Source organism: Nomascus leucogenys, chromosome 2, assembly GCF_006542625.1.
Source record: "Nomascus leucogenys isolate Asia chromosome 2, Asia_NLE_v1, whole genome shotgun sequence".
Taxonomy (NCBI): domain Eukaryota; kingdom Metazoa; phylum Chordata; class Mammalia; order Primates; family Hylobatidae; genus Nomascus; species Nomascus leucogenys.
The window spans coordinates 155,263,823-155,402,791 of NC_044382.1; the positions used below are offsets into that span (position 1 = coordinate 155,263,823).

At 55.3% G+C, this 138,969-nt stretch overlaps 5 protein-coding genes and 1 pseudogene across 10 annotated transcripts in view; 4 read left to right on the forward strand and 2 right to left on the reverse strand.

Moving 5' to 3' along the window:
- The first annotated feature begins 1,684 nt into the window (after positions 1 to 1,684).
- ACSF3 (acyl-CoA synthetase family member 3) lies at positions 1,685 to 69,659 on the forward strand. 5 transcript variants are annotated; one of them, XR_004031993.1, is made up of 10 exons: positions 1,685 to 1,822; positions 8,517 to 9,221; positions 10,533 to 10,688; positions 26,353 to 26,507; positions 28,669 to 28,817; positions 35,043 to 35,155; positions 47,730 to 47,856; positions 59,447 to 59,634; positions 60,171 to 60,282; positions 68,034 to 69,659. XR_004031993.1 is itself a non-coding variant. In XM_030820419.1 (10 exons), exons 2-10 carry the CDS (start codon positions 8,556 to 8,558, stop codon positions 68,149 to 68,151), a joined length of 1,731 nt encoding a protein of 576 aa, XP_030676279.1. In that variant the 5' UTR covers positions 1,685 to 1,822; positions 8,517 to 8,555; the 3' UTR covers positions 68,152 to 69,659. The 5 variants fall into 5 exon arrangements, 3 of the variants coding, with proteins under 3 accessions (XP_030676279.1, XP_030676288.1, XP_030676293.1); XM_030820419.1 differs by having other exon boundaries at positions 59,500 to 59,634; XM_030820428.1 differs by having other exon boundaries at positions 1,697 to 1,818; positions 59,500 to 59,634; positions 68,034 to 68,540.
- An 11,847-nt stretch (positions 69,660 to 81,506) lies between these two features.
- LOC105739403 lies at positions 81,507 to 82,262 on the forward strand (annotated as a pseudogene).
- Positions 82,263 to 84,955: 2,693 nt separating this feature from the next.
- Positions 84,956 to 105,355, forward strand: CDH15 (cadherin 15). The gene is made up of 14 exons (XM_030820454.1): positions 84,956 to 85,085; positions 92,815 to 92,973; positions 93,599 to 93,754; positions 96,835 to 96,979; positions 97,890 to 98,050; positions 98,919 to 99,047; positions 99,593 to 99,778; positions 100,662 to 100,915; positions 101,729 to 101,871; positions 102,059 to 102,298; positions 102,613 to 102,852; positions 103,366 to 103,502; positions 103,616 to 103,774; positions 104,722 to 105,355. Exons 1-14 carry the CDS (start codon positions 85,044 to 85,046, stop codon positions 104,920 to 104,922), a joined length of 2,352 nt encoding a protein of 783 aa, XP_030676314.1. The 5' UTR covers positions 84,956 to 85,043; the 3' UTR covers positions 104,923 to 105,355.
- A 260-nt stretch (positions 105,356 to 105,615) lies between these two features.
- On the reverse strand, positions 105,616 to 109,846 carry SLC22A31 (solute carrier family 22 member 31). The gene is made up of 9 exons (XM_030822257.1): positions 109,820 to 109,846; positions 109,447 to 109,550; positions 109,147 to 109,301; positions 108,757 to 108,925; positions 108,390 to 108,535; positions 108,180 to 108,288; positions 107,859 to 108,073; positions 107,037 to 107,148; positions 105,616 to 106,160 (listed from the first exon to the last, which is right to left on the reverse strand). Exons 1-9 carry the CDS (start codon positions 109,844 to 109,846, stop codon positions 105,854 to 105,856), a joined length of 1,344 nt encoding a protein of 447 aa, XP_030678117.1. The 3' UTR covers positions 105,616 to 105,853.
- On the reverse strand, positions 109,549 to 111,511 carry LOC115836966 (putative solute carrier family 22 member 31). Its single transcript, XM_030820468.1, has one exon. The coding sequence runs from the start codon at positions 111,399 to 111,401 to the stop codon at positions 110,901 to 110,903; it is 501 nt and encodes a 166-aa protein (XP_030676328.1). The 5' UTR covers positions 111,402 to 111,511; the 3' UTR covers positions 109,549 to 110,900.
- Positions 111,512 to 131,302: 19,791 nt separating this feature from the next.
- Positions 131,303 to 138,969, forward strand: part of ZNF778 (zinc finger protein 778) — a 9,132-nt gene continuing 1,465 nt past the window's right edge. Inside the window, exons 1-6 of one of the 2 annotated variants that reach the window (XM_030820479.1) lie at positions 131,303 to 131,708; positions 132,692 to 132,783; positions 133,680 to 133,806; positions 135,983 to 136,066; positions 136,729 to 136,805; positions 138,169 to 138,969. The exon at positions 138,169 to 138,969 is cut by the window's right edge and continues 1,465 nt beyond it. In XM_030820479.1, coding sequence (XP_030676339.1) covers positions 131,528 to 131,708; positions 132,692 to 132,783; positions 133,680 to 133,806; positions 135,983 to 136,066; positions 136,729 to 136,805; positions 138,169 to 138,969 — 1,362 coding nt within the window. In that variant the 5' untranslated portion in view covers positions 131,303 to 131,527. The remainder of the gene's footprint in view (positions 131,709 to 132,691; positions 132,784 to 133,679; positions 133,807 to 135,982; positions 136,067 to 136,728; positions 136,806 to 138,168) is intronic. The other variant, XM_030820485.1, reaches the window with a different exon arrangement.

The window sequence follows — 138,969 nt, forward strand, 5'->3', positions numbered from 1 at the left end:
ATTGCACTCCACCTCAGGTGACAGAGTGGGACTCCATCTCAAAAATAATTATTTACTGAACAAATGTTCTGTAAATTCCAGGCACTGTCCAGGCACATTCCAGGCACTGTCCTAGGAATGTTACCTGGAATATCTTATATAATTTTTTTTTTTAGGTAGGGTCTTATTGTGTCACCCAAGCTGGAGTGCAGTGGCACAATCACAGCTCCCTGCAGCCTCAAGCTCCCAGGTTCAGGTGATCCTCCCACCTCCGCCTCCTGAGTAGCTGGGACTACAGGCACGCACATGTCTGGCTACCTTTTTTTGTATTTTTTGTAGAGATGGGGTCTCATTATGTTGCCCAAGCTGGTCTCAAACTCCTGGGCTCAAGTGATCTGCCCACCTCAGCCTCTCAAAGTGCTGGGATCACAGGCATGAGCCATCATGCCCAGCCCTTATTTAATTTTTGTAACATCCATTAGCAGCGGGTGCTCTTATCTTCAGGTGAGGAACTGAGGCTCAGGGCGATGAGTTTCCCAGTATCACACAGCTACTAACTGGCTGAGGCGGTGTATCCGTTCTCTATTGCTGTCTTCAAATTACCCCGAAACCTAGTGGCTTAAAACAATTAACATTTATTATGTCACAGTTTCTGTAAATGTGGAATCCAGAAGCAGCCTGGCTGGCTGGCTCTGGCTCAGGGTCTCCCCTGAGGTTGCAACCAGAGTGTTGTGGGGCTGCAGCCTCATCTGAAACTTGACTGGAGCTGAAAGAGCTGCTTCCAAGGCAGCCTCTGCTCTTCACCATTTAGGCCTCTCCACACGGCTGCTTGAGTGACCTCATGATACAGCAGCCACCTCCCTGAGTGTGTGGTACAAGAGGCAGCAAGGAGGAGGCTGAACCACCCCCCCACCACCAGAAGTCACACACAGCCATCCCTTCAGCCTCCTGTTGCTGACAGAGGGCAGCCCCATTCAGTATGGGACAGACACCAGGAGGCAGGGTCCCCCAGGGCCATCCTGGAGGTCAGCAGCCACGGGCAGGGTCAACCCAGCCTTGCCTGACCCCATCGCGGGGCCCTGGGCCTCCACCTTGAGTGGCTGCTGACGGGCACATCATGTATGGGTGCTTCCAGGGTGATCCCTTCCTCCCACCACCACCACTCCTGGGTCAGCTTTACGCAGAGTCTGCAGTGGGAGGGCAATGTGTTCACGGTTCACAGAAGCTCGAGAGGCTGAGGCAGGAGAATCACTTGAATCCGGGAGGCGGAGGTTGCGGTGAGCCGAGATCACACCACTGCACACTAGCCTGGGCGACAGAGCGAGACTCCATCTCAAAATAATAATAATAATAATAATAAGTAACAACAATAATAATAATAATAATAATAATAATAATAATAAAATCACCCAGGAGTTCAGCGTGCAGACCCCCAGCCGCAAAGCCCAGGGAGCCCCTTTTGAGAGGAAGGTGCGAGGCTCAGCAATCCGCGTTCGGAGCGGTCCCGCGCGCCGTTCTGATCCGGGCAGCCCCGGGCTAGCGGAGACCACGGCGCCTGCCTCGGCCACGGCTCACGAGACGCCCGCGGCCCCGACCCCGCCACGAAGGGACAGGCGGGACAGGGGAACACTCGCGCCCGGAACCCGCCGCCACGGCGCCGCGCCAGGGGGACGCGCTTGGGCGACGGACGCGCCGCGCCGGGGAAGCTGTTGGGCGCCGGAAGCAGTTGCGGTCCGACTGACAACCCTGCGGGACCCGGCCCGACCCCGGCGCGCGCGCGGCGGAGGACGAGGAAGAGTTGTGGCGAGGCAGATCCTGCCCCGCGGCCGCGGCCGTCTCGTAGGTGCGGGCGGCGGGGCCCACCGGACCGCGGCGGGGTCGGCCGGGCGCAGAGCTCTCGGGGGCGCGGGCTCCGGCGCCCGCCCCTGGGCCGCAGCTGGGCTTCAGCCGTGGCCCGTGGCGCGGTCGCTTCCCCGCGAGCCGCCTGGGGCCGGGCGTCGGCCTTCCCGGGCCGCCGAGCCTCTCGTGTCCGGTGGGGAGCGGGGGGAGAAGCTGTGCTGACACGAGGCCCGGTGAGACCGTCGAGCCGGCGGGGTCCGTGTTCAGGCATCCTCAGAGTGAATCGTGTTTGGTTGTGTTTGGAATAAATTCACTTCCATTTTTCATTGGGCGTCAGAAGTCACCCTTGAAGTACTCCCCGTTTAAGTTGTTGGCTGCGTGCACCTTGCTGGGCGCGTGGGGCCCAGATTCACAGCCGGCCTAGCTCCTGAGGGCAGGTAGATCTGTGAGCAAACAATGATGACGGGCGGCCGTGAAGTATTTGGAAGGCACTGCAGGCAGCCCATTCCCTGGAGAGAGGGAAGGTTTAAAGGGGTGAGGCCCGGTGCAGTCAGGAGTTGATGTTGCCGTCCTGAGTCTAAATTCCACCAGGCAGGCCAGGTGCAGTGGCTCACGCCTGTAATCCCAGCACTTTGGGCAGCAGAGGCAGGAGGATCACTTGTGGCCAGGAGTTCAAGACCAGCCTGGGCAACATGGTGAGACCCCGTCTCTACAAAAAATGTAAAAATTGGCTGGGTGTGGTGGTGCACACCTGCAGTTCCAGTTACTCGGGAGGCTGAGGCACGAGGCTCTCTTGAGCCCAGGAATCGGAGGCTGCAGTGAGCCATGACAGCACCATTGCACTCCAGCCTGGGCGGCAGAGCAAGACACTGTCTCAATAAATAATAAAACTGAAAAAGAAGACGTGATATTTGAACTGGGCTTGGAAGAATGATTAGGAATTTGCCAGAAAGGGAACACGTTTAGAGATAGGAACACGAATTGTGTCTGGGGCATGGTTGTTGCTTTCCCAGCCTGGGAGGACAGACATTCGTGTTAGGGCCCAAGGCTGGGACCTTGCTGAGGAGGGGGTTCACATGGTGGACCCAGGAGCACAGGTGTTACTACCGGTGGACCCTGGGGACCCTGGGAGCTTCGTAGCGTGAAGCCCGGCCCAGGCTGGTGTTCTCTCTGCAGGTGTTGGGGGACATAAGATGAGGCTTCCCTTGCTCTTGCTCCTTTGGCTCTGAACCATCTCCTCAAGGCAGACAGAAATGGTGGATTAAACTGTGGGCTTGGGATAGTTGTAAGTGTCACCTTTCCAGATGGCATTTTTAAAATAGTATTTTTCTTCCTAAAATGGATATGGATTTCAAGTGTATTTTTTTCCCTTTTGGTTTTTTTTATTTGAACATACTGCTCATGAATGCAATGTGAATGTCTGTTACTTAAAAATGTAATTTTGAAAACAACCCCCCAAACCACAGGCGTGATGCTGAAACGCATCCTGCCCCGCAGACCAAGCACAACCCTCCTGCCCCACACCCTCATCAGGGCAGCCGACAGGAGGAAGTGCAGGAGGAAGTGCCGGCATCCACTTCAAACACAAGGTCTGGCGGGGGGGGGTGGGGGGGGGGTCACGTGTCGTGGTGAACAGGTCAGGTGTCATTTTATTCATGTTGAAACCAGCCCCTTCGTTTGAATGCCAGTGTCATTCTGACCTAGTAATTTTTGTGACGAGGCTCCATGGGGAGCACCCTGCTGAGCACGGCACGGCCATTTGTCTTCTGCCTGGCCTGTGCCAGGCCATTCCTACACTCTCATGTGAAGCCTGTGAGGCAGGTCTTGTTACTGTGCCATCTTAGCGGTGGGAAGTGAAGGGCTAGGCCAGTGAGGAAATGAGGACAAAGGCAGCGGCCATTCAAGTGGAAGCCTGTGGCGACTCTAAACTCTGCCGTTAACCAGTGCTCTGGTTAAGACGGAAAAGATGCATCCCACTGGCGCTGCATGTGTGTTCCCGAGAAGCCCCAGTGCCTTAGTGGTCTGATCTCAGAACCTGATGGCTAGAACACCGAGAGGTCTGGCCTCCCTCCCCGAGGGCTGGAGAGCCGCTGTGTTCATTGGTTCAGTGTTTCCAGCATGCCTTCACCAAGGAGGCTGTCCTGGCTCAGGCACCTTTCTCAGCTTCTGACTAGAGTCCTTTCCCAGCCACGTGGCGACGCCGCTGACGTCGGGTTATCAGGGTGCTGCATAGCAGGGGTATGAGGCTGGCTGATGAGGGTGGAAGCCCCGACTGCATTTGTCTGGTGGGCAGTGTCCCTCCACACTGTGCTCCTGGTGGTGATGGGGAGCCCCACCGTAGAAGGGGTCCCAGTGGTTGAAAGGTGGGGTTCTCTCTGAGGGAGCTGGGGTGCCTCTGGACCGGGAGGTGTGCAGGAAGACCTCGCACAGCCATCTGCCTGAGTAGACTCTGTCTGCTTGTTCGAGGCAGGGCTCTGATCCGATGACTGTGAGGATTCGACCTCTGTGCTGAAAAGAACTGATGACTGGGTGCTTCATGGTCTCAAGCCTGAGGGACTTAAAAGCTGGTTTGACGGGGCTGGTTCGGTTTTCCACATGCTTGGTGGGAGAATAAATCAGCACCTCTTTGGAGGGGACTTTGTCTGTATTTCTCAAAATTAAAGATGACCCAGCAATGTCACTTCCCGGCATCTGTGCCCTAGACACCCCGAGTGAACACAGCCGCAGGTGCCAGGACTCCTCCTTTCCCCCGGCCGACGCTGGCTGGGTCAGGCCCTTCTCACCCTCCATAGGAAGCCTCCCCACCAGGCCCCGCTCCGTCCCTCCTGCCCGTGGCCTCTGCTCATAGCACGTGGGCTCTCTGGGAGCTGGGACCATCTCACACGGGGCCATTCACGTCTGTCACCTCCCAGGGGTTGGTGGCAGGAGTGCCCACCCACAGGCAGCGCTCTGGGTTCCGCCCAGGAGAGCAGCGGTTTCTTCTCAGCCTGCACCTTGAGTTTGCGCAGCCCAGCTGTGCGTGTCAGCATCACCAGCTCTGCTGAGCTCTGCGTTTTGTGGAGAATCCACTCTTACTCTGCCGTGGCTTCGCCCTGCGGGGTGACCCAGGAATTTGTAGAAATGCCAAAAGGGGCACTGTGCTCTGGTAGTGTGTGCTGTGTGTGCTCAGCGTGTGGTTAGCGTGTGGTTAGCGTGTTCACAGCACGAGCTTGAACTCGCTTTGTCAGAACTCGGTTCTTTGTGGTCTGCAGAAACCTTTTCTGAGCAGCAGCTTTAGTTAGAGGAAAGCCGTCATCCCCCTTTCATGTGCTTCTGTCATAGTGAGAAACAGCTACACACAATGACAGGCACCTTCTATATTGAGTGAGTGTTGCCAGCCGCCCTAGTGCTCCGCTCCTTACCACCCCAGAAAGCACCGTCCCCTGCTCCACACATCCCAGACACTGCCTGTGGCTCTCAGCAGCGGAAGTCTGGCCTCGGGGCCATAACCCAGAGCACCCAGTGCCCAGTTGGTTTTCTGTGTGTGGATTCTCCTTGTTTCTGTGCCCTCACACCTGTAAAGCAGTGCAGGATTGGTTGGAAGTGAGGAAGGAAGCGTGGTGGGGCCGCCCTGGTTTGCTGCTTTCTGAAGCTGGCACAGCCCACGTGCTGATCTGATGTCTTGTGTCTGGTCAAGCCCAGTTGTTTTCTTGCCGTTCTCTGGGTTTCTCTATGGTAGCAGGGTCCTGGTGTGTAGGCGGACCAGCCATGGCCCTGCCTCCGAACAGCTGTGGAGGGCAGAACATGGGTGCCTCATGTCAGGAGATGATGTGGCCTGCAGGGCTGACCGTTCGGTAGAATTCAGAGAAGACTCACACAGGACGTCCAAGCGGCCCGCGGAGCTGTGCTGAGGTTCAGGGCCCTGCATGGCTCGTTTTCCTCCTGCCTGGGCCAGAGGCAGGAGATCCCCCTGCTGGCTGGGATGGGGGACTTCATGAAGAGCCCCAGGCTACCTGGGAGGCGGAGCTTGCAGTGAGCGGAGATGGCGCCACTGCCCTCCAGCCTGGGTGACAGAGCGAGACTCCGGTCTCAAAAAAAAAAACAAAAGAGCCCCAGGCTAGCAGGGGAACCAGACACCCAAATCAAACAAGCAAAAACCAAGGCCAGTAGCTTTCCCCTCGCAAGTTAATGAAAGAGATGTGCTGGAGAGAGAGAACCTGCTGAACGTGGGCACAGATCCCACTGAGGGGGCGTGGTGTGCAGGAGGAGACTCGACAGGGTCATGGGGTCACTGCTGCCCGTTGTCGGGAGACAAGGCTCACAGCTTTATTTTATAATGTTGTCTTTAGCTTGTAAATGAACATGCTTCCCTTCCCCCATTGAGTGTTGAGTGTTGTGCCTGTGGGAAGCGTTAGACACACAGCCTGCGACCTCAGCACAGATGCCCGTTGACAGGTGTCCTCACCGGCCTTCTGGGTTCCAGCGCCAGGCCTGGTGCCTGTCCCAGGAGGATGAGCATTTGCAGTGCCTTCACCTTCTCGTGCCCCTCCACCTGCTGAAGCAGCTGTGCCTGCTGCTCTTGTGAACTGTGAACTTCCCCTTACCTCCTGTCTCTGGCTCGGGAGCTGGGCGAGTTTGAACTTGGCCTTCTTCACTTTTCTGTGTGTGAACAAGTGGTTGCCTTGTTTGTTTACTGAACAGAGTGTGGTTGAGGCAAAATGCTGAGATGAAACCTGACCTAATATGTGTGTATTAGATGGTAGCATCATTGTCAAAATAATACTCATTCAAAGTCCCTGAAAACCAAACGGAGAACTTGACTACTCTTTGGCCACAGGCCTGGGACGCTGTCAGAACGAGGGCCGCTGAGTGCCCAGTGGCAGCAGAGCCCAGAGGGTGCTTCCCCCAGGAAGGGAGGCAGACAAGCCTATTCTTACTTCAGACGAGCACAGTGCCTGAAGGAGCTGTAAAGTTGGGGGCTTGAAACCAGAGCAAGCGACTGTTGTTTACTCCAGCAGGCCACTTCAGCGCTGGGAAGGAAACATGGTCACTTCTGCTGGTCGTAAAGAGCCTGAGAAAGCAGATTGTCCCGTGCCCTCATGAGTCGAGCAAAGCTTCGATTATAAAGGGCCAGGGATGCAGGAGCCTGGTGGAAAGTGCCGCCCATTCTTCTCGCTCTGTAATGCGGGGGCTTTGCGCCGGCCTGTGTCCGCATCCTGGGGCAGTGTCCCGTGGCCAGTGTCCTCTGGCCGCAGAATGCATGTTGCGGAATTGGACCAGCCCTCATGCGTCACGAGCTTTGGGCCCACAGGCGGAGGCACCCTGGGTTGTTCTCGGGCTCCTTTCTCTGAATGAAGAATTCCAGTGGACGGCGGGCCCGCACGGCCCCTCCCAGGGAGCCCTCGCTTCCTGCTGATTTATTTGTTATTTAGTAGTTAAGTTTTTGGGGGGAAAGGAGTGAATTATAGTTCAGCGTAAAACATGTTCTCTAGCCCTGTGAATTGCCTGAGTTAAAGCTTGGCTTGGCGCAGTGGCTCACACCTGTAATTTCAACACTTTGGGAGGCTGAGGTGAGTGGATCACCGGAGGTCAGGAGTTGGAGACCAGTCTGGTCAACATAGTGAACCCCTCGTCTCTATTAACAATACAAAAATTAGCCAGGCGTGGTTGTGCACACCTATAATCCCAGCTATTCAGGAGGCTGGGAGGCAGGAGAATCACTTGAACCCAGGAGGCGGAGGTTGCAGTGAGCCCAGATCACGCTATTGTACTCCAGCCTGGGTGACAGACCAAGACCACATCTTAGATAGATAGATAGATAGATAGACAGACAGACAGAGTGGGTGAGACTCCATCTCAGATAGATAGTAAAGAGAGAGAAAGGAAAAAACGGTGAGAGAGAGGAGAGAGAGAAAGAAAAGAAAAGAAGGAAAAAAGCATAGCTTACACCTGCCATAACCCCAGGACGTTGGACCAGCCTGGGCAACACAGTGAGACCTTGTCTCTACCAAAAAAAAAAAAAAAAAAAAAAAAGCTGGGTATGGTATCACCTGCCTGTGGGCCCAGCTACTAGGGAGGCTGAGGCCGCAGGATGGCATGAGTCCAGGAAGTCGAGGCTTCAGTGAGCCATGATTGCATCACCACACTCCAGCCTGGGCGACACAGCAAGACCCTGTCTCAAGGAAAAAAAAAAAAACAACAACAAAAAAACGAACCTTGGCACCTCACCACATTTCCACTACACACCTGCGTGGGAAGGGTGTGAGAGAGGCAGCGCTGTGTCTGCCTCAGGGGCGGGGTCTCCAGGCCATGCCTGTTGTGAGCAGGGGCTGTGCTAAGCTCTTAGCCACACTTCCCCTCACGGGTGGTTTTCCAGGCTCAGGATTCTAAAACCCATTATTCAGAGTACCTTAAGTGTGTTGAATTTTATATGCTTCTCCTTGGTTTTACCTAGTTTATTTCATTGTTTAGAATTTTGCGTGATTTGGGAATCCTTAAACCCATGAAGTGAAATAGAAAGCTGAGATGCTGGGTGCGTACGGAACGTTCCAGCAGTGTGGGTGAGGAAGGCTGACGCGGCCTGTCTGGTGCGCTGCCTCATGACTGAAGGTGCAGCAGGCGTACCTGGCTGGGTACTGGGGAGGTGTTTTACATCCTGTCTTGGCCACGTTCGGATGGGACAGTTGGGCACTCACGTTCTGTGCCTTGCCTTTCTCCAGGTCGGCCCCAGGAGGCTCCCGGGAACGCCTGTCAGTGCGATGCTGCCCCATGTGATGCTCACCTTCCCGCGCCTGGGCTGTGCCTTGGCCTCCTGCCGGCTGGCTCCTGCGAGACACACAGGAAGTGGTCTTCTGCACACAGCCCCGGTGGCCCACTCAGACAGGAGCGCCCCGGTGTTCACCCGTGCCCTGGCCTTTGGGGACAGAATCGCCCTGGTTGACCAGCACAGCCGCCACACGTACAGGGAGCTTTATTCCCGCAGCCTTCGCCTGTCCCAGGAGATCTGCAGGCTCCGCGGGTGTGTCGGCGGGAACCTCCGGGAAGAGAGGGTCTCCTTCCTGTGCGCTAACGACGCCTCCTACGTCGTGGCCCAGTGGGCCTCGTGGATGAGCGGCGGTGTGGCAGTCCCCCTCTACAGGAAGCACCCCGCGGCCCAGCTGGAGTATGTCATCTGCGACTCCCAGAGCTCTGTGGTCCTCGCCAGCCAGGAGTACCTGGAGCTCCTGAGCCCAGTGGTCAGGAAGCTGGGGGTCCCGCTGCTGCCACTCACACCAGCCATCTACACTGGAGCAGTACAGGAACCAGCAGAGGTCCCAGTCCCAGAGCAGGGGTGGAAGGACAAGGGAGCCATGATCATCTACACCAGTGGGACCACAGGGAGGCCCAAGGGCGTGCTGAGCACGCACCAAAACATCAGGGCTGTGGTGAGTGCCGCCCCGCGCCGTGATGGCTTCGGTTACGGCACAGCACTCTGGGTGGGCTCTGGGCCAGAAGCACATGTTTTCATTCGCTTTTCTGTGGAGTCGTTCACAGTTGTCACCATCCTGCAGACCCGTGTGAGATACACGGATGCAGGCCCGCAGGGCGTGGCCGCTGGCCTCACTGGCCACACAGGACGGCTCCAGGAGTGGCCGAGCACAAAGGCTCAGGCAGGGGCAAAGCCTTCAGGTGTAGAGGGATTGAGGGGCTGCCGAGTGACCCTGCCAGGACCATGCTGCATGAGGCAGAAGGGACCACTCACTGCCTGTGATGCTGAGGGGCTTTTCAGAGGCCAGCCACGTGTTAGGATGTGTAGTCAGGACCCCACATACACCCACATCTTACTCTTTTTTGTGTGTGTCCTGTGACCTCAGTCACATCTTCACAGAACTCTCCAACCACATCACTTACCTGCCATTTGTATAGTGTCATAACGTCTCCTATGCAGTTGAAGCAATAAAGTAAAAATGAAAACCAAAAGCCACAAAGGGGAAGGCAGGAAGTGGACCCCACGGAGTCGTGGGCTGATGAGGCGCCATGGGCACGCAGCAGGCTGCGCCCTGGGTGGCCTGCGCCGTCACTCCTGGAAGCAGCGCGCCTGTCGGGAGGGACGGGCTCCAGACTCCTCTGTCCTTGTTGAGGGGAGTGACACTCACATGTGCTTCTCCCTGGAGCCTGTGCAGGCAGCAGGCAGTGTCCTCCGTGAGATTGGACAGAGGATTCAGTGGGCCGTGCCTCACGCTGCTTCTCAGTAAGAGCTGAGGATGTGCTCTGGAGCCTGGCCTGGGTTCTGTCCCGGCTGGGCAGGTGACGATAATTCACGAATCAGCAGAGCTCTGTGTGGGCAGTGCTGTTAGCTGAGCCAGTGGTTGGGCTGGGAGTCAATTCCAGCCTGAATGGCTCTGGATCCCTGAGTCCCAGGCTTGGGCAGGGGCGGAGCTGGGAATGGCGATGCTGGGACGGAGCTCTGTCGGCCTGGTATCTGCAGAGCCATTCCCCCACCTTCTAAATTCCCTAAAGCCCCCGGCTGTGTGTGTCGCTGTCCTCTGTCTTCAGGGTAAGTGAGTGACCCAGCAGATCTGCTGTGATTTTGTCGTCATCTTGAGAGGCTGCTAGAGGGGAGCAACAAAGAGCCGAACTTCTCCTTCCCCTTCCTCAGCTGGGAGGCCCAGAGCTCCCGTCCCTGAGCCCCAGGTCTGTGTGTGCTGTTGCCACAGTCCTGCTGCCGCTCTCAGCTGCACTCTCATCCCCTGCAGGTGACCGGGCTGGTCCACAAGTGGGCGTGGACCAAAGACGACGTGATCCTCCACGTGCTCCCGCTGCACCACGTCCATGGTGTGGTCAACGCGCTGCTCTGTCCTCTCTGGGTGGGAGCCACCTGTGTGATGATGCCTGAGTTCAGCGCTCAGCAGGTGAGTCGGGGTCAGGGCTCTCGGCTGCACCTCAGACCAGGCACCTTTCGCTGGTCAGGGTCAGGGCTCTCGGCCGCGCCCTCAGACTAGGCGCCTTTCGCTGGTCGGGGTCAGGGCTCTCGGCCGCGCCCTCAGACTAGGCGCCTTTCGCTGGTCGGGGTCAGGGCTCTCGGCCGCGCCCTCAGACTAGGCGCCTTTTGCTGGTCGGGGTCAGGGCTCTCGGCCGCGCCCTCAGACTAGGCGCCTTTCGCTGGTCGGGGTCAGGGCTCTTGGCCCCACCGTCAGACCAGGCACCTTTCCCTGGTGTGCAGGCGCCCCTATCCACAGGGGGCGCGCCGATGCCGAGACCCTGGGTAGCATGGAACCCTGTACCTATGATGCTTTTTGCTATATATACGTACCTATGATAAAGCTTAATTTATAAGTTACGCACAGTAAGAGGTTAACAATAACAGAACAGTTATAACCATGTACTGTAATCAAGTTGTGTGAAAGTGCTCTCTCTTCAAAATACCTTCCAGTACTGTGCTCATCTGTTGTGAGACTGCAGTGGGCCATGCGTCACTGAAACCGTGAATAGTGAGACTGGATGAGCGAAGGCGGCTGTACAGGCCCTGCTGCCTGCGAGCTCCTGCGGCTGCAGCGAATGCTCACGCACTTGGTTTAAAATAATGCGAGTTTGTTCTTACGTGCCTGGAGGCCAGGATCCTGAGACTAGTCTTGCAGAGCTGATGCTGGGTGTGGTGGGGCTGCTCCGTCGGGAGGCTCCAGGGCAAAATCCGTTCCTGCCTCTTGCAGCTCTAGAGGCCGCCTGTGTCCTTGGCTCCAGCTGCTTCACGTCCAGCTCTGCTTCTGCAGGCACATGGCCTTCTCTCCGTAGTCAGGGCTCCGTCGGCTTCCCTTTGTACAGCCTACGCGGATATTCCAAGATAATCTCCCATCTTGAGGTCCTTCGCTTCACCCACCTGCAGTTCCCACCACTGCGTGAGGTGACACATGCCGGGTACAGGGTCCAGGGCGCAGGGTGTGACCCCTTGAGCCACTGTGGCAGCCCTTGGTTACTCCAGAGTACTGGCCCAGATGGAGAGCTGCTTGCTGCGGGGGGTTACTTTGGAGTATTGGCCCAGCTGGAGGGCTGCTGTGGAGTCTCTGTCTCCCCTCTCTGCATGGCTTCCTCTGTAGCGTCTCCCTTGGAGCAGGCAGGGAGGGAAGGACGCGGTGCTGGCCACACAGAGCACTGGGGTGGGAGCAGTCATCGCCGAGCTGCTGCGCGCAGCCTTGCCTGTGCAGGGCTGTCTCCAGGGCAGATCAGGGATGCTGCTTTGGAGGGAAAGGACCTGGGCTCCAGTGGGGACCCTGTGCACAGCGTCGGGCCTCGCCTGTCAGTTGGGGATGGCAGTGGCTTTTAGGAGTTGCTGTGGCCCTGTGTGTATTCTAGCTGACTGCAAGCGAAAGCCCCTCACCAGGCTCCAGAGGGCATGAGGGGCAGGCCTTGAGCCCACAGGAAGGACGAGGTGTGCGTATGTCACAGGCGTGGTGAAGCGGAGCCCTCCGGTGAGGCCATGGACACGCATGTCACAGATGTGGTGAAGTGGGGCCCTCCGGTGAGGCCATGGACACGCATGTCACAGGTGTGGTGAAGCGGAGCCCTCTGGTGAGGCCATGGATGTTTACCAACCTCTGCCCATATAATGAATACGCCTTTTATTCACAGGAAAAAGGTTTAAGAAGTGGATGTACGGAAAAGCCCTTAGGATTTGGATCATATCATGATTGTTCTCAGCACAGAAGAGCCCATCTCCGAGGCCAGATGCCTGGGGCTGGGCTCCTAGTCTGTGCGGGATTGTTCTGCGGGGCAGACGTCCCAGCCAACAGAGGCACAGCCCTAAAGCCCAGAGCACAGCAGCCACCAGTGGCCGGCCCCACACTCACTGCTCTTGCCAGGACTCTTCCTGTCTGAAGTCTTTCTGGCCCCATCGAAGGCTGTGTGGAGCTCTGAGGCCTCTGACGGGGAGCTCAGGACCCAAATCCTAGTCAGGTGTGAATTTCTCCCAGAAGGGGTCCCTGCAAGCAGTCAGCCCCGCCCACCTCCCCTCTGCTTCTGCTGCAGCTGAGAGGCTCCGCCCACCTCCCCTCTGCTGCTGCTGCAGCTGAGAGGCTCCGCCCACCTCCCCTCTGCTTCTGCTGCAGCTGAGTGGCCCATCCTCTTCACCACGGGGCATCCGACCCCACACGGTGGCTGGAGGTGGAGAGAAGGCAGCTCATCTGGCCCTCCACCTCTCTGACCTTCAGTCTCATCCCCGGAAAATAAGGGTGGAGCCCGGCTCACAGTGGGCACAAACTTGGAAAAGAGAAGGGGCTCTTCTCTAGCCTCCGCTGGAGGGAAGGTCTCACAAGAGAAGCCAGTATGTAGAACAGCTTTCTAAGAGCAAGTGAGCCTGTTTCTTCACAGATGGTAACATTGGGCTTTAGAGAAAGACCTCTTTAAAATCTAGCAGTTACTACCGTGCCAAAGAGAGGTGGCTGCCAGCACACTTGGGTCATTAGCCGTCAGGTCCCTCCACTGCTCTTCAGGACGCCTATAGCCACAGAGCCTCCCTGAGGGCCCCGTCGCCAGAGTCACCTCCTGAAGAGCCTCCCTGAGGGCCCCATCTCCCTGACACATTCCACATTCTTGTTGGCTTCAGCCCTTATTTTTCACGGACATCTCAGCACTGACCCCAGCTACAACACAGCGGTCTGTTAACACGGCAGACACTGCAGCTGCCTCATCTGCGTGGTCCATCCCGGAGACATCTGCCTGGTGCTCTGCTCCAGGCCTTCCTGGCTCCCCTGGTAGGGATCTGGCTCAGTGACCCCACCCTCCTTGTGGCTCTCTCTGGGGTGCGCCCTGCATGCACACAGCTGTCCTTGGTGAACGTCTGCTGACTCAAAGTGGTTTGGCTGCAGTGAGTTCCCCGTGAGTGCACTCTGTGGGTGGTGCAGCGCCTGGTATGTAGGGACCTTCGATGCCTTTGCTGTGTCTCTGGGGGCTCCTCTGACGGGGCTGCTCCCTCCTCTCCGCCCTGAGCCCCTCCTTTCCTTTGGCTGTCAGCTCTGTCCAGGGTGTCAGTTTCTGTGCCTCTGACTGGGCCCCCTCAGCCTGCCTCACCTTGGCCCCTGTCCCTTGGCAGCCTGGCCCTGAACCTCTGTTGGGGGCTGCCCAGGTGCTGATGGTGGCTGGTCTGCCATGGTCACTTGGGCAGAGGCAGCAACGGCCACTGTCGTGGACCGTGCCAGGGTGAGATGCAGCTGGCAGGGGCAGAGGCAGAACATCTCCCAGGGAGCTGAGGGCAGGTTGGTTCCGTCCTCCCGAGTAAAGAGTGTGTTTCCCTCAGGGCGAGAGGCAGGTGGGTGCGGGTGCTGGCGCAGGCCAGCTGTCAAGGATCTGGGCTTTCTCATCTTGCTGATTCTCCAGCACTGCATAAATGACACCACCTGGCCCTTTCCAGTGCCCACAGGCACGTGGCTTGGGAGCTGCTGCTGCGGCGTCTCTGCCCAGGGGCATCTGCCATGGGGGTCTCTGCCTTCGGGTCTGTGTCCCAAGGGCGTCTGCCCAGGGATTTCTGCTCCGAGAGTGTCTGCCCTGTGGTCTCTGCCTGGGGGTCTGCTGTCATCTTCCAGACACTGCAGACTGGCTCATTAATGGACACCGGAAAGTCTCAGACCTTCCACAGACACAGGAAAACCTCAGACCTTTAACTGACATGGGAAAGCCTCAGACCTTCACCGTTTTTGACACTTACTTGGGATTTTTCTCTAAACTATGCTGTCAAAACTTAATTTTTTTTTTTTTTTTGAGATGGAGTCTCGCACTGTTAGCCTTGCTGCTGGAGTGCAATGGCACAGTCTCGGCTCACTGCAGCCTCCGCCTCCTGGGTTCAAGCGATTCTCCTGCCTCAGCCTCCTGAGTAGCTGGGACTACAGGCACCTGCCATCACAGCCAGCTAATTTTTTGTATTTTTAGTAGAGATGGGGTTTCACTATGTTGGCCAGGCTTGTCTAGAACTCCTGACCTCATGATCCACCTGCCTCAGCCTCCCAAAGTGCTGGGATTACAGACGTAAGCCACTATGCCCGGCTGAAAACTTAATATTTAAACAAATTTGATGCTGTGGCTACAAAAGATTGCAACTGTTTTCCATAAACTCCCAATTTCAGGGTTTTCCAACTTTAGGAATTTCTATGTGTAAAATCCAGCTGTCAGCGTTATTGAACATTGGGGTTTTGTCTAAGATTATGTTGAAGAATGTGTAGGATACAAGTGTGGGGTGACCAGACTCCTGCGGTGGTGCTGAACGATCTTAGACGCGGTGTCTTCAAGTCATCCTGCACAGAGGGCCGTGGGTGTCAGTGCCTTCAGGTGACAGATGGGGGTGGGGGACAGGATGAGGACACCGAAAGATGGATGTGCAGCCACAGCCTCTGGAGATCAAAGTCGCCGCTGACGAGACAGCCAGAGGCTCAGATCAGTCACTTGTCTCCAACAGCGCTGCCCTGGCCAACTTCCTCAGGATCGCAGCATGGACTCAGGAGGGCAGGGCAGCAAATCAGGGTGGCCGGGGGTGGCTCCTCGGAGCAGCCTGCGTGGGAACTGCCATCTGGCAGGGTCTGTGCTGTGGCAGCTCAGGTTAGAGCAACAGGCCTGCTCCTGCCGCCTCAGAAGCACTTACTAGTTAGTCAAATGTTATGGCGCCCTTCAGGGGGCCTCCAGGCCTTGCAGGTCTTGGAAGTGTGGCAACGCATTGGGATGTGCTGGAGAAAGGAGGTCGCGCTCGGCTCTCAGTGCCCTTCTTTAGGGCAGCAGCTGCCCTCTGAAGATTTGGATGAATTCCAAGAAAGACCATCCTTCGTGTCTTTCACCTCCGCGCCTGCTCCCTGCCCCTCAGCCTTGTCCCGTTTCGTGCATGCTATCCCCGCCTTAGCACCATCCTGCTACACGCGTGCTCTCCCTGCCTCAGCACCATCCTGCTACACGCGTGCTCTCCCCGCCTCAGCACCATCCTACTACATGCGTGCTCCGTTTTCTGTGCCTCAGTGTCACGTTTTTGTTTCTGGTTCACTGTACTGTTTGACAGTTGATCCGTGTGTTGCATCAAATGCAGTTTGTTCTTTTTACGTGGCTGTGTTGTATTTCCTAGTGTGCGGAAGCCACAGTGCACTTATCCATTCTGCTCTTGAAAGACTTGGGATTGTTTTCAGTTTGTGGCTATTAGAAGTCACGGTTGCTATGAACATTCTCACACTGATGTCCCTGTGGACATTTCTCTTGGATCCGCACCTCCTGGTGCTGGCTCACAGGCTAGACGTATGTTTCATTTGAGTAGAAACTGCGGAAGAGTTCTCAAACGTGGCTGCATGTTTCGTGCACCCCAGTCCCAAACGTGGCTGCATGTTTCATACGCCCCCAGCCCCATTCTGCTGGTACCAATTTACTGTATTAGTCCGTGTGCACACTGCTGATAAAGACATACCCAAGACTGGGAAGAAAAAGAGGTTTAATTGGACTCACAGTTCCACATGGCTGGGGAGGTCTCAGAATCATGGCGGGAGGCAAAAGACACTTCTTACATGGCCGGCGGCAAGAGAAAATGAGGAAGAAGCAAAAGCAGAAACCCTTGATAAACCCATCAGATCTTGTGAGACTTACTCACTATCATGAGAATAGCACAGGAAAGACCGGCCCCCATGATTCAATTACCTCCCCCTGGGTACCTCCCACAATACATGGGAATTCTGGGAGATACAATTCAAGTTGAGATTTGGGTGGGGACACTATCAAACCATATCAGGAGTCCTTAAATTTGTTAAATTACCCACACGTCTCCTCTTCTGGTACCTTCATTTGTCCCTACAGAGGTTCTCCAGGAAGCACCGTGCTTCCCTCTAACCCATTTCCCTTCAGCCTGGAGAACTTCTTTTCGATAGTCCTTGTAGTGCAGCTTTGCTGACAACAAATCCCTCAATTTGGTTTCACTGAAAATGTTTTTATTGCACCTTCCCTTTTCAAAAACAGCTCTATGGAGATACAGTTCACACACCACAAAATTCACTATTGTAAATTATGAATTATGTAGCCATTACCTCAAACCAGTGTCCATGTCCCCCATTCCCAGCCCCTGGCAACCACAAATCTGCTTTCTGCCTCTAGACTTTCCTTATTTGAGATGGCAGGGTGTGCAAATGGGGCATGTCACACTCAGTGTTTTATTCCAGCTTCTTTCACTTGCAGGATGGTTCTGAGTTTCATCCGTGTTCTACTGTGTGTATTAATAGCTTGTTCCTGAATAGGACTTCATCGTATGGATATACCACATTTTCCTCATCCATTCACCATCTGATGGGCATTTGGACTGTTTCAGTTTGGGGCTATTATGAATAATGCTGCTGTGAACATTTACGTATAAATCTCTGTAGACATGCTTTCATTGACCTTACATAGACACAGAGGGTTAGAATTGATAGGTTGTATGGTGACTTTCTGTTGAATGTTTTAAGAAACTGGCAAACTGGCCGGGCACGGTGGCTCACACCTGAAATCCTAGCACTTTGGGAGGCTGAGGCAGGTGGATCACTTGAGGTCAGGAGTTCGAGACCAGCCTGACCAACATGGTGAAACTCTGTCTGTACTAAAAATACGAAATCAGCCGGGCACCGTGGTTCACACCTGTAATCCCAGCTACTCGGGAGGCTGAGGTAGGAGAATTGCTTGAACCCAGGGGGCGGCAATTGCAGTGAGCCAAGATCATACTGCTGCGCTCCAGCCTGGGCAACAGAGCAAGACTCTGTCTCAAAAAAAAAAAAAAAAGAAAGAAAAGAAACTGGCAAACTGTTTTCCAAAATGGCTGTGTTGCTGTACATTCTCACCAGCAGCGTATGAGAGTTTTCATTTCTTTTTTTTTTTTTTTTTTTTTTATACTTTAGGGTTTTAGGGTACATGTGCACAATGTGCAGGTTTGTTACATATGTATCCATGTGCCATGTTGATTTCCTGCACCCATTAACTCGTCATTTAGCATTAGGTATATCTCCTAATGCTGTCCCTCCCCCCTCCCCCCACCCCACAACAGTCCCCGGAGTGTGATGTTCCCCTTCCTGTGTCCATGAGTTCTCATTGTTCAATTCCCACCTATGAGAGAGAACATGCGGTGTTTGGTTTTTTGTCCTTGCGATAGTTTACTGAGAATGATGTTTTCCAGTTTCATCCATGTCCCTACAAAGGACACGAACTCATCATTTTTTATGGCTGCATAGTATTCCATGGTGTATATGTGCCACATTTTCTTAATCCAGTCTATCGTTGTTGGACATTTGGGTTGGTTCCAACTCTTTGCTATTGTGAATAGTGCCGCAATAAACATACGTGTGCATGTGTCTTTATAGCAGCATGATTTATAGTCCTTTGGGTATATACCCAGTAGTGGGATGGCTGGGTCAAATGGTATTTCTAGTTCTAGATCCCTGAGGAATCGCCACACTGACTTCCACAATGGTTGAACTAGTTTACAGTCCCACCAACAGTGTAAAAGTGTTCCTATTTCTCCACATCCTCTCCAGCACCTGTTGTTTCCTGATTTTTTAATGATGGCCATTCTAACTGGTGTGAGATGGTATCTCACTGTGGTTTTGATTTGCATTGCTCTGATGGCCAGTGATGATGAGCATTTCTTCATGTGTTTTCTGGCTGCATAAATGTCTTCTTTTGAGAAGTGTCTGTTCATGTCCTCTGCCCACTTTTTGATGGGGTTGTTTGTTTTTTTCTTGTAAATTTGTTTGAGTTCATTATAGATTCTGGATATTAGCCCTTTGTCAGATGAGTAGGTTGCAAAAATTTTCTCCCATTCTGTAGGTTGCCTGTTCATTCTGATGATAGTTTCTTTTGCTGTGCAGAAGCTCTTTAGTTTAATGAGATCCCATTTGTCGATTTTGGCTTTTGTTGCCATTGCTTTTGGTGTTTTAGACATGAAGTCCTTTCCCACGCCTATGTCCTGAATGGTATTGCCTAGGTTTTCTTGTAGGATTTTAATGGTTTTAGGTCTAACATATAAGTCTTTAATCCATCTTGAATTAATTTTTGTATAAGGTGTAAGGAAGGGATCCAGTTGCAGCTTTCTACATATGGCTAGCCAGTTTTCCCAGCACCATTTATTAAATAGGGAATCCTTTCCCCATTTCTTGTTTTTGTCAGGTTTGTCAAAGATCAGATAGTTGTAGCTATGCGGCATCATTTCTGAGGGCTCTGTTCTGTTCCATTGATCTATGTCTCTGTTGTGGTACCAGTACCATGCTGTTTTGGTTACTGTAGCCTTGTAGTATAGTTTAAAGTCAGGTAGCGTGATGCCTCCAGCTTTGTTCTTTTGGCTTAGGATTGACTTGGCGATGCGGGCTCTTTTTTGGTTCCATATGAACTTTAAAGTAGTTTTTTCCAATTCTGTGAAGAAAGTCATTGGTAGCTTGATGGGGATGGCATTGAATCTATAAATTACCTTGGGCAGTATGGCCATTTTCATGATATTGATTCTTCCAACCCATGAGCATGGAATGTTCTTCCATTTGTTTGTATCCTCTTTTATTTCATTGAGCAGTGGTTTGTAGTTCTCCTTGAAGAGGTCCTTCACATCCCTTGTAAGTTGGATTCCTAGGTATTTTATTCTCTTTGAAGCAATTGTGAATGGGAGTTCACTCATGATTTGGCTCTCTGTTTGTCTGTTATTGGTGTACAAGAATGCTTGTGATTTTTGTACATTAATTTTGTATCCTGAGACTTCGCTGAAGTTGCTAATCAGCTTAAGGAGATTTTGGGCTGAGACAATGGGGTTTTCTAGATATACAATCATGTCATCTGCAAACAGGGACAATTTGACTTCCTCTTTTCCTAATTGAATACCTTTTATTTCCTTCTCCTGCCTGATTGCTCTGGCCAGAACTTCCAGCACTATGTTGAACAGGAGCGGTGAGAGAGGGCATCCCTGTCTTGTGCCAGTTTTCAGAGGGAATGCTTCCAGTTTTTGCCCATTCAGTATGATATTGGCTGTGGGTTTGTCGTAGATAGCTCTTATTATTTTGAGATACGTCCCATCAATACCTAATTTATTGAGAGTTTTTAGCATGAAGGGTTGTTGAATTTTGTCAAAGGCCTTTTCTGCATCTATTGAGATAATCATGTGGTTTTTGTCTTTGGTACTGTTTATATGTTGGATTACATTTATTGATTTGCGTATGTTGAACCAGCCTTGCATCCCAGGGATGAAGCCCACTTGATCATGGTGGATAAGCTTTTTGATGTGCTGCTGGATTCGGTTTGCCAGTATTTTATTGAGGATTTTTGCATCAATGTTCATCAAGGATATTGGTCTGAAATTCTCTTTTTTGGTTATGTCTCTGCCAGGTTTTGGTATCAGGACGATGCTGGCTTCATAAAATGTGTTAGGGAGGATTCCCTCTTTTTCTATCGATTGGAATAGTTTCAGAAGGAATGGTACCAGTTCCTCCTTGTACCTCTGGTAGAATTCGGCTGTGAATCCATCAGGTCCTGGACTCTTTTTGGTTGGTAAGCTATTGATTATTGCCACAATTTCAGAGCCTGTTATTGGTCTATTCAGAGATTCAACTTCTTCCTGGTTTAGTCTTGGGAGGGTGTATTTGTTGAGGAATTTATCCATTTCTTCTAGATTTTCTCGTTTATTTGCATAGAGGTGTTTGTAGTATTCTCTGATGGTAGATTGTATTTCTGTGGGATCGGTGGTGATATCCCCTTTTTCGTTTTTTATTGCATCTATTTGATTCTTCTCTCTTTTCTTCTTTATTAGTCTTGCTAGCGGTCCATCAATTTTGTTGATCTTTTCAAAAAACCAGCTCCTGGATTCATTAATTTTTTGAAGGGTTTTTTGTGTCTCTATTTCCTTCAGTTCTGCTCTGATTTTAGTTATTTCTAGCCTTCTGCTAGCTTTTGAATGTGTTTGCTCTTGCTTTTCTAGTTCTTTTAATTGTGATGTTAGGGAGTCAATTTTGGATCTTTCCTGCTTTCTCTTGTGGGCATTTAGTGCTATAAATTTCCCTCTACACACTGCTTTGAATGTGTCCCAGAGATTCTGGTATGTTGTGTCTTTGTTCTCGTTGGTTTCAAAGAACATCTTTATTTCTGCCTTCATTTCATTATGTACCCAATAGTCATTCAGGAGCAGGTTGTTCAGTTTCCATGTAGTAGAGCGGTTTTGAGTGAGTTTCTTAATCCTGAGTTCTAGTTTGATTGCACTGTGGTCTGAGAGACAGTTTGTTATAATTTCTGTTCTTTTACATTTGCTGAGGAGAGCTTTACTTCCAACTATGTGGTCAATTTTGGAATAGGTGTGGTGTGGTGCTGAAAAAAATGTATATTCTGTTGACTTGGGGTGGAGAGTTCTGTAGATGTCTATTAGGTCCACTTTATGTAGAGCTGAGTTCAATTCCTGGATATCCTTGTTAACTTTCTGTCTCGTTGATCTGTCTAATGCTGACAGTGGGGTGTTAAAATCTCCCATTATTATTGTGTGGGAGTTTAAGTCCCTTTGTAGGTCACTCAGGACTTGCTTTATGAATCTGGGTGCTCCTGTGTTGGGTGCATATATATTTAGGATAGTTAGCTCTTCTTGATGAATTGATCCCTTTACCATTATGTAATGGCCTTCTTTGTCTCTTTTGATCTTTGTTGGTTTAAAGTCTATTTTATCAGAGACTAGGATTGCAACCCCTGCCTTTTTTTGTTTTCCAGTTGCTTGATAGATCTTCCTCCATCCCTTTATTTTGAGTCTATGTGTGTCTCTGCACGTGAGATGGGTTTCCTGAATACAGCACACTGATGGGTCCTGACTCCTTATCCAGTTTGCCAGTCTGTGTCTTTTGATTGGAGCATTTAGCCCATTTACATTTAACGTTAATATTGTTATGTGTGAATCTGATCCTGTCATTATGATGTTAGTTGGTTATTTTGCTCGTTAGTTGCTATAGTTTCTTCCTAGTCTCGATGGTCTTTACAATTTGGCATGTTTTTGCAGTGGCTGGTACCGGTTGTTCCTTTCCATGTTTAGTGCTTCCTTCAGGAGCTCTTTTAGGGCAGGCCTGGTGGTGACAAAATCACTCAGCGTTTGCTTGTCTGTAAAGTGTTTTATTTCTCCTTCACTTATGAAGCTTAGTTTGGCGGGATAGGAGATTCTGGGTTGAAAATTCTTTAAGAATGTTGAATATCGGCCCCCACTCTCTTCTGGCTTGTAGAGTTTCTGCTGAGAGATCAGCTGTTAGTCTGATGGGCTTCCCTTTGTGGGTAACCCGACCTTTCTCTCTGGCTGCCCTTAACATTTTTTCTTTCATTTCAACTTTGGTGAATCTGACAATAATGTGTCTTGGAGTTGCCCTTCTCGAGGAGTATCTTTGTGGCGTTCTCTGTATTTCCTGAATCTGAATGCTGGCCTGCCTTGCTAGATTGGGGAAGTTCTCCTGGATAATATCTTGCAGAGTGTTTTCCAACTTGGTTCCATTCTCCCCATCATTTTCAGGTACACCAATCAGACGTAGGTTTGGTCTTTTCACATAGTCCCAAATTTCTTGGAGGCTTTGTTCATTTCTTTTTATCCTTTTTTCTCTAAACTTCCCTTCTCTCTTCATTTCATTCATTTCATCTTCCATCAGCGATACCCTTTCTTCCAGTTGATCGCATCTGCTACTGAGGCTTCTGCAATCTTCGCGTAGTTCTCGAAACTTGGCTTTCAGCTCCATCGGCTCCTTGAAGCCCTTCTCTCCATTGGTTATTCTAGTTATCCATTCTTCTAATTTTTTTTCAAAGTTTTTAACTTCTTTGCTGTTGTTTTGAATTTCCTGTCGTAGCTCAGAGTAGTTTGATCGTCTGAAGCCTTCTTCTCTCAACTCATCAAAGTCATCCTCTCTCCAGCTTTGTTCCGTTGCTGGTGAGGAACTGCGTTCCTTTGGAGGAGGAGAGGTGCTCTGTTTTTTAGAGTTTCCAGTTTTTTTGGTCTGTTTTTTCCCCATCTTTGTGGTTTTATCTACTTTTCGTCTTTGATGATGGTGATGTACAGATGGGTTTTTGGTGTGGATGTCCTTTCTGTTTGTTAGTTTTCCTTCTACCAGACAGGACCCTCAGCTGCAGGTCTGTTGGAGTTTACTAGAGGTGCACTCCAGACCCTGTTTGGCTGGGTGTCAGCAGCGGTGGCTGCAGAACAGCGGATTTTCGTGAGACCACAAATTCAGCTGTCTGATAGTTCCTCTGAAAGTTTTGTCTCAGAGAAGTACCGGGTTGAATGAGGTGTCAGTCTGTCCCTACTGGGGGGGTGCCTCCCAGTTAGGCTGCTCAGGGGTGAGGGACCCACTTTAGGAGGCAGTCTGACCGTTCTCAGATCTCCAGCTGCGTGCTGGGAGAACCACTACTCTCTTCAAAGCTGTCAGTCAGACAGGGACATTTAAGTCTGTGGAAGTTCTTGCAGAGTTTTTGTTTGTCTGTGCCCTGCCCCCAGAGGTGGAGCCTACAGAGGCAGGCAGGCCTCCTTGAGCTGTGGTGGGCTCCACCCAGTTCGAGCTTCCTGGCTGCTTTGTTTACCTAAGCAAGCCTGGGCAATGGCGGGCGCCCCTCCCCCAGCCTCGCTGCCGACTCGCAGCTTGATCTCAGACTGCTGTGCTAGCAATTAGCGAGACTCCGTGGGCATAGGACCTCCGAGCCAGGTGCGGGACACAATCTCCTAGTGTGCCGTTTTCCAGGCCCGTTGGAAAAGCGCAGTATTAGGATGGGACTGATCCGATATTCCAGGTGCCGTCTGCTTCCCCTTTCTTTGACTAGGAAAGGGAACTCCCTGACCCCTTGCACTTCCCGAGTGAGTCAATGCCTCGCCCTGCTTCGGCTCGCGCACAGTGCGCTTCACCGACTGTCCTGCACCCACTGTTAGGCACTCCCTAGTGAGATGAAACCAGTACCTCAAGCAGAAATGCAGAAATCACCCGTCTTCTGTGTCGCTGGGGCTGGGAGCTGGAGACCGGAGCTGTTCCTATTCGGCCATCTTGGCTCCACCGAGTTTTCATTTCTTTATGTGCTGCCAACACTTGTCACTGGCTTCACTTTGCGTTTCCCTAATGACTACTGATGTTAAGCTTTTTTCTTTTTTTTTTTTTTTTTTTTTTGAGATGGAGTCTCACTCTGTCGCTCAGGCTGGAGTGCAGTGGCTCAGTCTCGGCTCACTGCAATCTCTGCCTCCTGGGTTCAGGCACTTCTCCTGCCTCAGCCATCTCAGCAGCTGGGATTACAGGCGCACAGCTCCAGGCCCAGCTAATTTTTTGTATTTTTATAGAGGCAGGGTTTCACTGTGTTGGCCAGGCTGGTCTTGAACTCCTGACCTCAAGTAATCTGCCTGCCTCAGCCTCCCAAAGTGCTGTGATTATAGGCGTGAGCCACTGCACCCGGCCAGATGTTGAGCATTTTTTATGTTTATTTTTACTTTTTTCCTTTTAAATTATTTTTGTAGAGACAGAGCCTCCCTATGTTGCCCAGGCTGGCCTCACACTCCTGAGCTCAAGGGATCCTCCCACCTCAGCCTCCCAGAGTGCCGGGATTACAGGTGTGAGCACTGCACCCAGTGCTGTTTTTTATTTTCTTGTTTGCATCCGTATATAATCTTTGGTGAACTGTCTAATGAAATCTTTTGACCGTTTTTAAATTGGGCTATTTGTCTTCTTATTGGGTTGTAAGAGTTCTCTGTGTATTCTGGATACAAGTCTCTTTTCAGATGTATGGTTTGCAAATATTTCCTCCAACTGCAGCTTGTCTTTTTATTTTCTTAGTGTGTATTTTGAAGCACACATTAATTTTGATGAAATTCATTTTATAAAAAAATTTTAAAAATAAATTCATTTTATCAATTTTTAAACTTTATAGATTGTGCTTTTGGTATCTCATCTGAGAAGTCTTTGCCAAACCACAGGTCATGTCATGAAGATACTATACTCTCTTTTGTTTTTTCTTAGAAGTTTTCTAGTTTTAGCCCATACATGGAGGTTTCTGACCCACTTTAGGTTAATTCTGCATATGGTGTGAGGTAGGGTCTAGGAGTCACCTTCTGCACGGAGATATTCAGTGTATCAGTGCCGTTTGTGAGAAAGATTATCCTTTTGTCCTTTCCCCTATTGGGGACTTGGCTTCTTTGCCAAGAATCACTTGACCAGATATCTATGCATTGGTTTATTTCTGGACTCTCAACTGTGTTCTGTGGGTGTCTTGTCTAATCTTACACAGCATCTCACTGTGTTCATTACTTCTGGTTTACGTCAGTTTTGGAGTTGGGAACTGTGTGTTCTCACCTTTAATCTGCCTTTTGAAATATATTTTGGATATTCTGGGTCCTTTGCCTTTTTGTGTAAAACGTAGGATAAATGTATCAATTTCTGCAAAATAAAGCTTGCTGGAATTTTGGGAAGATTGCTTTGAAGGTGGAGCTCAGGGTGGGAAGAACTGCTATCTTCACAACGTGGAGTATTCCCGTCTGTGAGCCTGGCCTCACTCTACCTGCTTATCTGTTCCCCCTCCCTCCCTCGATGGCAGTGTTGTGGGTGTTCCTCCGCGGTGCTGCCGTCTCCCGCACTCTGGTCGCCTGTGTCTTTGCTTTCCCGTCTGCGCGTCAGCCTAGATCACTCCCGTTGACTGTGTCTGACTTTTTTCCTCTTTTCTGCTGTGTCTTGTTTGTTATTAGGTCTACTGAAAGAGTTCATTTCAGATCTTGTGTTTTTTAGTTTTATGAGTTTTTGCAGTTCCACTTCTTTTTGCAATTCTCCATTTTCCCCACGTTGTTCATCTTTTCTTCTAAATTCCTTAATCTGCTTATTGCAGTTATTTGAAGGGCCTTGTCTGGCGATTCTGACGTTTGGATTTCCTGAGACTTCTTCCCTTCAATTAGGCGTCACATCTTTGTGTCCTTACATGCTTTGTAACTTTGAAGGGTTCCCAGTCTTTGTCTTTGAAAGGATGATATTATTTCTTCCCTGGAGATTCCTGCCTTTCTCTGCCAGGCAGCTGCGGTGAGTCACTCATCACAGCACAGTCCAATGAGGAGATGAGATGGGCTGGGGCTGGACTGTCATCCACCGACCCCAGTTTCAACGCCGTGTGGGTAAGATCTGTCCTGTGTGTCCTGGGCCTCCCTTAGGTGCTGACCCCACAGCACGAAGAGTGCCCTCCGCCCTCCGCCACACCGCTGGGGGCTCCGTGTGGAACACCGCGGGTAGAGAGGGCCACGGAAGGAATGCGGCTCACCAGCTCTTCCTGAAGCTTTATGGGCGACGCGAGAAACCGCTAATGAGTGAGGAACTTAAAACACTTAAAGCCTAACCACTCACATCTCTCCAGGCCTCAGATACCGAAGCCCTTTTCCAGCTCGATTCACGATTGCTCTTCCCCTCACAGGCCAGAGGCAGCTGTCTCGCGCAACATGGCTTCTGTGGGAAGGGGTCAGAGTCTGAGGCACCCCTTTTAGACGGGAGGCGCTGCAGACTCTTGAATGTGAACCATGAGAACGCTGTGCCTGGAGCCAGGAGCCTCCGCCGCGGACCTCTGTGCCTGCTCATCTTCCCACCGAGCGCTTCCTTTCCTTCGTAGGTCTGGGAAAAGTTCTTAAGTTCTGAAACGCCGCGGATCAATGTCTTTATGGCAGTGCCTACAATATACACCAAGCTGATGGAGTACTATGACAGGCATTTTACCCAGCCACACGCCCGGGATTTCTTGCGTGCAGTTTGTAAAGAAAATATTAGGTAAGTGAAAAGAGCCCCCTTTCCCGTTCAGAAAGTCTTAAGATCAACAGATATGACTTATTTCTAATAAATCACTTCTACCAAGTTCTGGGAAGCAGTGCTTTCCATTTCCTTTCTACGTTCCCTCTCTCTCTACCCGTCACTCTCTCTACCTCTCTACCTGTCTCTCTCTCTACCCCTCTGTATGTATATCTATAATCTCTTCCACGTTGATAGCTGCCTGGATTCTGTATCGCTCTCTCTGTCACTCTCTGTCTCTCTATCTCTCTTTCTTTTTGTCTCTCTCTCTCCATCTGTCTCTATCTCTCCGTCTCTCCATCTATCTGTCTTCTCTGTCTCTCTTGTCAGACTCTCCATCTGTCTTTGTCTTCTCCCTCTCCATTGCTCTTCATCTATCTTTCCGTCTCTCTGTCTTCTCTTTCTCTATCTCTCCTGTCTCTCCATCTGTCTCTGTCTCTCCATCTCTCTGTCTCCGTCTGTCTGCTCTCTCTCCTGTCCATCTCTCTCTCTGTCATGGAGTCTGAAGGACAAGGGTGAGGACAGTGAGCTGACCCCCTTGCTCCTGCTTCGTCTGCCCACATGTCCCACGGCACCTGCCTCTACTATGCAGTTTCTCTGCCTTCGTGGGCAGCCCTGTGACACCTCCTACCTGGGGCACGTTCTGCTGCTTTTCCTCTGAGCCCCGCTCCTCCCTACCAGCTCCCTAGATAAACACGTCCCTCCCAGGATGAGCTGGTCTTTTGGGCCACTCATGGGCGTGTTTGCTCTGCACTCTCCCATGAACCTGCAGGCGTGGGAACGTTGCTTTCCCTCGTGGCTGTTGAAGTGTGGTTCACTAACTGGAAATGCACACATGTGGCTCAGTGAGTCTTCACACGTGTCACAAGCCCACACCCCCAGCAGAGTCGTGGGTGGGGTAATTTTTCTTTTTGCGGGAGGGAGGGGTGATGTGGTGGGCGCACTGCAGGAACTGAAGGCTCCACTGTCTTCCAGTTTCCAGTGGGATGTGTGTGTGTGTGGTGTGTGTGTGTGTGTGTGTGTGTGTGCCGCGCGCTCCTCCCAGTCCCCAGGAAGTGCACAGGGAAGCGGCACCTTCGTTCCTGGAGAGAATTCTGGGTTGTCCAAGGCACATGTCTGAACCCGCTTCGCTCTCTTTGCCGTTCCTTTGCCCCTTTTCTGTGAGGCCGCTGGAGCCCATGGTTTTTCTGCTGCTACTGCTGGGATACCCTGGGGCTGGGCAGGCCCCGAGCTGAGCAGGATAAGCAGAATGTTTTACTAAATCTAAGGAACCCAGGGCAAGAACGAGGTCAGTGAAGGAAAGGATCAGGTGATTTCCAGGGTGACAGAGGTAATGAGACCTCGGCCATCTGGATCTCCCAGCGGGGGTCCTGTCAGTGGTGCCTCCTCGTAAAGCAGGGGCAGCAGCAGGGACCAGTCCGCTCAAACCTCAAACAGAAGCGCCTTCCCTACTGCCCGTGAGGCTGCGGGAAATGCTGTGTGAGAGGGCGGGGACTCGGGGTTCTCAGGGCCCGTGTTCACCTGCCAAGCCTGAGCCGAGCCTGTGAGCCAAGATGGCTCCAGTTCTGTGGGCGGTTGTGAGCCCCTTGGGTGTGCCCGGCCCCACCCCTTGGGTGCCGCGGCCATTCATCCATGTCCGCGTTCTGCTGCGGAGCCTGCAAGCTGAGCCGGCTGTCGTCCCCGGATGTGCCTGGCCGCAGTCTGCAGCGCCGTGGCTGTTCACCCGTGATCAGCTCCGTGGTCGGCAGCTGCATGGTCACTGCTGTTCTTGGGCGTGGTTGTGAACAGCGCGGGAACTTTGCAGGGGACACCACGGACCCTAAGCACGTTGTTTACCCTCATTAGCTGTTGGACCTGCTTACTTCCAGAATACACCCAACAAATCATTTTCAAAAAACAAAGTCACCCCGTAGCGCAGACTGCGCGTTGGTCCCGGGTGTCGCACAGTGGTGCTCTACCCACGGCCTGGGGCTCCTGCACTCGTGAAGGAGCTGCCACTGTTGCAAGCGAGGGTCGCGTCCTGAGGGGCTGAACCTGACACCTTTGCACGCGAGGGTCACGTCCCGAAGGGCTGAACCTGACACCTTTGCACGCGAGGGTCACGTCCCGAAGGGCTAAACCTGCCTTTGGTTGTGCCGCTTAGGCTCATGGTCTCAGGCTCAGCCGCCTTGCCCCTCCCAGTGCTGGAGAAGTGGAAGAGCATCACGGGCCACACCCTGCTGGAGCGGTATGGCATGACCGAGATCGGCATGGCTCTGTCCGGGCCCCTGACCGCCGCCGCGCGCCTGCCAGGTACGAGCACTTCCCACACTGTGTTCCTCTTCCACTGTGCCCTCAGCCCCCCAAGGCGGGCAAGTCTGGAACCACCCACATTTGGACTGAAGGGCGGCATGGAGGATGCTCCCCTGTGGGACAGGCCACTAGGCCAGGAGAGCACTCAGGATGCACTGCGACCTGTCCCCTCTGGGCAGATCAGCCTTCTCCCAAGTCTCAGTCAGGGGTGGTTGGGGGAGGTGTCTGTGCTGGCCCCTGGCTGGATGACTGGGGACACAATGGGAAGAACAGCAATGCCTGGAATGCAGGCGTCAGTGCACGTCTCAGAGGAAGGCCGGGGGCCATGCTGTTGGCTCCAGATGACATCAGCAGTGGTGGGAGCCTCCATCTGTCTGGAGTCTGGGTGCCACACAGCGCCAGCAGCAGTGCCAGGAGAGGTGGATGTGGTGGGCAGGGTGGGATGAGTCAAGCACCTGTCTTCCTTCTCTAGATGTGGGCTCCTGATACTGGGCCCCTCTTGTCCAGCCTTCGCTAACACATCCCATTCTGACTTTCATCTGACCCAACCCTTCGAGCCCTGGGTCCTCTGCTGGGACTTCTGGGAACAGAGCCCACAGCTGGGGGGCCGCCCTCCTTTCTGCGCAGCCCTTTCAGTCTGTCCAGAGTAGAAGAGACATCTCAGTGCAGACTTAAAGTGAGACCATCCTGCACATCTGTCTGTGCAGCTGCTTACCTGCAGACACAGTAAAAATTCACCCCTCTGGCGTGCAGCTCTGTGTGTCTTAAGAAACATCATCACAGTCAAAATAGAGAAGGGTTCCTCATCTCAGAAACTCCCTTCCTAGTGCTCAGCACCTCCTCCACCCCCGAGGCCAGGCCCCTTGTTCCTGTTTCTCTTCTTGTGGTTTTGCTTCTTCTGGGAGGTCACATGGCTGAATCCTGCAGGATGTGGCCTCTGAGCCTGTCTGCTTCTGCCCAGCTTCCACCCGCAGTCAGCTGCCTGTGCTGTGCGCATCAGAGCTTGCGCCTTTCCCTGCTGAGTGGCATCCATGGTGCTTCCACCCGCAGTCGCCTGTGCTGTGCATATCAGAGCTCGCGCCTTTCCCTGCTGAGTGGCATCCGTGGTGTGGATGCGCCACCGCTTGTGACCCTATTTTAAGCAGTGACACGTAAGATGTTATAAACATTTGTGTGCAGATTTCTGTGTGAACGTGGGTTTTTATTTCACTTGGGCAGATACCTAGGAGAGAGATTGCTGTGTTGTCTGAAGCTGCCGAGCTGTTCTCCAGAGCGGCTGCACCATCCCCTTCCCCCACAGTGGGCGGGAGGTCACAAGCATCTGCTGCTCCAACAGGCGGTGGTGGTGTCTTGTTGAGTTCATGATTCTGTCATGACGGGTGGCGTTGAGCACCTCTTCCTGTTCTTGTCATTTCATTTTCAATTGGGGCATTTGTTTTCTTGGGTTTTGAGAGCTTTTTAAAATTCTGGACGCAAGCGTCAGCTGTGTGATTTTAAATATCATCTCCCAGCTTATGGTTTGTCTTCCCATTCACCTAACAGCGTCTTTAAAATTGGGAGTTTTAGATTTTTGCCCAGTTTATCGATTTGTTTTATGAATTCTCTGATGTCATATGTAATAAATCCTTGCGTAGGCCAAAGTCACAGAGAATAGTTTCAGCTCTTACATTGGGGACCATGATCCATTTTCAGTTAATTTTTGTGCATAGTGCAAGATACGGACCACAGTTCTTTCTTAGTGATGAATGTCTAGCTTTTTAGCACTGTTGGTTGAAAAGACTCCCTTCTGCATCGACCAGCCCTTTGGATCCTTGTTGAAAGTCCATTGGCTCCTGGGGGGTCGGCTCCTGGGCTCTGCTCTGTCCCGTTGCTTTCCATGTGCCCTTTGGCTCATTCCATGCCTGCTTGATTTCCTGGGACTCTAGGGTAAGCGTGGACATGGGGGTCCAGGCCCAGGCAGGCACCAGCTGGTGCCAGGCAGCGATACGATGCTGGGGCCTGAAAGGTGAGTGTAAGGGTGGGCTGGCTGCTGGGCTGGGAGGAGGAGAGACTGTAGGCTCAGGCCCCTTTGCTGGGCCTGGGGAGCCATGGGGGCTGCTAGGTGTATTTTGAGTGTAAAGGCTCTGTTTGGCTGGGGCATCCTGAGCAGAATGAAGGGGCCATGGCAGTGAGATCCTCAGCTGCCATGCAGAGCTGCCAGTGGGGCGGCCACACAGAGTACAGGGCCTGCTGCAACGGGGCCCAAGGCAGTGGGCAGGTGGGGGCATGTTGTGAAAAGAAGTCAGTGTGAGTGATGAGAAATACATCCGAGTCTCAGACCCCAGGAAACCACTGTCAGCGCCGGTGGCCCCTGCCCTGGGCCGGCTCGTGCGTTAGTCTCAGACCCCAGGAAACCGCCGTCAGTGCCGGTGGCCCCTGCCCTGGGCTGACTCGCGTGTCTCCATGGTGGCTGCGGCACCAGCTGTTTCTTCGGTGGCTAAAGCTCTCTGGTGGAAAGAAGATGGGGACCTGGAAATCAAATTGACCGGTCCCTTGAGTGTCTGTCCTTATCTTCGTCCTTCTTAGTAGGATGTGCTGGTTTTGTCCAGTGCCACTGGCCACAGTCACCATGTAATATGGACGGAATGAGCAAAGCCGGGCTCGCCGAGGGCTGCAGGCTGCAGGCAAGTGAGGACCGAAAGGGCCACGGGCTCTGGGTTTTGTCCTCTCTGTTCCGGACATGTGAGCAGGACCAGTTCTGTGTATTCAGAGTCTGTCTGCACAGAGTTTGTAGTTGACGATGACTGTTTATACTCGGCATTGCTTTGTGGGCGCCCTCTCTTTTGATCTTTTCAAAACAGCCCCTGGTATGGGGTCATTTTTTCCATTCACACACAAGAACCCATGGAGCCTGCCCACGGTCGTGTGGCTAGTGAGTGACGCAGACACGCACACGCACTTCCCAGGCAGCCACGCTGCCAGGAGCACGGTGGCCTCTTTGATGGCCCTGACTGGAGAAGAAAGAGAAGATGGACAGCAGCCCCCCAGCCTTTTTTACTGGAACAGATACAAGGCTGGGAAGCTGAAACCAGGAGGAACCTAGGGACCACTGTCTACACTGAGGGAGTCACGAGCAGCCCAGGGACCACTGTCTACACTGAGGGAGTCACAAGCAGCCCAGGGACCGCTGTCTACACTGAGAGCGTCAGGAGCAGCCCAGGGACCGCTGTCTACACTGAGAGCGTCAGGAGCAGCCCAGGGACCACCATCCACACTGAGGGCGCCAAGGAGCAGATAGTAGCCCAGAGGCCTGGGGGAGGCTCACCTTCCCCACGCTGGAATCAGAACTCCTAGGCAAACAGGAAGGAGCCCCAGACAGATGGCACAGGGAGAGGAGTCCCCGGCTGACGAGGGGGATCCAGAGACCCTGAAGCTTCAGGGCTATTGGGCAAGAAACCTGAGCGCACCAATCCCCGAATCTTCAGCTACCCTTGGGCGCCAGGAACGTTCCCTCTTCTCGAAGGCAGAGCCCACGGCAGGTTCCCTCGGGCGCCGGGGATGCTACCTCTCCTCTAAAGCAGAATCAAATATCTGTGATTTTATCCTTGCCTTTAAATTACCAGCAGTGTCAGTTCTTTGGTTTGGAATAAAGTAAGTAAAGTCGCCTCAGCATTAAATCCAACATGCCCCACAAAAACTCCAAATGCAGCCTCCTGAGCCATGTTTCTAGAGGGCACGGTGGAGAGCCTTCCTCACTCTCAGGCTGTAACCCCCACCCTGGTGGCCGTGGCCTTGGCCCTCAGGTCGGCTCCAGCCACAGGCTCTGGTCTCATGCTTGGCCCCACTGCACAGTGCCCTCTCCCTGCTCGGGAGAGACAGAGAGACAGCAGTCGGGTGGAGGGTGAGCTCTGTCCTGTGTTACGGTTGCGGGCCTGCTCCATGCGTTCCTGCAGAGGGAGATGAATAATTCATGGCCGACCACTGCTGGGCCTAATCACACTCTAATTGGAGGTTGAGCTCAGAGGCGCTCACGGCTCCTGGGCCGCTCTGTGGCATTGACAGGGAGCTCCAGGGCCTTACTGGCGGTTTCCCTTCCCTGGGTCCCAGGCAAGCAGAGCCCCAGTGCACCCCAGACACCAGGACAGGGGCCGCGGGCCAGTCAGAGTTATCAGGGAGGGGCTGGCTGACAGCGATTTTAGAGGTGGGCTGTGGCAGGAAGGCAGGCCCCCCACCTGCCTGCAGCTGCGCTCCCATCCACACTGGCCCTCGCTGGGCCAGCCTCTGTCCACTCCCTTGAGCTCTCATGTCCACACTGTCACATGCCCAGGGCACAGCGAGCGGCACCTGGAGTGTGGGGACCCTCCCTCGAGCTCTCACGTCCGGCACCTGGAGTGTGCGGACCCTCCCTCTAGGTCTCACGTCTGGCACCTGGAGTGTGGGGGACCCTCCCTCAAGTTCTCACGGGCGGTACCTGGAGTGTGGGGGCCCCTCCCTCAAGCTCTCACGGGCGGCACCTGGAGTGTGGGGGCCCCTCCCTCAAGCTCTCACAGGCGGCACCTGGAGTGTGGGGGCCACGCCTTGAGCTCTCATGGACAATACCACTGCTTGGCTTCCGTGGAATCCAGACACCATCCCAGAGCCTCTTCAGCCTCTGCAGATGGTGTGGGACGGCCACGCGGCCTCCCCAGCTGCGGCCCCCGCCCCGACCCCAGCCGTGCTGTGTCCTTGCGCTGTGTCCCCACCCCAGTAGAGGCATCACCAGGAAGAGGCAAGAGGCCGCCTGTGATGTTCCTCTTCCTATGAAATGCCCAGAACAGAAAAACCACAGACGCGGACAGCAGACCTGGTGCCAGGTCTGGGGAGGGAGGGTGTGGCGGTCGTGGGCTGTGCGGGAGTTCTGACTGGGGCGAGTGGGGGACTGTGCAGTGTGTGTGCGGAACACTGCCATGCTGCGCGCTGAAATGGCGAGTCATATGTTACACGGGTTTCACCCCCATTTAAAAATCTTCAGAAGCAAAACATAAAGGAGGAGAAAGGATGGAAGAAAGGCAGCTGAAGCCGGCCCCGCCACACCCCCCATAGTAGTGACACGGGTTTCTGACCAGAGTGGAAGTTCCGGGAGTCTGCATACCTGGAACCACAGAGAACTCCCGAGGTGACACTCCACGCACCACACTAGCCCGGCTTCGCCTGCAGGACCTCAGGCGTGGACAGGCCCAGCAGGATCAGCAAGAGCGAGCCAGGCACCGACAGCCCCTCACCAAGTGTCTGGAGGCCGGGACTTCCCATGGATTGCAGAGTTCACTGCACTGACCCTCCATGCTGACCTTTGAAGTGCCTGAAATCTCAGCATAGACTCTCAGACGTGATAAGCATTCAGGCACTCCCCTGACGCAGGCCAGGGCAAAGGCCTCACGCCCCGGCGTAGACAGGAAGTCCCACCTCTGCTCTGCCCCAAGGTCGTGCCCGTGCTGATGCCACATCGCCAGGGCCACACTCCATGAGCAGCCTCTGCCGTCCCACCAGCACCCTAAACCACGGCAGAGCGAGGCTGCGGCAGCCCCGTATGTGCCAGCAGGACACGTCTCGCCACCTGCGCTCTGCCCCCACCCTGGCCAGTGTAAGGTATGATTTTAGCCACGTTAGGACTGTGCAGGTGGGATGGATACACTGAGCAAATCATGGGTGTCTAATAAATGAGCCACTACAAAGTGTGGTCCACCTGCCATGCAGAGTTCAGGACAGCCCCTCCTGGGGACATAGGGCAGATCCTGCCTTAGCCCGCCGTGTCCCGGGCACACACAGGTCCCCTCGTCATGGACAACCCCGGGGCCATCAGGGCAAGGTGCCAGCCCTCCCTGGTCAGCAAGTGTGTAAAAGTGGAAATGACACCAGAATCTGTGGGCAGCTGTGAGGGTTTGGGAAGTAACTGGGCAAGTGATGTATGAGGGGCCCAGGGCAAGCCAGGCCCAGCGTGCCATCTGTGTGCCTGCTGTGCCACATGGCCATCGCTGTGGCATCGGCTGGGCCTGAGCACACCGTGCTTGCCAGCCACGTATTGTGTGGCTCTTCACCTGCTGGTTCCCACGCCGTCTTCTCTCAGGGTCACGGGGCACGTCACTCCCTCCACATAGACTCCCGCACGTGGCACACGGGAGCCCAGCGGAATCCGAGCTCAGTGCGTGCTTCTCTCCTCCAGGTTCCTCTCACTCCAGCCTCCCCTTCAGTGTTTCTCCTCTCCTGTAGGTTCCGTGGGGACCCCGCTGCCTGGAGTACAGGTGCGCATTGTCTCAGAAAACCCACAGAAGGAAGGCTGCTCCTACACCGTTCACGCAGAGGGAGACGAGAGGGGGACCAAGGTAAGCCACTCTGTTCTCGGCAGGTGGGCGGCCCTGTTTCTAGGCTAGGCACCCCCCAGGGTGGTTACACTGGTGCATCTTTCCCCTGGAGGCAGACTCCCCTCCACGCAGGGGACCGGCCCCCTGGACATTGCAGGTGCCGTCTGGTGTTACCAACGGCCGTGGGCCCTGCCTGCTGCCTGTCTGTGCGTTCACAGAGCAGTGGGCAGAGGGATCCTAGGGCAGAACGCCAAAGGGAGTCACACCCGGGCGCACAGCTCCTCCCAGGGGCCCCGTCCACGGGGACAGGCTGACATGGGCCATGGTGGCGTTGGCTAAGGGGAAGAGATAAAGAGCAGAGGCCGTTGTTGTTGATGGGAATCTGGTTGGAAATATGAACTGGCCTGACCCTGGCACCCGTCCTGAGGGGACGCTGACCACAGGCCCCCAGAGTAGGTGTGGGGAGATTCACGGGGCCCTGCACGCTGAGGTGGGCGCCTGTGCGGTCCTCTGTGGCGGCCTCCTCGTCTTGTGCGTTATTCTAAAACTGACAAGGGTGAACAAGAAGAAAGGACATTGTCTCATTTCTGTGAGGATTTTAACATGAGAATCTGCTCATCACAAGTGAACTCATCACAGAGAAAGGTTTAGGGATTATGGGGAAATGGAATCTTGATTTAAAAGGAAATTATTTTCTCTAAAGCCGATATGCACACCTGATACCACACATGATTGACTGTGTTGCCCTGAGGTTTTCAAAGATCGAGGGATCCTGAGTCTCATCTCAGTGCATTTCCTTCTCTGTGGCACCATCCCCTCATGGGCACGGCTGAGCTCCCCGCGCAGAGGCTGAGGGGCTGTGGGCCTTGCTGTCGTGAGTGAACAGCCACACGCCCTCCTTGTACCTTGGTTTCCACACGTGACCACATGAGGGTTGGAGCAATGGTCGTGGTTGGACATTTTAGCTCCAGCAAACAAGTAGGACGTGGGCGGCTTTCAGTGTCATTTAATGACACTGAAAGGTGCAGTGGCCGCACCTTGTGTGGAGGGCCGCATGGCATGTCCCGCCTGGCCTGGGCCACCCGCAGTGGGCTGTTATCCCCCGTGGCCCTGAAGTAGGCATTATGTTTCCCCACGGAAACCTCTCACCTGGGGCCACCTGCAGTGGCTGCACCTTGTGTGTAGGGCCGCACGGTGTGTCCCACCTGGCCGGGGCTAACTGCAGTGGGCTGTTATCCCCCATGGCCCCCACTGTGGCCCCCACAGAGCCATGGGGCACCTTCCTGAAGCCCACCTGGGTGGCTGCCCCTTGCTATACCTGCCTCCCCTGCCCTCTGTAGGGCCGCAGCCCGTGCTGTTGGCCTGACACCCCTCTCCTGGGATTCCTGCCTCTGCCCTGCTGGTACTAGGCGCTGGTCACACCCCGCATCTCGGGTTCGTGAATACACCGGGCCTTCCTGGCGCTTGAGTCTGTGCCCTGTGGTGCCCCTGCCCCCACCTCGAGGACCTCCCAGCTCAGCCAGTCCAGCCCTGTCTGCAGGGACGGGGCTCAGCCTGTGCCTCGGTTGGCGACACCATCTAGTCAGAAATGTCCCCAGCAGAGAGCAGAGCGTGAGTGGCATGTGGAGGAGTGAGACGCCCCGTGGTTGTGCAGCCCTCTCCAGGTGTCAGTCAGCTGACGCTCCTGCCTCTGCACACCTGCTCTGCCAGAAATGGCAGAAATGTCGCCAGAGAAAGGGGCAGAGCGGGGGTGGGGAGCATTTCTGTCTTAAATTAAAACGAAATTTAAATGCTTCACACCTGCGTTGGCTGCTGCACCACCTGATTGCTCCTGCCTGAGTTTCTTTAATTGTTTCTGTCTGCGGGTTTCTTCCCTGAAACAGGCTTGAAATAGAAGCAGCAGCCTCAGCTACCTGGGCACCCCGACAGTCAGAGACACTGCACAGGGGCCTCTGCGACAGGCATGCAGGGAGATCCTGCAAGGTGCAGCCGCACAGATGCTCCGGGGCTGCTTAAATCTTAGTATACGGGGGGTTTGCATCTGCTGACCGCAGGCCCTGGAACATTTCCAGTTCAGCCAAGGAGTGGGTGCAGCAGGTGGAGTACAGCTGCCCTGCGGGGCCTGGCTCCACCCGGGGCCGAGACCCTTCGTGGGGAGGAGCACAGCCTGAGGGCCTCAGGGTTTGTGCCCTCTGACACCTGAGATTCAGGGCTCCCAGAGGGGTGGGTGGGCACCCCGGGACGACCAGGTGACGGCATGGGCGCTGTGAACTCTGAAAAGCCCCAGCGTCAGGGACCCGCTGCTCTCTCATGTGAAGGGACTCCTCACCCCACGCTCACACTCGCAGACACACTTGGTATTTTCATCTGAGTCCCACGCAGTAGCCCTTCTCTCCACAGCATCCCAAAGCCCAAGGGGTGCCCCTCACTGCCACAGTCCCAGATCCACATGGCTCAAGTGAGGCTGTGGCGGATGGCTGGGCAGTCCGATCCACTCTTGTCTGGGTTGAGGTGTGGGTCCCGGCCGGCGTCCCTCCCCAGAAGGGCTCCCTCAGGACGAGTCATGAGAATGGCCATCCCTAGGCCTCTGGAGTGACTCATGACTGTTCCTGGGCAGATGATCAACCGGGCCTTCAGACCTGAATTAAGAGGCTTGGTGTCATATCTGTCAGGAAACGGAAGGTACCCGCAGGAAGGAATGTGCCCTGTGGGGATGGGAAGACACCTTCCCAGGATCATCTCCGGGGCCAGAGTATCTGGACCCTCCCCAGGTGGCAGCTGGCCTGCCAGGCCCAGGGCTCAGCCTCCTCCATCACCTCGCTGAGGGGCTGGCTCGTACCGCTCCCTCACATCCTGTGACATATCACAAGTATCACACACACACACATGCAGTGCGTGCACAGGTATCACATACACATGCATTGCATGCACAGGTATCACAGACAGTGTGCACACGGATATCACACATAGTGTGCACATGGGTATCACATGCAGTGTACTCACGGGTATCGCGTGCAGTGCACACATGGGTATCACACACGCAGTGCACACACGGGTATCCCACACACAGTGTGCACATGGGTATCACATGCAGTGCACTCACGGGTATCACACATACATATGCGCAGTGCATGCATGGGTATGACACACATACACACAGTGCACACACGGGTATCACACGCACGCAGTGTGCACATGGTTATCACACCATGCAGTGCGCACACGGGTATCACACACAGTGCGCGCATGGGTATCACAAATGTGGTGTGTGCACGGGTATCACACACGTGCCCAGTGTGCACACGGGTATCACACACACATACACGTGTGTGCACAGCTGTTACACACATATATACACACAGAAAAAAAGACCTGAAGGAAACCCCAAAAGTCAATTTGGCTAAGCTCCAGGCCGGACTCCCTGACGATGTCATAGGACGTGGAGGCGCATGTGCACACTGCGTGTAAGTGTGTGTGATACCCGTTTGCACACAGCATGTATGTGTATGATACCCATGTGTGCACTGTGCGTATGTGTGATATACCCATGCATGTGCCGTGTGTGTGTGTGATACCTGTGCACTGCGTGCATGTGTGTGTGTGATATCTGTATGTGCACTGCATGTGTGATACCCGTGTGCACAGTGTGCGATACTCGTGTGCGCACTGCATGTGTGATACCCATGCACACACTGTGCGTATGTGTGATACCCATGTGTGCACTGCGCATGTGTGTGTGATACCTGTGCGTGCACTGCATGTGTGATCCCTGTGCATGCACTGTGCCTGTGTGTTACCCATGTGTGCACTGTGCGTATGTGTGTGATACCCATGTGTGCACTGCGCATGTGTGTGTGATACCTGTGCGTGCACTGCATGTGTGATCCCTGTGCATGCACTGCGCATGTGTGTTACCCATGTGTGCACTGCGCATGTGTGTGTGATACCTCTGCGTGCACTGCACATGTGTGTTACCCATGTGTGCACTGCGCATGTGTGATACCCGTATGTGCACTGTGCGTATGTCTGTGATACTCGTGCATACACTGAGTGTGTGTGTTAGCCGTGCGCATGCTGTGTGTGTGTTACCTGTGTGCTTACTGTATGTATGTGTGTGAGATACCTGTGCACACACTGCATGTGTGTGATACTCATGCGCACACTGCATGTGTGTGATACTCATGCATGCACTGCTTGTGTTACCCGCGTGTGCACTGCATGTATGTGTGATACCTGTGCACATACTGCGTGTGTGATACCCGTGCACACACTGCGTGTGTCACACATGCATGCACTGCGTGTCACATGAATGCACTGCGTGTGTGTGTGATACTCATGCACACACTGCGTGCATGTGTTACCCATGTGCACACTGCATGTATGTGTGTGTTACCGTGTGCAACACTGCATGTGTATGTGATACCCGTGCATGCACTGTGTGTGCGTGTGTGATATTTGTTGAAAAGACTACCCTTTCTGCATTGCGTTGCCATTGCCACTTTGCCAAAAATTAATTGGACATATTTGAGAGGATCTGCATATAGGTTATCTGTTCTCTTCCCTTGATCTATGTTTCCATTCCCCTACTGACACCACATTGTCTTGACTGTTGTGGTTTTATAGTGGATCTTAACAATTGTAGTGTGATTTCACCAACTTTATTCTTTCTCAGAGTTGTTTTGGTACACATATTAATTTTAGAATTAGCTTGTCTAGCCAGGCCTGGTGGCTCACAGCTGTAATCCCAACACTTTGGGAGGCCAAGGTGGGCGGATCACCTGAGTTTAGGAGTTCGAGACCAGCCTGACCAATATGATGAAACCCGTCTCTACTATAAATACAAAAATTAGCCAGGCCTGGTGGTGGGTGCCTGTAATCCCAGCTACTCGGGAGGCTGAGGCAGAAGAATCACTTGAAACCAGAAGGCGGAGTTTGCAGTGAGCCAAGATCACGCCACTGCACTCCAGCCTGGGCAACAAGAGCAAAACTCCGTCTCAAAAAAAAAAAAAAAAAAAAGTTTTAGCTTGTCTATATCTACAAAAAGTCCTTTTGAGATCTTGATTGGAAAGCCAGGTGTGGTAGCTCATGCCTGTATTCCCAGCATTTTGGGAGGCCAAGGCAGGCGAATCAACTTGAGACCAGGAGCTCAAGACCAGCCTGGCCAACATGGTAAAACCCTGTCTCTACTAAAAATACAAAAAATTAGCCAGGTGTGGTGGCACATGCCTGTAATCCCAGCTACTCGGGAGGCTGGGGCACAAGAATTGTTTGAGCATGAGAGGTGGAGGTTGAAGTGAGCCAAGATTGTGCTACTGCACTCCAGCCTGGGCAACAGAATGAGACTGCCTCAAAAAAAAAAAAAAAAAAAAAAAAAAAAGAGAGCTGTTGATTGGAATTTAGCCATTCTGATAGGGGAGATCACTTGGGGGAGAATTAACAATTACTATGCTGAGTCTTCCAATCCATGAACATGGTATGTCTCTCCATTTACGTAGATCCGTGAATATGGTGTGTATCTCCATTTACTTAGATCCATGAACACGGTGTGTCTCTCCATTTACTTAGATCCGTGAACACAGTGTGTCTCTCCATTTACTTAGATCCGTGAACATGGTGTGTCTCTCCATTTACTTAGATCCGTGAATACAGTGTGTCTCTCCATTTACTTAGATCTGTGAACACGGTGTGTCTCTCCATTTACTTAGATCCGTGAACACAGTGTGTCTCTCCATTTACTTAGATCCGTGAACACGGTGTGTCTCTCCATTTACTTAGATCCGTGAACACGGTGTGTCTCTCCATTTACTTAGATCCGTGAACACGGTGTGTCTCTCCATTTACTTAGATCCGTGAACACGGTGTGTCTCTCCATTTACTTAGATCCGTGAACACGGTGTGTCTCTCCATTTACTTAGATCCGTGAACATGGTGTGTCTCTCCATTTACTTAGATCCGTGAACACGGTATGTCTCTCCATTTGTAATAGAGGCAGGGTTTCACCATGTTGGCCAGGCTGGTCTCAAACTCCTGGCCTCAAGTGATCTGCCCGCCTCGGCCTCCCAAGGTGCTGAGATTACAGGCGTGAGCCGCTGCACACAGTCACGTTTTTGTTGCTGTTGTTAGTTTTCAGTTGTTCATTGCTAGTAGGTAGACATAGAATTGATTTTTGTGTGTTGGCCTCAAATACTTTAGTTGTTACCTTGCTAAATTAACTTACTAGTTTTAGGAGATTTTTATAGACTTCTTGGGAGTTTCTACAAATACAATCATGTTTTCTGCAAATACGAACAGTTTTATTTCCTCCTTTCCAACCTGTATGACCAAAGCCCTGACTAGGACTTCCAGTACGATACTGAACAGAAGCAGTCAGAGTGGACCTTCTTGTTTCTGATCTTAGGGAAAGGATTCAGTCTTTCAGCAAGTGTGTTAGTTACTGGCTTTTTGCAGATTACATTCTGTCTATAATATGCTGAGAGTTTTTATCACTAAATGTATGTTGAATCTTTTCAAAAAGCTTTTCGGTATTGATTGACTTTTCTTTATTAGGCTGTTAATATGGTAGATTACAATGAACCAAGCTTTCATTCCCAGGACAAACCCCACTTGGTCCTGCTGGGTCATTTTTTCATATGTAGTACTGGATTTGATTTGCTAGCATATTGCTCAGTATTTTTGTATCTGTATTCATGAGAAATTTTGGTCTGTAGTTTCCCATTTTTGTACTTTCTTTGGGTTGTGTTTGAGGGTGATGCTGGCCTCATTAAATGAGTTGGGAAGTGTTCTCTCCTTCTCTATTTTTTACTGGAAGAGATTGTGTCGAATTGGTATTATTTCTTCTTTCAATGATTGGTGGAATTCACCAATGAAATCATCTGGGCCTAGAGGTTTTCTTTTCTATTATTATTATTTTGTGTGTGGGGGATAAGGTCTCCTTCTGTCACGCAGGCTGGAGTGCAGTAGTGCAGTCATAGCTCAGTGCAGCCTTGAACTCCTGGGCTCAATCATCCTCCTGCGTCAGCCTCCCAAGTAGCTGGGACCACAAGCATGTGCCACCATGCCCAGCTAATTTTTTATTTTTATTTTTGTAGAGTTGGGGTCTCACTATATTGCCCAGGCTGATCTTGAACTCCTGGCCTCAAGTGATTCTCCCTCCTCGCCTCCCAAAGTGCTGGGGTTACAGGTGTGAGCCACTGTGCCCTACCAACGTTCTTTTTTGAAAGAAAAAGAACAATGAATTCAATTTCTTTAGTGCTTATAGGACTGTTCAGGTCATCTGTTGCATCTTGGGTGATTTTTGGTACATATCATTTTTGAGGAATTGGTTCATTTAATCTGTTAAATTTCTTTGTGTAGAGTTTCCCTTCAGGCCACGAAATCATTAAAAGGTTGATTAGAAGGTTAATAAGGGAATTCCCATCTTAACCTTTTAATGGTTTCAGAGCCTGAAGTTATGTGGCTCCCATTCCTCATGCTGGTAATTTGTGTCTTCTGTTTCTTTTTTCTTTGTTATCCTTGCTAGAGGTTTATCTGTTTTATGGCTCTTTTTTTCAAAGAAGTCACTTTTAGATACATTCATTTTTCTTTATTGTTTTCCTGTTTTCAATTTCACCAATTTTGTTCTTGGTTTCTTCTACTTGCTTCTGGCTTTTCTCTTTTTCTGGTTGCTTAAGGTGAAGCTTTAGATTATTGATTTGAGACCTTTTCTCTTTATAATGTGTACATTTAATGACGTACGTTGCCCTTAAGCATTGCTTTAGCTGCATCCCCAAATTTATATATATGTATATTTGTGTGTATATATATATATATATATATATATTTTTTTTTTTTTTTTTGAGATGGAGTTTCGCTCTCGTTGCCCAGGCTGGAGGGCAATGGCATGATCTTGGCTCACTGCAGCCTCAGCCTCCCAGGTTCAAGCAATTCTCCTGCCTCAGCCTCCCGAGTAGCTGGGAGTACAGGCATGCGCCACCACGCCCAGCTAATTTTTTGTATTTAGTAGAGATGGGGTTTCACCATGTTGGTCAGGCTGGTCTCGAACTCCTGACCTCAAGTGATCCACCTGCCTCGGCTTCCCAAAGTGCTGGGATTACAGGCATGAGCCACCATGCCCGGCCTAAATTTTGATATATTTTTATTTTCATTTAGTTCAAAATACTTTTAATGTTCCTTAAGACTTCCTCTTTGACTTGTGGATTATTTAGAAGTATAGCACATGTTTTCCAAATAGTTGGATATTTTTCCATTGTCTTTCTGTTACTGATTTCTAGCTTAAGTCCATTACAGTCAAAAGACACACTTGGTATATTTCAATTCTTTTAAATTTGTTAAGTTGTGTTTTATGGCCCAGAATGTGGTTTCTTTTCAAGAATGTTCTGGTGTACTTGAAAAGAGTATATATTCTGCCCAGGCACAGTGGCTCACACCTGTAATCCCAACACTTTGGGAGGCCAAGGCAGGAGAATCACTGCCCAGGAGTTTGCGCCCAGCCTGAGCAACATAGTGAGACCCCATCTCTACAACAAGTTAAAAAAAAAATAGCTGTGCATGGTGTTACATGCCTTTTGTCCCAGCTACTGAGGAGGCCGAGGTGGGAGGATCACCTGAACCTGGCAGTTTGAGGCTGCAATGAGCTGTGATTGTGTCACTGCACTCCAGCCTGAGTGACAGAGCAAGAGTGTGTGTCCTGCTTGTTTCAGTAAATATGTTCTGTAAATTAGATGAAGGTGTTTGATCGTGTTGTTCAGTTCTTCTATATCCTTGTTGGTTTTCTCACCACTTGTTCTGTTACTAAGTGAGGGGTTGAATTTTCCAACTGTTGTAACTGCCTGTTTCTGCTTTCAGTTTTTGCTTCATATATTTTGAAAGTCTGTTGTTTGGTACATTCACATTTATAATGATTGTGTCTTATTGGTGAATTGACTCTTATTAACATTTAATGCTCTGGTAATGCTCTTTGCTCTTAAGTTTACTTTGATATTAATATAGCTATTTTAATTTCTTGATTGGAGTTTGCATGGTATACATTGTTCAATCCCTTTACTTCCAACCTACGGGTGTAATTGTATTTGAAGCAAGTTTCTTATACACAGCATACAGTTGGATTATGTGTGTTTTTTTAATCCAGCCTGACAAGCTTTGTAATTGGTATGTTTAGACCATTTACATTTAATGTAATTATTGATATGCTTGAATTTAAGCCTACCATTTTACTATTTGTTTACTATTGTTCCGTGAGGGTTTTATTGCTCAACATTACTGGCTTCTTTGAGGTTATTTTTTCGTATTCCATTTTAATTTGTCTCTTAAGTTTTTGACCATAAATGTCTTTGCATAGTTTTTTTACTAGTAGTTCCAGAGACTACAATATACATACTTCGTTTTTTACAGTCTACTTAAAGTCAACATTTTAACACTTCCGGAATGTAGAGCCACATCCCTGCCTCCACATCGGTTACTTACCCTCTGCCTTTAGAGTGTAGTTAGCGTAATATCTGTATTTGTTGTAAACTCCGTTAGACAAAATGGTAATTTTTGTTTCAACAGTCAAAAATATTTTAGAGAACTTGAGAAGAAAGGAACTCAACTTCATTCATCCAATTATTTGCCACTTCTGTTGCTTTTCCTGTATTCCCAGTCTACCAAGTCTCCTTCTGATACCAGTTTCTTTCTGTCTCAAGGACATTCTACAGGAATTCTTTTAGATCAGATCTACTTGCAACAAATTACCTTATTTTTACTCATCTAAGAATGTCTTTGTCTTCCTTCCTGAAGGATATTTTCGTTGGATTAGGAATTCTGGGTTGACAATTATTTTCTTTCAGCCCTTTAAAAATATGATTCTTGGCTGGATGTGGTAGCTCACGCCTATAATCCTAGCACTTTGGGAGGCCAAGGGGAGAGTGGATCACCTGAGGTCAAGAATTTGAGACCAGCCTGGCCAACATGGGGATACCCCATCTCTACTAAAAATACAAAAATTAGCCAGGCATGTTGGTGCACACCTGTAATCCCAGCTACTTGGGAGCCTGAGGTAGGAGGATTCTTTTAACCTGGGAGGTGGAGGTTGCAGTGAGCCGAGATCATGCCATTGCACTGCAGCCTGAGCGACAGAATGAGAGTCTGTCTCAGAAAAAAAAAAAAATAATAATACAACTCCACTTCTTTCTGGCCTCCATTGTTTCCGTGGAGAGATCAGTGGGTGCAGGAACCCTTGTTCCTCTCTGTGTGTCAGTGATTGGATTAGGATGTGTCTGGGCTTGGACATCTTTTGGTTTGTCCTGTTTGGGATTCTCTCAGCTTCTTTAATTTATAGGGTTATGTTTTCACCGAATTTTGGGGTTTTAGCCAAGTTTTATCAAACGACTTTCTGCACCTAAGTGTTATCTTTTCTTCTGTCACTCCAGTAACATGAGCGTTAGCCCTCTGTGTGTTGACTTTCCTGGTGATTTTTCTGTGCTGTTCAGATTTTGGGTCATTTCTGTTGCTCTGTCTTCAAGTTGTCACATTCGTTTCTTTATCGTCCTGCTCCTGAACCAATCCATGACATTTTTTATTGCCGTATTTTTCAGTTTTTAAATTTTTGTTTGCTTCTGCTTTATATCTGTTATTTCTTTGTTGAGACTTTCTGTTTTTCCATTTATTTCCAAGTGTTTGCCCTTTCTTTCTTTCTTTTTTTTTTTTTTTTTTTTTTTTTTTGAGACAGGGTCTCACTCCATCACCTAGGCTGGAGTGCAGTGCTGCAGTCTTGGTTCACTGCAGTCTCCACCTCAAGCGATCCTCCCACCTCAGCCTCCCAAGTAGCTGGGACTACAGGCACACACCACCACACCTGGCTAATTTTTGTCTTTTTTGTAGAGACAGGATTTTGCCATGCTGCCCAGACTGTTCTCAAACACCTGAGCTCAAGCAATCTGCCCGCCTCAGCCTCCCAAAGTGTGCCCTTACTTCTTGGAGCATTTTAATAATGGTGCTTTAAAGTGTTTTCAGGTAATTCCAATAACTATGTTGTCTCAGTGCTGTTGTATTCTTTTTCTATATGAGTTGCTATTTTTCTGTTTTTTTCCCGTGTTGAGTAACTTTGTATTGTACCCTGGACATTTTTAATGTTAGGGATAAGATTCTTGGTCTTGTTGACATTCTACGAAGAGATTGAGGTGTTTGTTTTACTGTGACTTGGTTGGCTTAACTCTGCAAAGTCTGACCTTCCTTCCCTGGGATTGGTCTCAATGTCATTTTATTTGTAGGGCCTTTGCCTTGCTGTCTCTACATGTCCCACAAGCGTACTGACCAGTGGCCAGTCTGACCACATCAGTGGAGCAGATAAAGGACAGAAGTGGAAAAATTCACGAAATTCAGATAAAGTCCGTGGTTTCTTTGAAAAAACAAACACAGGGCTCTGAGCAGGCAGCAGTTAGGCTGGGCACTGCACGGAAAGCCCCGTCACCACGTGGGGCAGGTGTCTCACCCCCGTGGGTGGCGTCAGCCCCTCCTGGAGGAGCCCAGGCTGGCAGGTTGGCAGCAGGACGACACACTCGGCATAGGCTACCGTGGGGCAGTGTTGGCCCCAGGGCGTTTGCGTGTCCTTTCTCCACATCAGATCAATGTGTTCTGCTATTTCGCAGCCTACTTCCCTGGCCCCTGGTTTTTTGAAGTCCATTCCGGATGGCAGGTGATGAGCCTCAGTGAGACTCTGTACGCATCCCATGACCTCCTGGGTCACAGCCAGACACTTTCACCGTAGAGAAGGGTGAGGGTCATGGAGCTGCTCACCTGAAGCTCCTGCTCCTCTGCCTTCCCCAGACCCTCCTGACCTATGAGCCGAGAGCTCGGCCGGAGTCTTCACAGATCCACCGTGTCCAGGGCCTCCCGCGTGCTCACGCCATCTGCTCCTGGTGCTGCAGGGACCCGCAGCCCAGGCTCATATAACCCAGCCTCCCTCCCGCCCTCTCCATGGTCACAACAGAAGAACAGTGAGGCTGTGTTTCCTGTGGCCATGGCAGTGCCTGCATGCTTAACAGGGGCCTCCAGGGACTCTCCACCCTTGGGCCCCACCTTCCCTTCCCACAGAGTCTTCCCTCTTGTAATTGGCCACTCAGCCCTGCGGAGGGCGCTGCCCGCTCCAAGCTGCCCCAGCCCCTGTGGGCAAGGTGTGGACAGATGCCCGCTGTTGTGTTCCCTGGTTTGAGAAAGGCCCCCGAAGATGGGATTTGGGCACCGGTTTTAGACGTGGACAGGCTGCCTGAATCCAGCCCAGGCTCTGAGTGCTGAGGCCTGGGCCGGTAACATGCTCGAGTCTAGAGGATGGGTTAGGAGCACGTGCTTCTGTGGCTGTTCTGGGAGGAATGAAAGGACACCCAGCTCCCGGCCAGGGCACCGGGGCCCGCAGAGGACGGCGGGGAACGCTTAGCTCAGCATGGTTGGCTTCCACCTGTCAAAGCTGCATTTTCCAACATTCCAACAAAGCACGCAGTTTGAGAAAGCACGCGGCCCTGGGTGGGCCCTGGGTGGGCCAGGAGCAGCCCGCAGTTTCAGAAAGCGCCAATCCCAACAGGGTGTGCCCGGCTCTGACCTCCACGTTCTTCATCCTCCACAGGTGACCCCAGGGCTTGAAGAAAAGGAGGGGGAGCTGCTGGTGAGGGGACCCTCCGTGTTTCGAGAATACTGGAATAAACCAGAAGAAACTAAAAGTGCATTCACCCTGGATGGCTGGTTTAAGACAGGTAGGACCCAGCCCCGTGGGAGTGGAGGAGAGCCCAAGGGAACAGGCAAGAACTCATCGCTGCCCAGGTTGAGTGACACCGAGGCTGGGAGTTCCCAGAATTTTCAGCCAAAGGCGGAAGATGCGGTGGAGTGGGGCTGGGGGCCGCGATTACGGCACTGCCTCCTGAGCACCCGGCCTCCCCACCGGTCTCTAGAGCGGGCTCCTTGGCCCTGTCCCTCGGTACCAGGGGCCCCGGTGCCCCATGACAAGGCTGCTACACTGTCCCTCAGCGCGACAGCCGCTCCAGCACGCACGTACCGTGACCACAGACGCCGGGCCCCACGCAGCCCTTCCCGGTGGCCCTGCTGCCCCTCGTGGGCTGGGGCACCCTCCACCTCCGAGGTGCACCCCTGCACCCAGAGACCTCACCACCCCCACGCTTAGCCACACTTGTGCCCTCCACATCCTTCTCCCCACCAGGGTCAGAAGTCAGCTGACACAGTGCGGTTGGTTTGCAGTGCAGCTGTTTGTTTACTGTTCCACAAATCAGCGCGTTCTCTCCGCCTGCCAGAGCAGGCCTGTGGGTGAGCGAGAGCCTGCCCACCTGATTGAGGTGGCCCAGGAAGCCTGTGGCAGTCAAGAGACACGGCGGCGCCCCTGGAGCCTGCTGGCAGCCCCCGCTGCCACCCTCCTGCTCAACCTGCGCGTGCGCCGGGCCGCTGCTGCCTGACCCCCTCCTTTGTGAGAAGCTGGCTTGGTCCCAGGGTCCCCCGTCCCGCCCCATGGGGCATATTTGGACAGTGGATATTTGGACGTTTGGATAGTGGACGTATGTGGATGTGTTACTAGGGGGTCCTTGCTCCCAGAGCTCCTAAGATGGTAGCGGGCAGCTTCCAAAATGGCGGCAGGCCGCTTCCAAGATGGTGGCAAGGCTGGTGTTCTCTGACCTGGGCTCTTGGCCTCACGGATGCCAAGGAATGGAATCTTGGGCCACACGGTGAGTGTTGTAGCTCTATTAGAAGCCATGGGCCACAGAAGAGAACCATGGAACCCAGTGACTAGCGTTCAGCTTGATTAGGATGAACCCGGGCACTTCGCTGCGCAGGAACAATGGCGAGCCTTTAGGCTGATCGGGAGCGGCAGTGGGCGCCTCGCTGGATCAGGAGCACAGCGGACACCCTGCCGGATCTAGAGGGATGGAAGCCAGCGGCGGGTCTGCAACGGCGGCAAACAGCAGTGGTGGACAGCGAGCGAAAGCTCAGCTTGAGCCGCAACAACCATGGACCAGAAGAGAGTGTAGCTGAAGGATTTAATAGAGTGAAAACCGAGCTCCCATACAAAGGGAGGGAACCCAGAAAGGGCAGCCATTGCCAGGTTTATATCCCGGTCATTGTTCCTCCCACTGTGCTCTCAGGAGATAGATGATTGGCTATTCTTTACCTCCTGTTTTAGCCTAATTAGCATTTTAGTGAGCTCTGTTTACTACCTGACTGGTCAGGTGTGAGCTAAGTTGCAAGCCCCGTTCTTAAAGATGGATGTGGTCACCTTCCCAGCTAGGCTTAGAGATTCTTAGTCGGCCTAGGAAATCCAGCTAGTCCTGTCTCTCAGATGGACATTTGGATAGTGGATGTATGTCGATGGATATTTGGATAGCGGACACGCGTGGGTGGACGTTCGGATAGCAGACGCACGTGGGTGGACATTTGGAGAGTGGACGCACGTGGGTGTGTGGCTGCAGGTACTCACTGTAGTGTATTTATCCCGAAGATGTGCACGTTGCTCCTGACCCCTGGGTGGTGAGATTGCCGTGGTTTTTCTTTTCCCTTTTTTTTTGGCGTGTCTATATTTTATGCTGAGCATCATTATTTTATAATAACCTTTAAGTAATATTTTCCAAAAAGAGAGGCCCATTTCCATGCATCAGAATCTGCTGGCCCGAAATCAGAAACGCATCTGCCCCATGCCCTTCCACAGGGAGCAGAGCTTGGGGGCTGCAGCATGCAGGTGGGATGGGCTCCTTGAGGGATGCTGGAAGGGGCCATGTTGGCCCGCAGCCTCGCCGCCTCATGGCCTGATCCTGTGGGTCCCAGAGGCCCTGGAGCACGTGCTGCTCTGAGGCAGGTGTGTTAGGTGTGTGGTCGTTCTGCACATTTGCAAAGCGAAGGTTCCATGAGCCCCTAGAGCAGAGGCCAGTGCCCCACGCAGCATCTCACAGGCTTCCCAAGGTACCCTGGGAGGCACTTTTGTGGGCCGGACATCAGCAGAAGACCTGGGGCTGGGGCCCTAGAAGCCTCTGTGTGACAGGACGTGGTCAGCACATCAAACACTCCCTCCCAGTTTATCTTTTTTATACACCCCCATTAGTGCACGCTGATCTGAGGGAACAAGCCTGTCCGTGACTTCCCTTCAAATGCAGAAGAATTACAGGAACCCGACTTGAGCAGGTCTTGCTCTGAGCGTCCCTCCAGCGCCCTCTGAATGCCCCGACCCCAACCTGACTCACGCTGCGGTTCTCTTATTTATTTAGTTAATTATTTTTGAGACGGAATCTTGCTCTGTCGCCCAGGCAGCAGTGCAGTGGGCATGATCTCAGCTCACTGCAACCTCTGCCTTTCAGGTTCAAGCAATTCTCCTGCCTCAGCCTCCCAAGAAGCTGGGATTACAGGCGCCCGCCACCACGCCCGGCTAATTTTTGTATTTTTAGTAGAGACAGGGTTTCGCCATGTTGGCCGGGCTGGTCTCGAGCTCCTGACCTCAGGTGATCCGCCCGCCTCAGCCTCCCAAAGTGCTGGGATTACAGGCGTGAGCCACCGTGCCTGGCCGGTTCTTTTATTTTTAAATTCAGATAAAAAGCTGAAGATGTTTTTTTCTTTGAAAGCACAGGAACCACAGCCCTGTGGATTCTGCGAACCGCGGGGCTCCCGGAGCTGCTGGGAGGGCAGCCGTGTGAGATGTGGGGCTGTGAGCGCGGAAACACTTGCAGTTGCCAGTGCCGATGCATGTTTCAGCCAGGGCGGAATCGCATGCATTAATTATTGTAAAGAGATGTCTTTAGGAGAAAATGATTTTGAAATTCAGTTTAATTTCATTGTAATGTGCTGCAAACAGGAAGGGAGTATGTGTGTTTAATTGGCTCTCGGGGGTAAGGCCTGGAAGCCGCATGCCTTTGTCACAGGCCATTAGCGATGCCGCTGCATAATGAGAGCTCGCAATCAGCTCACAGCTGCCGCTCCTGCCGGGAGAGCATGATATTAAATAGAAATCAGGAGAAATTAAACTTAACCCTTTCCCTGGCCAGCCCCTCCTGCCACACGGATTCTGGCATAAGCTGGCGGGCACAGGGGACGGCCGGGGATGGCTGGACACAGCCGAGGATGGCCAGGATGGCCGAGGCTGGCCTACAGCTCCTCAGCAGCCTCATCCAGGTCAGGATGAGAGGAGAGGTTGCCAGCTTTGATGCCGGCCGCTCCTGCCTCCCCCACCTGCCTCTGTGCCTACAGCCTGCTTCTGCCTCAAGATCACACAGCAGGCTTGTGAGGCCCGGGGTCTCCATTGCTGCCCAAGGAGATGTCAAAGGTCTGTCTCAGGTAACTCCTCTGACAGCCAAAATGATCTCTTCAGATGCTTTGACTCCACGTGCCCTCGCTCAGAGACACATGCGCACATTTGCCTTCTGGGGCGAGTGGAAGGTGACACGGAGGTGGGCACCTCTGCCAGGCAGGTGCCGGAGCAGCGGCAGCCCCTCCTGGGGGCATCCGGGGGTCAGGAGAGGGGCGGTGGGGCAGGGCAGCGTCCCTGCAGGGGTGAATGGCGCCTTAGGCTCCAGCCGGGAGAGGAAACCTGATGACCGAACTCCTTAGAGAAGAGTCAGGGATCTCGGGAGAACCACCAGGAGCTCACGGGGAAGGATTGAGAGGAAGAGCCCCAGGTCCTGGGAGGACCACCAGGAGCTTGTGGGGAAGGATTGTGGGGAAGAGCCAGGGATCCTGGGGAGGACCACCAGGAGCTTGTGGGGAAGGATTGTGGGGAAGAGCCCCAGGTCCCGGAAGACCACCAGGAGCTCACAGGGAAGGATGGGAAGAGGGGAGTGGGGGGCTAGAGAACCCCCAGACTGAGAAATTCTGCTCAGGGAGCAAGAAGGGAGCTGGGCCCAGGTGGCCCCATCCCCCAAGGTTGAACATCAGCCCAGCCACCCGGGCCCTCCACGTGCTCACGGGCACCACTGCCGGGCACTAGCTTACTTGTCACCCTGTCTGAGGCATGTTAGGGGCAGCAGCAAGAGTCCACTGCTTCCAGGGCCCAGCTGGGGCTCCATGCGTCCCTGGGCATCCCCAGAACCCTCTGGGTCTCAGCCGTTGGGTGCTTACGTCTGAGCCAGTGGCAAAGGGTTAAAGGGACCTTGTGATTCAGTTGGGACTCATTGGCCTCAAGAAGTGAAAATCAGAGGGACAGCAGCCCCAGCCGCCAGGGCTTCCCCTGTGGAGCCAGAGCTCCCTGGCAGGCACTGTGGAGGCCAAGTGGGGACCGGCAGTGTCACGGTCCCGGCCCACAGCCTCTCAGCCTCCCACAGCCTCTCCCTGTGGTAACGAGGTGGACGCTGAGCCCCAGGCCTGATGGCACATTTGAGGTCAGATGGGGGCACCTGGGCTGTTCCTGCAGCTGTCCCCTTGTCCAAGGGAGGGACCTTTTCAGAAGCCCTGGGGCCTTTGTCTCATTGACCAAAACTCTGTCCTGGCCATCCTGCCTTCACAGGACATTGGGCACCTCTGTGGGGCAAGGGTAGGAACACCGGCATCCTGGTGGGGCCCCGAGACCCAACCAAGGCTCATCTGGCTGGTGCCAACCTCTGCGCCAAGGGTGCCGACCGAGGTCAGAGCCGATCGCGGGGATGACAGGTGCTGAAATGGCCGTGCCTACCCCAGCCCCTTTCATCCTGCAGAGGGACCTCGCTGGGCCTCCCACGCTCAGCCAGGCTGTGCTGTGAAGCCCCTCTCTTCCCTTCTCAGAGCCATACGTCCACGCTGACAGCTCCTGAGAGGGACCGTGTTTTGCTGCCTGCAGGTGCCAAACTGACTGACGGGCCGTGCTGAGGAGGGGTGGCCCCAGCCCTCCTGCAAGATGCCGTTCTGTGCAGCCTGCAGGGCCACCAGGCCCACGAGACGGGCATGGCCTTCAGATGTATCTTAGCCTGGGTTCCCTAGAAAGCACATGAGGACTCTGGGCAGAGGGTGAGTGTTTTTACTTTTTTTTTTTTTAAGCCAAAGTTACACACCCATGGCTTAAAGACCCAAGTAGTTTTAGCAGTTTGAGAAGAACCACCACAGCTGTGCCCCTTCCCCAGACTCGCCGGCTGCTGCTTCTGTGCGGTCCCCGCATCCTGAGGGCCGCCAGCGCCGCCACCTCGACTCCTTTTTGCTGCGGTGGCTTGAGTCCCGCAGAGGAGGCCCCTCCTCAGGCGCGGCCCGGCTCAGTCCCGTACGGCATCTGCGCTGTTGAGACCATGGAGTTGCCGCTGAGAACTCAGCCCAGGGGACCCTGAGATTTTTCCTCTTTCTTTGTTTTCCAGAGTCGGGAAAGTCTTGGTTTTCTTGGTCTCCTGGTGCCAATTCGTCATGGGCTGGGCTGGTCTCCCCATGGCGCCTCCTTCCCCGTCACCACCACCCCTTCCCTCCTGCCGGGTCAGGACTTCTGCTCCCAGCCCATGGCATCCTCCTCTTCCCTCTTCCGCCCCCAGCTTTGGGGACTGCTCTCCCCTGGGGCTTCCCGAGGCGGGTGTGTCGGGTCCATACTTGGAGACTTGCGTGTCTCTCCAGGTCTTCATTCTGCCCTCAGCCTTGTTTGCTGGTTTGACTGGGCATAGGGTTCAGGGCTAGAAGTCGCTTCTCTATCATTTTCTGGTCTTCAGATTTGCTGGTGCCGCAGCCGTGCTGAATCCTGGCACTTGGTGACCCCCCCCCCTTTTTTTTTTTTCGAGACAGAGTCTTGCTCTGTCGCCAGGCTGGAGTGCAGTGGCACGATCTCGGCTCACTGCAACCTCCGCCTCCCAGGTTCAAGCAGTTCTCCTGCTTCAGCCTCCCGAGAGTAGCTGGGACTACAGGCGTGCGCCACCACGCCTGGCTAATTTTTGTATTTTTAGTAGAGATGGGTTTCACCGTGTTGGCCGGGATGGTCTTGATCTCCTGACCTCGTGATCTCCCCTGTTCGTCCTCCCAAAGTGCTGGAATTACAGGTGTGAGCCAATGTGCCCAGCCGTGACTTTTTAACGTACAAGGGTCTCCTCTGTCCCCAGACCCCTGAGCCCAGGTTGAGGAGCCACCAGGTGAGGACTGAGCCAAGGTCAGGGAGCCGCCGGGTGAGCGCTGAGCGCAGGTCGCGGAGCTGGGTCTCAGGCCATCACTGGGACTCCCTCTGCCTTCAAGAAGCCTCTTCCACCCTTGGCCCACAGAGGAGACCTGGATGGTACTGGAGTCCAGGTGCAGAAGCCTCCAGTGCCCACGGGCACCTGAGCTTCCAGCACCTTCCCTCCTGCTGGGCGGTGGCCTGTGCCTGTCTGCAGTGGAGGCCGCCTGCCCCGCTGCCCCTCTGAGCCTCAGTCTGTCCTCCCTGCAGCCACCTCCCCTGGCCAGGTGCCCAGGGGCAACTGGTGTAGCCTTTCATGTAACTTGATTTCCAGCTGCCTCTCTGTACACACACACGGGGGCACCTGTTCCAGGCTTGGAGGCTGGGGACTCGGGGGCAGAGGGCAGAGGTCTCAAGGGCAGAGATCTCAGGGTAGCGGCTTGGGCAGGGGCCTTGGGCAGGGCCTTGGGCTTCCCTTGGCACTTTCCTCAAGGACCAGGGCCAAGCTTCACATTCTGTTGCTAGCGTCAGTGCCATTTGGGAGCAAGTCCGACAGGCTGGGTCTGGGCCTCTCTTCACCTTGTTTCCTGGGATCGGGCTTTGGGTGCTAGTGTCACTCCAGATCCAGGCTCGGGAACCAGATCTGCACAGCATAACAGGTGCTGTTCTTATCTTGCATGTGGGTCAGGACACCCCCCGGCCAGGAGTGCTTCCTCCGAGGCCACAGACAAGGTCTCGCTGGGGGACTGGGGACCGCAGCGCCTCACTCTACCCACACTCCAGAGAATTTGAATCTGAGCATTGGAAGATTTATTTTCAATTACAGTGGAAGGCAGAGACATGAAATAGCACCAAATTCAAAAGCAGCTCATAAATCCAGGTAATAGGAGTTTATTGATTGCTGCGTTGTATCTGTCAGAACAAAACTCCTTTAATGCACACATCAGGGCAAGGAGATACACAGCCCATTGACAGCCGACTCCGATTCCATAATCGATGCATTTTGATAAATAGGTTGTTATAAAAAGTAAAGGTTATTTAACTTGTTTGACGTGCATTTCACAATGATCGCGAGTTGCCCTGGAGCGCTCTGAACCTTCTGAGTCGCCCTCGGTGCCGCAGGACCTCCTCCCGCGGTGTCTGACCCGCTCTTGCTTGGCTGAGACTTTGTTTAAACCCTGGCTCCAATGCCCCTGAGCCCTTGATAGCAGCGTCCCAGCCTGGAAGAGCAAAACCAGCCACTCTTCCCCTTGGCAAAGGCACAGCAAGGCGGGTGAGACGAACGCTGAGTAGTCCAGGAATGGGCAGGGAGATGTGAACCCTCGGAGCTGAGGCTGCTGTGTGCTGAGAAGCTAGAACAAAGCCTGACACGTTCCAAGGGGCAAGCTCAGGGCTGGGAGGGAAGCAGCGGGGCGGCCCCTTTGGGTGGAGGTGCCCAGGCCTTGCAGACAAGACTCTGGCCAGAGGAGGTGGACCATGGCAGAGGGGCCGTGTGTGTGCAGCAGGAGGGACCCTGAAGGGCCCCGGCCTAGAGGGGGCCTTTGCGAGGAAGATGCCAGGAACGTCCAGGCCAAGGCGTCCAGGCAAAGGCATCCTGGCAAAGGCATCCTGGGACTCGGGCTTTCCTCTGTGGGCAGTGGGAAGTCTCTCCCTACACCTGGAAGTAGCTTCAGGCAGCAGTGAGGATGGGGATTCTGACACTGGAGTGGGGAGCCGGCCCTGTGGTGCTGGCTGGGCCGAGAGCAGCACCACCCTTTGATGCCCGGGGTGGGAAGGACAGACGACTGCCACCATCCACTGAGGGCCCCTGCACACCACACACGTGCTCTGAGCACTGAGGGTCCCTGCACGCCACGCACGGGTTCTGGGCACAGAAGCACCTCTCAGAATCGTCCCCGAGACAGGCATCCGTCACAGAGACAGGTCTCAGTCCTGCACTGATTGGCTTCGTCCAGTGCTGCTGGGGGAGTCTCAGACACAGCCTTTTTCCGACAGGTGTAGCTGCCACTTTCTCCAGCACAGAAGCCTGGGGCCCTGAGGATGGCACCATGCTCCGCGCCGACCCCTACAGTTCTTCCCTCCACATGGCTCAGTGGAAACCATGCGAGCAGCACAGCAGGCAGGCTGGGACCTGTGACGACCCTGGGGTTGGAGGCCAGGCAGGGCTATCACTGAGAAGCCGGGATTTGGGGCCTGGGGCCCAGGGAATGGACGACTCCCCAAGCTGCCCGCAGCAGTCCTTCCTGAGCACTGGCGCCAGGAGAAGCATCTCTGGGCAGGGGCAGCCAGGCCCAGGAAGGGAGAGACCCCTGATCAAGGCCTACAGCAGGGTCTCCGGGAATGACCATGCCAGAAACAGCCCAGAGCCAGAGAGGATGGGCAGATACTCAGTGTCACCACTCCTGGGAGATCTCAGCACCAGGGCTTTGACCCCTGGGGATACACACCCACACGTGCTGAGACATAGCCACACCTGCTGAGATATAACACATCTGCAGAGACACAGCCACACCTGCAGAGAGACACCCACACCTGCACACACACCCACACCTGCACACACACCCACACCTGCAGACACAGCCACACCTGCACACACACCCACACCTGCAGAGAGACACCCACACCTGCACACACACCCACACCTGCACACACACCCACACCTGCACACACACCCACACCTGCACACACACCCACACCTGCAGAGAGACACCCACACCTGCAGAGACACACCCACACCTGCAGACACACCCACACCTGCAGACACACCCACACCTGCAGAGAGACACCCACACCTGCACACACACCCACACCTGCACACACACCCACACCTGCAGAGAGACACCCACACCTGCACACACACCCACACCTGCAGAGACACACCCACACCTGCAGACACAGCCACACCTGCACACACACCCACACCTGCAGAGAGACACCCACACCTGCACACACACCCACACCTGCACACACACCCACACCTGCACACACACCCACACCTGCACACACACCCACACCTGCAGAGAGACACCCACACCTGCAGAGACACACCCACACCTGCAGACACACCCACACCTGCAGACACACCCACACCTAAAGAGACGTGGGGGGTCTCGCAGTGGGTGGAGAGGTTGGGTCTTGCATCTAATCAGCCATTGATGGGCCTTTCCTCTGTTTGTAGCACTCATTCCTTGTATTCATAAACTAAGTTCATGTTAATTTGTTCTTTAACAAGTTATTGCATGATGATAATCCATTGCCAACGTTGGCGTGGCTCACCATGTGATGAGCCCACTCAGAGGCCTGGTGCTACTGGAGATTGGGAAGAAAATTGCTCCATAAACCAAAAAGCAAATTTTTAAAACTTATAAAAAACATTCACAAGAAGTTAGAAACAACACACAGGAGCTCCTTGTGCCACCCCCCAGGTTCTCCCAGCATCAGCCGGGTGCGTAATGGTGGTACATGCTCAGTGCCGGCGTAGCTTTGGTGCAGCCTCAGCCCCGTGAGCAGCTGTGGTGGATGTTTGGAGCCAGGACACAGGCAGCTCAAGAGGGTGCCAGGGACTCGTCAGCCTTGGGTGCGGGCAGTGATGGCCTCTCCGGCAGGACCAGAGCAGGGCAGCGGCTCCGTGCTGTGCTGGGTCTCTGGGTGGTGCAGGCTAGGGTGGAGCCAGACCAGAAGCTGTGTGGTGGGCCCTGAGCGCCTGGCAGCCTCCCTGGCGTCAGCAGCTGTGGCATCTGTGGGGCAGGTGCAGCCTGGACCGGGCGGCTCGGTGCGATTAAGAGATGCTGTTGGAAAACTGGTGGCTGTCTGGTCCAGAGGGGACACACAAGCCAGGCTGCACAGCAGGAGCAGGAGCCATGGCGGGTCCCACGGGACTTGGGACAGGCTGTGTCCACCCCCGCCCACAGCCCAACCTGCACACCCCCTTCCAGCCTCCCAGTCAGACTACTCCAGGGCTACTGTGAGACCACTGTCCTGGCGGGGAGCCTCTGGCTTTTCTGCTTCCCATCAGCACAGAGTTCCAGAGCTCCATAAATAAGCCTGGAGCCCACCTGCGCACACCCATCCGTCTTGTTTAATAGACTGAGGAGCACGCCATGGGTCTCAAGGAGTGGGGAGGTGATGGATGGGGCCTTTCTGTGTCCAACAGCGTGATGTATAATGAAGTATTTATGATTTATTCCAGCTAATAACCCATGTGGAGTGCGGGGTGTGTGGAAGCAGACAGCTGAGGCCTCCGCACTGCCCTCAGACGCCCTGCATGCTCCCACGGCCGCGGGCACACACGTGTGCATGCACATGCTCACAGTCACGCATACCATGCCCTCCCAGCTGCACACACGCTCGCAGGCACACGCACCATGGGCCCCTGCGTCATGAGACAGCTTCGGGCTGGGAGTACAGGCTCTGAGGCTGCAGCCCGCTCTTCCGGACTCCCCACCCTCAGTGGCTGGTGGTGTCTGTGTTGAGCTACTCGAGAAAGAAAACGGGGGAAGCTCAGTTCCCACAGGAGGCCTCCAGGAACTGCACGGGAGAGGAGCAAGGGCCATGTCGTGGCTTTGCCTTAGGAAGGAAAATGTGGGGCAGCCCCAGCCATTGTTCTTGGACCAGCATGGTCAGGTGTGGAGGACATAAGATGGGCACCAGCAGGAGGTTCTGGGCACCCAGGAAAGGCCCTGTCCTCCTCAGCCACCAGCCCCTCCCTGTGGCCTCTGCGTGGGCCTTGGCACCTCTCCCATCCAGAGGGGCTGGGCAGTCACTGCTGGACCCCATCGTGGTGGGATGTTGAGCCCCTCTATTCTGCCGTCCCGGGGTGCCGTCTGGGGATCCTTGCAGCAGTAGCAGCACAGCCAGGAGGCCCAGCACACCCTGGCACCCATCCTGAGAGAGGATAAAGCATCAGACCCTGTGCTTGTTGCTTAGAAAAGGCCACGCATCCCACCCATGACCAGTGGTTATCAATCACTGACAGAAACAGGGCCTGAGCTGGCTTACTAATGCAGGGTGTCTGCAGACCACGGGCCCAGCAGGGCTCCTGGCACCTCCTGGTCCTGGCAGGCTTTGGACCCACTGCTGACCTGCCCCTGGAGGAAGTGCATACAGCTGAGCATGGGGAAGGGACCCCACAGGAAGGGCAGACCCCACATCATGGGCACAGTCCCACCTTGGGACACACGTCGTGACCACCAGGAACATGGGCTTACCTGGCATAGCTGCTTCTGCGTTGGGGTTGCCACATGGTAGTAACCAGAGTCCCCTTTCCTCAGGGGACACCGTGGTGTTTAAGGACGGCCAGTTAACCAGAGCCCACTTTCCTCAGGGGACACCGTGGTGTTTAAGGACGGCCAGTACTGGATCCGAGGCCGGACCTCAGTGGACATCATCAAGACCGGAGGCTACAAGGTCAGCGCCCTGGAGGTGGAGTGGCATCTGCTGGCCCACCCCAGCATCACAGGTGCGTGGCCGGACTTGCACCAGGGAGGCCAGGTTAGACGGGTGCTGCCTTCCATGTTTGAGTTTTAGACGATCGCAGATGAGGTGACACCGTCCTAGCTGCCTTCAGGGGTCTCTGTGATGCTCACCTCTGCTCCCTGCCCTGGCCAGGGCACATGGGGCTAGTGGGGATGCAGCCTACTCGGTGTTGGAGCCACTGACCCCGTGCCCACCAGAGCTCCCAGGCCTGGCTGGGCGCAGCTCCCGTCTGCATGATGCCCCTGCAGGAGGGTGGCAGGGAGAGTGCAGAGAGCCAAGGGGCGGGCAGGCAGAGCCCCTGTGAGTGCCCAGCCCCCAGATCCACCGTGGGGAGCCCGTCCTCACTCCCCTCCCCACAGGCCCAGCCGGCACCAGGACGGGTGATTGGAGTGGGGCCTCTCCAAGGACGGGCTCCAGGGCTGCGGCTAGACTGCGCCCTTCCTGCGCGTCCGGGCACTCTTCGGCCTGTAAGGGTCACTGAGGCGTTCCCATGTCCTCAAACTGTTCTTCTGTCCACAGACGTGGCTGTGATTGGAGTTCCGGATATGACATGGGGCCAGCGGGTCACTGCTGTGGTGACCCTCCGAGAAGGACACTCACTGTCCCACAGGGAGCTCAAAGAGTGGGCCAGGTAGGGCTGGGTGGGGCGGGCAGGGGGCACTCATGGGGTCTTGGGGGTCCAGGGGTGAGGGCCACCCTAGGTATTGGCATCGTCCGTCTTAGAGGTGGAAGTGAGGGATCAAGAAAGACCAGCAGTGAGTGTCCTTAGAGACCTGAAGGCCGCACATAGCAGGCAGAGACGAGGGCAGGGGGCAGGAGCCGTGCTCAGATTTGACTTGGTGGCAACATCCCAAGGGGGCAGAAACTCACATTCCTGGGACAGGGCCCTGTGTGGCCTGTGGTGGGTTCCGTCCTGGTCCCAGGAGAGATCCCGAATGAGCCAGGCCAAGACCATGCAGGAGGTGCATGGAACTGAGATCCAGGGCTGACACCAGCTGGCCGCACGCTCTGGGCCCTTCCCGGCCAGGCCATGGGCAGCCTGTCCACCTGCCGCCCCAAAGCCAGCGCTGGGCCCCAGCCAAACAGCAAGGCCCATCCATTCTCCACCGGCACCTGCACGGCCTCTCCCTCTTCTGCCCTGGGGGTGGGTCCTCAAGGCACCTCACACACCTCCAGTCAGTTCCACGGAGACCCCAGCACCATCACCATCCCCTCACTCATTTCACTTTCCCCTCCATGCCCAGGGCAGGGCCCGTTCCTCAACAGCGGCCACCACCCAGTCCTTAAACTCACCTGCGTTTTTTGTTTTGCCTTTACCTTACCCAGAAACTTTCCCAGAGGACTTTGTCCCACCTGTCTCACCCCCAGTGGTTTCTGATGCATGAGATCCACAGACCCTCCCCCTTTGCCAGCAGTGCTTTTGGTCACACCCAGGGCTGAACCTGAGCTGTGGCCTCGTCAAAGGCCGTCAGGACATAAGGGTATCCCATAGGACTGTCAGGGCAGAGCCAGGCTGAGCTCAGAAAGGAAGCTGTTAGTTTCAGCTACCGTAAATTCTTTTTTTTTTTTTAATTTATGAAGAAACGAGGTATAATTGGCTCATGGTTCCACAGGCTGTACAGGAGGCGTGGCTGGGAAGGCCTCAGGAAACTTACAGTCATGGCAGAAGGCAAAGGGGAAGCAGGCACATCCTACATGGCTGGAGCAGGAGGGAGGAGGGAGGGTCCACAGAGTGAGTGGGAGAGGAGGGAGGGGTCACAGAGTGAGCAAGGGGGGGAGGGGCCACAGAGTGGGGCGGGGGGAGGGAGGAGCCACAGAACGAGCAATGGGGGAGGGAGGGGCCGCAGAGCGAGCGAGCGGGGAGGGAGGACACACAGAGTGGGGGGCAGGGAGGGGTCACAGAGCGATGGGAGAGGGAGGGGCCACACACTCTGAAACACCCAAGTCTTGTGAGAACTCACTATCACGAGAACAGCAAGGGGAAAATCCACCCCTGTGATCCAGTCACCTCCCACCAGGTCGCTCCTCCAACAGGGGGGATCACAATTCAACATGAGATTTGGATGGGGACACAGATCCAAACCATATCATTCCTCCCTGGCCGCTCCCAAATCTTACGTCTTTTTTACATTGCAAAATACAATCCTACCTTCCCAACAGTCCCCCAAGTCTTAACTCATTTCAGCATTAATTCAGAAGTCCACAGTCCAAAGTCTCGTCTGAGACAAGGCAAGTCCTTTTTGCCTATGAGCCTGTAAAATCAAAGACAAGTTACTTCCCAGATACAGTGGGGGTACAGGCATTGGGTAAATACACCAGTGCCAAAAGAGAGGCGCCAGCCAAAACAGAGGGGCTGCAAGCCCCAGGCAGTTCCAAAACCTAGCAAGGCAGTCACTGAATTGTTTTTTTTTTCTTTTTTGTTTTTTGTTTTTTTTTTTTTTGAGATGGGGTCTTGCTCCGATGCCCAGGCTGGAGTGCAGTGGCATGATCTAAGCTTACTATAGCCTCTGTCTGCAAGCACTTCTCCTACCCCAGCCTCCCCAAGTAGCTGGGACTATAGGCATGCACCACCACACCCAGCTAATTTTTGTATTTTTTAGTAGAGGTGATGGGGTTTTGCGATGTTGTCCAGGCTGGTCTTGAACTCCTGACCTCAAGTGATCCACCTGCCTCAGATTCCCAAAATGCTGGAATTACAGGCATGAGCAAGCCCACCCGGCCCAATAAATCTTAAAGCCCCAAAATAATCTCCTAAGACCCATGTCTCACATCCAGGCTACACTGATGCGTGGAGGTGGCTCCCAAGGCCATGGGTATCTCTGCCCCTGTGGCTCTGTAGGGTACAGCCCCCATGCTGCTTTCATAGGCTGCTGTTGTGTGCCTGCGACTTTTCTAGCTGCACCACACAGTGCAAGCTGTCGGTGGGTCATTCTGGGGTCTGGAGAACAGTGGCCCTCTTCTCACAGCTGCAGTAGCCAGGGCCCCAGTGGGGACTCTGTGTGGGGGCTCCAACCCCATCTTTCTCCTCTTCACTGCCCTGGAGCAGTGGCCTGAGCTCTATCTGGAGCCCTTTTAGCCCCGGAGCAACAGGGATGCAGGGGCCAGTGTCCCTCAGGGCAGTGGCCCACAAAACCATTCTTCCCTCCAGGGCCTCCAGGCCTGTGATGGGAGGCGCTTCCATGAAGGTCTGTGACACGCCTGGAGACATTTTCTTCTTTGTCTTGGTGATTAATATTCAGCTCCTCTTTACTTAACGCACATTCTGCAACCAGCTTGAATTCCTCCCCAGAAAATTGTTGTTTTGTTTTGTTTTCTACCATGTGGTCAGGCTGCAAATGTTCTAAACTTCTATGCTCTGCTTCCCTTTTAAATCTAAGTTCAGTTTCAGGTCATCTCTTTGCTCATGCTTAAAAAAAGCGACCTTTGCTCCAGTTCCCAATAAGTTCCTCGTCTCCCTCCGAGTCTACCTCAGCCTGGACTTCATTGTCCATATCACTATTAGCATTTTGGTCACAACAATTTAACAAATCTTTAGGAAGTTCCAAACTTTCCGTCATCTTCCTGTCTTCTTCTGAGCTCTCCAAATCGTTCCAGCCTCTGCTTGTTACTCAGTTCCAAAGCTGCTTCTACGTTTTCAGGTGTCTTAACAGCAATGTCCCACTTCCCTGTACCAATTTTCTGTGTTAGTCCAGTCTTGCATTGCTATAAATGATGCTGGATTTTTCTCAGCCACTTTGCCAACTGGGGACATCCGTGGCTGGTGACGCCCCCAACCCAGGCCTGCCACAGAAAGCACCCACCCACTTGACCCTCTGGGCCATGCTTGGCTTATGCACTGGCTCAGCCCACCTGTGTTATAGCTTATACCTGCATTCATCGGTTCCCAAGTTCTTGTCCCCTGTCCAAGAAGAATGAGGTTACACTGACAATTCAAAGGGTGAGGAGAGTGGAGAAGAATTTTATTGAGCGATGAAACAGCTCTCAGTGGAGAGGGGACGCGAGGGTTCTCAACCGCCCAGAGTTGGGTGTCGCTGGGCCCAGGGCTTTTTTGGGCACAGAATGGGGAGGGGCAGGCTGTAGGTAGCATTGGAAAAGGTAACCTTTGGTTGGTTAAAAAGCATTATTCAGAAAGAACCAGTGGGAAAGACTGGGAAAACAGGAATAGAAGTTCTCACTCTGGGCTGCAGGTTTCAGGCTGTTTTTGGCTTGAAGGTGGAATTTCACCAGGGACCCACCCCTGTCTTATCTGGGCATTTGACTGTTTCCTGTTGCTATCATAAGGAACTACCTGAGACGGTAATTTGTAAAGAAAAGAGGTTTAATTGGCTCACAGTTCCACAGGCTATAAGGAAGCATGGCTGGGGAGGCCTCGGGAAACTTACAGTCATGACAGAAGGGGAAGGGGAGGCAGGCATGTCTCACGTGGTGGAGCAGGAGGAAGAGCTCACCTACAGCAAATTACTTAAGACCAAGCTTGTGTCTCTGTTCTGTTCCCTCTCTGGACGCACCTTCCTGCCTCCACCCTTACTTGCCTTCTGAGCACTGAAGATATTTTTGGCTTGTCCCATGTGACTCCACAGACAGCAGAAACCCTTGCTTCATCAGGGCAGCATCCGGGCACCACACATGGCTGGGCTTGCACAACACAGCCGGAGCACTGCCACTCAGCAGCAGCTGCTGCTTTCATTAAACAGTTGCCTTGAGAAGAAAAGATAGGTGTCAAGTGCTGAGAGCTGTGCTAGAGTTTCAGGGTCCGAGTTGGCAGGAACTGAAGTCCCGATGCTCCTCAGACCTTGGCTGTCCTCAGGGCTGCCCTCTGCATGGGGACACCAGGCCACCCCTGCCCAGGGACACCAGGCCGCCTGCTCCTGCTCTGTGCATCTCTCACGTCAGGCTCCTCACCCAGCATCGTTTGGGCTGTGACAGTGGCTGTGAGAAGACCCTGAGACGGGAAGCTGTGTGCAGGGCACTTGAGGGCCCGCTGGGGAGAAGCCCCCTGTGAGGGGCAGGACCGGGCAGGGAAGGCCACCAGCCATGCGGTCACAGCCCAGGTCTCTGCCAGTCCTGCGGGAGCCCTGGAACCAGGCCCTTGCTGTCCAGGCCACTTGCTGTACCTGGCCCACAGCTACCTCCCCTGCACCCCTGAGTCCTGCTTGCTGTGCCCCACTTAGGCTGAGACTGCAGTGCTCGTCCATTCACCGTGAAAGAAAGAACAAGAAGGGAGGCAGGAGGAAGTAATTTAGAGGATTAATCCAAGCATTCCAACTGTCTAATGGGAGTTCCAAAAAGAAGATATCCAGGGAGGAAATTCACAGTCAAATTTCCCCAAACCAAAGGTCATGAGTTTTCAGATTGAAAGAACACCCAACAAAGAGGAGAGAAAACAGCATTCTAAATATCGGAAGGAAGCAAAACCTCGCCTCAGGCCTGCGGGCTGTGACCGGTAGGATGGCGGCACGCAGGGCTGCTGTATCCAGTGAAGTCAGCAGTTCAGACGAAACCGATAACTCCCTTAAAAGACACAAATTACCAAGACGGACACAAACACTGAAACAGACTGAACAGTTCTGAGTTCTCAATTTAAAACTGCAAAGCAAATAACAGGCCCAAAAGGCTTCACTGATAAATTCTCTCAAACATTGAAGGCAAAAAATAAAACCAGACCCAACAAAGTAAGTCTCTGACGAAACAGAGCGGGGAGGAGCCCTTCCTAACTCCCTGTATGGGAGCAGCACTACCCTGAAATCAAAGACAAGAAAACGAGAGGACAGTGTTCCCAATGGGCAGACACGCAAAATCCTTAACAAAACATTAGCAGATTAAATCCAATTAATGCACGAAAAGACAACACGTCATGATCAAGTAGCATTTAAGCCAGGAATAGAGGGTTACTTTCATACTCAAAAATCAGTCTGTGTAATTCACCATTTTTTTTTTTTTTTTAGATGGAGTGTTGCTCTGTCACCCGGGCTAGAGTGCAGTGGCCCGATCTCCGCTAACTGCAACCTCCACCTCCCGGGTTCAAGCGATTCTCCTGCCTCAGCCTCCTGAGTAGCTGGGATTACAGGTGCCCACCACCATGCACAGCTAATTTTTGTATTTTTATTAGAGACGGGGTTTCACCGTGTTGGCCAAGCTGGTCTCGAACTCCTGACCTTAAGTGATCCACCCGCCTGGGCCTCCCAAAGTCTTGGGATTACAAGCGTGAGCCACTGGTAATTCACCATATTTACAGAATGAAGAAGAAAAATCGTATCATTTCAATAGATACAGAAAAAGCATTTGCAAATGCCGAAAGCGTTTTATATCAAGCACTCTTAGCAAACTGGGAGAAGAAGGAAAATCCTTGAACCTAGTGAGGGAGTCTCTAAAAAGCCACCAGATGACGTCCGGCTCGATGGGGAGCTGCTGGGCGTTTTCCTCCTGTGACCAGGAGGGGGCGCCGGCCCTCACCACTGCTACCCAGTCTCATTCACACAGAGTTTGTCCACTGGTAGAAGCCGAGACGTTGGTTCCACGTGGGGGTTGGGAGTGGGTCAGGCAGGCAGACGGGCTTCTGGGAACCCGGCCATGTTCCCTTTCAGTCTGGGCGCTACTTAGAGTGGGGGGCAGTTGCTTCAGTAAAACTTCAGATTCCCACACAGGCCGGGTGCTGTTCCCACACCTTTAATCCCAGCACTTTGGGAGGCCGAGGCGGGCAGATCACCTGATGTCAGGAGTTGGAGCCCATCCTGGCCAACATGGTGAAACCCCGTCTCTATTAAAAATACAAAAATTAGCCAGGCATGGTGGTGGGCACCTGTAGTCCCAGCTACTCGGGAGGCTGAGGCAGGAGAATCACTTGAACCCGGGAGGCGGAGGTGCAGTGAGCTGAGATTGCACCACTGCACTCCAGCCTGGGTGACAGGGCAAGACTCTGCCTCAAAAGAAAAAAGTTCTACACATCCCTCACCACACTGTACACAGGACAGCGGGGTGTAAATTACACCCCATTTAAATGCCTGTAATCGTTTTATATAACTATACAATATATACGTGCCAAAATAAATTTGATAGGAACATTGCAGCAGGGTATGGTGATGCATGCCTGTAGCATGTCGGGGGGCATCCTTTGAGCCCAGGAAGTCGAGGCTTCAGTGAGCCATGACTGCACCACTGCGCTCCGGCCCAGGCATCAGTGAGATCCTGTCCCAGAAAGAAAAGAGAAACAAAGAAAAATGCAATTTGGAAATGTGGAGGTTGAGGTTGACAGCAACACCAAGGTCGAAGCCAGTTGCCCCTGGAGAGCGGGAGACTGGGCTGGGCCAACTCCCACCTCTGCCGCGAGAGGCCTACAGGCAGGGGCAGGTGGGCAGGGAGCCTGTGCTGGGTCTCTGGCTGTGTCTGGACGGCAGGCGACACTTCCTCCACAAAAAGCATCAAGAAATCACGCCACTTGATTTCTGGACTTTTCCACGGAACAGTAACCTGAACAATAGCCATCAAGTTCATTTCTGACCCTGCTCAGTGCAGCCTGGACGCCCTGAACCAGCCCCTCCTGCGCCTGGGCCACAGCCGCTGCCTTCAGGGCATCACTGGTGGGCGGCGGCCACACAACCATCTCCCCTTTGGGAGGTTAATCTCATTTCTTTCCTCCGTTCCTTTCCTTCTTTCTTTAACGGTGAATGGAGGAGCACCGAGCACCACCGCAGTCTCAGCTTCAGATCCCAGTGCCTCGTCCCTGCCCACTGCCCTCGGCTCCACCCACCTGCATCGGCTCCGCCCACTGCCCTGGCACCACCCACCGAGTTCTGGCCCATGAGGAAGGGGGACCCTGAGTGGAGGTGTCAAACCTTAGGGGCCGTCCCTGCTGTGCAGGGCTCTGTGTGGCTCTGTGAGGCCTCTTGCCACACAGGCTTGTGTCTGCAGGACTGTGTGGCATTTACTCCCATCTCAAATACCCCATGCAGGGCAGGCTGCCCCTGCCCCACCTGCCCACCCACTCCCCAGCCCCTTCCACATGCCTCCTCTGGAAGGGGAACGGGCCACAGAGTGACATGGGGCGTTCCAGCTCCAGTGCAGGGTCTTGGACGGCCTGGCCTGGTGTGAGGGCCCCTCTGCCCTGCAGGGTGCTCTGTGCAGGCCTATCCTCAGGTGTGCCATCACCCAAGGCCTGCACGCACCATGGCTTCTGTGGTACCAGTGATAACAGCATGACGGGCACCTCCTGCAGTCACCACCCTTGCGCTGCTAGGGCAGAGACAGCTGTGGTCGCCCAGTACACCTGCCTGGCCTCAGGATGGCCGAGGCGCCTGGCCAGGCTGCAGGGTCCCGGGGGCACCTGATCTCCTGCCGCTGGGCAGTGTCGGGGCAATGCGCCTCAGGCTGTGCTTGTCTCTGCAGAGATGTCCTGGCCCCGTACGCAGTGCCCTCGGAGCTGGTGCTGGTGGAGGAGATTCCGCGGAACCAGATGGGCAAGCTTGACAAGAAGGCGCTCATCAGGCACTTCCTCCCCGCGTGACCCAGCAGGCTGGGACCGCGGGTCTGGCGGGGAGCAGCAGACGTCCCCTTCACACTGAGCACCACAGGGCCCCGTCCAAGACCTGGCCTTGAACCTGAACCCCCAAATCAGGTCACGTAGAATCAAGAACTGTTTGGGTGAAATCACCATGTGAGGTCCCCAGCCTTGGGCCAGTTGTTGCAGGTCAAGGAGACCATCCCTGGTGTCACCTCTGCCTGGTCACCGCCGACCTCACCTGTGCAGCGCGATGCAGCCATGCTCTGGTGTTGCCAGCCCCTGGCCCCACGTGCTCAGGCACCTCCCGCCCCACAGTGCCCTGCAGCTGCCAGGCTCTCCAGGGCAGGTTCCGGAGGTGTCCCCCAAAAAAGAAAAGACTCCACTGAGGAAACGAGCCCCTGTCCCACGCCGTCTGCCCGTGCCTGTGCCTCACCCGGAGCCAGTGTCTCCCAGCCCACATAGGAGGTCTGGGCGGCCACCCAGGGGGCCCTCCTGGGAGGAGCTGAGGGTTCACAAGCCTGCCAGAACCAGCCCTGTCCCATAGGTTCCGGGCGTTTCCTGGTGCCACTCTCAGGGGAGAGCAGCTCCCACTGTGGGGACACCTGCCACCCTGCACACTACTGTGTGTCCGTCAGCATGTGTCACAAAGTGTGTGGACAGACAGCCCTAGAGCTGCTCTGCCATGACCCTGCCTCACCCCCCAGTGCAGGGACCTTCCAGGTCATCTCCACACCAGCCCCTCAGCCAGTGAACCCTCCCTCCCATCACCGTCTCTACCCAGACCCCCACGTACCCCATGGCCCCTCATCTCATGTCTGTGGCTCACCAGCTTTTCCCCAGACGCAGCTCCAGAGCCCGCAGGCGTGGCCGATGCAGAAACCTTAGGAACGTGTTGTGAATGTTCGGTGCACCCACGTTGTATTTACTTAGCGGGGTCAATTCAGATGCACAGGGGCCACATGCGGAATCCAGAAGTTTCTGGACAATTTTCAGAATAGGCTGCCTCCTCCCCACAGCCTCTGGGAAGTAACAGTCATAGCCCAGCAGTGTCTGGCCTAAACTTAACCAGAACATTCTGCCCCCTGAATGCACGTCTGAAAGAGTGGCCAGAAACGAGTGTGCTGGGCAGGAGACCAGCCCCATCTGAGGCTCACGTGCCTCATGGACAGTTGAACGTGGCCTGGGGCCCTGCTCACTTAAGCATGTCGCCCACCAAGCTTGTCTGAGGCCACAGAGCAGCGTCCCAGCCATTTTCCAGGATGGGTGGGTGCCCCAGTCCACGGCCCTGCCCCACCCGAACTCCTGCCTCACGGTGTGGCCTTGTGCATCCCCATGGCCTGACCCCAGGAACAGTCAGAGGAAGGGGCCCCGCCGTCCCGCCGGAGGCCTGGACCCAAGGGAATGGCACTCAGAGACTACAGTCCAGACGTTTGTGTGTGGGCCTTGCTAGCAGCTAAGGAAATGCGTTCTGCTGGGAAAAGATCAAATTTAACATAGAAAGATTTTTACTTCATTCCACTAATTTTACATCTGCATCTCTCTCCTTTAATCCTGAAGCTTTTGATTCCTAAGAAGTTTACATGATCATTTGCTTTATCTGATGGTATATATCAATATATCATGCTTTCAAAATAATGAGGGTAACTTTCCGCTGACAATACCACAAACGACAGAAAGCCTGGAGCTCGCTGACCAGAACGTGGTGCTTCACGGCCGTGCGGTTGAATGCCGTGTTCTAAAGTCAGGAGCGACTCTCCAGCCGGTCCCTGTGCCAGGCCGGTCGGCCTTCATGCACACAGCCCGCCAGTGCCCAGCCAGGCCCCTGGTTCCCCTCCGCTCCACCAGCGGAGAACAAGCCCGTCCTGCAGGGAACTCATCCTCTCCTCCGTCTCCGTTAAAGCCCAGTTTATTCCCCGTCTTGGCCTCTGGTGCTGACCTGGCGTCTGGAGACACAGGCCAGGGGGGTGCCGTTTGCGAAGTCACCGTGACTGAGTTCCATGAGGATACCACAGTCCCACATGGCTGGCAGCACCCACCCCGCACACCCTGCCCCTTGCTGGGCGGCCCCACGCCACACAGGTTAGACCCAGGAGCAGGCGCCCTGGGAGCAGGCTGCCACCAGCTGGGTCAGACGCCCCTCTCCATGCCTGGTGCGTTTGACCCCCTGGGGAGGCTGGCTTTAATCTGAAAAGTCACCAGCTCTGAACCCAGCCAGACATGGGGGTGCTGCCAGGAGCTGCTCCCAGGCGGGTGGCCCAGCTTCTCTCAGGCACCAGGGGATGGTGGGACTCCTGGTGACCAGCTGGTCCCCAAAGCTGTGTCACCGTGCCTGCTGCTGCCAGCAAAGTCCCACACACAGCCTGTGGTAGCCGCCGCCCCGTCCTTCCTGCCCCTCCCTCATCAGGGGCCAGGGTGAAACCCCTGCCGCCCTCTGCCTTCCCTCCACCTGCGGCTTCCCTGGCAGGGAGGCCATGGGCCCAGCTCCTGCCTCCTCCATTCGTTCAACAGATAGGGCCTGGGCCAGCAGCCCAGGCATTAGGCTGGCAGGTCCACTGAGGCCTAGACAGGCCAGGCCTGAGGCAACTCAGCAGTGCCAAGCTGGGCCCATGTTCCCACCCAACAGCGGCCCTTGGGGCTGCCTTCCTCCCAGGTGTCCAGGCCCAACACACAAGGCCTGAGCCTGCTGTGCCTCAGTTTCCCTACTCTGTGAACTGCGGCTGCTGCTCTCTCGGGGCCCTTCCAGCCCTGACCAAGGAGTGGTGGCTTTGTTCCCTCGGGAGTCCTGTCCACGGGGACTGGCCACACACCACACAATGCCGTCCCACCTGGACTCTGTCCCGGTGGCACCAGGGTCGGGAACAGGGGTCTCGGGACTCACGCAGCACCAGACACAGCATGGAGCGAGGCAGTGGGCGGTGTGGCAAGCGCTGTGGGCACCACTGACCTGGAGGAGCCATGGCTCCCGGACCTTCGTGTCAAAGCTTCTGGCCTCCTTTGCTGGGAAGCTGAGAGGAGGTCCTGGTGCAGAACAACAGCTTGTTGCCGGCCATGGTGAGAAGGTGGTGAGTGCGCCGGCCACTGAGTTAACCATCAGTAACAGGAGATGTGTGCAGACAGGTGTGGACCACAGGTATGTATGTCACACACACACCTGCATATGTCACATGTATGTATCACACACCCGCATACACCACAGGTATGTATGTCACACACCTGCATATGTCACGTGTATGTTTGTCTCACATGCCTGCGTATATCATGTATGTCTCACATGTCTGCATATATCACGTGTCTCACACATGCCTGCATACACCACATGTATGTCACACCTGCATATATCACTTGTATGTTTGTCTTACATGCCTGCATATATCACTTGTATGTCTCACACGTCTGCATATATCACATGTATGTGTCTCACACCTGCATATATCACATGTATGTGTCTCACACGCCTGCATATATCACATGTATGTGTTTCACACACGCCTGCATACACCACAGGTATGTGTGTCTCACACTGCCTGCATACACATATATGCCTCACACGCCTGCAGATATCACATGTATATCTCACACATATGCCTACATACACATGTATGTCACACGTTTGCATGTATCACATGTATACATCTCACACGCCTGCATATATCACATGTATGTGTGTCACACCTGCATACACCATAGGTATGTGTCTCACACATGCCTGCATATATCACATGTATGTATGTGTCACACACACAGCTGCATACATACATGCACATGGACACCTGTGTGCACACCAGTCCCTCCCTCCCCCATCATCATCAGGCTCAGCCAGGCCTGTGGTCACTTCTTCCCCGAAGCAGCTGCACTGGGGCCCCAGCTCCCCCCACACTGTGCGTCTGATCAGATTGGGACTCGCTCAGGTGGCTCTCATCACAAGGTCCTTGTGCACTGTTGTGGCCGCTCTTAGTGGCCCTTGTAGAGCCTTCCTGAGCCAGAGCAGACTCCCACTCCCCCCAGACCCCTCCTTCCTGGCCTCAGAGCAGGTCAGTGTAGCCGCTTTCCTGCCTGGAAGAGTAAAGTGGACCCTGTGTGAAAACACTGACGATGTGTCGAATGAGCAGCTCACCAAATTGATCAATACGAATGATCACGCCCCACGTGCATCTCCTCAGCAGCCACAAGAGAGACGAGGTCACTGGAGGATAAACATCCGTGACTGCGCCTCATGATCCATCACGCACGATGGCCACAGCTTCCCCAGCCAGCTGCCGGCACAGCCATGAGCACGGCTCAGGAGCGCACTCTTATCTCGGGATGGATGACCACGGTAGCAGTGTGGGGCCCATCTGCCTCTCTAAGCAGGAAGCCTGCAGGTCTCCACAGGTGGGTGCATGGAAGGGGTGGGTCCTGGGTCCAACAGGCACCCCCTGAGCACCAGCCCCTCTGAGGGTGGGCGGAGGGCGCTGCCGCAGGTCCCCACACACCCAGCGCACACTGACCCACACACTGGAGGCTCTGCCGGTTCTGACACCACTTGAGGTGCCTTCCCAGGGTTCTCAAAAGCCACTGAAGGCAGCGCACTCAGCCTGCTTTGCACATGAGCAGGTGAGGCAAGTGAGTTGAGGGCGAGGGTGTGAATCAGGGGCTGGGGGCCAAAGCCCAAGGTCGTCCCCTCTGGCTGACAAGCTCAGGCTGACACGGGGAGCCACCAGGCTGGACTGGGTGCAGCTTACGGGCATGGTGTGTGCTGTGGGCATCGGGCCGCGGCTCCTCCATGCAGCACTGACACTGCTGTCTGCAGATCGCACCTGATCAGGAGGGAATGGTCCAGGCAGGTGGGCAAGGCCACGGCTTGGCCAGGTAAGGTTGGGAGGGCCCAGGATGGACGTGCATTGAGCCAGGCAGGAGGTCTGGAGAGGCGAAGGGATGGGGAGGGAGCGCCATGCAGAGGCCGCTCGGTCCTCAGGAGCTGAGCCTCACCCTGCGAGTCTCAAGAAGGGTGTCCCCTGGCCTTAGCCGGCAGCCAGGGCCAGCACGTGGTCAATGGCAGCGGGTCTCAGAGGTGGCCTGGTTCGCAGTCTTGCTGGATGGAGATCCCCAGCTCCTAGGGCAAGGGCAGTGGGGGCAGGGCCGCCCCTGTCAGCTGTTAGGAACTGAGCTGAGAAGGCTGCGAGCCGCCGAGTCGCCCTAACAACAGGGTGGTCCTGCGGGCAGTACTGAGCCCACCCTGCTGGGCACCCCACAGCCCCTGTGGCTCTCCAGCTGCCACTGAAGCCCGATGCCCCATGAGGAGGCTCCCACCTGTGGGTGGCAGAATGACGGCCCGAAGACCCCCACTTCCTCACCCTAAAACCCCCCGCTTCCTCTCCCTAAGACCCCCCCGCTTCCTCTCCCTGGGACCTGTGAGTTCACACAGCAGCGGGGACCTGCAACTGTGGACGGCCCATCAACTCCCTCAACAGGGAGGCTCCCCTGGGTGACCCATGAGGGCACAGGGTACCACCGTCCTGCTGAGTGGAAGAGGGAGGCCGTGGCACAGGCAGGCGTGAGGGGGGCTGGCCCGCCACTGCTGGCTTCGTGAGTGCCCCCAGCCAAGGAAAGGCCTCCCGACGCCAGAAGAGGCAGAAAAGGGATTCTCCCAGGAGCCTCCAGAAGGAACCTTGGTTGGTGTTGGTGGAATCGGATGTGACAGGACACACGGGCGACCTGTCTTGGGTCACGCCGGTTCCCGGTCCCCGCACCAGCCCACCCTGGGTGGGAACCTAAGAGGAAGGGAGGCGCCATCGCGGGGCTCTCCCGGAAACCGGCCCCAGGTGCCTCGGTCCCTGCGTCAGTGCGGGGTCTCGGTGGCCGCCCTGTTGGCTCCGGGCACTCCCTCCGCCTTCCTGCCACGCGGCTGCTCCTTCCTGGGCTGGGCTGAGGCACCCTCCATGCCCACCCGTCATACCTGGCAAGAGCTGGGGGCGTGAAGCCAGGCCCAGGTGGGCTGCGGCGGCATCCAGGTGGAAGGACGTGGGGGACTCGGAGGCAGAGGGGTCTCCAGGGCACGGCAGGGCTGGTTCCCTGGGACCATCTGCTGTGTCCAGGAGCCCGGTGCTGCCACTGGCCTTGCCTCAAGGCTCAGCTCTGCCCTTCATCCCCTCAGCACCTCCCTGTACCTTCCTTCCATGGGTCCTAAGCTGTGGCAAGTCCTTAAGTTGGGACGGCAGGCGCCAGCCCTGCCAACAGGTCACTCAGCGGCTCAGCGCCCATGTCCTCGTCGGTGACATAGGAAAATGGTGCAGTCGTGCAAGGGCATGAGAGGGTCCCGTGGAAGGCACGTTCCAGAAGCTTCTGTCCCATAGAAGGCAAGTTCCAGAAGTTTCCGTCCCATGGAAGGCAGGTTCCAGAAGGTTCCTGGACCAGCTCCCGGTGCAGGCTGCAGGCTCAGCAGAGGGGTCCTCTTCTTGCCCGCAGTCCCTGACCAGGGTGGGCACAGGACCCCAGGCTCTGCCAGCCAGGCCCTGACTGTCCTGGGCCAGCCACTGCCCCCATTCTGCATCCGCCCCTGTGCCATGCGACCTCTCTGGTGGCGACCATCCCAGCTTCATTCCCCTGTGGGCCCTGCTCCAGTCTCCCTGGGACACGTGGGCACGTGTGTGAGTGCGCATCGGTGAGCGTGCGTGCAGCGTGTCACATACACATACAAACACGTGGGCGCCCTGCACACCCGTGCGTCACAGAGAAGTGAGACGGACTCACATGTGGTGGCCCTAGTCACACCCTCAGTCCTAAATCACAAGCCGGTGCCCACCCAGGCAGCCCGTCGTCCTCAGCTCGCAGGGCACGCCCCCCACTGACAGTCTGACAAGACACTCACAACCATTCAGTTACTCTAGCCATGGAGTCATCAGTCTCCTTCACTACCGCCTGCTGGCCCTCCCCTGCCACGTAGCGAAGCCCATTAAGACAGCAGCAATGCCAGCAGCACGTGGCACCTTTAATGCATCACCTGTGTGCCCATATCCACACCCCATGGGGAAGAGCCACGTCTTAGCTAGAAAAAAGACGACACCCCACACCAGCTGAATGGGCTGCACGCACACACACCCCCACATGCGCACATACACACATATGCTGACAGGTGTGCACATATGCACAAGTGCACACACAAATACGCACGCACAGCACACACACAGACACATAAGTGTCCATAAACAACACAGATCTGGCCTCAGAGCCACCCTCCAGGTGCGGCCGCCCCGGGCCCCAACGTGTGGTGACAGCCACAGCAGGATCAGGGCAGCCTCAAGGGCCCTTCGGGAGCAGGCAGAGCTGGCCCCAGGCTGAGCTTGGGGAGATGGGCCCAGGCCCAGGCCCCGGAGCCACGCTTTCTAATCGGTAGGCAGAGTCCACGCAGCCCCTCCCAGTCTGCACAGAAGCCCACGTGTCCACCTCCCCCTTCTGCTGTCCCCAGGATGGTGAAATCTGCTAATGTGGATTAAGAACATTTTTTAAAGGCCGGGCGCGGTGGCTCACGCCTGTAATCCCAGCACTCTGGGAGGCCGAGGCGGGCGGATCACGAGGTCAGGAGATCGAGACCATCCTGGCTAACACAGTGAAGCCCCGTCTCTACTAAAAATACAAAAAAATTAGCCGGGCGACGTGGCGAGCGCCTGTAGTCCCAGCTACTCCGGAGGCTGAGGCAGGAGAATGGCGGGAACCCCCGGGGGGCGGAGCCTGCAGTGAGCCGAGACCGCGCCACTGCACTCCAGCCTGGGCGGCAGAACGAGACTCTGTCTCAAAAAAAAAAAAAAAAAAAAAAGAGGTGGAGGAGTAGAGTCTTCTCTAAACTCCCCCAGGGAAAAGGTGACTCCCTTTCCCGGACTGCTAAGTAGCGGGTGTTGTTCCGTGAAACTGAGGCTACCGCTAGACCACGGTCCGCCTGGCAGCAGGTGTCTTCCCAGACGCTGGCGTCACCGCTAGACAAAGGAGCCCTTCTGGTGGCCCTATCCGGGTATAACAGAAGGCTCGCACTCTTGTCTTCTGGTCACACCTCACTATGTCCCCTCAGCTCCTATCTCTGTATGGCCTGGTTTTTCCTAGGTTATGATTATAGAGCGAGGATTATTATAATATTGGAATAAAGAGCAATTGCTACAAACTAACGATTAATGATATTCATATACAATCATATCTAAGATCTATATCTGGTGTAACTATTCTTGTTTTATATTTTATTATACTGGAACAGCTCGTGTCCTCGGTCTCTTGCCTCGGCGCCTGGGTGGCTTGCCGCCCACACCCAGCCAGTGGATGTTCCCCGTCCAAGAGCAAAGCTGCAGTCGGCTGCAGGTGCAGCCTCTTTTGCACAGTGGAAGAATTTCTCCAGAAGATATTCCTGCGAGTGGAATCACTGGATCGTAGGCCCAGATGTCTTCCACTTACTTGATTTTGCCTGACGCCTTCCAAGGAGGCTGTGCACTGTGGGTGTGAGACGCCCCATCTCACCAACTGGCCAACATCCCAATGGGAGATGTTGAGTTTTCACCACAGTGCTGAGTGTGACGTGGAATCTTTTTATTTTAACTTGCATTTCCCTGATTACGAGTTAGGTGGAACATCTAGAATATGTTTCTGGGCCATTTGATTTTCCTGCAAGTCACCTGTTCCAGTTATTTGCCCATTTCCTATTGGGCTGGTCAATATTTTTTGGGATTATGCGTTGGTTACGTGGCTGGTCTTTGGCTTGCCTTTGACTTCATTTGTTCTATTGAAGCATGTGCAGAATTGTTAAATTTTAATGTATTCAAATGCATTAATCTCTTCTTTCTTTTTTTTTTTTTTTGTTTTTTGTTTTTTTAGACGGAGTCTCGCTCTGTTGCCCAGGCTGGAGTACAGTGACACAATCTCGGCTCACTGCAACCTCTGCCTCCCCACTTCAAGCAATCCTCCTGCCTCAGCTTCCTGAGAAGCTGGGACCACAGGCATGTGCCACCATGCCCAGCTAATTTTCTTTAAAAAGTGTTGTGGTGATGGAGCCTGGGCTCAAGCCATCCTCCCACCTCAGCCTGCCAAGTAGCTGGGACCACAGACATGTGTCACCGCCACGCCCAGGTAGCCTTTAACATTTTTAAATGCTATAAGATCTGCAGGGGTTTTTTTTCCAAGCAAGTTTATAGCTTTTCACCCCACAGATCCCCCAAGGCCACGACAGGCAGTGACCTCCTCGGGGCACCCACAGAGTCCTCCCCGCCATCTTGGAGGGCTTGTCCGGTTTCAGTTTTGTTTGTTTACTAGGCTTTGTTTTACAGTCACTAGTTAAATTTACTAACATTTTTCAACTTCTTGTCTCAAGGGACTTCATTTTAATAAACAATATTTTTTTCTTTTCTTTCTTTCTTTCCTTTCTTTTTTTTGAGATGGAGTTTTGTTCTTGTTGCCCAAGCTGGAGTGCAGTGGCACGATCTCGGCTCACCACAACCTCTGCCCCCCAGGTTTAAGCGATTCTCTTGCCTCAGCCTCCCGAGTAACTGGGATTACAGGCGCCCGCCACCATGCCCAGCTAATTTTTTGTATTTTTTTAGTAGAGACAGGGTTTCACCATGTTGGTCAGGCTGGTCTCAAACTCCCGACCTCAGGTGATCTGCCTGCCTTGGCCTCCCAAAGTGCTGGGGTTACAGGCGTGAGCCACCGCGCCCGGCCAACAGTATCTTTTAGTTGTTGTCTTAGTCAGTGTCTGTGTGTGTATGATGAGCTCTCCCAGCGTTTGTGTTATGCAAAGTCTCTACTTGGCTGAGGCGGGTGGATTACCTGACATCAGGAGTTCGAGACCAGCCTGGCCAACATGGCAAAACCCCGTCTCTACTAAAAATTCGAAAAAAAATTAGCCGGGCATGGTAGTGGGCACCTGTAATCCCAGCTACTCAGGAGGCTATGGCAGGAGAATCCAGGAGGCAGAGGTTGTGGTGAGCTGAGATCATACCACTGCACTCCAGCCTGGGCAACAGAGCAAGACTTTGTCTCAAAAAAAGAAAAGGGACAGGAGCCGGCCCCAGGACAGGTGTGCATCTGGCCCAACATTCAGAGAGAGAACCAGGATGAGGCCAGAAGAGCGAGGGCCTCTGCAGGGAACGAGGAGGCCAGAAGCCGCTCTCAGGGAGCCTGGCTCTGTGTTCAGGCCCAGCCTCTCGGACAGCCCGGTGTGCTCAGCAGGGCCTCCTGCCTGACGCCAACATGCTGGACATTGCCCAGCTGCTCCTGGACTTGTGGCCGCTGCCCAGGCTCGAGTCCTGCCCGGGGTGTGGCTGCTCAGCCTGGAATCCTGGCCCTGGGGAAGGCTCCGGATCTGTCCGATGGTTTTTGAACCGTCCTGGGTGCAGGCCTCCTTCTGGGCCTCCCCTGGTCCAAGTCCACTCTGTCTGGAGAAAGAGGATAACAGGAATGGCTGGGCCCTGGAGCCCTGATCCCCATGTAGTTTCCCCAGGATGGCCCAGCCTTTCTTCCCAGCCCTGATGGCCGCAGAGCCCTGCCTGCGGACCAGGCCTGGAGGGGTCACTGGAGGGGTCGCTGAACAGCACCTCTCCCACCAGCAGCTGGAGACGGAGATGAAATGCGGGGAGACCGGCGGCCTCAGCTAAATTGATTCTATTACAGCTACTGGTTTAATCTGAATGGTCATTACTGTGATTTATACGGCTGCTTGGGATTCTTTGCTCCCGAATTTGTCTCCCGTCCACTTGATATTGATTGAAAGACGATGGAGGAGGTGGGGAGGGGCGGGGCTGCCTGGGCTGACTCAGGGACCCGTAACCCCTTCCTCTCTGCCCCGACTGCAGGGGTGCCAAGCACAGCTGTGCTGGGAAGAGCAGGAGGCAGCGGAGAGGACCTGGTGCCCTCTGTGTCCAGGACACGCCCCCTGGCCTCTGCCCTCCCTCCCACCCAGCTCTAGCCCAGAAATGCCTGCCACCAGGCGGCCCATCCTTCCAGAAGCTTCTAGCAGATGGGACCATCCTCTCCCAGCCCTGGCCTTGGCTGGTCCCCCGAAAGGGCAGGGTGTAGAATGACCCAGGGCAATGCTGGGCTCTTCCGATGACGAGGCCGGAAGCTCAAAGGGCCTCTCTGAGAACTGGGGGCCTTACCCCAAGTTTCTTCATGTCCAGGAATCAGAACTGAGAGCTGCCAGCTCCTGAGGCAGCCCTGCCCTCCACAGGTGCCAATCAACACCCAAGAGACGCGATGGTGTGAACAGTAAGATAGTGGTCAGGAGCCAGCCACCCCGGCCTCCTCCAGTCTGGACACCACCCAGCTCCAAGAGCCAGGTTGGGTGGCCAGGGGGCCGCTGCTGCCCCATGGCACAAGCCACCTTCGGGGACACGGGATGAGGCAGAGACCTGGAGTGCAGGCCAGAGTCCCTTTAACTCCCATTCCTACCCCGTGCCCTTCTCCCTGCCCAGTAGCTCCTGTCCTAGCAAAGGGCCACACCCCCACCCGCCCTCCCTGGGCAGCCGGCAGCTCTCACTGCCCTCTCCTGGGTGGTCAGTGCCTGTGGCTGATGGGGAGGACGGGTTTTGGGGGGCCTGCCCTGTGCTCCCCATGCCCACCCCACCACGGGCCCAGCAAGCTCAGGAGCCCCCCATCACAAGACCTTCCTTCCAGGGCCCCAGGGCACGCGGAGCCCCTCCTCCCCTCTGCAGCCCCTTCCTGCTCCCTCTTCCCCCCTCCTCCTCCCTCCCTGCTGTCAGTGTTGGGTTATGGGGATTAAGGACAGAGACAGAGGCCTGGGGCACTGAGGGAGGGACAGAGACACCCACGCAGCAGGGGAGAGGACAGATATCCGGAACTGGGTAGAGATGGGCCTGCCGTGGGTGGGATCTGCTGGTGAGGGGAGCATTCGCATGGTGTGCGGGGCTGGACAGCCACTCTCTCCGGGACCACAGCTTTCTGGGCTGGGGCAGTACAAGGCCACCCATGCCCCACTTGCCCTTCTGGGGTTCAGCCAAATGAGACTCCCACCCCCATGACTCACGAGGCAGCTGGGACCTCCGGCACTGCCCGTGGGGACGGCCAGGCTTCACCACACCTGGCTGCTGTGGATTCTAGGGGCCTTGGGGGGTGTGGGCAGCTCCAGCCCCATCGCCAGCCGCAGCCTGTCTTTGGAGGGTGCTGATGCAGCTTATGGATCCCTGTGAAAGCCTGAGCATCAGGAGAAGCCTGGTGACCTCCGCTCTCTGTTTCCCCTAACGGTGCTGTCCCACGTCCCCATCTCTGTGGCCAGCTCCACCCACTCAGCCTCAGCCTTGCTGGGGCCTGGCCCGACCTCAGGAGTGCCTGCTGGCCTGGCCACCCTTGCACCTTCGCCTCAGCCATCGGGGAGGCTGGGGTGGTCTCCGGGCCAACGCCAGGTGAGACCTCAGATGAGCTGCCTCCCCCTTCCCAGTGCTCGGGGCCAGGGGAAGGGAGGCGGGCGTGGACCACACTCGCAGCCCTCCCCTGGGTCATGCCCGGCCGCTGGCTTCCCTGATCCCTGCCCGGGTTGGGGCTCCAAGGGCAGGAAGTCAAGGCGTCCATGCTTGGTGACAGTGCTGGGCCAGCCTGGAGAGGGCAGGCATGTCCAGCGTGGAGATGGAAGCAGGGAAGTGCCCATCGTCCCCTCCCAGCTCTGCCCTGAAGACCCTCCAGCAATTGGAGGAGCCAGCTGCCTCTCCCCGACCCGCCTCCCCTGGCGTCCCTGGAGCCACACTGCCCCCTGCTGGGGCTGGCGGGTGTGATGGGCCACCAAGCCAGCAGCCCTGACCCCGCCAGCCCTAAGCCCGCCATTCCTGAGCCCGCCAGCCCTGAGCCAACCCGAGCTCTCACGGCTGCACCTTGAGCCACTGCCTGGTTGGCTCCTCTGTCACTGTGGGGGGATGGGACGCAAGACCAGTGTCAGGGTGGCCGGGCAGGACAGGATCCCACTTCCCCACCTCAGGGACAGGCCTGAGGGAGGCCCGGACAGGCCCGCCACCCCCTGACCCCTCTGTGCCCAACTCCCTGTAGAGCCAGGACTGACCGTCAGGCTCCAGGGACCTGCTGTCCCCAGGTCCTCAGGAGGGGCAGCACCCCCCCCCACCAGCAGCCCCTCCTGTCCTACATGTCCATCTGTCTGTCTGTCCGTCCGTGTGTTTTGAATGCCCAAGATTTTTTAAACAGACTTGTGGAATATTCTTTTCATGTGTGTTGCCGGGGGGGGGTCAGGGAATTCTGAACAAAAACAGCACCCCCATACCTGATGGGACTCCTCTGAGCCCACCTGGACTGACCCCCTGTGGCCGCCAGGGGCAGCTGGTGGCCTGAATGTGGGGGCAGCGTCACCCCTGAGCCCAGAGAGCCGGAGCACAGTGGGGTCCAGGATGGCCCCAGCTACAGACAATGCCTGGCTTCCTCCACGCCCCGAGATCCAGCTGCATCTCCTCTGTCCTGGGGAAATTTACGGGAAACTTATGGGTGGAAGGGCCCTCTGCAGGGCCCACTACCCAGAGCCAGAGCCAGCCACAGGCACTCAGGCCAGGACTCAGGGGCCATGGGGGTTCAGGGGCCGTGGCTGGAGGCCCCAGCCCTTCCAGATCCACTCCCCACCCCTCACTCACTCTGTGGGGACCTTCATCTGCCTAGATGGGCTAGTCTGTGCTCTGACGGCCCCAGGACTGGGTGTCGGCCTCACCCCAGCGCCCTGGCAGCCTCCCCACCAGAGTAGAATGTTGGAAGGGCATGGCCCATGGCCGACACCAGGCTCCCGGCCAGGGCCCACCTGTGTTTGTCTCCTCACCCCGGCCTCCTCCAGCCTCAGGCCCTGCCTGTCAGACGGGGGCACCTGCCCAGGGGGTCCTCAGGGAGCAGTTGCTATCTGCAGAGCAAGCCCCCAGAGCCCCTGCCACAGGCACCCCAGCCTCAGGTCAGGTCTAGAATGGACACAGCCCCCAGATGGAGACCAGGGCCTCCCCACACCGGGATCCCCTCCCTTGGTGTTGGGTGCCACCCAAACTCCCTGGACGTCTCCCCTCTGCCCTCCACGCCCCGCACCCTGGGTAGGAGCCGCCTTCACACCTGCTAACCCCTGCCCTCCAGCCCCCACTACCTCTCCGGTAACGGGGCTGCATCTGGCCTAAGCCCTGGGCCTCCACAGGGCCCCTGTCCAGCACACCTGGCTCAACCCCAGCGTCCTGCATCACGCCTGCCCCCTAGTGGTTGGGGTATGCTGTATATTTATACACTGTAATTACATAAATACAATCTAATAATTGAAGGTCAAGTGCACTGTGCGATTACAGAATCACTCCAGAGCAGACACCATGGCGTCTCAGCTGAAAACCGGCACCCGCCTGCATCTATCGTGAGAAAGTTGGAAATTCCTCAGCCCACCCTGGACCACTGCTTCCGATGTCAGGAGGAGTGGCCCAGGGCTGGGGGGTGGGGGGACCTCTGGGACATCCAGGACTGCAAGGCTTCTGGGGGGTCCGGGACCCTGTTTGTTGTCCCCCAGTTCCTCATACTGGGGAGAGGAAATAGGGTGGGAACTGAGGCTGTGGACAGGGAAGCCCCTCTACACCTCAGCCGGCCCCACCCCCACCCCATGCCCATGAGGTGCGTCCCCCGAGCTGGAGAGTTGAGGTGAGCAAGGCAGAGGGCAGGAGTGATGGGGGTGAGTCCCAAAGGCTCAGGACTGCAGACTCTGGAAAAAGAGGAGAAGGCCCAGAGTGGGGTCCTAACTGGAGGCTTGGGGTGCAGAGGGAGGGTCCGGCTTCTCCAGGTCCACCAGGAAAGCTCTTCTAGGGCTGATGGTCCTGCAGCCGAAAATGTAACCCTCCCCCACTGCACAGGACCTCCAGACTCAGGGTACCGAGCCCTTCCCTGCCACCTTCCTCTGACACAAGGGGAAACTGAGGCCCGGGGGAGAACCTCCAGCCCAAGGCTCCCAGCTGGGACTGGACCCAGGCTCCTGCCTCCTGACCTTCCTGCTGCCCTGGGAGCATGTGGAGTGGGGTCCCTCGCTGGGGGCACCTGTCCCTGGGGGATGGCCCGACAGCCAGGGAGCACGCCCTCCCACAGTGGCCAAGGCGGCTGCCTCCCTGGCCGCGCCCTGCATTTGGGGCTCACCGAGGACCTGGCCCAGCTTAGCCTTTCCCTTAGAGACCCCCACATCCCATGGAGGAGGGATTTGGCCTCCGTTTCTCCCCGAGATGGGTGGGAGGCAGGTGGTTGAAGCGAGGTGGGTGCAGGGTGGAAGCGGAGAGGAGCTGGGGTTGGCAGACGGCAGCCTCCCCAGACCTCTTTCTGTGGGGAGGGCGAGGACTCCTACCTCACTCCCGCAATAGTCCCGTGAGGATGAAAACCAAAAGCACTCAGAGGGCTTCTCCACCCGTATTTTGAGGTCACTGACCACAGAGGCAGGACGGTGGTCCCCAACAGGCTACACCCCAGCCCCAGAGGCCTCCCAGTCTGGAGATGGACTCCCTGCCCTCTCTCATCTTGGAGCAGTGAGCACTAGGGACAGTCCTGGCCTGAGTCTCCCGGGCAGCCCGGCCTCCTTTCAAGCAGGCCAAGTGCACAGATGGTGCCTGCACCTGCACAGCCACCCACAGTCGACATAAGAGCAGAAGCACCGGGCCTGCTCCCATCACAGAGAGGAACGGGCTCCCCAGCCCGGCCCCGAGCTGGTCAGCAACCCCCACTCCCCACCCTGCCTGCTCAAAAGAAAGGGTCCTCCTGCCTCCAGCCCCCTCCACCCTCCCTCCAGGACCTTCCTGACCGTGCGCTGGGCCTGTGCAGGTGTTGAGCCCCACCCACGCCCTCCCAGGGGGCGGGGTCTGGAAGAGGAGAGCAGGTGCCACAGTCAACAGGAGGGAGGGCTTCTGGCCGAGGTGGCAAGGAGGCTCCAGGAAAGGGCAGCGCTGACCTTGGGTGTTGAGGGCTGATGAGAAGGAGTTCTGTAGGAAGGAAGGTGCTCCAGGCAGGGGGCCTCGGGGAACAAGGGGATGCGGGAGGAGGCGCGTGGACTGGGGGAATTGGGGGTGTCCTACGAGCCACGCTGGTATCAGAGGCGTGTGAACTAGAGAGTTCCATACTGAATAGGAGCTGGGCAAAATGAGGCTGCGAGGAGGTGCGTGGAGGGTGGGCCCAGTGTTCAGTGGGATACGGGGAGGCGCAGGAGACGCAGCCAGAGCGGCGAGGGGCCCAAGGAAGTGCTCAGGAGGCGTCCCCCGGTAGGGACTGCAGTGCAGACGCCCTGGAGCAGGGGCGAGCCGGGCCCAAGGAGCAGGAAATGAAGAAGCCACGAATCCCAGATGGTCCCTGACCCGGCCGCACCCACCCTGCCTTGCCCACAGCCTGGCCTCTGGCTCTGCTCCCAACGCAGCAGCCGGGGTATCTCCGACCTAGCCCTACCCCTGCCCGCTGGAGCCCCGCACAAGCTATCACTCAGCCCTCGGCCCCGCCCCGGCCCCACCCCATCCTCTCACAAGGTGTCAATCAACCCTCGGCCCCGCCCCGCCCGCCCCTTCCTCCTCTGGCTCCGCCCCACCAGCCTCGTGCGGTCACCGCCCCGCAGGCGCACCTGCGCTGTCACTCAGCCCTCGGCCCCGGCCCCGCCCACCTGCCCCACTCGCACACGGGCTGTCACTCAGCCTCCGGCCCCGCCCTAGCCGCCAGAGGCTCCGCCCCACCCGCCTGCCCACACGCTGTCACTCAGCCTTAGCCCTGCCCAGGCCGGCCCTCGGCCCGTCAGAGGCCTCCTTCGTGCTGTCACTCAGCCCTTGCCCTGCCCCTCCCCGCCCCCCTCACACGTGCTGTCTCTGGCCCTGGCCCGCCCGGCGCACTTGCGCTGTCACTCAGCCTGGACGCGCTCCTTCGGGTCGCGGGTGCACTCCCGACCCGCTCCCGCCCCGGCCCCGATGGACGCCGCGCTCCTCCTCGTCCTCGGGCTGTTGGCCCAGGTAAGGCATCGGCACCTGCGGGGGTCCCCGCTGCCTCCCTCGGCCCTGCGGGACAGTGTCTTCAGCTGCAGCCGCACAGGTCTCCCCCAGAACCGCTGGCCCTGGCCGCCTTTGGGGGCCTGTGACCTGAGTGGCCCCGGGTGGGTCCGTGGGCTGGGGGCAGCACCCCAGGGGTTGTGGGGAGGGAGTGTAACCAAACACTCCACCTGGTGGAATCACCCCCAGGACTGCAGAGTCCTGCTGGGGTCAGGGACCCCAGGCAGGGACCACCCAGGTAGCCGTGCCCTCTCTTTGGAGGAACCCCTGCCGGGGTCTGGGGGCTTGCCAGTCTTGAGTGGAGCAGAGAGAGAGGGGGAACGGCAGGAGTGCCCCTCTCTGGGGGGTCTGGGGGCCAGGTTTCCACAGGGGCTCCCTGCGGTGGGCTCAGGACCCCTGGCTAGTCTTGGGTGATGTCCAAATCCCCCACCGCAAGTTCCCGGCCAGCAGGGGTGGCTGCAGGCCCTGCCCCCAGGAACTCACACTCACGGCTACTTCTCGATTGGGAGGTCCCAGCCCGAGCCAGGTCCCAACACACAGGGCCTTGTAGACTGGCGTGTGGCAGCCCTGGGGGCTCTGTTTGTGGGATTCACCTGGGACCCTGCCGCAGCTGCCTGGGGTGATCAGGCCTGGGGGCCCAGCCCCCAGAGCCTGCTGGACTCTGCCCCTAAAAATCTTCTCTGGACTGCTGGCACCATGGTGTCTCCAACGTGGGAGCAAGCCAGCGTGGAAGGAAGCCCAGGCCTCGGCCCCCCACACCCGCCATTTGTACTGCCTAGCTGGAGCCACGTCTCCTCACACCCTAGGGGGACCTAGACATGGAGGATGTGGCCTCAGTGGCTTCAGCCCCCAGGGACTGGGCTGGGCTAAGGCACGGCCGGCTGTGGTTCGGACATCACTGGGCACAAGAGAGCAGCGTCTCTCTTGCCAATTCAAGAGAGAATGCACACAAAGGGCTTAGCGGTGCTCACAGCATTCATTGCTCTTGTGGTCCTAGGGTGGTCAGGGAGTGCTGGACACAGCGAGTAAGGGAAGCCACTCCTTTCCCAGCCCCCACTGAAGGGGCTTCCTGAGTCCCCTCATTCCCACAGGCCTCCCAGCTCCAGCTGGCTCCAATTTCAGCCCCTGGCAGCTGACCAGGCGCCTGGCCAGCCAGACCCTCCAGCAGCTGCCCCTGAGGGGCACCATGGCTCCTGCCACCCCCCACTCCCCCATCTGGAGACAGTGGCGGGGGAGACAGTGGTTCAGCATGCGTGCTCAGCCCCCAGCCCTCCACCCCTCAGCCCTCCCAGGACCGCAGGCTGGGGGGCTGCATGCCTCCAGGGCCCTTCCCCACCTGCTCTGGGGACAGCGTTTCTTCCCTGGCACCGCAACCCGGGGCATGGTGGCGGGGAGGCCGGCGCCTGTGAAAACATTCCTCGAGACCTCTTCCTTTGGATTTGGGAGTGTTTGCCTTTCAACAGGCCCCAGGGGGGCTCTGTGGCAGGTGGGGAGGCAGGCAGGACCTCTCCCTCCCCAGAAGTCTCCCCTCTCACTGTCCCTTCTTTTCGCCCCCAGGGCTGGGGGACAATAGCACCCTCCCCTGACAGCTGGAGGCTGGGGGAGGTGGTGGAGGTGGGGGTCAGCTGGCAAGGGGACTATAGCCAAGGCTCGAATTCACTCCGCTGTGAGGCAAAATATGTCAGTGTCAGGACCCTGCCTGCCCCTCCCCCAGCAGCTCAGCTTTCAGGACTGTGTGCTCTCCTGGGCAGCCTCGGGGTCCCGGGCCGCCTCCTGCTGAGCCCCCAGGCAGGCAGCGTGGGCCCATCAGGGCCTTCCCCAGGTGAGGGGTTCCTCCCCTGCTCAGGCCACCTCTGATTGCTGAGCTCACTCAGCCCCACCCAGAGGGTGTCTTCAGAACTGGCCCCTGTCAGCGCTGCTGCACCTACACCGTCCTAGTTGCTGGTTCTACACCTGGAACCCCACCCCAGCTGGGAGGTGGCTGAGGTCTGGGGCAGCACTGCTGACTCACAGAGAACCCCAGCCTGCTGGGAAGGGCCCCACTTCTGCATCTGGGTTTTGGGAGCTCCTTGGGCTCTGGGAGACAGAGTCAGCAGCACCCTGGGGGCCAGGCGGGGGCTCTTAGCTCGGGTGACTGTGACCGAGGCCAAGAAGGGAAGTGGCTCCCAGGCCACTGTTCTTCCCACAGTGGCAGGACAGCCCCAGACACTGCTTTGGAGGGACAGCTGCCTCCACGCCTCTTCTTCCACATCCCTTCTCTGAAACCCGCAGCAGCTAGAGAGGGTGGGGCCCAGGGAAGATGCTCCAGCCGCTCTGGGCCAGGCCAACAACTGGCGCCATTCCTGGCATACCTGGCCATCCAGGAACGGGGTGGCCCCAGATTCCAGCCTGGGGGAGGGGTTGAAGCCTGAGAAGCTTGAGGGGCCTTCACACTGCCTTCCCAGGCAAACCCACCCACGCGCTACCAAGCGTGTTCCTAGAATCTCGAAGCATCCTTCTTTGGAAAATCGGGGGAGCAGGAGTGCGAGGTCAGCCCCAGAACTGCTCCTCATTCCCCCCTCGCAGTGGTGTTTGTAAACCACATTCCCGCCTCGCAGTGGTGTTTGTAAACCCCATTCCCACCTTGCTTTGGTGTTTGTAAACCCCATTCCCGCCTCGCAGTGGTGTTTGTAAACTGTAGCGAGCGCTCCATGTGTGCGGAGTTTCTCACGCAGCAGCCCCTTGGGGTTCAGTGTCAGGCTAGCAGCAGATCCCAAGGCAGAGGCATTAAGTCCCAGGAGCTTGGCTGCAGGGTGGTGGCTCCAGACGTCTCAAGGGCTTCAAGCTGATTCCCTCCAGGTTCTTGGCTAAGGGCCCAGTCAAGGATGAGCTTGGGGGTGTCATTGGGGACCCACTGTGGGGAAGCAGGTCGCTAATGTCCATTGGTCTTGCCTGGCTTGGGTGGGGGACAGAGAGGAATGGACGCGTGTCCACAAAATCCACCTCCCAGGGTGCTTGCGTCCCCTAGCCCAGGTGCGGGGCTGTGGGCTGGCTGCGTTGATGTGGCTTTGTTCTGGGCACCGGATGTCCCGATCTCCCCAAGACAGCTCACAGGCCCTCCCTCCACTGGCCACGTCTTCCTGGACGGGGGTGGGGTGGGAGGACAAAGAGCCAGCTTTGAGAACGCCCCCGAGAGCCGGAAGTGGGCTGTGGCCTGTCCGCCCACCCACACCCACACCGGCTGTGATCTGGGCAAGTGAGCCTTCCCAAGGCTCTGCGGCCGCTGTGACCTGGTGAACTCAGGCTGCGGACAGGCCTGGGCCCAGGACTCCCAGCCTCTGCCTTGACCGCACCCGGCCCAGCGTGACTGGAGGGTCTCCGGTGGAGGCAGCTGGAGGGTGGGGGAGCAGGGCTGGCCCAGGTTTGGTGGCAGCTGGGCAGGGAGGGGATGGAAACATCTGCCTGGGTGGGGGTGGCCCCTCACCTCAGCCATGTGGCGTTCCTAGAGCCTGGGGTCTCCCTGCCCCATGCCCGGGCCTACCCCAAGGCTTGTGTGGCTCTGTGGCTGGATTTCCCTCAGAGCACGCGGTTCAGAGCCTAGCTTGGGTCTCAGACCCTATGTGACTCCTGGCTCTGTCTGTGTGGCTTTGAGCAAATGCCTCAGGCTCTCTGAACCTCACTGTCCAGAGCTGGGAGGTGAAGGGGCCACCACAGGCTCCCGGGGGGGTTGGGAGGACCAAGGGGGAGGGGGAGAGGGAGGTGCCTCCCAGGCCCAGCGCAAAGCTGCCCAGCCAGGGCCGGAAACAGACCCTGTGCCCACCGAGGCTGATGAAGGCCCCATGCCGGGCAGGCAGGTTTCCACTTGGCAGGAGCTGCCCTGCCCTGGAAGTGGCTTGTGCTCTGTGGGTGCTGGCAGGCTCCGAGGCCAGGGCCGCCATCTGTCAGCTGGCAGAGAGCTTCCCCGGCAGGGTCCCCAGCCTGGGAGCCTCAGGAGCCCCCACCCCATCCTCTCCCTGCTTCCTGCCAAAGCGTTTGCTTCTCTCTGGACTCCCAGGAGGCCATGGAGGAGGGGGCCCAGGTCCTGCTGGCCCAGGACCAAGAACCCCAGGGAAGGTGGCCATGGTTTGGAGGCTGCTGCCACTGCCTGTGGGGACCTCTGTGTGCTGGGCCAGCCCTAGGGACAGGACACAGTCAGAGCGAGAGGCCCAATGCCCCATCTCAGGGTGGGCAGATGGGCAGCCTGCGCCTTGCTCATCCACACAGGGTAAGCGGCCGGTGGGGAGGACAGAGGCCAAGCCTAATGGGGGTTCAGCCTAACAGGCTTCCTGGCCATGCCAACATCTCCTTCCCAGCCCCTGCCCACTCAGACGTACCAGCCCCCAGCCGCTGCCTCCTCTCAAGGCCACATGCCCCCACGTCCCTGGCCCTGCCTAGACTGAAGTCTCGACAAAGCCAGCAGGAGCAGGCAGCCCTGGAGGGTGAGGCATCGGCGTGGGGCTGAGGAGAGCTGGCAGCCTCAGAGCCAGCAGTGGCGTGGTGGCCAGAGGAGCCGTCGACATCTGTGATTCTGCAGGGGCAGGGGCGGCCTGGCTGGCCCAGCTCTGACCCCCCAGTTCTCAGTGCTCCATTTCATGGGGCCCCACCCCGCCTGGAGCAGGTGCCCCCTTCCAGTGGAGAGCTGGGTGAGGTCTCCCATGCAGGGTCTCGCTCACCAGGGCCGACTCAGCGCTCCCTCTGCTCGCACAATGTGGGGAGCTGTTCTAGGTGTTGGCGTGGTGTGGCCGGCACACCTCTGTAGTAGGCACAGGACTAGTGCCGGCTGGGGAGTGCCACGAGCCTCCCTAGACCCCAGCCCACCTGCTGTCCAGAGGAAGGAGCTCAGCAGCAGGCTGTGAAGACGGTGATGTTGAGATGGGGGAGGAGCTCAGCAAACGGCCGTGAAGATGATGATACGCAGATGGGGGCCCTATCTGAAAGGGGAGCTGAGGAGTTTGTGTGTGGTGGGTGATGTTTGGGGCCTGCTCTGCCCCCAGACTCCACATTGCCTGCCCAGGACCCCCAACACCTCCCACCCATCCCCCTGCTGCAGATGGCAGCCCAGCAGCCTGAGGGCTTGTCGTGGGTGGGGGTGCCCCAGAGAGCATGGCACAGGGTAGGGGGTCTCTGTCCCCTCCCAGCCGGGTGGTGCAGAAGGCTGCTGCCCCGTTGGGGGTCTCTGTTCCCCTCCCCAGCTGGGTAGTGCAGGAGGCTGCCCTGTCGGGGGTCTCTGTCCCCTCCCAGCCAGGTGGTGCAGGAGGCTGCCCCGTCTCTGCGTTAGGGTCTGTTCCTTGGGGAGCTGCTGCCACCCCCACCACAACCCTGGCCACAGGGTCCTGGAAGCTTCCCACCCTGCCCACCCCAACTCAGCATCTTCCTCTGTAGCCCCTGTCACTGGGACGATGCAGATGCCACGCCCTGGCTACATGCGGTGCCGGTGGGGGGCAGGAAGGTCCTCAGGTCTCTCACCCCCACAGCCCTGCAGTGGGGGGCTGGGAAGGTTGGGGGACCCTCGCCAAGGCTGATTGGGGCTGTGAGCGCTGGGTGTGTGGGGCTGGGTGCTGGCCACACATGGGGCCTTAACCACAATGAGGTGAAGGGGAACACAGCTCCTCACTTTTGCCAGGCACATTTCAAGGGCTCAGCAGCCCCATGTGGCCTGTGGGTCTTGGATGGTGAAGATCTAGAACATTCTGGCAGCTAGGAGAGCGCTGTTGGGTGGGAGGGGGCCTCCGGGGAGGAGGGTCACCCAAGAGAAGGGCCGGGAGCCCGGAGACCCCCCAGGACTGGCGGGGTACAGACAGCTCCTAGCCAGACCCGGGGCGCAGGGGACGGGGAGAGGGCAGCCCTGTTTCCTCCTCCCTCATCTCCCTCTCCCCTGCCTCTCCCCCAGCCCTGGCCCCTGCTGCCCTCACCGAGTTCAGGCAGACTCTGTGCCCCAACGAGCTGCACCAGGCATCAGCCTGACCCAGGAGGGAGCTCGAGGGTGACCCCCATGTCCGTGCCGAGCCGAGTGGGGTCAGCCCAGAGCCATGTCCTGTCAGCTGCAGCAGCTTCTACCATGCTGTGCTTTAGGGTCAGGGGTCTTTCAGGAAGAGCCATGCAGCCCACCCAGAAACACTGACGCCCCAGGCTCAGGGGTCCCAAGCACAGGTGTCCTGGGGATCCCAGGACATGCAGGACCCACCGTCTCTAAGTTTCCCTTTGACCAAGGTGGGGCCGGGCACCCTGGGAGGGAGGCCCAAGGCCCAGGCTAGGAGCTGGGTATGGTAACCGAATTTTTAAAACCAGAAAATTCAGGATGTGCTTTTGGGGTCACTATGAGTGCCCCTCCCCACCTGGCTCTTGGACTTGGGTCCCTTCTCTAGGCCTCAGTTTCCCCATCTGAGGGGTGGGTGTGGGGCCATCTGTGGTCACAAAAGTTGCTGACCGTCAGGACCTCGGGAGAATTTGGGGGCAGCCGCCTCCACTTTGGGGTCTTTACTGGCCCAAGGGTCGTCCCGGCCCTGGAACAGGGTGGGGTGCCTGGTGTCTCCCTCTGCAGCCCCACACTCTGCCCAGGCCCCATCCCCGAGCACCGGGGCTTCCCGTGTGCCTTACAAACAGTGCACCCCAGCCCCTGATGTGGGAAAGGAGGAGATGGGCACGCCAGGGTCCCAGCAGCTGAAGTATTGGGGTGAAGACTGCACCCAGTTACCCTGTTCTGGGAGAATAACAGTGAGGCTGGGGGTGGGGCTGCCCCTCTGTCCCCAGCCATGTCCCTGTTTGCTGTGCAGCCACAGCAAGCCCCACCCCACCCAGCCCCACCGAGGCAGCCCTGGCCCCGGCCCAGCCAGTCTCAGGAACCCACACCACGAGCGTTGGCTGCCCAACCCTGACCTGGTGGGACCTGACAGACCAGCAGCAGCTGCAGGCTGGTTCAGCCACATAGCACAGTCCAGTTGGGGGCTGCTGTACGATCTGGGGATACAATTCCAGCTGCTCTCGATGGACTGGAGCTGAACTCTCGCATCCCGGGGTTCCGTTCCCACAAAGCAGCCTGGAGAGGTGGAGAGGGACGGGCACTTTCCCGTAGGAACCTCCCCTGCCGCTCCCCGGGACCCTCCACAGCCAGCCCACCGTGCCCACGGGCACCGCCACTGGCTTCTTGGGGTCATTCCGAGTTAGGACCCCACGCTCTCCCCAGCCCTGGCTGGCCCAGAGGCTTGCTGTCTGCACGGCTACCTTGGCACCGGGGGTGAGGCTGTGCCCCCGCCAGGTGAATCTCAGGTGTCCCTCCCAGCCAGAGGCCTGGAACCCTAGCGCTTCCTCCCAGTGGCCACATGCACTCGCCAGAGGCTGCAGACAGCCCAGCTGCTGAGTGGGCCCAGACTCGGGGCAGCTGGATAGGGGCTTTGAGGGCCAGTACTTGGGGTGTGGCCACCAAGGCCCCAGCTCAGTCTGACGGGGGCGGGGCTCACGTGCCTTTGCCCTCGTACAACGCAGCCCTGTGTGTGGAAGCCGCCCTGAGCCAATGAGCACCGACCCGCAGGTCGCACACTGCGCCCTGTGGCCTCCACACCGGCCACAGCTCCCAGCTGCACGCTGCTGCCGGGGGCTCCGGGAGACGGTGCCGTGGGACAGATCTGTCCAGGGCTCCGGGAGACGGTGCTGTGGGATGCATCTGTCTTTGTTGCAGAGCCTCTGCCTGTCTTTGGGGGTTCCTGGACGGAGGAGGCTCACCACCCTGTACCCCTGGCGCCGGGCGCCTGCCCCGAGCCGCGTGCGGAGGGCCTGGGTCATCCCCCCGATCAGCGTATCCGAGAACCACAAGCGTCTCCCCTACCCCCTGGTTCAGGTGAGCAGGTGGAGGTGGCGGGAGGGGAGAAAGGGGCGGGCGGGTCCCCCGTAGGCCTCTCTCATTCTCTAAAGGCCTCCTGGGAGCCAGCAGAGCCCCATTTCAGGGCAGAGCTGGGGCAGGACTCGCCCACCTCGCCAGGGCTCTGGGCTTCCAACCTGGGTGTACAGCAGGGCTCAAATCCTCGCCATTGCCCCAGGCCGCAGGGGAGTCCAGAGCTGCTCCCACCCGACATGCGCCTCGGGTGGACACACTCCACGTTAGGCTGCACGCTCGGGCGTGATTTTTGTGTGCGCGTTCGCCGACGCTGAGTAGATGGAGGTGAAGGTGAACTGCCTTGCGTGGGCCTCAGCTTCACATACGCAAAATCGCCCCAGAGACCAGGGCCCTCAGGACGCCAGGGGCTGAGCCTGAAATGAGGCTGCAGGACGGGGCACCCTTGGGGCCACAGGCTGAGCTGTCCCCAGCCCAGCACAGCTCCTCACTGGGCACCAGGCTCCGTCCTCCAGTCCTAGGAGACTTAGACCTGCCCTCCTGTCCGCCGGGGAGGGGACTGAGGGGCTGCAGAGAGGGCAGAGGCCCCTGCCCAGAGCAGCTCTCCCCAACCCCATTTCCTGCCCCACAGATCAAGTCGGACAAGCAGCAGCTGGGCAGCGTCATCTACAGCATCCAGGGACCCGGCGTGGACGAGGAGCCCCGGGGCGTCTTCTCTATCGACAAGTTCACGGGGAAGGTCTTCCTCAATGCCATGCTGGACCGCGAGAAGACCGACCGCTTCAGGGTGCGGAGCTGCGCGGTCCGACCTGTGCCCCTCAAGCAGGCCTGGTGGGAAGCCAGTGCCCCTCCTCCCCACCAGGCTTCTCCTCCCAGCTTGGTGGGCTTCAGGCCAGACTGCTTCTCCTGCAAGATCCAGGCACCCTTAAGTGAGGGGGCAGGTACAGGGGTTTGGGACCAAGGCCCTGCAGCCAGAGGAGGCAGCTGCTTTCGGTTATGTTCCCATTTGACTGGAGGGCAGACAGAGGTCCGGTGGAGGAGCGGCTTGATTCTGCCAGGGAGGAGCACGCTGCAGCAGCTGTAGCTTCTGTGGCTCAACCACAGCCAGCAACACACTGGTCCTGGGAGCTCAGGAGTGTCGTGAAGAATCTCTAAAATAGTGTTATTTTTGTTTTTTGTTTTTTGTTTTGAAATGGAGTCTCTCTCTGTCGCCCAGGCTGGAGTGCAGTGGCACAATCCCGGCTCACTGCAAGCTTCGCCTCCCGGGTTCACGCCATTCTCCTGCCTCAGCCTCCCGAGTAGCTGGGACTACAGGCGCCCGCCACCACGCCCGGCTAATTTTTTGTGTTTTTAGTAGAGACGGGGTTTCACCGTGTTAGCCAGGATGGTCTCAATCTCCTGACCTTGGCCTGCCTTGGCCTCCCAAAGTGCTGGGATTGTAGGCGTGAGCCACCGCGCCCAACCATTTTTTTTTTTGAGCTGGAGCTTCACTCTGCCACCCAGGCTGGAGTGCAGTGGCACAATCTCAACTGACTGCAATCTCTACCTCCCCAGTTCCAGCAGTTCTCCTGCTTCAGCCTCCTGAGTGTCTGGGATTACAGGCTCCACTACCATGCCCAGTTAATTTTTGTATTTTTAATGGAGATGGGGTTTCACCATGTTGGCCTCCCAAAGTGCTAGGATTACAGGTGTGAGCCACCATGCCTGGTCCCAAAATAATGCTGATCCCAGTGGCCGCCACTGTTCTTGGGAGTGGGGTTAGTCAGGGAAGAAACTACTGATGCCCCTTGGGGGCTGGGATTCTCCGAGAAGGGGCAGTGAGCGCCGGGCGTGGTGGCTCATATAATCCCAGCACTTCGGGAGGCCAAGGCAGGAGGATTGCTTGAAGCCAATAGTTTGAGACCAGGCTGGGCATCAAAGTGAGGCCTTGTCTCTAAAAAATAAAATGGTAAAGCAAAAAAAAAAAAAGGTAAAATAAATTAGCCAGCAGATTTGCTGCGTACCTGTGGTCCCAGCTACTTGGAAGGCTGAGGTGGGAGGATCCCCCGAGAGGTCGACGCTGCTGTGAGCCTTGATTCTGCCGCTGCGCTGCAGCCTAGGTGACAGAGGAAGACCCTCTCTCAAAAAAAAAAAAAAAGAAGAAGGAGGAGGAGAAAGAAGAAGAAAGAAGAAGAAAGAAGGAGAAGAAGGACAAGAGGAGGAGGAGGAAGAGGAGGAAGAAGAAGAAAGAAGAAGAAGGGTAGTGGGAGCAAGAGAAGGGAGCCCTAGAGCCCAGAAACCCAGAACCCCGTCTGCACTCCCTGCAGGCGTCTGCCCTCCCCCAGCCTGCCCTCCCCCAGCCTGCCTCCCCAGCCTGCCCCCCCAGCCTGCCCACCCCCAGCCTGCCCACCCCCAGCCTTCCCACCCCAGCCTGCCTTCTCCCAGCCCGCCCACCCCAGCCCCCCTCTCCCAGGCTGCCCTCCCCCAGACTGCCCTCCCCAGCCCGCCCTCCCCCAGCCCACCCACCCCCAGCCCGCCCTCTCCCAGGCCGCCCACCCCCAGCCTGCCCTCCCACAGCGTGCCCACCCCAGCCTGCCCTCCCCCAGCCCGCCCACCCCCAGCCCGCCCTCTCCCAGCCCACCCACCCCAGCCCACCTCTCCCAGCCGCCCACCCCCAGGCTGCCCTCTCCAAAATGTCATTTTGGGCTGGGCGCAATGGCTCATGCTTGTAATCCCAGCACTTTGGGAGGCCGAAGCGGGTGGATCACCTGAGGTCAGGAGTTCAAGACCAGTCTGGCCAACATGGCGAAACCCCATCTCTACTAAAAATACAAAAAATTAGCTGGTGTGGTGTCATGCATCTGTAATCCCAGCTACTTGGGAGGCTGAGGCAGGAGAATCACTTGAACCCAGGAAGTGGAGGTTGCAGTGAGCCGAGATCACACCACTGCGCTCCAGCCTGGGCAACAGAGCGAGACGCCATCTCAAAAGGAAAAAAAAAAGAAGAGTAATTTTGTACCTGATGTGTGGAAAGGACACTTCCTGCCTTTGCCTCTGCAGGATGTAAAATTTTCTTTTATTTGCCCCGAATCTTCCTTTAGACTTTGAGAACCAGTCCTTGGATCCCTTACATCAAAAGTTATTAGAGAGTATTTCTCACTTGGAAACTGTAATTGTGCCCATTCTCCGAAAGGATGGGAGGCAGTTTAAAATGTTGTGTGCACAGGGGAATTAAACTTCAGGAGGAGGCCAGGCGCAGTGGCTCACGCCTGTAATCCCAGCGCTTTGGGAGGCTGAGGCATATCACCTGAGGTCAGGAGTTCGAGACCAGCCTGGCTAACATGATGAAACCTCATTTCTACTAAAAATACAAAAAATTAGCTGGGCGTGGTGGCATGCGCCTGTAATCCCAGCTACTTGGGAGGCTGAGGCAGGAGAATCGCTTGAACCCGGGAGGCAGAGGTTGCAGTGAGCCGAGATCGCGCCACTGCACTCCAGCCTGGGCAACAAGAGTGAAACAATATCAAAAAAAAAAAAAAAAAAAAAACTTCAGGAGGAGCAAAGACCATAGAGAGAAAGGGAGACAGATTAGAAAGCCTCTAGGAGACCCTTACTTTAGTCACACGTGAAGCAGCTGTGAGCTTCCTGGCAGCCAAGGCAAGCAGGGAAAGTGGCATCTGCCCTGTCTGCTAAAGGAAGGTGGCTCCTGTTCAGTGACGTCCTCAGCCACTGTGACAGATGCCCCACCTTGTGCTGTTTCTCACCTGTTAAAGTTGGTGTTTCCAGCTGGAGACAAAGTCTGAACGTGCTGTCTCTTTCGCATGGCCCTAACGGGAGCCACAGAAATTTGGGGGCCACAGAGCCAGCCCTTGCTCTATGTTTGAACAGCTAAGAGCGTTTGCCCTGGACCTGGGAGGATCCACCCTGGAGGACCCCACGGACCTGGAGATTGTAGTTGTGGATCAGAACGACAACCGGCCAGCCTTCCTGCAGGAGGCGTTCACCGGCCGCGTGCTGGAGGGTGCAGCCCCAGGTGAGACAGGACCACAGCCCCGGGCCGGGAGGGGCTGCAGGCAAAGGCTCTGCGAAGTCCAGGGTTTCCCTGAAGCAAGAATTCCAGAGGCCCCTCAGAGAGTCTAAAAATAAGTAAACAAGTCTCCGAGGCAGGTCCGTTTCCACAGGTCAACTCCTGCCACTTCCCATGTCAACATAAATTTCAAACCCAAAAATCTGAGCCTGGGAGTGGAGGTTTTTCAGGGGTCCTGTTCTCCCCCAAAAGCAAATGACTTCTCCCTCCTGCTGAGGGAGCCATCTGGAGGCAGGCACACCGCATCTTCACCCTGTACTCACACGGGGTCCGGAGCACCCACAGGCATCTCTAGGTTGTGATTCACCCTGAACCCAGGCTGATCTGTAAGCTCCAGCCACAGGGACTCGCTCCCACCTCCCTGGGGGCCCGTGGTAAAGACCTGGCGGAAGGGCACAGGCCCCCTCGTGTCTGGGGCTACCAGGGACTGTGGCCAGGCCTGGCCGAGGCTCAGGCTTGGAGGCTCATATCCCGCCTCAGTTTCCTTCCCATGTCTGTGGCAGTGGCCTCCGTGCCTCGTTCCGCCCCAGGTGACAGACAGCACGTCCCGCCTCCAGTGCTCCTGTGCTCTGACCCCATAAACAGCACAAGCCGGGCAAAAGGCTTCGACCGAACAGGTGGCCTGGACACGGCACAGTGGGCTTCAGGGGCAGCGGGAAGCATCTGGCCTTGGGGGTTGCCGCGTGCTGGCTGCCTCGGTGACGCGAACAGCAGCATGGGCTGACTGCCCCATCTGGGGTCAAGCCGTGCTGGAACCGGGAAGCCTGTGCACACGAGGTGCCCCCACGCCCCTCACAATGCCCCCAGCCCATCGGCCCTGTGGACGTCGGCCCTCATGCTTCCCTGTGCTTCCCAGGCACCTATGTGACCAGGGCGGAGGCCACAGATGCCGATGACCCTGAGACGGACAACGCAGCGCTGCGCTTCTCCATCCTGCAGCAGGGCAGCCCCGAGCTCTTCAGCATCGACGAGCTCACAGGCGAGATCCGCACGGTGCAAGTGGGGCTGGACCGCGAGGTGAGGGGGCGCCTGGCAGCTCCACACCCGCACGGCCAGGGCAGCCTATCTCCTGTGGGTCCCTCTGCCCCCAGCCTGCCCACCCCAGACGCTCCTGTCCCTGCCGTCCCTGCAGAGCTTGCAGTGGCCCTGGCTCCTGAGGAGACGGTGTGGGGTGAACCCACTGATGGGCAGACAGGAGCCGCACTGGCCCGGGCGGGAGGGGTCTGGTCGAAGTAGGGCGTGACGGGCCTGGCACAGGGCAGGGCTCCCCAAGCAGCCCCGCCCCTCTCAGCCTCATGGCAACGGCTCCCCTCTAGTAAGTAACCAGCTCCTTCTGTCAGGGCCCCCGTTGCCCCTTGCTGTTGGACTTCTGTGCTCCCGGAAGACCCCCCTTGAGTCAGCCCCTCTGGGAAGCCCTCCTGGTTACACTGTGTTACGTGGTCTTTGTCCATTTCTGTCCCTGCCACTAACCACGGCTCCCCAGGGCAGGGACCCAAGCTCAGTGGTGTGCTAGGCGCCCAGCACACAGTAGGGGCTCTGTAAACGCTTACCCAGCGCACAGTAGGTGCTCTGTAAACGCTTACCCAGCGCACAGTAGGTGCTCTGTAAATGCTTACCCAGCGCACAGTAGGTGCTCTGTAAATGCTTACCCAGTGCACAGTAGGTGTTCTATAAATGCTTATCCAGCACCATAGGCTGGGACAGCATCACAGCCCCATGCCCTTAGGATCGGGGCAGGATTCTCAGGGCCACTTGGGGTCTTCAACACCCACTGGGCGCTCCCGTAGGAACTGAGCTGGCCAGGTGGCCTGGCTCCCGCCCCTGACCAGTCCCCGTGTGCCCTACCTGGGCCCTCATCTTCTGACCCTGTGTCCCACATCCCCAGGTGGTTGCGGTGTACAATCTGACCCTGCAGGTGGCGGACATGTCTGGAGACGGCCTCACAGCCACTGCCTCAGCCATCATTACCCTTGATGACATCAATGACAATGCCCCTGAGTTCACCAGGGACGAGGTGCTGCTGCTGTCCCTCCCTCGAAAGTAGCCCCTGCTTAGAGCTGCCTTCCCTTCTTGGGCTCCTGCAGATGGCACGGGGCTCCATGATGGGGCGGGAGGAGGCACTCTGGGCTTTAGAGAAGGAACTCTGCGTGGGCGGGTGGAAGCCCAAGCTGGAGGGGCCCCAGGGTGGCGCGTGGCAGCATGTGAATGGAGTCGGAGATGGGAGAGAGGCCCTTGGGGAGAGGCAGCCCGTGGGACCCTCTGGGACCCCCTAGCATCAGGGAGCAAGTCTCCCTCCAGCCTTTGCTGTATGGGCAGGGAGCACGAAGCTGAGCCCACAGAGGGGGACCATGGGGGCACCTGGGGGACAGTGACTCACAAAACAGACAAACCTGAGGACACCCAGTGGGTGGGGAGCAGCTTCGACAGGAGCAAGGGAGGGTGTTCCTGCTGGGAGGCAGGAGGGAGGGTGGGAGGGGAGGGTGGGCTGAGGGCCCTGAGGGCCCCACCCATGCTGTCCCCCCAGCTCTGCTGGTAACTGGGGCTGGGATCCCCCCACAGTTCTTCGTGGAGGCCACAGAGGCCGTCAGCGGAGTGGATGTGGGACGCCTGGAGGTGGAGGACAGGGACCTGCCAGGCTCCCCCAACTGGGTGGCCAGGTTCACCATCCTGGAAGGCGACCCCGATGGGCAGTTCACCATCCGCACGGACCCCAAGACCAACGAGGGTGTTCTGTCCATTGTGAAGGTGAGCAGCCCCCGGCTGGCACACAGAGGCCGGCACACACAGATGCCCACACTGCCCACACTGGGGTCTGAGCCCCTTCCCGGCAGAGTCACATCCTCTGACCAGCTGGGACTTTGTGTTCGTCCTTGGGTGAGAGAGAGAGTGGGGGAGGGCATGGAGCCCCCCAGCCTGAGGACTGGGTCCCAGGCCACACTACCCACGGGGCTTGAGGGCCAGAGGCAGGGGACAGCCTACACCACTCTGTTCTGTGCAGCCTTCCTCCTTTCATATGGAATCCATGTACAAAAACACAGCTGCACACCTGTGTCAGTCCTGGTTCTACCAGAGAAAGAGGCCATAGGAGACACATGCACAGATATGTCCGCACGTGTAGATGGGGATGTATTCAGATACTGACACAGTAAGAGGTTTACCACAAGAAATTGGCTCATGCGGTGCTGGGGTCTGGCTGCGCAGGTCTAACGTGCAGACCACAGGCCGGAGCCAATGCAGCAGTTTAGAGGCAGAGAAAATGCAGTTTTGCTCTCAAAGCCTTCACCTGAGTGGATAAAGCCAACCCACATCACCCAGGACGATCTCCTTTATTTAAAATGAAGTGACTGCAGGGGCTGGCGCCATCCCCCCACGGCCCTCGCTGAAACACCTGTGGAGCATGTGCTTGAACCCTGGGCTGCTCCCCAACCACCACCACACACAACCAGCATTTTAATAATATTCTTTGTGCCTTCTCGTCCTGCATAATTTGTTTTTCCAAGGTTAAAAAGGCGCAGAAGGAAAGTACAGGCACTCTGGACAGACCCAAGGAGTGGCTCCTCCATGGCACCCGCCCTTGGGTGCCCACACTTGCGTTGGGCGGGTAACGGGCTGTGCTTCCTTCCCTCAGGCCCTGGACTATGAGAGCTGTGAACACTACGAACTTAAAGTGTCGGTGCAGAATGAGGCGCCGCTGCAGGCAGCTGCCCTCAGGGCTGAGCGGGGCCAGGCCAAGGTGCGCGTGCACGTTCAGGACACCAACGAGCCCCCCGTGTTCCAGGAGAACCCACTTCGGACCAGCCTAGCAGAGGGGGCGCCCCCAGGCACTCTGGTGGCCACCTTCTCTGCCCAGGACCCTGACACAGAGCAGCTGCAGAGGCTCAGGTGAGGCTCCTGAGGCCCTGGGAGAGGCAGAGGAGGCTAACGGCCCCATTCCTGCTTCGGGTGCCCCGACCCCTGGGCTCTGAGGGTCAGAGGGTGTAGGGGTCATTTGCTGCTGTGGGTTCCTGAAGGTCTGGAGGGTCTCGAGTCCCGAGCATGCCCGTGTGTGCATGTTGGGGTGACCTCACCCCCTAGGGCAGGCCCACCTCCAACCTGTGCGTGCCAGTCTGTCCCTGCCAGCCGTGTCCATCCCAGGAGGCCCTTGCTCCCAAGGGACTGGCTGTTTACATCTCATTTTACCCCAAGCCTGGCCCTGTGTATCCCTGTCTGTGTCCACGGGGCCCAGGAAGGGCCAGCAGCAACTGAGGCTTAACTAGGTTGCCACACAATTGTCTCAGGGCCCTGGACAGCTGGCCTGCCCTCCCTGAGCCTCAGTTTCCTCACAGAAGGTGCTGGTGACTGCAGCTCCCATCATAGTCACATGGGTTGTGTGTACATGTGTATGTGCATATGTGTGTGCACATGTATGGTACGTGTGTGGTGTATAGGTGTGTGGGGTGTGTGTGCAAGGTGTGGGGGAATGTCTGTGTATATATGTGCGTGTGTGTGCTGTGCATGCCCATGTATATGTGGTGTGTGCATGCATGTGGCATGTTAGGCTGTGCATGTGTATATGTTGTGTGCATGTGTGCATGCATGTGGTATGTATGTGTGTGCCTGTGTGTGTGTGCAGTGTGTGTCACGCACCCATACCTGACCACACCTGTGGGGCCCTGGGGTAGACTCAGATCCCACTCTTCCCCTCCCCCGCATCAGCTATTCCAAGGACTACGACCCGGAAGACTGGCTGCAAGTGGACGCAGCCACTGGCCGGATCCAGACCCAGCGCGTGCTCAGCCCGGCGTCTCCCTTTCTCAAGGGCGGCTGGTACAGAGCCATCGTCCTGGCCCAGGATGACGGTGAGCGGCGCCGCCGGCTTGGGGCTCCCTGACCTGGCCTTGTCCCGGCTGAGCACCCCTGCCAGTGTCCGAGGGCTCTGCCCATGTCGCCCCGGGGCTCAGAGGTGCGCACCCCCTCTGAGCCGACTGGTGGGGCGGGCTGGGGTGTTGGGGTGGGGTCACTAAGCCGCGGCTTCCTCGCCTGCAGCCTCCCAGCCCCGTACCGCCACCGGCACCCTCTCCATCGAGATCCTGGAGGTGAACGACCATGCACCCGTGCTGGCCCTGCCGCCGCCGGGCAGCCTGTGCAGCGAGCCGCACCAGGGCCCAGGCCTCCTCCTGGGCGCCACGGATGAGGACCTGCCCCCCCACGGGGCCCCCTTCCACTTCCAGCTGAGCCCCAGGCTCCCAGAGCTCCGCCGGAACTGGAGCCTCAGCCAGGTCAACGGTGCGCTCCCCTCACCGCCGCGCTCCCCGCATCCTAACGCTCCCCCTACCCCCACACTCCTGCCTCCACCGGGGGCAGGAGGGCGAGGGGCATGCAACCCCGTGGTCCTGCAACAGGGTCCCTTCCCGCCTCCCCCCACCCCACCGCTGCATCCTCGCGCGGGGCTGGGTTACTCATTGTGCCCAGAGGACGATGGGGGTGGGGGGGACCCAGGCCCAGGATCTCGGGATCCCCACCCCGTCTCGGCGCGAGGAGGGCAGGCGAAGTGGGGGCGGCCTCGGGAGGCCCTCGCTCACCACGGGCGCCCTCCACAGTGAGCCACGCGCGCCTGCGGCCGCGACACCAGGTCCCCGAAGGCCTGCACCGCCTCAGCCTGCTGCTCCGGGACTCGGGGCAGCCGCCCCAGCAGCGCGAGCACCCGCTGAACGTGACCGTGTGCCGCTGCGGCCAGGACGGCGTCTGCCTGCCGGGGGCCGCAGCGCTGCTGGCGGGGGGCACAGGCCTCAGCCTGGGCGCACTGGTCATCGTGCTGGCCAGCGCACTCCTGCTGCTGGGTGAGTGAGCGCCCCACCTCCACCTGGACCCTCAGACCCTCGGACCCTCTTCCCCAGGCCGTTCTCTGCTAACCAGCCACGCCCCTTCCTCCCCAGCTCCGCCTCCTCCCTAACCCCGCCCCCTCATTACCAGCCACACCCCTTCCCCCACAGTTCCACCTCCTCCCCAACACTACCCTCATTACCAGCCACGCCCCTTCCACCCAACCCCGCCCCCTGCTCACCAACCCCGCCCCCTCATTCCAACCACGCCCCTTCCCCCAAGCCGGCCCCTCCTTACCAGCCAAGCCCCCTCCTCTACAACCCCGCCCCCTCCTCCCTAACCTCGCCCCTTCCTCCCCAACCCGGGCTCCTCCATGCCAGACACGCCCTTTCCCCAAGCTCCGCCCCCTCAACCCCACCCTGCTTACCAGCCTTGCCCCGCCCCGCCCCCTCCTCCCACCTCCTTCGCAGCCCGGCCCCCTGAAGTCGCGCCCTGTGCCTGGCCCCAGCCTGCGTCCCCTCATTCCGCAGTGCTGGTCCTGCTCGCGGCACTCCGGGCGCGGTTCCGGAAGCAGTCGCGGGGCAAGGGGCTGCTGCACGGCCCCCAGGACGACCTTCGAGACAATGTCCTCAACTACGATGAGCAGGGAGGCGGGGAGGAGGACCAGGTGAGGGGGCAGGTGTGGGTGGGGAGGGGTCCCCAAGGAACCCAGTTCGCGGGCCTTCTTACAACAAGCTGGCCCGAGGGATGCCTGGCTCTGTTCCACCTCCTCATCCACAGGACGCCTACGACATCAGCCAGCTGCGTCACCCGACGGCGCTGAGCCTGCCTCTGGGGCCGCCGCCACTTCGCAGAGATGCCCCGCAGGGCCGCCTGCACCCCCAGGCAGCCCGAGCGTTGCCCACCAGCCGCCTGGACATCGCCGACTTCATCAGTGATGTAGGTGCTCCTGGGGACACCCCAGTACACACAGGCATGCACAGGTGCATACACACATGCACATGTACACAGCTGCCCATGCATGCAAGAACCGGCACCTGCATGCACTTACGGGCCGTCCAAGGGCACCGCAGAGGAAGATGGTGTGCGGGCGGGAGTGTGGAAGCCCTGCTGCCACCGTCTGCACTCGGCCCTCAGCCTCCACCCACGACGCGGATCTTTGCACGGATAGAGTGGCGGTGGCCACAGACCCATCCACTGCCCCGTGTCCACCATGGAGGGGGTGGGGGAGCCCCGGGAGCATCCCCTGGGCTTCAGTGGCTCTCAGTGGAATCAGGGCCTCCATAGAAGCCCCTGTGGACACAGCATTATTGATTCCCTGCGGTCCACAGGGTGAATGTGAACACGGGGAATCTGGGGTGTGGGGCGCACAGGGAACCCTCCTCTGTGCCTGTCTGCACCTGTAGCACCTGGCTCGGAGAAAGCCCCCAGCAAAGGTGTACACCCCCGGTTAGGAGTGTGTGTCCCCACGAGCTGAGAGGACGGATGTGCAGACAGAGCCTCCGAAAGGCGAGCAGGCCATCCTGTGGATGGGGGTGTCCAGGAGGCTCGGGTTCTGCCTTGAGTGGACAAGGGCCGCGGGGACGAGGTGACCAGGGTGATGGGGAGCAACCCCTTCCCACCTTGCTGGGGCAGGGCAGAGCCCCGGGGGACGGGCTGGCCACTGGCCTAATCCTGAGGAAGGGGGCAGTCCATGGCACCCTCTTCGCAACCCTGCTGCTGTGCCCTCAGGACGCTTTGCCTCCCCTCAGACCTCGCCCCAGACATGGGCAGCTTCCCGTTCTTGAGCCCGTGCCTTGAGCTGACTTTGCCCTGGGCTGTGGCCACGGCGGTGGGGCACCCGCTGGCCCCTCCATGTGTCCTGAGCTCTCCGGGCCTCTTTACAGGGCTTGGAGGCTGCAGACAGTGACCCCAGTGTGCCGCCTTACGACACAGCCCTCATCTATGACTACGAGGGTGATGGCTCGGTGGCGGGGACGCTGAGCTCCATCCTGTCCAGCCAAGGCGATGAGGACCAGGACTACGACTACCTCAGGGACTGGGGGCCCCGCTTCGCCCGGCTGGCAGACATGTACGGGCACCCGTGAGGGTTGGAGCGAGGGGCCAGATGGGACCACCGGGCCAGGGAGGGTCTTTCTCCCGGGGCACTGCTACCCAGACACAGAGGCCGGACAGCCTGACCCTGGGGCACAAGTGGACACGCCACTCCCCGGCCGCGTGACAGTGATGGCCCCTGCAGAGGCAGCCTGAGGTCACCGAGCCTGACCCCCTCCCTGGGCCTGGGGCAGCCTCCTTCCTGTAGGCGAGGGCCCAAGTCTGGGGGCAGAACCTGAGTGTGGATGGGGCAGCCAGGAAGAGGCCCCTTCCTGCCGGGCTGGGAAGAGTTTCTCTCCATCCGCCCCATGGGGGTCACCTCCCTAGTCCCACCTTTGCCTCCTACCAGTGGACCTCATCTTTGTATGAAAGGTAGCAACCTCCTGGGTAAATCTGAATGAAAAACGTGCTGGTGTCTCTAATGCAGGACGGGCGCCCAAAGCCACACTGACCATGAGGGGGATGGGGCCAGTGAGGCCTGGCCTGGCAGGGACCTGAGGGCCCATAACACCCTGCTTGGCTGGGGCAGGGGGCGGCTGTGGCTGCCACTACCTGGACCGGGGCTATGGAGCAGCCGCTGACACCCTGGCTCCTCGCTAGTGAGCCCAGAGGTGGGGAGCAGGCACAGGTGAGGCCCCTCCAGGCCCCAGGTGTGGCCTGAGGGAAGAACCAGGGAGGATGCCAAGTTCCACAGAAGCCTTTATCCTCCACACCTACTGGGTGTGGCCGGGGGGTGACCCAGGGCCTCCCACTGCCTGGGGCCTGGCTGGGGACACCTTCACTCTGTCCCCACGGCTCCACCTGCACCGAGACACGGGCTTCTGAGAGGAATGTGTCTGCCCTGGACCAGACGTCTAGGGTACTCAGCCATGCCCCAGGCCTTCAGCTTGGTCCCATCCTGGCTCCCAGGGCCACCAGGCAGGACTAGTGCTGCTCAGGGGTGTGGCCGGCGCAGCAGGAGTCGGAGGGCAGCAGCAGAGGCCGTTGGTCCTGGCGGGGGCAGCCCCGCAGGAGTGGGGAGCGGTGCAGGCGGTCGGCGTCCTGCAGTGACTGGGGCAGCCCCCGGCTTCGGCTCTCAGGCAGCAGCAGGACGCACAGCAGGGTGAGGACAGCAAGGGAGGCGAAGACGACTTGTTGCAGGAAGAAGCCCCGCCGGCCATGCAGGGTGTCTAGGGGGCTGGCTGCCTGGCCCAGGAACCCAGCCCCCAGCACCAGGCCCAGCCCGGCCCCCCTGTGGGAGAGAGTGCGTTGGGGGCAGCCGGCCTCCTGGCCCAGGAACCCAGCCCTGCTGTGGGAGAGAGTGCGTTGGGGGCAGCTGGTGGGGCAACAGACTGGGGGACACACATGTGACTCCAGAGTGAGCGGGGGGAAGGCCCGGCCTCCACACAGCCTAAGGTTTGCTGGCTGAAGATAATTTGAAAAATTGTTTTGGAAAAACCTCCCTGTGCTGCAGCTCTTTTCGCTCTGTTCATTTCAAGACTGGAAAGTGGCCCGGCGCGGTGGCTCACGCCTGTGATCCCAGCACTTTGGGAGGCCAAGGCGAGCAGATCATGAAGTCAGGAGATCGAGACCATCCTGGCTATCATGGTGAAACCCTGTCTTTACTAAAAATACAAAAATTAGCTGTGCGTGGTGGTGCGTGCCTGTAATCCCAGCTACTCAGGACGCTGAGGCAGGAGAATCACTTGAACCAGAGAGTTGGAGGCTGCAGTGAGCTGAGATCGTACCACTGCACTCCAGCCTGGTGACAGAGCGAGACTCCATCTCAAAAAAAAAAAAAAAAAAAAAAAAAAGAAGATTGGAAAGTGATGGTTTCCCCTGGAATTCTGCCATTCCTGGAGGCTTCCTCATCTCTGCCCCCACCCCACACCCCTGGCTTCAGGCTTGCATGGCCTTCCCTCCCCTTCCCAGTTCCTGAGCCGTCTACCCAGAGCCTTCTTTGAGCAGCGGCCCCCACCATCGAGGAGCAGGGCAGTCCTTACTGGATGGAGGAATCACAGGCGGAACCTGGGTGGGGTATGGGGACAGGGCCTCCCGTCCACCTGGCCCCTCCTCCCCATGAGAGGCCCTGGACCCTGCTGTGTGGCCGGGCAACCCTGAAGCTCACCTGATCACCGTGGGGAAGACCTCGGCCGCAAAGAGGCTGCTGAGTGCAGACACAGCCTGGGAGGCCAGGAGCCCCAGGACAGAGAGGGACAGCACAGTCCAGCCTGGCAGATCTGGGGACAAAGAACAGGGGTTCCCAGGCTCTCCCCCCAGGCCTTCTACCCTGGCCACTCAGGGCTCTTCCCCAGAGAACCACACCGCTGTCTGGGGACCCGCTTCCCAAGCCTCCTTCTCCAGCCCCCCTGAGACATCTGGTGGGGGAACCTGTCCTCTGCAGCCTGATTCCAGCCTGGCTTGGATTCTAAGGACATTAGAATCCTGACCCCAACGCAGCCACACCAACCACCTGCACTCGGGCCCACGCTCAGCTACTGCTCTGCTGTCCACTGTCTTTGCAATTTTGAGAACCGTCCTAAAATCTCGAACACTTTGGAAGCAAGGCCTGCATTTCATTTTGCACCCAGCTCCACACACCAAGTGGCCGGCCCTGAGTATATGGGCCCTCCCACACCAGCCCATGGCCGGCCTCGGCCACCTGGAACTCTGGGCAGAGCTTTTACCCAGCCTGGCCTCTCGACCTCTCATGCCTGTGCTGCACTCTGTGGCTGGGGCAGGTGTTTTAGGCTCAGACAGGTTCCTTACTTTAGGCCAGTCACAAAACATCCTTTTGGGCCTTCCACAAGGATCAGAGGAAAACAAACAGCAGCTGGCCTTGGGCTGCCACCCTCGGCTGCTCCCCTGTCGGCGCTATGGCCCCCTGGTGGGGCAGACCCTCAGCCCAAACACAATGGCTCCCATATGGCCTGCAGGGCCCCAAACTCACACTGGGCCCCAGCGAGGAGCAGCAGAGATGCCAGGGCTGTGGCCATGGTGCCCAGCAGCAGGACGGGGCGGCGTCCACAGCGATCTGCCGTCAGGAGCAGGAAGACCAAGGCTGCCGCCTCCAGGCCGGCCTCCAGGAAGTAGAGCAGGTAGAAGGTCGGCACCTGAGGTGCCAGGCTGCGGCGGAAGCTAGCTCTGATGCCTCCACCAACCAGCCTGGGAGAGAGGGCAAATCTATGGGCCCAGCCAGAGCCGGGGACTCTGGGGACCATACGCCCACCGCTGGGGGATGCTGCAGGACCCCGACCCTTCCTCGACTCACGAGCTGAAGCCCAAGATAAGCCCATTTCTCCAGGTGACTCGGGTGCGCAGGAGCCCCAGAGGGGAGTGGTACCGGGGCTGGGGGCTCCCTGCAGACAGCACGGCCAGCTCTGTAGCCGCAGAGACGTGAGGGGAGGGGAGTGAGGAGCTGTGCCTCTCCGAAGCCCTCCTCCAGTACCTGAATCCCCCTCCTCCCTGGCAGGCACCTGACCTGTAGCCAGGGAGTTCTCCTCCAAGGAACTGTCCTCCGGGTCCACGCCGCTGGCTTCTGCAAAGCGCCACAGGATCTTCCTGGCTCGAGCTACCTGACCTGTGGCCAGCAGCCAGCAGGGAGACTCGGGGAACAGGGCCGGGAACCTGCAGGGTTGGTGCGGATGCCCACGGCTCCCTCCACCTCCTCCTGGAAGGAGAGGCAAAGGCCAGGGCCCCCACCCCACGCCCAGGCTCAGGAGCAGGACATCACTGTGGTTCTCTGTGACCCTGTAACCCAGCCGTTTACCTGGCATGGGATACGTCGGTGCAGAGGGAAACTACATAGCCCCCACGAGGGCTGCTGGCCCAGCTCCCACCACACTTACCCCCAAAAGAGCAGCAAGAGTCCACTCATCAGGGCGCCCAGCCCCTGCAGAAGACGCCAGTCCTGCACAAGCGCAGCCAGGCCGGGCAGCAGCAGGGTGCCCACCACCGAGAAAAGGCCAGCCCCCACGGAGAAGGCCAGGCGGTGCGGAGGGTCACACAACTCCAGGCCTGGGCAGACACAGACAAGCTGAAGTGGAGGCCTCGGGGAGGACTGGAACAGTTCCACTGGGAACTGCGGGGACCTACTGGTGACCTGCCCAGGAGCAGGATGCCCAAGGGACTCACTGCTCACTGTCCCTGCAGCTCGGGGCCCTCGGCGAGGCAGTCTCAGAGGCCTGCCAGCCACCCACTGCCCCTCCCCCAGTGACAGCAGCCCCCGTGGTACTCACGAGCCAGGTACAGGGCGAGGAGGGCCCCCGTCAATGTCCCCCCGTGGAGTAGGCGCAGGACCAGCAGGGTAGGGAAGCTGGCAGCCAGGGCCTCACTGGCCCCCAGGCCTGTGGTCAGCACCAGGGAGGCCACAAAAACTGCCCGGCGTCCAAACCTGGTGGGCAGCGGGGGACATGCTTGGACGGGGTCAGGATAACCCAGGGTCCAACCTTCATCCTGGCAGCACCAGGTCTAGCTGAACCCTGAGAGCGGGCGGAGGAGAGGGCTGCTGGGCAGCAGGAAAAGGGAAGGGGCCTCACCGGTCACAGCCTGCTCCCAGGACGACACAGCCCAGCCGCCAGCCCAGGAGGTGGCTCACCTGCTCCAGCCAGACCTTCCAGCCGTCTCCACACACAAGGTTCCACTATGGGGAACAGCAGCCACGTGGAGGCCAGCTCAGGACCCTCCCCTGGGGACAGGTGCAAGGAGTCCCAGAATGGCTACTGGAAGGGGCCCTCCATGTCCTGCTCAATCCCTCCGTGGAGAGAAGGGGAAACTGAGGCATGAGAGGGCAAGGGGCTTGGTCCAGGTCACACAGCAGCCTCTCTGGTCTCTGGCAGCCCCTGCACAGGGGTCGGGGGGGATCTGCCTACCCTAAGTTTCCTACTTGTCCCTAGATAGGGCCTCCCCCACCTCCGCACACCACTGCTCTTCCCCCATGGCCAGCTCTTGTCCGACCTGTTTCCACCTCCTATTCCGAGGGACCCCAGGGACACCCACGGCCTTGGTGGCGTCACAGACACAGCCCCCCACCCCAGCCGGCCAAGGGTCATAGCCATGACACAGGCCTAAGAAATGAGCCCCAGCACCTGCGCTGGTACCCACGCTCTCCCTGCCCTGCCCATTTCAAGAGGGACTCGGGCAGCGGCTGGAGAGCTGTTCTCAGCGGCATTTCCCGGTGAGGCCCTTGACCCTTGACCTCAGCTCTGCGCCTCCCCCCACCCCTTCCAGTTCCTGGGTCTTCTTGCCAAGCTTAATCCACTGCTAGGGGGCCATGCTATGCCCGAGATTTTACTTTCAAACCTGATGTTTTGTGAAAGCTGATGGGGCATTCCTGGATCCAGGCACCAAACAGGAGGGCAGGTGGGAGGTGGGAGGGAGCAGGGTGGAGAGAGAAGCCCGGCGGGTTCCAGGGCCCCAGGCAGCCCTTGCGAAGATGTGGCAACCCCGTCCCAGTTTCCACACTGGGGCCAATCCTCCCAGGGTGGGGGGCGGGGGCCGCGGGGTAAAGGCTGCCTCAGGGGTGGGCAGGTCTCAGCCCCAGCGTGGAAAAGGATGAAAAAGGCCTGGGGGTACCTGCCGCCCGCCTCCCCATCTCTTCTCACGCAGACCGTCAAGGTTTCCCTTCAGGCAATGTGGTCTCTAGCCCAGCCTCTGCGCGCCTCACGGATGGGAAGCCCACCTTCCCCAATCTGTGCTGACCACGTCAGTCCCTCCAGCCCAAAGCCACCGTCTGCTCAAGACGCTGGTGGTCACGAAGCAAATTCCAGGCCCTGCTCCCCCACCGGCGCGGGCCGCCCTCGCCTTCAGCTCCAATCTTCCTGCGCCCCAGGCCGCCCCGCGCCTGGCAGCCCCCAGGCCCAGATTTAGCCCCCGCCCGGCCCCTGGGAGCAGCCTCTCCGCGGGCCTGGCCGGTTCGCGCCCGTCTGCGGCACCGTCGGGCCGGCAGCCGCCCCGGAGCAGGAAGCCCAGGAGGACGGCCGGGGGGCCCGGGTCAGAGGCGCAAGGTAGGATGGAGAAAGGACACCCAGGGCCTCGGCGGGCTGGGGGCGGGGAGGGCTGCGGGGCAGCAGGGACGGGGGCGCACCTGGCTGACCGGTCTTTGCAGGAGGCCGGCGCTGGGCAGCGCGTAGAGCCAGCCGCGTGTGCAGGGCCGGGTGCCGTTGGGCGCGGGCGCGGGCGCGGGGCGCGGGCCGAGGCGGGTGTGGGGCGAGGGATCAGGGTAGCGCAGGAGCAGGCAGGGGCTCGGGGCACGCGTGGGCCCCAGGCGCGGGATGGCTGCGTCCAGCAGCGCGGATCCGCGCAGGGCGCGCAGCGCTGGGGGCAACAGCGTGGGGTCCGGTCCGCAGTGGTGAGCGGGCTGCGCGGTGAGCAGCGCCTCGGAGCTCAGCGCCAGCCCCAGCACTATGCAGGGTACCCACGAGGCGGCGGCCAGCAGGCGCCGGGCCCGGCCGAAGCCGCCCGCAGCTCTCAGCACCCGCGCCTCCTGCTCCATCCGCCGCCGGCTGCGCTCGGGGCGGGGCGGGGCCTGGACCAGGACGGGCTCTTGGGGCGGGGCTTTCGGGCGAAGCTTTAAGGGGCGGGGCCTGAGTTCTGTGGAGGCGGGGTGTGAGCGGGGGTGTGTGAGGGCGGGACCTAAGGCGTGAAGGGGCGGGGCCTGACTGGGGCGGGGCCCGATCTGGGGCATAGGGCGGGGAGGTTGAGGGGCGGGGCGGTTCAGAGGCGGGGCTTGCGGCCGAACCGCGAGGGGGCGGGGCCCAGTGAGGGCGGCACATGGGGGCCAGGGGCGTGGCAGGGGCGTGGCCGGGAGCGCTCAGGTGCGAGCGGGGCGCAGGTGCGCACAGGTACACGCAGGTTGCTCGGGGGCGCGCGGGGTCCGGCGGGCGTCCCGGGGGTGGTCCCCGCGTGGGGCCGGGGGCGTCTGCGCGGGCGGGGCGAAGTCGGGGAGGGCAGCCGCCTGCCCTCCGCGCTGGGAGCTTTCGGCTGGTTCTGCGGGAGGAGCTCCCAGGTGACCCGCGGGTTCTGAAACCGCCGCTCGGAAGCTCCGGGCCTGCGCGCCGTCTAAGGGGCGAGCGAGGGAGAACTGACGCTTTTCGCCCGGATCCTTCTCCCCTTCTGAGAACCAGGTAGGTCGCGTTTATTTTCAAGTCCGATTGTTTTCGCGGTGACGTTTGTGAGAAACATCACGGTGGATCCTGTGGGTCGCTGAGTTTTCTGACTCCCGGTTTGTCTTACTTTGCTTTGTCAATGGGCTCTGCGCTCGCGTTAACAATTCGAATTGGCACGTTTCTGCGTTTAAGAACGCTGTTCGCTTCCTCACACTTTGACTGAGGTGGAACTCACGTCACATAAACCGGGTCGCGGGGCTCAGCTCAGTGGGGCCCCCTACAGTGTTGCGGGACCAGCACCTTCCCGGGCTCCGGAACAGCTTCTACCCGAGCAGAGCGCGGCCCGTCGGCAGCCGCTCTCCGCGCCCCTCCCGGGCCCTGCAGCCCCCGGCCTGCTCCGCGGACCTGCCTGTTGTGACCTCCGTTCAATGCAGCCCTACGTGCTGTGGCTTTTGTGTTCCGGCGTCTTTCGCTAAGAATCGCGTCTTCAAGGTTTGTCCCCTGTGGAGCGGGGATCAGGCCCAGGTTCCTTTTCAGGAGTGAATGATATTCCGTGGATGGAGCCCACACGTTTCTCCCTTCCTCTGTTGATGGACAGTGGGTTATTTCCACTTTTTGCCTTTTGTGTCCAGTGACACGATGAACATTTTCGTGCAGGTATTTGGGTGCCTGTTTCCATTTATCTTTGGTGTATACCTAGGCGTGAGTAGCTGGGCCATAGGGTGTGAACTGTTTGTGAAACCGCAGAACGGTTTTCCGCAGCGGCGGCTGGATTTCATCACCAGCAATACAGGAGGGTGCCCATTCCCCCGACATCCTTGCCAACACCCACGTTCCCTTTTGTTTCAGTTATGTTATTGTGGTAAAACACAACAAAATGTATCATCTTAACCATTTTAAGTGCAGTTCAGTGGTATCAAATACATTCACAGTATGGTGCAGCCGTCACCCCCATCCAGCTCCTTAACTCTGTTCACCTTGTGAAACAGAAACTCGATGCCCGTTAAATAACCCCACATATCCCCTCCCCCTCGCCCCAGGGAACCAGCATTCTATGTTCTGTCTGTGATTTTGACTACGCTAAGTATCTCTTAGAAGTGGAATCATACGGTATTTTTCTTTTTGTGAACGGTTTATTTCACTTGGTATAATGTCCTAAAGATTCATTTGTATCCTTCCATATGTCAGAGTTTCCTTCCTTTTAAAAGCAGAATAATACTCCATTGTATGGATATGTTTGGTTTACCCATTCATCTGTTTCTGTAAACTAGGTTGCTTCCGCCTTTTGGCAATTGTGAATACTGCTGTTATGAACATGAAATATAAATATCTCCTTGACACCCTGCTTTGAATTATTTTCAGTGTATATACCTAGAAATGGAATTGCTGAATCAGAGGGTAGTTCTATTTTTAACTTTTTCAGGAATCACCATACTGTTTCTACAGTGGCTGCACCGTTGTACATTTCCAGCAGCAAGGTACCAATTTCTCCCATCCTCACCTACGTTGTTATTTTCTGTTTTTTTGATAGTACTCATCCTAATAATAGGTATGGGATGGTTTTCATTGTAGTTTTCCTTTGCTTTTTCCTAATGATTAGTGATATTGAACATCTTTTCATGTTCTTATTGGTCATTTGTATATCTTCTTTGGAGAAATATGTGTCCAAGTCCTTTGCCATTTTTGAATTGAGCTGTTCCTTTTTGTTGTTGTTGTTATTGAGCATTAGCAGTTCTCTCTTTGTTCTAGACATTAATCCATTTTCATATATATGATTTCCAAATATTTTCTCCCATTCTGTGAGTAGCCCTTTTACTGTGTTGATATTGTATTTTGATGCACAAAATTTTTTCACTTTCATGAAGGTCAATCTGTTGTTTCCTTTTCTGGCATGTGCCTTGGGTGTCATACCCAGGAAATCATTGCCAGGTCTGCTGTCATGAAGCTTTTGCCCTATGTTTGCTTCTAAGAGTGTTATAAGTTAAGGTCTTACATTAAGGTTTTTGATCCGTTTTTAGGTAATTTTTGTATCTGGTGTTAGGTAAGGGTACAGCTGCATTCTTTTGTATGAAGATATTTTGTTTCCCCAGCACCATTTGTTGAAAAACCACTGTCCTTTCTTCATCGACTGGTCTCGGCAGCCTTGTCGAAAATCGTTTGACCATATTTAGGAGTGTTCATTTCTGGGCTCTTTATTCTATTCCACTGGTCTAGATGGCTGTCTTCATGCCAGTACTACACTGTTTTGATTACTGAAGATTTTTTTTTTTTTTTTGAGACGGAGTTTCAAAACGCTCTTGTTGCCCAGGCTGGAGTGCAATGGAGCGATCTCGGCTGACCGCAACCTCTGCCTCCCAGGTTCAAGCAATTCTCCTGCCTCAACCTCCCAAGTAGCTGGGATTACAGGCGTGCGCCATCACGCCCGGCTAAATTTTGTGTTTTTAATAGAGACCAGGTTTCTCCATATTGGCCAGGGTGATCTCAAACTCCCAACCTCAGGTGATCCACCCGCCTCGGCCTCCCAAAGTGCTGGGATTACAGGTGTGAGCCACCGCACCCAACCCAATTACTGAAGATTTTAAGTGACTTTTTTCTTTTCTTCTTTTTTTTTTCTCTTGGAGACAGATTCTCGCTCTGTCACCCAGGTTGGAGTAGAGCAGCATGATTCTGGCTCACTGCGACCTCTGCCTCCCGGGTTCAAGCGATTCTCCTGCCTCAGCCTCTGGAGTATCTGGGACTACAGGCACGTGCCACCAAGCCCAGTTAATTTTTTGTATTTTGGTAGAGATGAGGTTTCACTGTGTTGCCCAAGCTGGTCTCAAACTCCTGAGCTCAGACAATCCGCCTGCCTCAGCCTCCCAAAGTGCTAGGATTACAGGCATGAACCACTGTGCCTGGCCTGAAGTAAGTTTTGAAATCAGGAACTGTGAGTCCTCCAGCTTTGTCCCAAGTAGCTGGGACTACAGGTGTCCACCACCACGCCCAGCTAATTTTTTTGTATTTTTAGTAGAGACGGGGTTTCACCATGTTAGGCAGGATGGTCTCAATCTCCTCACCTTGTGATCCACCCACCTTGGCCTCCCAAAGTGCTGGGATTACAGGAGTGAGCCACCGCGCCCGGCCCAGCTTTATTCTTTTTAAAAATTATTTTGACTATTTGGGGTTCCACAAGGTTCCATATGAATTTTTTGTTTCTTTTTTGAGACGGAGTCTCGCTCTGTCACCCACGCTGGAGTGCAGTGGTGCGATCTCGGCTCACTGCAAGCTCTGCCTCCCAGGTTCACTCCATTCTCCTGCCTCAGCCTCCCGAGTAGCTGGGACTACAGGAGCCCGCCACCATGCCCAGCTAATTTTCTTGTAGTTTTAATAGAGATGGGGTTTGACCATGTTAGCCAGGATGGTCTCGATGTCCTGACCTCGTGATCCGCCAGTTTTGGCCTCCCAAAGTGCTGGGATTACAGGTGTGAGCCACTGCCACTGGCCCATATGAATTTTTAAATGAATTTTTCTGTAAAAACAATGTCACTGGGACTTTGATACAAATTCCCTATCAAATGTTTTGATAGAAGAATTAATACTGTTTTGAATTAATCAAAATTGATTGCATTGAATTTGTAGATTTATATGGGCAGTGTTGACATTTTTAACAGTATTAATTCTTCTAATCCATGAACATGGGATGTGTTTTCATTTGTTTATGCTTTGTTTAATTTTTTGCAGATTTTTATTGCACAATTCTTTTACCTCCTTGGTTAAGTTAGTTATTAAGTATTCTTTTGTTTTTTTTTTTTTTTTGAGATGGAGTCTCACTCTGTCACCCAGGCTGGAGTGCAGTGGCCACCAACTCAGCTCACAGCAACCTCCGCCTTCCAGGTTCAAGCGATTCTCCTGCTTCAGTCTCCCGAGTAGCTGGGACTACAGGCACCCGGCACCACACCTGGCTAATTTTTTGTATTTTTAGTAGAGATGGAGTTTCCCTGTGTTAGCCAGGATGGTCTCTATCACCTGACCTCATGATCCATCCGCCTTGGCAGTATTTTATTCTTTTACTTTTATTTTTTGAGATGGAGTCTTGCTCTGTCACCCAGGCTGGAGTGCAGTGGCATGATCTTGGCTCACTGCAACCTCCACCTCCCGGGTTCAAGCACTTCTCCTGCCTCAGCCTCCCAGCTAGCTGAGATTACAGGTGGCCGCCAGCATAGCTGGCTAATTTTTCTGTATTCTTAGTAGAGATGGGGTTTCACCATGTTGGCCAGGCTGGTTTTGAACTCTTGACCTCAAGTGACCCGCCCACCTCAGCCTTCCAAAGTGCTGGGATTACAGGCGTGAGCCATCACATCTGGCCAAGATGCTATTGTAAATAGAATTATTTTCGTAAACGCTTTTTTAGATTGTTAATTGATAGTATATAGAAATGCACTGGTTTTGTATTTTGACATTGTATCCTGCTACTTTGCTGAATTCATTTATTAGTTCGAACACATTTTGTCTGTGTGTGTAATTTTCAAAGATTTCCTGTATATAAGATCATATCCTTTGCAAACAGATAATTTTACTTCTTGCTTTCCAATTTGGGTGGCTTTTATTTATTTTCTTCCTGAATTGCTCTGGCCAGAACTTCCAGTACTATGTTGAATCCAAGTGGTGAAAGCCAGCAACCTTGCCTCATTTCTCATCTTAAAGGAAAAGTTCATTCTTTCACCATTCTATAAGACAGTCGCTTTGGGTTTTTCATGTATAACTTTTTATTATTATTTATTTATTTATTTATTTTTGAAACGGAGTCTTGCTCTGTTGCCCAGGCTGGAATGCAGTGGTGCAATCCTGGCTCACTGCAATCTCAGTCTGCCAGGTTCAAACGATTCTTCTGCCTCAGCCACCCGAGTAGCTGGGACTACAAGCGCCCACCACCATGCCCAGCTAATCTTTTTTTTTTTTCTTTTTTTGAGATGGAGTCTCGCTCTTTCACTCAGGCTGGAGTGCAGTGGTGCAATCTCGGCTCACTGCAAGCTCCGCTTCCGGGGTTCACGCCATTCTCCTGCCTCAGCCTCCCAAGTAGCTGGGACTACAGGCGCCCGCCACCGCACCTGGCTAATTTTTTGTATTTTTAGTAGAGACGGGGTTTCACCGTGTTAGCCAGGATGGTCTCGATCTCCTGACCTTGTGATCTGTCCGCCTCGGCCTCCCAAAGTGCTGGGATTACAGGCGTGAGCCACCATGCCCAGCATGTTTTGTTGGTTTTTATGTTAATGTTCATGAGGGATATTAGTCTCTAGTTTTCTTATGATACCTCTGACAGGCTTTGGTGTCAGAGTAATGCAAGCTTCATAGAAAGAGTTAAGAAGTATTTCCTCCTCTTAAGTGTTTTGGAAATGTTTAAGAATTTTTAACATTAAATAATCTTTAAACGTGGTAGAATTCACTAGTGAAGGCATCAGATCTAGAGCTTTTCTTTTCTTTTCTTTTTTTTTTTTGAGATGCGGCCTCACTCTGTGGCCCAGGCTGGAGTGCAGTGGCGTGATCTCGGCTCACTGCAACCTCTGCCTCCCAGGTTCAAGCAGTTCTCCTGCCTCAGCTTCCCGAGTAGCTGGGACTATAGACGTGTGCCACCATGCCCAGCTAATTTTTTTGTATTTTTAGTAGAGACGCAGTTTCACCATGTTGGCCAGGCGGAGTTCGAACTCCTGACCTCAAGTGATCCGCCTGTCTCGGCCTCCCGCAGTGCTGGGATCACAGATGTGAGCACGGCGCCGGCCAGGGCTTTTCTTTATCAGAATTTTGAGTAGTGATTCTGTCTCCATACTACTTATAGGTCCACTCAGATTTCCAACTTCTTCCTGATTTAGTCTCGGTATGTTTAGTGTGTCTGGGAATGTGTTCATTTCATCTGGGTTATACAATTGGTGTACGTCTTTTTTCATAACGTTCTCTTACAATCTTTTTATTTCTGTAGAATCAGTGGTAATATCCCCACTTGGATTTCTGCTATTGGTAACTTGAGTGTTCTCTTTTTTGTTAGTCCATCTAGCAAAAAGTTTGCCAATTTTGTTGATCTTTTCAAAAAATCAACTTTGGTTTCATCCTGTATTTTTCATTTCTGTTATTTTTGTTCTAATCTTTATTATTTTCTTATTTGTACCAGCTTTGGGTTTAGGTTGTTCCTTTCTGGTTCTTTAAGTTGATTTATTTCTGTTTTTGTTCTTTTGTTTTGTCTTGAGATGGAGTCTCGCTCTGTCATCCAGGCTGGAGTGCGGTGGTGCGATCTCGGCTTACTGTAACCTCTGCCACCTGGGTTCAAGTGATTCTCCTGCCTCAGCTTTCCAAGTAGCTGGGATTACAGTTGCACTCCACCATGCCTAGCTAATTTTCATATTTTTAGTAGAGACAGGGTTTCACCATCTTGACCAGGCTGGTCTTGAAGTCCTGACCTCGTGATCTGCCCACCTCAGCCTCCTGAAGTGCTGAGATTACAGGTTTGAGCCACTGCACCCGGGCAGGCAAATCTCTTGAACCTGGGAGGCGGAGGCTGCAGTGAGCCAAGATCACACCAGTGCACTCCAGCCTGGGCAACAGTGCGAGACTTGGTCTCAAAAAATAAAAAAGAAATAACCTCTTTATTTTATTTTATTTATTTATTTTATTTTGAAACGGAGTCTCGCTCTGTTGCCAGGCTGGAGTGCAGTGGCGTGATCTTGGCTCACTGCAGCCTCCGCCTCCTGGATTCATACCATTCTCCTGCCTCAGCCTCCCGAGTAGCTAGGACTACAGGTGGCCGTCACCATGCCTGGCTAATTTTTTTGTATTTTGTAGTAGAGACGGGGTTTTACTGTGTTAGCCAGGATGGTCTTGATCTCCTGACCTCGTGATCCACCCTCCTTGGCCTCCCAAAGCGCTGGGATTACAAGGATGAGCCACCGCCCCTGGCCAATAACCTCTTTAATTTGTGTGTAATTAAACGTGGGTAAATACAGCTGCCAGCAGTCTCCACGCAGCTGCTTTGGGTGCTCTGCCTGTTGGTTGGACTTGCTTTGCAAGGAGCAGCCACTCTCTGTGCATGGCTGCTTAGTAAAGCTGCCTCTTCCACCGCTGGCTCCCCCTCGCATACTTTCCAGAGTGAAGTCAAGGACCCTCCTGGGCCAAGCTGCAATTTGGGGGCTCACCTGCCCTACATCACCTTGGCGGCCACAAAAGGGTGAAGAGAAGATGGTGAGAGGCAGAGAGGCAGTGATTGGCAGGGCAGCAAATGACGCAAGGTGGCAGGTCAGTGAGAGACAGTGACCAGCGCCATGGCCATCAAAGCTGCAAACATCGCGGCTGGGACAGTGGAACGCTGTGACACTGCAGACCTGTGACATGAGCTACAGGCTCTTTCAGGGGCCATCATCTTTCCTGACAGGTGGCAGAGCCGAGTGGACAGGCGAGTGGCCACAGCACCACCTCGTGTGAGACCCACTGCTCTGGTTGGCTGGTTGCAGAACCACACGCTGCTCCCCTCCTAATGGCTGAACCCCTCCAAACCAAGGAGACCTGGGGGAGACTGGGCAGTGCCATTTTGGCCTCCGTGGACATGTAAGTGTCCCTGCTGTGTGTTCTGCCAATACTGGGTGAGCCAGGATCGCCCCCGCCCTTCCTTATTTGCTGCTCTGAGATCCCCTTCCCTGCCTCGCCCTGTCTTCACACGCATTACAGCAAACAAAGTTTAGCCAGGTAGAGAGGTCCCAGTTTTGCAAATAACTTGGATCTAGCTGTCTTGCTTAGGTTGCTTTGCTTATGTGATGTGTGTTGTGTCTAGCATGCTATCAAATTGGCTGCTAAATAAAAGGGCACCCATAAACTAAACAAATGAACTAAAGAAATAAGACCACACACCCAAAGAAGATCAAGTACCATGGCCACATGCCACGGAAATGACCAAAAGTGACCTTACATGGTTCTGGAAACTCCAGAAACTCTAGAAAGTTCTAAAAAGGCCCTATATTTGCATATAATTAAAAGTGGGTATAAACACAGCTGCTGGCTGGGTGCAGTGGCTCACACCTGTAATCCTAGCAGTTTGGGAGGCTGAGGCGTGTGGGTCACTTGAGGTCAGGAGTTTGAGAGCAGCTCAAGCAACATGGCAAAACCCCATTTCTACTATAAATACGAAAATTAGCCAGGCGTGGTGGCAGGCACTTGTAATCCCAGCTGCTCAGGAGGCTGACACAGGGGAATCACTTGAACCCAGGAGGCAGAGGTTACAGTGAGCCAAGATCATACCATTGCACTCCAGCCTGGGCGACAGAGCGACACTGTCTCAAAAAAATAAATAAATACAGCAGTCAATAGCCCATCTACAGTTACTCTGCATGCATTGCCTGTGGGGTAGCCCTGCTTTGCAAGGAGCAGCCACTTTGCATACATGGCTGCCTCCGTAACCCTGCCTTCTCCTGCACCAGGCTCACCCTTACATTCTTTCCTTGGTGAAGCTAAGAACCCTCCTGGGCCAAGCGCGAATTTGGGGCTCACCTGCCCTGCATCATCTTGGCAGAGCTTCCAAATTTGGTATTTTCCCAGTTCTTGCTGCTGTGTACTTCTCAGTCTTCCGTAACCTTTTCCATACATTCTGTCCGGGTTTGGTGTTGTATTCAGCAGGAGAGATGAGCGAAGTGTACTCGCTTGCTCTCACCTGGAATGCATACTGAGGCCCTTCACTGTGGTTGTGACACACAAGCTGCAGTTTGGGGCCAGGCTGCCATCTGTCACTCTGTTATGCTAAGTATCAGCAGAGCCTCCAAGGACTCCCTCCACCCTGTCTTGAGAGCCCTCAGCTAAACTGGGTTCCAGTGCCAGGCAGCTGGCAGCCCTGCGCTCATGGGAAACAAAGGGGCTGGACATGGCATTTGCCATGCACCTGTGATGGGACGCAGCTTTTACACGGTGGAAGCCCGAATGCCTGGGCTGGACATGGCGTTTGCCATGCAGCTGTGACGGGACGCAGCTTTTGCACAGTGGAAGGCCCAATGCCTCATTGTCCAACCTGCAATCTGGGGTCCATCCCATGGGGAATTTGCTCATGCTGACAGATGCCCCGTGGCTCTTGTCTCACCTGTGTCCAGCTTGTGCCTGCCTGACCATGGCTCTGGCGCTGGGAGCCTGCCCTTGTATCCCCCCTGCTGCCCCAGGTCTCCAGGAAAACGCAGCCTGGGCACCCCCTGGCCCTTCTGGTGGAAGGCGCAAATTCAGCCGCTGCAATAGGAAACACGTTCAAAGATTTATTACCTACAGACCCTGGGCAGAGTGGGGTCCAGGAGTGGAAAGGTTAGTCCTCTGTCCCTAGGTCCCATGAGGGAAGAGTGGGGCAGAGAGAGCAGGAGGGGAGTGGAGCAGGGTGAGGGAGTGGGAGCCAGACCATGGTAACTACCACCACGCAGTGAAGTCCCCACTTAATGCCGTCCGGGGGTGTTGGAATTGTGACTTTACGCAAAACGGCATCCATCAGGTCCTTGAATAACATCATTTTGTTCAGTGTTGCTTCCTTATAATGCTGATAATTAAAAATTGGTTTATTTATGCCATCTCCTTTAAAGTCGCAGTTTCTGAGAACCTGTTTACACGGACATTAAGTGAGGACTTACTGTATAGAAATTGACAGGGAAATGCCTGAACGGCCCCTTTAAAGGAAGTGGGAGGCCAGTATGGTGGCTCACGCCTGTAATCTCAGGCTAAGGCATGAGGATTGCTGAAGCCAGGAGTTCGAGACCAACCTAGGCAACATCGCAAGGCCTCCATCCACAATTCATAAAAATTCTATGAGGAAGTGGTGGGAGAGTAGGGAGGGAGCCACTTCCTACGCAGGACAGAGGTCTCTACATTCTCATCTCTGCCCACAGGCGTGGGCTGCTGGGTGTGGTGTCCTCCTAATGCTCAAGCTCAGTCTTTTTTTTTTTTTTGAGGCAGATTCTCACTCTGTCGTCCAGGCTGGAATGCAGTGGCACCGTCTGGGATTACTGCAAGCTCTGCCTTCTGGGTTCACGCCATTCTCTTGGCTCAGCCTCCACGCCCACTAATTTTCTCCTAGCTCCTCCCAGCTAATTTTTTGTATTTTTAGTAGAGACGGGGTTTCACCGTGTTAGCCAGGATGGTCTCCATCTCCTGACCTCGTGATCCGCCCGCCTCGGCCTCCCAAAGTGCTGGGATTACAGGCGTGAGCCACTGGGCCTCGCCAAGCTCAGTCTTTCCTGTGTTTCCTGTTACACGGTTTTGTTACTCATTCTATACCAAGTTCAGTTTGATTGTTTCTGTGCATATTACATTTTGTGTTGTCTCTTTATCCCTCTATCTGTGTTGGGTTTTGTTGATTTTTTTTTTTTTTTTTTTTTTTTTGAGACAGGGTCTCACTCTGTCACCCAGGCTGGAGTACAGTGGTGCAATCTCAGTTCACTGCAGCCTCCGCCTCTCAGGTTCAGGGAATTCTATCTCAGCCTCCCAAGTAGCTGATATCACAGACGCCCACCACCATGCCTGGCTAATTTTTTTTTTTTTTTTTTTTTTGGAGACGGAGTCTCGCTCTGTTGCCCAGGCTGAAGTGCAGTGGCGTGATCTCGGCTCACTGCAAGCTCCGCCTCCCAGGTTCACGCCACTCTCCTGCCTCAGCCTCCCAAGTAGCTGGGACTACAGGCGCCCGCCACCACGCCTGGCTAATTTTTTGTATTTTTAGTAGAGATGGGGTTTCACCGTGTTACCCAGGGTGGTCTCGATCTCCTGACCTCGTGATCCGCCCGCCTCGGCCTCCCAAAGTGCTGGGATTACAGGCGTGAGCCAATGTGCCTGGCTTTTTTGTATTGTTAGTAGAGACAGGGTTATACTACGTTGGCCAGGCTGGTCTTGAATTCCTGGCCCCAAGTGATCCTCCCGCCTTGGCCTCCCAAAGTGCTGGGATTACAGGCATGACCTGCCATGCTCGGCCCTATGTTGATTTTTTAAAATTAAGAATGTAAAGAAATAACTCGGTTTGGACATCAGAACTGAACAGAATGTTATCTTCAGAGAGCCTTCCCTGTCCCCATCCTTTCCACCTTGTTCTCATCCTACCATCCTTTTCAACCTGTGGGTTATTATTTTCTGAGTAATCTTATCTGTATTTCCTTGTATTCAACATGAAGAGATAAATATACATGTATATTTTATTGTCTATTTTCCTTTTATTATTATTATTTTTTTGAGATGTAGTCTCATTCTGTCGCCCAGTCTGGAAGTGCAGTGGCGCAATCTTGGCTCACTGCAACCCCCCCTCCCAGGTTCAAGCGATTCTCCTGCCCCAGCCTCCTGAGTAGCCGGGACTACAGGCGTGCACCACCATGGCTAGCTAATTTTTGCATTTTTTGGTAGAGATGGGGTTTCACCATGTTGGCCAGGCTGGTCTCGAACTCCTGACCTGAAATGATCCGCACCTACCTTAGCCTCCCAAAGTGCTGAGATTACAGGCGTGAGCCACTGTGCCCAGTCTATTTTTCTAAAGAAAAGGTTTCCTACTGTAGCTACTGTTTTGCAGTTTACATTTTCACTTAATGGTGTATCTTGGAAATCACTCCATAGGAGCTCAGAGACCTTCATCTCCATAGCTGCGTAGCACTCCACTGCTGGATGCACCATGCTACGCTCAGCTACCCGACTACTTGACTGCAATTGGTCATCTGAGGCATTTTTGAATTGTTAAGAGATTTGCCTTCAGGGAAAATGTTGAGAAGTAGGATTGCTGGATTGCACCTGTAGTTTTGTTGGATGTTGCCAAATTCTTCTCTGTTCCAGGAGGATGATGTGCCCCAGTAATTCCTGCTTCCTGAGATTTATACCTTTGTGTACTCCTCTCACATCATAGTAGGGTTGGTCTCTGTGGCCAGCAGAATATGACAGAAGTGATGTTAAAGTACTTCCAAAATTAGCTTTAAAATACCACGCACAGGCAGGGTGCGGCGGCTCACTCCTATAACCCCAGCTCTTTGGGAGGCCAAGGCAGGCGGATCACTTGAGGTCAGGAGTACAGCCTGGCCAACATGGTAGATCACCTGAGGTCAGATCAGCCTGGCCAACATAGTGAAACCCTGTCTCTCCTAATAATACAAAAGTTAGCCAGGCATGGTGTCACACGCCTGTAATCTGAGCTACTTGGGTGGCTGAGGCAGGAGAATTGCTTGAACCTGGGAGGCGGATGTTGTAGTCAGCCAAGGTAGCGCCACTGCACTCCAGCCTGGGCAACACAGTGAGACTCCATCGCAAAAAACAAATAAAAAAAATTAGGGCCAGGTGCGGTGGCTCACGCCTATAAATCCCAGCACTTTGGGAGGCCGAGACGGGCAGATCAGGAGGTCAGGAGGTCAAGACCATCCTGGCTAACACAATGAAACCCCGTCTCTACTAAAAATACAAAAAAATTAGCCAGGCATTCTGGTGGATGCCTGTAGTCCCAGCTACTCGGGAGGCTGAGGCAGGAGAATGGCGTGAACCTGGGAGGCACAGCTTGCAGTGAGCCGAGATAGCACCACTGCACTCCAGCCTGGGCAACAGAGCGAGACTCCGTCTCAAAAAACAACAACAACAAAAAAATAAAGTGCACATATGGAATCTCAGTGCAGTTCAACTAGCTAAACCAATCTAGAAAAAGGCCAGGTGTGGTGGTGCATGCCTGTAGTCCCAGCTACTCAGGATCCTGAGGCAGGAGGATGATTGAGCCCAGGGGTTCAAGGCTGCAGTGAGCCATGACTGTGTCAGTGCACTCTCTCCAGCCTGAGCAACAGAGACCTTCTCTCTAAAAACAAAACTATGACACACACACACACACACACACACACACGAATATTTAGCCTTTTTTTTTTTTTTTTTTTTTAAAGAAAGGAAATCCTATGTAACCTCACATGAAATCCAAACAAGCGGAACTCCTAGAAGCAGAGAGTACAAGGTTGGGTGCCAGAGGATGGGGTTGGTGGAAGGAATGGGGAGATGTTGGTCAAATGGTACAAACTTTAAGTTAAAGGATGAGTAAGATCTGGCATGTAATACACAGCATGGAGATTTTAGTTAATAATACTGTATAAAATGATTGGAATTTGCTAAGATAGCAGATCTTAACTATTTTCACCACACACTCAAAAGAAGGTGCCTAGGTGAGGGGATGGATGTGTAAATCTGATCACGGTCATTTCACAGTGTGTGCATATATCAAATCATCACGTTGCACATCTTAAGTATATATGATTTTTTTTAATCTGTCAGTTATACCTCAGTACAGCCTGGGGGAGAAATGGTGCTGGAGAAAAGTGGATATCTACATGCAGAAAAGTGGTGCTGGATCATTACTTTATACCACATATAAAAATTAATTCAAAATGAATCAAAAACCTAAATGTAAGTGCTAATGTATAAAACTCTTAGAAGAAAACATAGAGGAAAAACTTCATGACACTGGAATTGGAAATGATTTCTTGGTTACAAAATCACCCACACAGGCAACTGAAGAAAACTAGATGAATTGGACTACATCAATATTACAAATTTTGTGCATCCAAGGACAATCATGAGAGTGAAAAGGAAACCCACAGAATGGGAGGAAATATTTGTAAATCACGTATTTGATTAAAGATTAATATTCAGTTTATTAAGAACTCGTAGAACTCAACAATAACAACAAAACCAATTTAATTCAAAAAAGGACTTGTAATAAAGAAGACAACAGATGGCCAATAAGAACATGAAAAGATGATCAACGTAACTAAACATTAGGCAAATGAAAACAAAAGCCACCGTGAGATCACGTTACCCCGGTGGTGATGGCTCTTAGCCGTTAAATAGGAGGTAAGTGTTGGTTGGATGTGGTAAAGTTGGAACCTTGTGCACCTGCTCATGGGAATGCAAAATGGTGCAGCAGCTCTGGAAAACAGGACGGTGGTTTCTCAAAACATCAGACAGAATTATCATGTGACCCGGCCATTCCACTTTTGCATATATATCCAAAAGTGCTGAGAACAAGGATCCAGGATATTTTTGCACACGACGGTCATAGCAACATTATTCACAATAGCCTGCTGGTGCCAAAGTCAAATTTTAATACATTCAGTTACTTAAAACATATCCACGTGGTGGCTCACGCCTGTAATCCCTGCAGTTTGGGAGGCTGAGGCAGGAGGATCACGAGGTCAAGAGATTGAGACCATCCTGGGTAACATGGTGAAACCCCATCTCTACTAAAAATACAAAAATTAGCGGGGCTTGGTGGTACGTGCCTGTTATCCCAGCTACTCTGGAGGCTGAGGCAGGAGAATCGCTGGAACTTGGGAGGCAGAGGTTGTGGTGAGCCAAGATTGTGCCCCTGCACTCCAGCCTGGTAGACAAAGCAAGACTCTGTCTGAAAACAAAACAAAACAAAATTAAAAAAAAAAAAAAAAACATATACCAAGGCCAGGCACTGTGGCTGAGGTGGCTCACGTCTGTAATCCCAGCACTTCGGGAGGCCGAGGCGGGCGGATCACCTGAGGTCAGAAGTTCGAGACCAGCCTGGCCAACATGGTGAAACCCCGTCTCTACTAAAAATTACAAGGTGGGCACCTGTAATCCCAGCTACTTGGGAGGCTGAGGCAGGATAGCTGGAACCTGGGAGGCGGAGGTTGCAGCGAGCCAAGATCGTGCCACTGCACTCCAACCTGGACGACAGAGGGAGACTCCGTCTCAAAGTTAATAAATAAAAAATAAAACACATCCCAAACACGCATAGTGTTGAACCATTTAGCATGTGGTTGCTTTGTATACTTCATGAAACTGTGTCCAATCTCTGCTAGCCATAGATAAATCCTGGGGCTCTAAAGACTGCAAGCCGTTGCTGCCCTTCAGAGCTTTGTGACTCAGACACCTGTCAGGCTGCTGAGAACCGTGATGTACTCACGTCAGCCCTCCCCCTGTCTGATCTTCTTCTCTGGGAGTTCTCTGCGCGCCCCCTCCACGCCCATTTTTTTGTCTTTTCTGAGTAGTGACCCCCAATTCGAAGCCCGTGGATAATCTCATGGTGTGTGAGACTCCCTCACCCTCCAGCCTGTCAAAGCTTGAGCGCCACTGCCACCTCCTGGGCACGTCTTGTTTCTTAATCAGCCACTTCACATGTGGTTTTGTTTTTCACATTTAGATTCCTGATCCGTTTGGAGTTTATCCCTGTGAGGTCCAGAATTAATTTCATCATTTCTCAGACGGCTAACCATTTGTCTTAGCACCTTTCATTATAAACTGCATATTTGTTCCAGTGCTCTGAAATTGTGTTTATGAACCAAATTTCCATGTTACTGGGTTGATGTCTGGATATTCCATTTGTTTCCTGTTCATGTGTCAGTAGCACACAGTTTTAATGACACAGGCTGTTTTCATATCTGTCGGGCATTGCGCTTTTGTTTGTCCGCGTCGTCTTCGTTATGAGACATTTGTTCCTCCATGTGAACTCCAGGATCAATATGCCTGGCTCCAAAAAAAAACCCTTTTCATATTGTTACTGGAATCATGTGACATTTCCGAATGAACCTTGGGAGAACTCCTTGTAGCAGTGCTATTTTGCAACGTAGTATAGGTGGTCTTGGCCCCTGCGGTACATTAGAAAAATAACAGAAACGCATATTTGAAGGGAAAAATAGATGAACATTTACAGAAAAAAAAATACTACATTGAAAATGCAATGGAATCAACTGTTAAGAGTTCGCGTGATGTTCAGACAGATAAAAAGGAACAGGACCAGTGACTCCCTGCAGAGATGGAGAGGAGGCCGAGCACTCCCGGCACCCGCGGGCTTCTAGCTGTGGCCGAATCGCGGGCCGCGCTCGCAACGAGCACTTCCTCGCTATACCCGCCCAACCTCGCCCTCCTGGTCTGTTCCGGCTCCGCAGCTGCTTCCAGAGGCCGCCTGGTCCTCCGGGCCTGTCTCTGCCTCCAGCCCGGTTCCCGAGGGCGCCCCGGGCCCTCCCGCACCCTCGCGGAAGAAACTACTACCTCTCCGCGCCGTTGGCCAAGGGTTCGGCCAGGAGGCTGGAGGCGGAAGTGACGCCGAAGACGCGCCGGCACCTCTTCCGGCGCCGGCCCCTCCTCCGCCTGTCCGACAGCTGGTCCGGGTCTTGCGGCGGTGTGTCCCGGCGTTGGAGAGTTCCGCGCGTGTCCTCGGGCTGTCCGCGCGGAACCTGGCCCGGGAGTGGTCGCCCGCACGCCCCGCGCCTTGCGCCCCCGGCAGTGCTTCCAGAAGGGAAAGACGCCGTCGCTCGCGGTGGACCCGGGCAGCGCTTCCATTCCGCGGAGCTGGTGAGAGAGGGGCCCTCTGCTTCCTTCACTTTCAACAGGGCGTGTTTCTGTGAGAATCTGGCTTCGGCTTTGACGTTTTTTATTTGTTTCTGGCACATTGTGTTGGGACCGAAGCATAAGACCCCTGAGCGCCCCGGGCGTGCAGCTCCCTGTGAAAGCCCGTGGGGGCCGGCGGGAGCGCGGGTACCTCGCCGCCGGGACTTCCAGGCCGGCCCCCGGGGAGGAGGGGTGCGGCCGCTATCCCGCTGGTCCTGGAGTAATCGAATCCGCGGTGATCAACGTGTTTCAACTAACTGTATTTTTTCTCACGTTTTGCTTTAGAAAATCTGAATCTAATAAAAATGTGAACATCTGCTACAGGGAGTATCCACTGCAATCGTTTTACTCCTTTTTAGCATTGGGCCATGTTTTCTCTCTCCCCCAGTAAATAAACCTTATGGTGAACTATTATTTGAGTGTAAGTAAGTTGAAAATAAACTGCACACATGATACTTAACCTTTAAATACTTGGTAAAGCGTCTATTAAGGATAAGGACATTATGCTACTGAAACCACAGTACTAGTATTTCACCTAAGAAAATTAAAAATAGGCGGGGCGCGGTGGCTCACGCCTGTAATCCCAGGACTTTGGGAGGCCGAGGCGGGCGGATCGCGAGGTCAGGAGATCGAGACCATCATGGCTAACACGGTGAAACCCCGTCTCTACTAAAAATACAATTAGCCGGGCGTGGTGGCGGGCGCCTGTAGTCCCAGCTACTCGGAGAGGCTGAGGCAGGAGAATGGCGTGAACCCGGGAGGCGGAGCTTGCAGTGAGCCGAGATGGCGCCACTGCCCTCCAGCCTGGGCGACAGAGTGAGACTCTGTCTCAAAAAATAATAATAATAAAAACAATAAAGTCCACTGGGCACGGTGGCTCACGCCTGTAATCCTAGCACTTTGGGAGGCTGAGGCGAGTGGATCATCTGAGGTCTAGAGTTCAAGACCAGCCTGACTAACATGGAGAAATCCCGTCTCTACTAAAAGTACAAAATTAGCCTGGCCTGGTGGCGCATGCCTGTAATCCCAGCTAGTCGGGAGGCTGAGGCAGGAGAATCGCTTGAACCTCGGTGGCAGAGGTTGCGGTGAGCCAAGATCGTGCCATTGCACTCCAGTCTGGGCAACAAGAGCAAAACTCCGTCTCAAAATATAAGAAGAAGGTCATCCACTGTCTACTTTGTGTAATATCTAGGATTCTCAACATTGTTCCAACGTTGCACTATTGGGTATTTTGAGGACTAAGAGCCATTCAAGGTTTATCTGTTCCCATCGTTTATGTCTTTTCCCCTAGAACAACCCCTGTGGTTTCTCTATCATATTGACTTTGGTATTGTTTTCTCGTGATGCGTTTAAATATTCCTCCACTTCTTGCTGCTTCCTATGAACTTGTAATTGAATTCAGAGGAGAGGTTGGCCAAGGGCGGATAGTAAGCACCTTATGCCTTTGGGTCCACGAGGTCTCAGACGACTGAGTTCAGCCTTAGTCACCTCATGTCCCATGTTAGCTGTTCCTTCTCTACTCTGTCCTGGTTCCAAGCCCCAGCCTATTTCTCAAAAGGTAGATGGTGGGCTGCATAGATGACCGTTTAGAGGGTGTAGGTTTACCCTAAAATCCCAGAGGGCTGTGCTCTGAGTCTTACCAGTGCTTGCCAGAGGCATCCAGCGGCATCCTGTTTACCATGGACACTGTGTCAGTGGGTCTGCTGGGTCATTTCCACCAGGTGCTTTAGAAGCTTGTCCTGCACCCTGAGCGTGCACTGATCCACACTTGAGAAGCTTGCCCTGCACCCTGAGCGTGCACTGATCCACACTTGAGAAGCTTGTCCTGCACCCTGAGTGTGCACTGATCCACACTTGAGAAGCTTGTCCTGCACCCTGAGTGTGCACTGATCCACACTTGAGAAGCTTGTCCTGCACCCTGAGTGTGCACTGATCCACACTTGGCACTGGCAGCCTTACAGGCAACTGTGTAGAGCATTAACGCTGTTATATACGTTGCCCCTAAAATTAAAAGATCTGCAGAGTGTTGTGCCTCTTTTTGGTTATCGGTGTTAGGAGATGCAGTAACTTGGAGGTGCATATTGGAGGGGATGTCTTTATGTAATACAGACTACTGAACTCATAGAAACTATGGCCCCTGAATCACAAGCCCTCTATTGTGTATATTTCATATGAAGGTATCTAAAATGTGTTCATTTCCTGTTCACTGTATCCAACCGGCCTCGTGTCAACATAGTGTATGAGTGCAGTCTGAGGGTCAGGTGCTCTGGGGATGATGTTAAGGCGGAGAACTGAATATTACATCCCTTTTTGAAGGAGGGAAAAGAGCCTGTGCAGGTGACAACAAACTCAACACATTTGTGGGTCTTTTAGCCCAAAGACCCCGCCCCCGCCCCGTTTCAGACACCTAGTAGTAAGTACAGTTTATACAAGGAGAATGGACATGTTTTTCTGACATGTGAAACTTTACTGTTTTAGTCACCTCATCGGTAGAATAAGAAAGTACAGCTGTAGACCTACCTTTGTCCTGCTGGGGAGTGACCACAGACTCAGGAGTACAAACTGACGAGACCGGGGCGGGGTGCGGTGGCTCACGCCTGTAATCCCAGCATTTTGGAAGGCCGAGGTGGGCAGATCACAAGGTCAGGAGATCAAGACCATCCTGGCTAACATGGTGAAACCCCACCTCTGCTAAAAATACAAAAAATTAGCTCGGTATGGTGGCACGCGCCTGTAGTCCCAGCTACTTGGGAGGCTGAGGCAGGAGAATTGCTTGAACCTGGGAGGCAGAGGTTGCAGTGAGCCGAGATCGTGCCACTGCACTCCAGCCTGGGTGACAGCAAGACTCCGTCTCAAAAACAAACAAAAAAAACCTGTGACGAGACGGTTGAACCTGTACCAACTAACCGTCGTGGTTCACCACTTCCTAAGTGGATGATGTGGACCAGTTCGTGTTATCTGAATCCAGGCTGTTTTAGGTATAAACACGGGTGAAATCTGTGAATGGCCGTTTTGATAATTAAATAAGGCTTCTGCTGTGTCTTCTGACCAATATTCTGCTCTTCAGTAGGTGAGATGCATATTACTAGTCCTCAACAGAGTAAACTGGATATGGTGGCTTTCACATATATCATGTGCAGAAAGATGCCAATGCGTGAGGTTTAATAACTGGGAAGTAATGCTTCTTCTTTATGGTTGCTGGGAAATAGGGATCCAGCCATCTCTGGGTCAGGAGGGATGGAGACCGCACCTTCCACATAGATTCACAAAGCTGCCCTGCAGTGGCCTTGGCTTCAGGAGAGGAGCATTCAGACGCTTCCATCAGCCTCTCAGGATGGCAGCCCCTGACCTGGCCCACGGTAAGTCCTGGTGGGGCTCCTTCTCAGAGCCTCTGCTCTAGGTCCTGGTACACAGTGTGAGTCCCATGGACGGGGCCTGAGTAGTCATGCTCCGGGTTCCTGTTGCAGCTGCTGGAGTGAGCCAGAGAACGCTGGCCTGTAAGTCAGCCCCAGGGGGTGTGCTTTGGGGAGGGATGATGTGTAAACTGCTTCATGAGTTTTCTCACCACGGGCAAATGAAGAGTCACATTTCTCAAGGCGTACAGTTCCATATCTGCAATAGGAGCCTGTTACCATTTCCCGGTGAGCAGCATAGCTCACAGACCTTTTGTGTCACCAGGCGAGACAGACTACCTTGGCACTGTATGGCTGTGTGTGTGTCTTTTCCTGGGGCACTGTATGGCTGTGTGTGTGTGTGTGTGTTTCCTGAGGCACTGTATGGGGGTGTGTGTGTGTGTGTGTTTCCTGAGGCACTGTATGGCTGTGTGTGTGTGCGTGTGTGTTTCCTGAGGCACTGTATGGGTGTGTGTGTGTGTGTGTGTGTGTTTCCTGAGGCACTGTATGGCTGTGTGTGTGTGTGTGTGTGTGTGTGTGTTTTCCTGGGCACTGTAGGGCTGTGTGTGTGTGTGTGTGTGTGTTTTTCCTGAGGCACTGTATGGCTGTGTGTGTGTGTGTGTTTCCTGAGGCACTGTATGGCTGTGTGTGTGTGTGTGTGTGTGTGTGTGTGTGTTTTCCTGAGGCAGTGTATGGCTGTGTGTGTTGTGTGTGTGTTTTTCCTGAGGCACTGTATGACTGTGTGTGTTTTCCTGAGTGTGCAAGAGTACGTGGGAATTCCCTGGCACTGTATGTCTGTGTGTGTGTGTGTGTGTGTGTGTGTGTGTTTTCCTGAGTGTGCAGGAGTACATGATAATTTCCTGCTAGGATGGAATGACTTCCGGGTCCGTGAGTGTGGAATTAGGGTCAGCTCTGTGTTCTCATGCCTTCTTGCCTTCTTTGTTTTTTAGGAGGTCATGTTTCTAGGGACTCAATCTGCCTTCATGAAGAACAGACACAGGCAGCAGGGATGGTGGCTGGCTGTCTGATAAATTGTTATCAGGTATGCCAAAACTATATTTTTCTTAAAATAACATACTGGTATTCAGCAGATAGATACGTTTCTGTCTGAGGAGGCTTGTCTCCACAGCCTCGCTCAAGGACCGAGTCCCTAGTTGAATGCCCCCAGGGAGAAGAGCCTGGCTGGTCAGGTGTTACTGTGAAAATCATCCCCGTATTTCAGTGTTACTTTTTTTTTTTTTTTTTTTTGAGACGGAGTCTTGCTTTGTCACCCAGACTGGAGAGCAGTGGCGCAGTCTTGGCTCACTGCAACCTCTGCCTCCCAGGTTCAAGCAATTCGCCTGCCTCAGCCTCCTAAGTAGCTGGGATTACAAGTGCCTGCCACCACGCCTGGCTAATTTTTGTATTTTTAGTAGAGACGGGGTTTTGCCATGTTGGCCAGGCTGGTCTTGAACTCCTGATCTCAGGTGATCGACCCGCTTTGGCCTCCCAAAGTGCTGGGATTACAGGCTTGTGCCACTGCACCCAGCCTCAACTTTACTCATTATTTTGACCCTTGTGCCAAATGCATGTTTCTTATTTTGCTGAGTGCTCTGACACATGGTAAGGAAGGGAAAAGTGTCCTCTCTGGGAACTTATTTCCACATCACGAGTTATCACTTGTTTGTAGTGTGCTCAAAGAGGAACATAAGGCGAGGGGAGCGCCCAGTGTGTGTGGTGAGAGAAGTTCACGTTAGTGGTGCCGTTCCGGCCGTGTGACTGGAGGACATCGACAGTGCGTGTGTGTGGGCAGAGAAGCGTTCCCAGGACCATTGGGCCATAGAGTAGACAGTAGGAGGCCTCACAGTCCCATGTAGGCGTAGGGCCCCGCTTTCTCATTCTCCAGTGAATATTGATGGACACGCTGAAAGGCTCCAACCATCATGTGTGATGATTTAGGACTTGGTGACCTTTGACGACGTGGCTGTGGACTTCACCCAGGAGGAATGGACTTTACTGGACCCATCTCAGAGAGACCTCTACAGAGATGTGATGCTGGAAAACTACGAGAACCTGGCCTCAGTAGGTGAGGCTGCCACCGTCCTTTGCAACTCTGTGGAACCAATACATGATGTGTCCTTACTGTGTTCCAGGGTTGGTGATGGCAAAGCCGAGTACCATGGGAAGTAACAGATGTAACGACTGCACTAATGGGCTTGATGCTAGTGTGGTCGTTTCCAGAATGTGGTCCTGGGGTCAGTAGCATCACTGTCACTCATCTAGAAACATGCATTCTCAGACTTCACCTGTGACACATTGGATCAGAATGTCTACTGGGGGTGGGCCTGTCATCTCTGCTTTAACAAGCCCTCCTGATGATGCCAATTCACTCTAAGACTGAGAACCACTGGGTAGTCGTTTCCCAAGTGAATGAAGATCTCTTTTTGCACTTCTGTTATTTCCTATTTGAATAAGAGTCCTTGTGGTTTTTACATGTATATTTAAGCCTGAATGTGGGCTTCAGGAATCAGAGAGAACCAGTTTCTTTGGGGCATAGAAGGATGGAGTATTTGCACTTTGAGCCTTTTTGAAACAATTTAACTGCATTCTTTAGAAATGTAGTTCCTGGCATGCCACTGCACTCCAGCCTGTCCAAGAGAGCGAGACTCCATCTCAAAAAAAAAAAAAAAAAATGTAGTTCCTGGCCGGGCATGGTGGCTCACGCCTGTAATCCCAGCACTTTGGGAGGCTGGACACGGTGGCTCACGCCTGTAATCCCAGCACTTTGGGAGGCCCGGGGCGGGCAGATCACGAGTTCAGGAGGTCGAGACCATCCTGGCTAACACGGTGAAACCCCATCTCTACTAAAAATACAAAAAAGCCAGGCCTGGTGGCGGGTGCCTGTAGTCCCAGCTACTTGGGAGGCTGAAGCAGGAGAATCACTTGAACCCAAGAGGCAGAGGTTGCAGTGAGCCGAGATCGCGCCACCGCACTCCAGCCTGAGTGACAGAGCGAGACTCGTCTCAAACAAGAGAAATGTTCCTGGCCGGGTGCAGTGGCTCAGGGCTGTAACCCCAGCACTCTGGGAGGCCGGGCGCGGTGGCTCAGAGCTGTAATCCCAGCACTCTGGGAGGCCAGGCACAGTGGCTCAGGGCTGTAATCCCAGCACTCTAGGAGGCCGGGCGCGGTGGCTCAGGGCTGTAATCCCAGCACTGTGAGAGGCCGGGTGCAGTGGCTCAGGGCTGTAATCCCAGCACTCTAGGAGGCCGGACGTGGTGGCTCAGGGCTGTAATCCCAGCACTCTGGGAGGCCGGGCGCGGTGGCTCAGGGCTGTAATCCCAACACTCTGGGAGGCCAGGTGTGGTGGCTCAGGGCTGTAATCCAAGCACTCTAGGAGGCCAGGCACAGTGGCTCAGGGCTGTAATCCCAGCACTCTAGGCGGCCGGGCGCAGTGGCTCACGCCTGTAATCCCAGCACTCTAGGAGGCCGGACGCGGTGGCTCAGGGCTGTAATCCCAGCACTCTAGGAGGCCAGGCGCGGTGGCTCAGGGCTGTAATCCCAGCACTCTGGGAGGCCGGGCGCAGTGGCTCACGCCTGTAATCCCAGCACTCTAGGAGGCCGGACGTGGTGGCTCAGGGCTGTAATCCCAGCACTCTAGGAGGCCAGGCGCGGTGGCTCAGGGCTGTAATCCCAGCACTCTGGGAGGCCGGGTGCGGTGGCTCAGGGCTGTAATCCCAGCACTCTGGGAGGCCGGGTGCGGTGGCTCAGGGCTATAATCCCAGCACTCTGGGAGGCCGGACGTGGTGGCTCACGCCTGTAATCCCAACACTTTGGGAGGCTGCGTGAGGTGGCTCACGCCTGTAATCCCAGCACTCTGGGTGGCCGGACGCCGTGGCTCATGCCTGTAATCCTAGCACTTTTGAGAGGCCAGGGCAGGCGGATCATGAGGTCAGGAGATTGAGACCATTCTGACCAACACAGTGAAACCTCATCCCTACTAAAAATACAAAAAACTAGCCAGGCATGGTGGCGGGCACCTGTAGTCCCAGCTACTTGGGAGGCTGAGGCAGGAGAATCACTTGAACCCAGGACGCAGACGTTGCAGTGAGCCGAGATTGCGCCACTGCACTCCAGCCTGGGCAACAGCACGAGACTCCGTCTCAAAAAAAAAAAATAAATAAACGAAGTGTAGTTCCTGTTCATGGGTAGGTTTGTCATCCCCTCCTGAGCCTCTTCCATGATGTCTCTTTCCCTGTGTACAGGACACGACCTGTTCAAACCCAATGTGATCTGTTGGCTGGAGGAGGAAGAGGAGTTGAGGGCAGGGCGGAGAGGAGTTCTCCAAGGTAAGTGTGAAGGGCACCCCTGGTCAATGTCAAGTTTAGCGGCTGTGGAAGGATCATGAGTGTACGTTTTAAGATGCATTCTGGCAAGAACATGAGGCCGTTGGACTCAAAAGTTCTGGGGTATCCTGAGCTTCCCATAATTCCTTATTTTCCATCTGATCTGGACTTTCCCTTTCCTGTGATCTCATAAAAAACCTGGTCTTCTGTTCTTTGAGTTTGTGGGTTTTTGTTTTTTTTTTTTTTGAGACGGAGTCTTGCTCTGTTGCCCAGGCTGGAGTGTAGTGGTGCAGTCTTGGCTCACTGCAAACTCCGCCTCCTGGGTTCACTCAGTTCTTCTGCCTCAGCCTCCTGAGTAGCTGGGATTACAGGTGCGTGCCACCATGGCTGGCCGAGTTTGTGTTTTTAATGTATGCCCTTTGTCCAGATCTTTCCTGCTTTCTTTCATTGATAATACTGTTTCTGTTCACCTCACATTTGTTTTTTATGGACCAAATGTATTTTAAAATCTTCTAAATTATGACTCCCAGTTCCTGTGATTCCAAATTTTACACATGGCCAAACTCCTCAAATCTATCTTTGCTTTATTTTTTTTCTGCCATGTCTTTTATGAAAACAAATACCAATGAGTTTGATGGTTTTTAGGTCATTTTTTTTCTTTTCAGAATGGCGACTTAAAACCAAAGGGCCAGCGCTTTGGCAGGATAGATCTTGGTTGAGAACATCAAATGAGACGCAGACGGTAAGATTAACAAGAGAGATCTTTTTATTTATCACGCTCATAAAAGATTGGGAATTCCACTGTAGAAAATGAGCAAGATTGAGAGAATTTAGAGAAGGAGGATCCACTCAGGCGGGGGTTGTCTGTGGAGAACACTCTGAATGTGCGGAATTTGGGAGGACCTCATCCTGTCTCGAAACTTGGTGCTTCAGACATGCGTCAGCACACACGTGACGAGGTCTTGAGATTGCAGAGCTGTTTTGTGCGCACAGACTTTTCGAAGTTAGAGCAGATGGCACAGGATTCTTTCTTTTGAGATGAAGTCTCACTCCATCACCAGGCTGGAGCGCAGTGGCACGATCTCGGCTCACTGCAACCTCCGCCTCCTGGGTTCAAGTGAGTGTCCTGCCTCAGCCTCCCAAGTAGCTGGAACTAGAGGCGTTTGCCACCACGCCCAGCTGATTTTTGTATTTTTAGTAGAGACGGGATTTCACCATGTTACTCAGGATGGTCTCGATCTCTTGACCTCGTGATCCTCCCACCTCAGCCTCCCACAGTGCTGGGACTACAGGAGTGAGCCATTGAGCCTGGGCGATTCTTTTTTTTTGACATGGAGTTTTGCTCTTATTGCCCAGGCTGGAATGCCATGGTGCAGTCTCAGCTCACCGCAACCTCTGCCTCCCTGGTTCAAGGCATTCTCCTGCCTCAGCCTCCTCAGTAGCTGGGATTACAGCCATGTGCCACCATGCCTGGTTAATTTTGTTTTTTTTTTTTTTTTTTTTTTTTTGAGACGGAGTCTTGCTCTGTCGCCCAGGCTGGAGTGCAGTGGCGCAATCTCGGCTCACTGTAAGCTCCGCCTCCCGGGTTCACGCCATTCTCCTGCCTCAGCCTCTCCGAGTAGCTGGGACTACAGGCACCCGCCACCACACCCGGCTAATTTTTTTTTGTATTTTTAGTAGAGACGGGGTTTCACCGTGGTCTCGATCTCCTGACCTCGTGATCCACCCGCCTCGGCCTCCCAAAGTGCTGGGATTACAAGCGTGAGCCACTGCGCCCAGCCTAATTTTGTATTTTTAATAGAGACAGGGTTTCTCCATGTTGGTCAGGCTGGTCTTGAACTCCTGACCTCAGGTGATCTGCCCGCCTCAGCCTCCCAAAGTTCTGGGATTACAGGCGTGAGCCACCACGCCCATCCTGGTGGCACAGGATTCTTGCAGTTGGGCTCCTCGTTTGACTTGAAAGACATCTATAGGGCAGGAGCTGCTTGCATGTTATGAAAGTGGCAAAAATCATAATCATCATCGTCATACTCTGTCTTGAGCTGGGTGAGATCTATGAATCAGCCGCAGCAACCCCCTGACCACCACTCATTCTTCACCAACAGGCGCGAAGCCACAACGGAGGGCAGCTTTGTGACTGCACGCAGTGCGGAGAAGCTTTCAGTGAACACTCAGGCCTCAGCACACACGTGAGAACTCAAAATACAGGAGACAGTTGTGTGTCTAATCATTATGAAAAAGACTTTCTTATTCCATGCCAGAAAACCTTGTTCGAAATAGAGCAATTTTCTGTGTTGGGTCAGTGTGGAAAAGTCTTCAGCCCTACTCCAAATGTTATTTACCAGCAAGCATGCACTCGGGACAGATCTCTTGACTGCCGCGACTGTGGGGAAGCATTCCTTAATCAGTCATACCTTCAGGCACGTGCGGGAAGTCACAACAGAGAAGGAACATGGAAATTGAAGCAGTGTGGGAAAGCTCTCACTCACTCCACAGGCTGTGCCACACCTGTTGAAATGCATGCCGTCGGGAATCCGCACCTATGTGGGGAATGTGGGAAGGCCTTTAGATACACTGCCTACCTTACTAGTCACGTGCGAGTCCACACTGGGGAGAAGCCCTGTGAATTGGAAGAATGTGGAAGAGCCTCCCCTGTTTCTTCCAGCCTAGCTCAACATGTGAGAATTCATGCTACAGAGAAACCCTATGAATGTAAAGAATGCGGAAAAGCCTTCACTGCATGCTCAGGTCTTTCTAAACACGTCCAAACAGATCCTGGACAGAAGCCCTATGAATGTAAGGACTGTGGGAAAGCCTGCGGTGGGTTTTATCTGCCGAATGAACATGTAAAAACTCATACGAGGGAGAAGCCCTTTGCATGTGTGGTTTGTGGAAAATATTTTAGA

Coding starts and splice junctions, on each gene's coding strand:
- SLC22A31 (XM_030822257.1), bottom strand. CDS start 109,846: ATGGGGGAAGAGCAGTGGTGTGCGGAG. Junction 109,302..109,446: donor CTGGGAGCAGGCTGTGACCG/GTGAGGCCCCTT, acceptor GCTGCCCACCAG/GTTTGGACGCCGGGCAGTTT. Junction 108,074..108,179: donor CTTATCTTGGGCTTCAGCTC/GTGAGTCGAGGA, acceptor CCTCTCTCCCAG/GCTGGTTGGTGGAGGCATCA.
- ACSF3 (XM_030820419.1), top strand. CDS start 8,556: ATGCTGCCCCATGTGATGCTCACCTTCCCGCGCCTGGGCTGTGCCTTG. Junction 9,222..10,532: donor ACCAAAACATCAGGGCTGTG/GTGAGTGCCGCC, acceptor CATCCCCTGCAG/GTGACCGGGCTGGTCCACAA. Junction 10,689..26,352: donor CTGAGTTCAGCGCTCAGCAG/GTGAGTCGGGGT, acceptor TTTCCTTCGTAG/GTCTGGGAAAAGTTCTTAAG.
- CDH15 (XM_030820454.1), top strand. CDS start 85,044: ATGGACGCCGCGCTCCTCCTCGTCCTCGGGCTGTTGGCCCAG. Junction 85,086..92,814: donor TCCTCGGGCTGTTGGCCCAG/GTAAGGCATCGG, acceptor TCTTTGTTGCAG/AGCCTCTGCCTGTCTTTGGG. Junction 101,872..102,058: donor CGTCCTGGCCCAGGATGACG/GTGAGCGGCGCC, acceptor CCTCGCCTGCAG/CCTCCCAGCCCCGTACCGCC.
- LOC115836966 (XM_030820468.1), bottom strand. CDS start 111,401: ATGGAGCAGGAGGCGCGGGTGCTGAGAGCTGCGGGCGGCTTCGGCCGG.